The 144,179-nt window shown below is 37.6% G+C and overlaps 2 protein-coding genes, 3 long non-coding RNA genes and 3 pseudogenes across 13 annotated transcripts; 5 read left to right on the forward strand and 3 right to left on the reverse strand.

The window, feature by feature from the left end:
* Positions 1-35,972: 35,972 nt before the first annotated feature.
* Positions 35,973-39,349, reverse strand: LOC147493234 (heme-binding-like protein At3g10130, chloroplastic). 5 transcript variants are annotated; one of them, XR_015199752.1, is made up of 8 exons: positions 38,936-39,152; positions 38,750-38,836; positions 38,588-38,658; positions 37,587-37,688; positions 37,374-37,478; positions 37,054-37,189; positions 36,383-36,515; positions 35,973-36,316 (listed from the first exon to the last, which is right to left on the reverse strand). XR_015199752.1 is itself a non-coding variant. In XM_086568752.1 (8 exons), the coding sequence occupies exons 1-8, from the start codon at positions 39,341-39,343 to the stop codon at positions 36,242-36,244; spliced, it is 732 nt and encodes a 243-aa protein (XP_086424878.1). In that variant the 5' UTR covers positions 39,344-39,349; the 3' UTR covers positions 35,973-36,241. The 5 variants fall into 5 exon arrangements, 3 of the variants coding, with proteins under 3 accessions (XP_086424878.1, XP_086424876.1, XP_086424875.1); XR_015199753.1 differs by having other exon boundaries at positions 36,383-36,491; positions 38,936-39,146; XM_086568752.1 differs by lacking the exon at positions 38,936-39,152 and adding an exon at positions 39,298-39,349 and having other exon boundaries at positions 36,383-36,488; positions 37,050-37,189.
* Positions 39,350-57,006: 17,657 nt separating this feature from the next.
* Positions 57,007-58,443, forward strand: LOC147493235 (uncharacterized). Of its 2 annotated transcripts, XR_015199543.1 has the most exons (4): positions 57,007-57,150; positions 57,709-57,797; positions 57,874-57,948; positions 58,171-58,443. It is a non-coding gene; the product is annotated as an uncharacterized LOC147493235 (long non-coding RNA). The 2 variants fall into 2 exon arrangements; XR_015199542.1 differs by lacking the exon at positions 57,007-57,150 and having other exon boundaries at positions 57,222-57,797.
* A 2,460-nt stretch (positions 58,444-60,903) lies between these two features.
* Positions 60,904-79,689, forward strand: LOC147493236 (uncharacterized protein At5g03900, chloroplastic-like; annotated as a pseudogene). The gene is made up of 14 exons (XR_015198197.1): positions 60,904-61,110; positions 61,260-61,368; positions 61,468-61,574; positions 61,806-61,873; positions 62,255-62,270; positions 69,338-69,410; positions 69,508-69,573; positions 74,730-74,819; positions 75,614-75,682; positions 77,833-77,975; positions 78,060-78,146; positions 78,236-78,299; positions 78,388-78,525; positions 79,156-79,689. The product of XR_015198197.1 is annotated as an uncharacterized protein At5g03900, chloroplastic-like (transcript).
* Positions 79,396-83,290, reverse strand: LOC147493237 (glucan endo-1,3-beta-glucosidase 14-like; annotated as a pseudogene). Its single transcript, XR_015199496.1, has 2 exons — positions 83,281-83,290; positions 79,396-81,912 (listed from the first exon to the last, which is right to left on the reverse strand). The product of XR_015199496.1 is annotated as a glucan endo-1,3-beta-glucosidase 14-like (transcript).
* A 10,174-nt stretch (positions 83,291-93,464) lies between these two features.
* LOC147493238 (uncharacterized) lies at positions 93,465-93,961 on the forward strand. Its single transcript, XR_015200099.1, has 2 exons — positions 93,465-93,645; positions 93,747-93,961. It is a non-coding gene; the product is annotated as an uncharacterized LOC147493238 (long non-coding RNA).
* A 385-nt stretch (positions 93,962-94,346) lies between these two features.
* LOC147493239 (uncharacterized) lies at positions 94,347-110,334 on the forward strand. Its single transcript, XR_015200301.1, has 3 exons — positions 94,347-94,452; positions 110,025-110,107; positions 110,245-110,334. It is a non-coding gene; the product is annotated as an uncharacterized LOC147493239 (long non-coding RNA).
* On the forward strand, positions 98,195-100,604 carry LOC147493240 (guanosine nucleotide diphosphate dissociation inhibitor 2 pseudogene; annotated as a pseudogene). Its single transcript, XR_015198228.1, has 2 exons — positions 98,195-98,380; positions 99,178-100,604. The product of XR_015198228.1 is annotated as a guanosine nucleotide diphosphate dissociation inhibitor 2 pseudogene (transcript).
* Positions 110,335-116,871: 6,537 nt separating the features above from the next.
* Positions 116,872-118,438, reverse strand: LOC147493241 (ferredoxin, root R-B2-like). The gene is made up of 2 exons (XM_086565844.1): positions 118,263-118,438; positions 116,872-117,434 (listed from the first exon to the last, which is right to left on the reverse strand). The coding sequence occupies exon 2, from the start codon at positions 117,424-117,426 to the stop codon at positions 116,974-116,976; it is 453 nt and encodes a 150-aa protein (XP_086421970.1). The 5' UTR covers positions 117,427-117,434; positions 118,263-118,438; the 3' UTR covers positions 116,872-116,973.
* Between the last annotated feature and the right edge of the window lie 25,741 nt (positions 118,439-144,179).

A 144,179-nucleotide genomic window follows, 5' to 3' on the forward strand; every position in this document is an offset into this window, starting at 1 on the left:
TTTTTGCCCTAGACTTTTAGCTGTAATTTCCAGTGACTCCTTTTTGATTTGTTTGACTTCTTTTCCCTCCATATTTCACATTTAGGTTCTTTGACCTGCAAAAACTCAAATTGCATCATATTAGAATATTTAAATATAAAATGGAGACTAACATACACATAATTGGGGTTATAAATCATTACTTTTGAGCACTTATCAATAGGCTAAATTGTCCGTATGGTGATTCTCGTCACGCAAGAAGTGGTGTATGGTGGCTGTCTTAAAAGAAGGAAGTAACTGATAAACAACTTTAAGGTATTTAGAAAGGTTACCATCATGGGTAGTGTACTCTTTAGCAATATGGCGAACAACTAGTTGCGAATCACTAAAGACATTTAGCTCCTGGACACCGAGCTGTAGTGTCGTTCTAAGTCCCATAATTAGAGATTCGTACTCCGCCTCATTGTTAAAGTTTGCAAAATCGATGCGAACTGCTTTCTCAACCATAGTGCCCTCTGGTGACACTAGGACGACTCTAATGCCGCTTCCTCTGGGATTACTAGAACCGTCCACAAAGAGTGACCAGGTTGACTTGTTTGGCTGTTTAGTGGATGTGATATCTGTTTATGGCTCCCAATTCAGGTCGTCAAAAGGAAAGTCTGCTAGAAAGTTAGCAACGACCTGTCCTTTCTGAGAAGCGCGCGGGACGAACTCGATGTGATGTTCACCGAGTTCTTCTACCCATACAGCCATACGAGTTGGCTTGTTGTCTTTAAGAAGGATCTTCTTTAGTGGGAGGTCGGTGAGTACTTTGAGTGGATGTGCTTGAAAATAAGGCCTGAACTTCCTTGCAGAGTATAGCAATGTGAGTACTGCTTTTTCAATGTAAAAGTAGTTCTTTTCTGATCCTTGGTCCTCTTTGAAGAGAACTGAACTGATAGCAAAGTCAAAGACCGCGAGGTAGAGCCCCAATGTTTCACCATCTGTTGGTTTTGCCAGGACAGGTGGTGTTGTCAAGTACTCTTTTAGAGTAGAGAACACTTGCTGGCATTGGTCGCTCCATGAGAATTGTTCCCCTTTTTTGAGAAGCTGCAGGAAAGGTCGGCATTTGTCTGACACCCTTGATATGAATCGGTTGAGAGTTGCCACCATTCTTGATAGTTTATGTATTTGCTTCTTTGTCTTTGGATCCTACATTTCCAAGAACGCTCGGATCTAGTCTAGATTGGCCTTAATTCCTCGTTGTGATACCTGATACCCAAGGAATTTTCTGGAGGACACTCCAAAAAGGCATTTTTCGGGATTCAGTTTCATTTGAGTTCGACGTAATCTGGAGAACTCCTGCTTGAGGTGAGTGAGGTGATCAACCGCTTTCTTGCTCTTGACCACCTTGTTGTCTATATAGACTTCCATGGTGTCCCTTAACATGTCCTGGAACATGTCGGTGACGAGCCTTTAGTAGGTCGAACCAGCATTCTTGAGGCCGAACGGGAGGACGTTGTAGCAGTAGATCCCTTGCTCTGTGATGAATGAAGTTTTCTCTTGGTCTTCTTCTGCGAGTGTGATCTGGTTGTATCCACTGTATGCATCCATAAATGACAAGAGCTCGTGGCTGCAGGTCTGGTCCACTAGTCGATTGATTCTTGGCAAGGGGAAACTATCCTTAGGTGTTTCTTGGTTGAGATTGGTGAAGTCTACGTAAAGGCTGTACCGTTCCTTTTTGGGACTGCTACTATGTTAGCAATCCACTCTGGGTAGTCTACCTTTCTGATGAAGCCTACTTTTTTGAGTTTGTCGACCTCATCATTAATTGCTTTTTGAATTCTTAGGGATAGCTTCCTAGGTCGCTGATGGACTGGCCTAGCGTTGGGATTGATATTTAAATTATGATGTGCAATACTAGGATCTATACCAAGTACATCGATGTATGACCAAACAAAAACTTCTTTATTCAATGATAAAAAGTTTACAAGCTGTGCCTTGAAAGTAGGGTCAAGGTTAACCCCTACATAGACAAACTTGGGGTCATCTTCAGTCCCTAGGTTCACTCGCTCCTTTTCTTCAGTTTGGACTGCTGCTTGAAGCGACCTCAGTGGAGCTGGTCGCGGGTGATGCTTTGTTGATCTGAGGAATGGAGGTCTTGGCAACTGGAGTTGGTGCAACCTCTGTGGTTCTACAACGGGGGTTGATGCGACCTCTGTGATTACGACAATAGGGGCTGATACGACCTCTGTGGTCATGACAACAGGGGCTAGTGCGACCTCTGGGGTCCTGACTGGTGGAGTAACAGGGGCTGGGGCGACCTTTAGGGTCCGGACTGGTGGAGTGACTATTTTGACAAAGCCCCCAGCGCTCTCCTTTGGCGTTTTAGGTTTGACCTCAGCGATTAAGTCTTTGGCCATCGTGGTGCTGGTGAGCGCACTCTTTGTTCGGGTGGAAGCCCCATTGGGTTTGTTCGCTGAGAGGATCTGATTGCAATGGTAAGCCTCGATTTGGTTGCTGCAAACTCCATCATACCTTTGGGGTCGGGAAAATGGAGTACTTGATGGAGTGTTGATGGTATTGCTTGCATTTGATGGATCCAGCGGCGTCCTAGGATGGCACTGTCGGACGAGTGGACATCTAGAACGCTGAATCACGTGGTGATGCTGACCTTGTCTTCTCGAGATCCAACGGAGATAGGGAGTATGATGTCGCCAATTGGATCAACTCGAGAACAATTAAATCCATACAAAGGGGCTATTGGATCTATGAAGACTGATATGGGCAGGTTCATCTCTTTGATGGTTTGATAGAACAAGATGTCCATGAACTACCTGGGTTTACCAAGACACATTTGACTGTCCAGTCGCTAATTTTGACGTGGACAACTAGGGCATCATTATGGGGGAGGCAAACCTTGTTGAGGTCAGCCTCCATGAAAGTTATGTCGCCTGAACTACGACTTGAACTGCATGGGGCAGGTGTTGCATGGGAGAAAACTGGTAGACTTCCTGGAGAGCGCCTATGCGTCTCTTTTTTTCTCTAGCGGATGTAACAAAATCATCCTGGAACGTGATCATGTTAATCGTCCTGTCGTTATCTCTATCAGATGAGTGTTGACGACGATCATGACGGGAACGGTCACTGGGGCGTCCTCTGCTACGGGAGCGAGCCTGACCATTGTGGCAAGTTGGAGATCTGCTACGCTCTCTGTGAGCCATGAGTTTATGGCGCAGGTCGCCATCAGCGATATTAGTATAATGCTTGATATGTCCCGACTCGACGAGGTCTTGGAGGTAGTGTTTGAGCCCCCAACACTCGTTGGTGTCATGACACTTTGCTCTATGAAAGGCACAGTAAGGCTTGCCTGGTCAATCTTCTGGCTGTTGCACCTCAGGTTGGTAATAGGCAACTTTCTTGATCTTCTCCAATATGTAACTAAGAGATCGGGTGAGTACAGCGAACTCGCGGTTGTTGGGCGTTCTATTTCCAGACCTCTGTCCTTGTTGTCTAGGTCGCTTTTTTGTAGGTGGGGCATCATCAAAGATCGCTGCCACTTGTTGGTCTTCGGTGAGACCTTGACGTTTCAGGCCTTCTTGCAACTTGATATATTTGTCTACTCGAGCATACCCCATGGCAGGCGTGGTGAATGCCAATGTGGCAAATGACTCTTTGAGCCTGCTCTCCATGCATAGCAGTTTGGTTTTGAACCGACCTAAGAAGGCGCGGATGGTTTCATCTTCGCCTAGTGAGAGCTGGAAAAGTGAATCTAGATCTGCTTTTTTACGCCTGTTGTGGACGTACTGGCTAGCGAATAAATCGGTGAGATTCTTGAAGTTCTTTATCGAGTCAGGTTCGAGTGAGAAGAACCAATCGAGAGAGCCATCTTTAAGGCTTGCGGGAAACAAATGGCAATGGAGATGGTCAAACTCTTGGGCACTATAGAGTGTGAGGCTCTGAATGTAGGGAGCCACATGTTGACCGGGACATGTGCTGCCATCGTACATTGCAAAGCATGGTTGGATGAAATCCGGAGGGGAAGGTTTACTGAGTACCTCAGTAGTGAAAGGGGACGCGCGGTACGTCTTTAGCATCTTTTGAACGATCTGAGTGGCGTCCTTCTTGATTGCATTTTGATCGATTCTTTGCGACAGCTCGTTAATCTGCTGATTAACTTCGTTGATACCGCCCTCTGCTATGGCACCAAGTGGATTTTGCGCGTCCACTTGTGCTCGTAATGCAACATTCTCCTACCTGAGCAGGGTGATGTGCTCGTTCATTGTACCTAGTTGACTTGCTAAGCTCTGGATTTGGGCTTTGAGGCTTACCATGCTTCGTGGGCTTGAGGAGTTTTCTTATTGAGTGATTTGTGAAAGTTGCGAAAGTTTCTCAAGAAATCGAGGTGGACGGCGCCAATGTAAAGGTGATATTTAGTTTGGAAAGACAGAGTTCGTTCTGAGCGAACTGCCTACGTATCTATCACTCAATTCTGGGGGGAGAGTAGAATAAGGTCTGGCCTGGGGGTATTTATAGTTGTTAAACATGAGGATCCACGCAAGATGTGTACTGACAATCATAGATGTAGGGTTGAGATTGAGAAGGAGTGTATGGCTAGTGTTGGTAGGAATTCTGTAATGATGGGGAGTGGTTACAGTGGTTCGTATTTTGTGGTAATGGATTGTGTAAGTATGGCTTGGTAATGATTGCATCTAGAAGATGGATGATGTCATTAGATGAAACGTTTTGCGTGAGGATGTGCAAGCTGAGCCACTTTGGAGCGATCTAGTAGATCGGATGCGCAAGCTGATGATGTGAGTCACTTTGAAGCCAAGTCGGAGGACGAGGGCATGAGGTCGGTATGGTATTTCCGTTATGCTGGACACGTGCCTGATATTTCTGAATGAGAATATCACTCCCTCATAGATGCCAAGTGAAATCTTCATTCTTTGAAGCCTTTCATCTGTGTGCATTGCACCATGCATGATAAATTCTCCATGCAATAGCATTAATTCTAGAAGGAGTTTCCGCAGAGTCACAGACCATATGCACTAAATCCATGACAGAGTTCGAGAGTTTTTCCTTACTGCTTCATGTGCACAAGCAACTAAAAAATTACCATTGTTTGAAGCCAAATCCAGAAGTCATGTGGGAAAAATTAGGCTGCACCAGTCTACTCCAGCTCTGTTAAAAATTTGTTGAATTGCAATAGGGAAGAGCCACTGATTTCCTTCGATGTAACTAGTAAGCATAGCTTTACAACCTGTAAGATTTCCTTTGTTCAGCTCCAAAGACTGACATAGACTTTTTTTTTTTTTGCCAAGTCAGTGGAACTAAATTTATAGAAAAAAAAAAGGAAGGACGAGGGGAATATACAAATAGGCTTGTTAGTACTCCAATTATCAAACCATAAGTTTATTAGATCTCTGTTACCAAAAGTTCTATACTCAGACCAATGACTAGCTTCGTCTGCATATTTGCCCCTCATGAAATGTGCCCAATCAAATTCTCCATTGTGTAAGCTCCACCAAGCTTCATTAGCAAAGAGATATTCATACCTCTAGAATTCCTCAGCTCAAGCCCTCCCTCTGGTTTGCAAGTTTTCTCCCAGGAGACCTCGACGAGCTTAGTGTTATGTGGGTGACCATTTCAAATGAAGTTTCTTATCATGGATTCAGATTCCTTAGCAGTTGAGAAAGGCCATTTGAAATGGCCAAGTGTTGAGTTATTTTCAATAAAACAAGTGGTTAGTGTTTGGATTGACTTTATGGTGGTTTGATCCCTTGACCTCTTTGTGGGATAGTTGTTTATGTAGAGAACTTTAGTCCCACATTGGAGAGGAAACACTAGTGAATAGTGTTTATAAGTGAAAGTCCCATACTAAGGGTGTGCCCTTAGGGTACAAAGGCTTTTTGGTTAGGAGGAGTGAATAGTCACACACGCGTGCCGAACCGAACCAGGTCAGGCTTGGGCTCTCTTTGATCCCTTATCTTCTTTTTGGTAAACCATTTTCCTTAAACTGTTTTCGGATAAGTTTGGAAACAGAATTGGATATGGATTGGGAAACAAAAATGTGATGGACTTGTAGAATCCAATCCTTATCGGGAAACTGAAGCAGTTCCCTACAATTCGGATCTACTAAGTTTTAGGCAATTATAAGATCAGTATCGTGGTTCTTCCTTTTCTTCTTTGGTTTATCTGCAGTAAACAAAGGAGAGTATAACTGGCTGTTATATCCTGGAGGTTGACGCGCTTTGTTTGCATATAGAGGAACAAACGCGAAACAACCTTAAAGAAAGCGTTTCGATTCGTGCCTCAGCCAGCCTTCTTTATATCCACAGTTTGTTCTTGTTGCAGAAATTATTATATTCCAATACCAAGTTATGCACATGAATGCTATGCAAAATATGCTTATCTAGAATTACTCCACATTAGAAGCTAGGAGAGCATTTTTCCTGCCGAAGATGTATTTTGTTCCTGACCTTATCTACCAGTGAAGCTATAGCTTGCTTAGTGATTTTTCCAGTGAAGACAGGAAACCAGGGTATCTTTCTGGTAAAATACCTTCATTAACACCTAGAGTGGAGCATATCTCAAGTCTTTTGATGTTAGGCATGCCACTAAGGAAGGGCTTTGCATAATTGCATTTATCCTTGTTTATGAGCTGACTTGATGAAGCTTGATACTTTCCCAAGAACTCCACCAAATGCTTGAGACTTCTCCTGTTCGAATTGCAAAAAAGAAAAGTATATCTGCAAACATAAAGTACTAAAATCCCCACTAACAAGAGATGCATTTACTCTATGTCGTATTAAATCCAAATTTATGGAATTATTTCTATTTAGACGTTATATAGCATTCATTTGAATCACTTTATGCATGCTTCAAAAATTAAAAGGCGATTCTTCATACTATACATTGAAAAAAAGAAAACATATATGTATAATAAAAGTTGCACTGTTGCTGAAATGATTTAGTTTTAAAATCTCAAAGGCAATAAGATCAACAATTTCAAAAACATGGTAAGGATGAAAACAATAGCATAAATAATGTCAATGAAGAAATATATAAGTCCTGATCTTAGAAATATATACTTATTTTAAATTAAAATAAATACGTAAGTAAAACATCACCTAGAAAATGAATTCAACTCTAATTTTTTGTGGGTATTACCTACACACCATAAAGATCATCTCCACAAAATGTGAGCTCATTTGGAAACCTTTAATCTAGCTAAAAATTGTTGTCATCTTTAAAAAGAAATGCAACGGTCCAAAAATGTCGAGTTTTTGCAATCATCTTTTGCTTAGGTTAGAGGTTTCCAAATGATATAAATTTTTTGTAAATATGATATTTATGGTGAGTAGGTCATATCCACAAAAAATTAGGGTTGAATTCATTTTCTAGGTGATGTTTTACTTACGTACTTATTTTAACTTAAAATAAGTATGTACTTCCAAGATTGAGACTATACATATACATACATCACTTTAACTAATTGACCAACAAAGGAATAACTTACAAATGAAGGTCATTTTGCCTTCTTATGTAAAGATGAAGATACTGCTTGAGGCAGCATTTGACAATAATTGTTTTTTACATAAGCTATGAAGTTTTATTGATACAAGAAAAATACAAGAAGTTCACAGGACAATTTTGATTTAACCCCCAAACTGTTATTTCATAAGGGCAAAGTTGGCAATATGCTAAATATCAATGTTTGGTTAACAGAAATTTTACAGGGTGGGGGTGCAAACTCTAATGATTTTCAAAATGGGAGATTAACAAAAAACTGGAACACGCTTTTGGGGGGTTCAGTAAAAAAAGCCCGCGTTCCTCAAATAACTATAGGAAGAAAAAAAGAAAGGAGATGTATCATTCTAAATCGCGTAATATCTTGGTAACTAGATATGGAAAACGTCATAAACCTCAGTAAACAATCTTTAGATCTTTTATGGTTGTTACTTTGGAGCAATTGTTTTGTTAAAGGTTGAAATTCTAGTTTTTCGAGCCTACCCTACATCTTAAGTTTAAAAAGGAAATGGAACAACTCTTCCACTTATTCTGTTTTTCCGGTTTCAACTATTCGAGATAGTCAACTTTCATGAACAAAACTAAAAAAATGAAACCAGTTACCTCTTACAGTCATTATTTCTCCCATCTATTCCACCTTTCAATATTTTCACTGACTAGTTACTACCAAGACGAATTGAGACTAAGAATCAAGCAACCAAGTGCGGAGAACGAAATCAAAAATGAAATTGGCGTGCACACCAAATGACAAAGAAGCAAAAAGAACGTTTAAATATGTAATTCAATCTTGTTTAAAATGTTACATAGCCTATATTCTCTGCCTTGTCCAAATTTACTTTATGTCTGTTTTTTGTTAATCCAATCCTCTTCTGAGGGGAGGATTCATTCTCAAGGTGGTTGCTTTGGGTACTATACTCACTTCCTTATGTCGTGTAAGAACTCACATGCGAACAAGGGGTGGTAATTGATAATATAAATGAAGTGCATAGCTACCACCCCTTGTTCGAATGTAAACTCTAGCATAATAAGCTAATAATAAGTTTGATCCAAACAAATATTGTTAGTCGACTAGGCTAAGTTATCCTACTTGACCAATATGAATGAAATGAACATAATTCTCACCTAATAACTCAAATAATCAAGCAACCATGTAAAACCAACTAAAGAATTTTTTGTTCAAGAGCCTAATGTATGTTGGGATATAAGCAAAGTTAAGCACCAACATTGGTGTATGTAGTTTTGAGCAAAGGAAATACTGAATGTCTACATTGCACCGCTGCACTGAAAATCTTATATAGGAAGAAAAGGATGACTGATTTAGCAAAGACTATTTTTTTTTTTTTTTTTTGCAAGCAAGGTTGTTAGAGAGGTCCCCTACCCCTTTTCATAAATAAATAATAGTGTGAGTTACAAATATTTTCATATGATAATATTAATGTCATTGTTTTAATGTCTGAGACTTTAGTTATATACATCCTTATAGGAAATTAATGGGTATATAGGCTCAAATTTTATTCCAATGGAACTCTTGACAAGCATAAGGCCAAACTTGTGGCAAAATGTTTTCATCAACAACCTGGCATAGACTTCAATTACGCTTTTAGCACAGTTGTAAAACCTCTGGCCATAAGAATTGTTCTTACATTGGTTGTTCGCAATGATTGGAAGCTAAAACAAGTAGATGTTAGTATTGTTTTTCTCCATGAACATTTACAAGAAAAGGTTTATTTGGTTCGGCCACCAAGATTCCTTGATAAATCAAGAATCAAAACCAACTCATGTATGCAAGTTGCACCAGTCGCTATATGGTCTGAAGCAAGCCCCAAGTGCCTGGTACTCAAAACTTTATCAAGCTCTTACCTCAAGAATTTCAGACCTCCAAAGGAGACACTTCTCTAATTGCCAAGACAGTTGGACATGACTTGGTGATTCTCTTAGTATATGTTGATGATATTATCATCACTAGCAGCTCCCCAATTTTTTTTGCTAAAGGTGAGCAGTAAATTATATTAAGAAAGAAGAAAGAAAGATACAAAACAAGTGAAAAAAGAAAAAAAGAATGAGTGTTCTTCACCAAAAGGATTGCATCATTGTAAAACTTCAACAACCCTACTAGGTAGGCCTCCTAAAGTAGGGATGTAATACGGGGCAGGGTGGGTCAATCGTGGGTCAAATAGTGATGGGTCGAGTTGGGGTGGGTCTAGGGGATACAAATCTAGCGATCCCCGATGGGGCAGGGCGGGGCGGGTTGAAGTGTCAAGTCTTAGTACCATCACCCGACCTGTTGGGTCAGCTTACGGGGTGGGTTTTGGGCGGGTCATTCGGGTCAGGTGGAAATTATCATTTTAACCCAATTTCACAAAAAAAAAATCAAATTTTGCAAGTAATATATTTCAAATTCACAACATAGAGAAAAAAAAAATGGAATCAATCAATGAAAAAAAAAAAAAAAAAAAAAAAACTTGAACTTGAACCCAAAACCATATCTACAAATTTGAAACTTCTTTCTCGTGATTTACTATTTGTAAATTGATTATTTTCCATAGCATGATAAAATAAAGATAGAAGTGAGGATTTATGGTACAAAATAATAAAATATAAACTAAAAGAATTCGAAATTAATACAAAGATGAATAATTGATCTTCTCCAAAATTCAAAAGTTGATCGAATTTAAACTTTTGATATTTGCTCAATGTTCAAACTTGAATATTTGCAATTGATGTTGAACTCATAAGTTTGTGTTAATATCTCCCAAATTTCTACAAAAGTTAAAAGAAAATATAAACAAAATACAAAAATATTATACTTGAGTCTTGAAATTGTGCGAGTCAACGGGGTTGGGTCAATGGATTTTGACACGGTGCGGATCGGGTGGCTTGACGGGTCGGGTTTGAACATAGAACCTACACCCATAGCCCAACCGCGTAAAAATGGTGGCGAGGTGGGGCGGGTCTATTTTCAGGTTGGTGCGGGTTTGGGTGGCCGGTGAAGACCGGGTGCCCTACCGGATGATGGGTCAACGGTTTTTTTTTACACTCCTATCCTGGAGTCCCACCAATCATATGCAGAAACCTTTGTGAACTCAATCAAATCTAAAATAAGTGCTATGAGCAACCTCCCATTTATAGATCCATGGGGGCTTGCCTTCATACAAAAATAAATCTTCCGTGATCATATCAGTTGCATACTTTGCGGCTTGATCGGCACTAAAATTTTCTTCTCTCCATGTGGATGAGAGGATGCATTGAGAAAAGAAATTCTTGCACTTATGCCACCTGTTCTTGAGACTCCAAGGCATGTTGCCAGTACCGAAAGCAACAATGGCTGCGGCTGAATCCGACTCAAACCATACTTTTTTCCAATTTCTTTGTACCGCCACTTCTACACTTTCCACTATCGCAAGATACTATCCCAAATAGTTTGTGTTGACGCCTATTTTCCTCCATATGACTAGTAAGAAATCTTCTGTGTGGTTCCTACATGTTGCACCTAATCCTGCCACTCCTGGATTACCTTTCAACGAGCCATCACAGTTGATTTTAACCATATCCGGAATAGGTAGATTCCACCAACACTTTAATTTCGTATTCTTGGAGCTCTATGTAGTCTTGCTTCCATATTCCAATTTAGTAGAGTTCTTACATCTATGGTGCTCTTGTACATGCTGCCTGAATCTAGGAGATGTGCCTGTCTAACCAGTCTTGTAATCTCCTTAGTACAATGGATAAAGCTCAGTTTCTTGTCTTTAAAGAATATTTTATTCCGTTGCTTCCATATATAGTTACTATAACCCCAATCAGTGTTGCTGCCCATAGCCTTTTTATCATGCTGCTGCTACCCCCGGCACACCGCTTTGCTTCATTCAGGGATTGAAAGTTATTTCTAAACCCAAACTATTCAGAAATCCAATTCCACATTGTTATAGTAAAGGAGCAACCCCAAAGCAGATGCTTTAGTGTTTCTTCTTCTTCCCCACACATGTAGCACCTTGAAACTAACTTCAACCCTTTGTTCATTAAGCTTTTGTCAGTGACAGCACAGTTATTACACAACTTCCACGCTATAGCTGCCATTTTGATAGGAACATATGATCTCCACACCATCGACACCCAACAAGGTTTTGGTCTTTTTCTCCTGATTTCCTCAAAAGCTGAGTGCATCGAGAACTTCCCACAATGGTTTGGGGTCCAAACCATGTTATCTTGTTCATTAGTGTCTAGATCTTGTAGGTTTTGCCAAGATACTGCATTGCTCAGCAGTTGCTGAAGTTGAATAGGAAGGGCCCAATTCCCATTATGGATGAGAGTGCTAACTCTTGCTCTGTAACCTTTAAGTTCAGAGTCAGTGAGGTTTAATGCTTGCTTGATTGAGAAATTTCCCAACCAGTTATCCCTTTAGACATAGATCTTGGACCCATTTCCAATTACCCATTGAGTTCTAGATTTCAGTTCCTCCAGTGCCCACTTAATGCCGATCCAAATAGAAGACTTGACATAATAGGTAATCATGCCACCATCCCTTGTAAAGTACTTGTTTCTCATATATTTTGCAAAGTGATCCTCCACAGTAAGGACATGCCACGCAAGCTTCATGAGAAGGGCTAAGTTCATCTCCTTCAGTCTTCGAAATCCAAGACCCCCCTCATCAATTGGCTTACAACATTTATCCCATGCCACTGTGGTCTTCTTAGAAACACAGGGGTTACCTGTCCATAAGAAGTTCCTCATAAGAGTTTCTGCCTTTTTTATAATGTTCAAGGGCTATTTATACACACTCATATTGTAAACTGGGATGCTCCCAAGCACTGATTGGATAAGAGTTGCCCTTCCTTGAAGAGAAAGGAGTTTCCCTTGCCAGCTGGTAATCATATTCTTGATCTTGTCGACCAAACTCAAGAGAACTGCATATTTGACTTTCCCTTGCATTAATGGCACATCGAGGTATTTCTCAGGCATCACACCCTCTTGTACATTCAGAACCTCTTTTATTCTCTCCTTCCTAACCTCAATCAATCCACCCAAAAAGAGCTTGCTTTTATTTCTATTAATGTCCTGACCAGCCGCTGCATTCTGATATTCTTCGAGCAGCCCTGTAAGATTTTTTACCTCCCTTAGGTTGCCATTCATGAAGATAAAAATGTCATCTGCGAACAGCATGTGCGAAGGGCTAGGATAACCCTTAGCTGTGCAAAGGGGTTTGATGAGCCCATTATCCCTCAGATAGTTAAGTCCCTTACTTAGAACATCTTTAGCCAGTGCAAATAGTAACGGGGAGAGAGGGTCTCCCTGTCGCAACCACCTTCCAACTCCCATGTAACCACAAGGACCCCCATTGATGAGGACAGATAATTTTGCCGACCCCAGAATTGTGTACACCCAATCAATCCATCTCTACCCAAACCCTAGCCGTTTGAGAACTTCAAGTAAAAATTCCTAATTGAGTGTGTCATATGCTTGAGATATATCAATCTTGAGACCAATGGAGCCACCAGTTTTCTTTTGTTTCATTGCATTAATCATTTCAGATGCCATACAAATGTTAGCATGAACTGATCTACCATGAATGAACCCTACTTGTTCAATGGAGACTAACTTTGAAATGATCGTATTCAACCTAGTCTGCATGATCTTTGACAAGATCTTCATAAAGAAATTACTCATACAGATAGGTCTATACTGGGAAGCTTTCTTAGCATTTCTGTCCTTAGGAATAAGAGCAAGAAAGTTATTATTTACCCCCATAGGAATGTAGGCTTCTCTAAAGAAAGAAGTTACCGCATTGCATAGGTCATCTTTGATTATGTTCCAGCACGCATGATAAAAACATCCTTGAAACCCATCTGGTCTTGGCGAGCTCTCTGACTTCATAGAAAAAACTACTTTCTGGATCTCTACCTTTAGAGGGATTGCACAGAGCATAAAGTTATCTTATTCAGTAGTCACTTTTGAGACTAAGTTCAGGAGCTGGTCGTTGACCTGTGTACTTCTCAAGGCAAATTTTTCTTTATAATATTTGACCATATAGTCCTTTATCTCCCCTTGTGAAGTGAGTTGTACATTCTCTTCTGTTTGCATCTCTACTATCATATGTTTTTCTTGCTTGATCTTGCACATCGTGTGGAAATAAGTTGTGTTCATGTTGTCTTCTTTAATATCTTTAACTCTACTTTTCTGTCTCCACAAAGCTGCCCGATTAGAAAGAGCATTTTTCAACTGTAATTCCTTTGCTTCACCTAACTCAGATAGTATTTGATCTTCTAAGTCTGCATCACCTCTTTTCTGTAAAGCATCGAATTCTACCTGAAGCTTTCTTATTCTATTATCCAAATTCCCAAAAACATTGACATTCTATCTTTTGATCGCACCCTTTAATCTTTTCAACTTCTGAGTAAACTTGAGAATCGGAGTACCCAGTAACACCTCCCTCCAACTTTCAGCGACCAAGCTTTGAAAGGTATCATGGGAAAGCCATACTTTATTGAATCTGAAAGGTACATTCTGTGGTCTTGGGATATGGTAGTGTCTACCCAGTAGGGGAGCATGATCAGAAAACAATCTGTGTTTAACTTTGTAACTCCACCCATTGAACTTCTCACTCCAAGCTTGGTTAAATAGAGCCCTATCAATCTTAGAGAGAACTCGATTCCTTCCTTTTTGGTTATTACACCAAGAGAACTTCAAACCTTTAAAACTACTCTCCTGAAGATGGCACATGTTAATGGCTGAAAAGAAGTCATCCACTACAACTTTATATGGAGGTCTAATCCCTTTCTTTTCATCGTTTCTTAAAACGACATTGAAATCACCTATTACAAGCCAAGGTTCATCAGTATATAAATTGTTCATCTCTATCCACAACTCCCTCCTTCTGATTATTAAACAGTTTGCATGTACAAAGGTAACCAATCTGCCTTGCACCAAGATGGACACTTGCTACTAAGATTTAGAAACCAGAGAGACATCTAAACCCCTCCGCCAAAATACCCACAAATTGCCTTTTCTGTCTGGTTCATCGTTGTGCAAAAAATTGTAATCTAGGAAATTCCCATAACTACTAACAATGCGAGCACTCGGTCTGACTTTGGGTTCAGTAACACAAAGGAGATCGGGTTCAAAAGAGCTACACATTTGTTTTAATCTGTCTACAGCTTTATTCTTTCTAGTTCCCCTAATATTCCAGTATAGAACTCTCATTTAGAACTAGATTTTTCAGGAAGTTTATGTTTAGACCTTGTCACTGGTTGACCACCACTTGACACTTTTTTCTCATTCTTACCTTTGGGAGGTAGGAACTTTTTTAGACAGTGGCTTGTCTCCAATCTTGTTGCAATGAAACTGGCTTCTTGCATGACTCGTACTTGAGGGCTAGGAATTACTTCAGCATATGGAAGTGCTATACATAAGGTACCATCCGGCTCCACTGTGATCTTGTTATGCATCTCTGCTTCTAGACCCTCTTTTTCAACTCTATCAGCCCAACTCATAGTAGCCTTGTTGATTTCTTCATGTTCCACTTCCTTCCGTTGATTCTCAAGAGTCAACTCATTACCAACTTCCTCCCTAATCTGGGTTTCAATGCATGGATGAGCATTCAATTCCAACTCATTCCGAACCTCAGTATCCGCATACACAATAACTGCCCTTGAACCCTCAAACCCACCAGGATTATCCTCAGTTTGATGCTCCCCATCTGAATTCACCACAACTTCTGGTTCCATTTCTGGTTCGTGATCAATTCCAATCCCACTGGCACCAGCATTCCCATTTTCTGAGCTCGGTTTCGAAATACTAGTTTCAACCTCTGTTTGTTCAACATTGGTTGTCTCTATTGCTTCATGTATTTCTCTATTCTTTCTTCTCCATCTCTTTCTCTGGTTGTTTGTCATATTGTTTACCAGAGGTTCTTGCTCTGATACTTTCTTGCTGCTAGTAGTATGCTTAGGATCTTCTTTGCTCTTTCCCATTCTTCCTGGTGCTTGTTGAAGGTGCCTACATTCAGTGACCAAGTGCCCAATGATTTTACAATTGTTGCAAAATTTAGAAATCCTTCCCACCCGAATTTCCTACAAAAAGTTTGTTCCCCCTTCGACTTCAACCATAAAGCGGTCTGGGATTGGTTTCACAAGATCCAAATCGACTTAGACATTGGTGTAATAGCCCATATCCCTATCCAGAGTGTTCTTATCCACCTTAATCAGACCTCTGACTATTCTGGCCATAGACATCAAGGTTTCTTCTTCCCAGTACTCCATACTTAAGCCAGGGAATCTAATCTAAATTAACGCATTTGTTTCCTTATGCTTTTCCACGCTAAAGTTTGGGGTCCATTTTGTAAACATCATAAGCTTCTATTTAATGAACCATGTCCCTCCTAGCATAGTTTTCATGTACTCCTCTTCATCTTCAAATCTAAACAACAAATAGCCTTTCCCAAGTGGTGAGATTTTGGCATTAATACTCCAGGAGTCCCTCACATGTTTTCGTACTTCTTCAATTGTATTATCATGCAAATGTAACCGACCAATAAGTGCAAACTTGTAAAACTTGATACCTTTTTGTACCATGCTGGCTGAGATCTTGATAGACGGCGTTTCTCCTCCAAGAGAAGGGACCGGTAGCTTGGTGAGGTCTACCAAATTTCGCTTTGGCTTTTCCTTTACTACCTCAGCATATGTAACAACCTTTTTCCCTTCTACAATGGCTGTTCTAGACACCGTTCTAGAGGAACTGGCCTCAAGATTAGCTTCATTGGTATAAGTGAGTTGATTCCTCCTTCCTTCAAAACCAAAAGGCAAGGTACTCGATTTTGGAACACCTTTCTTTGTTGCTTCCATGTTTTCTCGTGTATCTGGCGTGCAAGAGGTAGACGCAGCCTTGTTCAAATCTAGCTTGCCAGTCTCCTCTTCTTCATGTTGCACCAGTAGTTCTTTATGAATCTTGTGCATTCTTTTCTTTATGAATTCCTCAAGAGAGCCCTGTCCATACTTCTTCTCAACTCTTTTGCAATCGTCTCCCCATCTTCATCATCAGTATCTTCTCGGTTTTGTGAGCCTGGTTTTAAAGCATCAGTGATTTTGTTGTTTTCCATCCTTTTGAACTTACCCAAAAAAACTTGTTTGATTCCACTAAAGAACTCTCACTGTATGCAATGGAGGATTTTACCAATAGTGGAAAGAAATAGGTGGATAATAAGGATAAGAAAACTCAGCGAAATGTATTTTTTACTATTTTCGATAAGAAAGCAGAGCACTGGATCAGGAAACAGTTTAAGTTATCTCGCTCCCTGTCTCCCCTAAAATCGTCCACATTATGGCTTAAATACTTGCTCTCTCCTTTAAACAAGCGTCAAGTACTGGTAGCTCCCCAACAGTCATTCAAAAAGTGATTGATCAATTCAGCAAAACATTTTCAATGAAGCATTTAGTAGATTGCATTATTTTCTGGGATTGGAAGTATATAGAATTATTGGGGACAACGATACCAATAGATCCCACTAAGATAACTTGCAATTGGACAAACTACTTCTCTAGACAAAAATCTAACATTTACTATAACCAACAAGAGCTAATCCTTTTATAAGTAATAATAATGCAAAGAAAGTAAAGCATACCATAACACAAGATGTAACGTGGTTTGGCTAATGATGCCTACTTCCACAAGAGTTAATCCTTTTGTAAGTAAGGGAAGGAATAATATTACAATCACTCCTCTCAAGTCTCTTCACCTTACTAGATCACTCCTTTCTCCTTACAAGTTTTTCTCTTTGCAAGGATTTTCTCTCAATTTTGATTGCTCTCAAAATTGGGTTTCTATTCAAGACTTAGGTTTTTCAAAACCTTACTTCTGGTTTTTATAGTAACCCACAATTTCGCGGTTACTGTAGAAATAGAAGTCTGCAAATTTAGACATGAGCGCGGAAGCGCTCTCGGCAAGGCCAATTAGAGCGTGCGCGCCCTCAAAAGTCCAGTACCTTTGTTTCATGATAGGCTGGAAAAAAAAACTATCTTCTTTTCCACGGCAAGAGCGCAGGCGCGCCTTAAGCTAGGCTAAATCGAGCGCGTACGCACTCCGACTTATTCACACGAACAGTACTGTTTCTCTCCTTCATCCTCATCCTCATGTGAGGGATAACTATAAAAATCTCCCCCTCCTGAACAGTGAGGGGGGATACCTCCATGCATTTACAAATCAACAGGAGGAGTGTGCTACCATTCCGGTGGTAGCACAACAAACATCAAACTTACCTTTTGGTAAGACTTTGCTCATCATATCAGACCCGTTCTTGTCGGTATGGATCTTCTCAATGCATAAATGCTTGTCTTCGAGAACTTCTCTAATCCAATGATAACGCACATGTATGTGCTTGGATCTAGAATAAAAACTCGGATTCTTGCTCAAATTGATGGCACTCTGACTGTCACATAGAACTACAAACTGTTTCTGCTTTAGCCCTAGTTCATCGAAGAACCTCTTCATTCATAGCATCTCTTTGAAACACTCAGTGGCTACAATATACTCGGCTTCTGTAGTGGAGAAGGCAACACACTTTTGCAACTTAGATTGCCAAAAAGTTGCTCCCCCTGCAAAAGTAAATAGATAACCGAAAGTGGACTTCATCGAGTCTACATCACCTACCATGTCTGCATCAGTGTAGCCTTCAAGCAAGGTCTTACTTCCACCAAAACACAAATACGCTTTGAAAGTGCCCTTGAGATATCTCAATATCCACTTAACACTTTCCTAATGCTCTTTACCCTGATTTGACAGAAAATGACTTACAACACCAACGGCGAAAGCAATATCCGGTCTTATACACATCATTGCATATATTAAGGTGCCCACTATAGATGCATAAGGAATCTTTTCCATTTAACTCTGCTCATGCTCACCCTTTGGACACATATCTTTGGTCATGTGGAACTAGCCACCAAGCGGACAATTGACTGGCTTCGCTTGATCTATGTTGAATCTCTTCAACACCTTCTCAATGTAGCTTTCTTGAGAAAGCCACAACTTCCCACTCTTTCTGTCACGACTTATCCACATACCAAGTATCTACTTTACTTTACCCAAATCCTTCATCTCAAAGGACTCACTCAAGTCTTTCTTCATCTTGGATATTTTGTTGATGTTGTTCTGGCCAACTATCAACATATCATCCACATACAACAAGAGCACTATGAAATCCCCATCTAGAAATTTCTTAACAAACACACAGTAATCGGAAGCGGACTTAATGTTGCCATGCTTCACCATAAAGGAATCAAACTTTATGTACCACTATCTCGGTGCCTGCTTCAACCCATACAAACTCTTTATTCGCTTGCATACTAGGTGCTTCTTGTCTTTGACCTCAAACCCCTCTGGCTGGTCCATGTAGTCATCTTCTTCAATGTCTCCATGAAGAAAAGTTGTCTTGACATCTAGTTGCTCAACCTCTAGGTTCATACTTGCGATCAGACCCAATACCACCCTGATAGAAGTCATCTTAACTACAGGAGAGAAAATTTCATCAAAGTCAATACCTTCCCTTTGATCGAATCCCTTCATAACAAGACGAGCTTTGTGCCTTGGGTGTGGATTATTCTCCTCATGCTTGACTTTGTAGATCCACTTATTCTTGAGAATTTTTCTTCCTTTCGGTTTCTCAACTAAGTCATAAGTGTGATTCTTATGCAAATAATTCATCTCATCATGCATGGCCTTCAACCACTTCTTTTTGTCTGTACCTTCAAAAGCCTCTTGATAGTACATAGGTTCTCCACCATCAGATAGTAAAACATACGTATGTGGTGGATACCTGGTTGAAGCTTGTCTCTCTCTGTCGGACCTCCTTACCCCATCTTCTTGTGGCTCAAGAGGATGCACTTCAGCTTGCTCAGGTAGTGGTTCACGCACTTCATCTACATCTTCTATATCAATAGGTTCTATCCCATTATGAGTAATAGGATCATCATCATGAGCTTCAAACCCATGGTTCTTTGCATTCTCAATGCCTTCTGCACATTCCACAGTAGGAATTACTGGTTCTGAATCAACAAGATCATTAGTGAAAGCTTCTAGCTTCTCACTATCCTTAAAGTCTGCTATGGTTTGGTCATCTAAGAACACAACATCTCAACTTCGGATTACCTTCTTGTTAATCGGATCATAAAGTTTGTAGCCAAACTTATCATCTCCATAACCCCAGAAAAATGCACTACTTAGCTTTGTCATCAAGCTTGGATCTCTCATCTTTGGGAATATGAACAAATGCCCTGCACCCAAATGCCCTCAAGTATCCATAATCAACATCTTTACCTGACCATACTCTCTCTGTATAATCACTATTCAAAGGCTTCGAAGGCGATGGGTTGATCACATGCACGGCTGTGCGCATTGCTTCTACCCAGTAACTTCTAGGTAACTTAGAGTGAGACAACATGCATCTCATCCTCTCTACAATGGTACAATTCATCCTCTCGGCTATACCATTCTGTTACGGTATATTGGGAATGGTCTGCTCATGACGAATCCCATGACTCTTGTAATACTTTTCGAATGACCCAATGTACTCACCCCTATTATCTGAGCGAATACACTTCAAAGGCTTCCCTGTCTCTCTTTCCACCATGTTATGGAAAGTCTTGAACACGCCAAGTACTTCATCCTTAGTCTTCATACTATATGCCCATATCTTTCTTGACACATCATCAATGAAAGTCAAGAAGCACAAAGCTCCCCTATGGGACTTTACTTTCATAGGACCACATAAATATATGTGTACAAGCTCAAGCACATTGTCCTTTCTGTGAGAGGGGAATCTTTGGAAAGACACCTTGTGTTGCTTTCCTACCGAACATTAAGTAGATCTATTTAAATGCGTACCTTTGATGTTTGGCAAGGCCTTTTACTTGGCAAGAACTTCCATGCCTTTTTTCTCCCATATGACACAGTCTCTTATGCCATAGTTCGGAAGAAACTTTTTCTTGTGCCGCATTTAACTCTGTTTTACACAAACTAGCCTGTGTCTTATAAAGCGAGCAAGTTTTCTTCCCTTTGGCTACTATAATGGAACATCTGCTCAGTTTCCATACCCCGTTACCAAACGAGTTTAGAAGGCCATCATCATCTGACTTCCCAGTGAAAATTAGGCTTAGTCGAATGTCAAGGACATGTCTTACATCCTTGAGTGTCAAGGTGTAGCCGACATTGGTTTCTACATGAATATCCCCAATGCCTACAATCTTTGAGACTTCATTGTTGCCCATCTTTACCTCATCAAAATCACCCGATTTGTAGATAGTGAAGAAACTCTTATGAGGTGTGATGTGGTAGGAAGCACCTGTATCTACCACCCACTCTGTACCCTAGCATGAAGTGCTCAAGCATAACTCGTCACAGTCTGACACAATTCCTACTTCCCCTTCTGAAGCGATGTCTGTGGCGTCTCTACCGATGGTGCTTTCTTTCAACTCTAACTTGTCTTCATGTATGATATTAGTCTTCTCATCCCTCTTCAATTCAATGCATTCATACTTGAAGTGGCCATGGATACCGAAATGATTACACGACAAGTCTTTCTTAGGAGGTCTGCTCGCGCTCCTAGATTTTCTTTTGTCATCACCTCTAGAATGAGATGGTTTTCTACTTTTGCCTCTCTCTTGATTTTCTGTAACAAGGATCTCTGAGTGACAAGAGCTATTCTGTGCGTCCTTTCTTGTCTTCTCATAGAGGTCTTCTAATGTCTTCCACAGGCTGAAAGCGGTGGTCTCTTGGGAACAAGGCGGATTACATTGTTGTCAATCCGTTGTCTAATGCACCCAATCGTTTTTCCATCAAGCGTCTTCCACTCAGCTGCGGTAATTGTGTCTGGTTTTACTCCTCCATTCTCAATGGGTTGTGCTAAGTCCTTGCAATAGAGTAAGTCTTCCATCCTGGCTTTCCAAATAGTGTAGTTACCTCTATTTAGACTAGTCATGCGAGTGTTTACAGAATGGTCCATCTCTATAAGTTATTTCAACTCAAACCTTCTCTCAAGAATTTTGTCAAACACCTTCTAAGAAATAATTTGGATAACAACCTAAATTAATCTAACCTGGCTCTGATACCACTTGTTGGGGACAACGATACCAACCAATCCCTACTAAGATAACTTGCAATTAGACAAACTACTTCTCCAGACAAAAATCTAACCTTTACTACAACCAACAACAAACTCAACATTCCAAGCAATCAACAACTATCACAAACAAGTAATAACAATGGAAAGAAAGTAAAGCATACCACAACACAAGATGTAACGTGGTTCGGTTAATGATGCCTACTTCCACAAGAGTTAATCCTTTTATAAGTGTGGGAAAGAAGATTACAATCACTCCTCTCAAGTCTCTCCACCTTACTAGATCACTCCTCTCTCCTTACAAGCTTTTCTCTTTGCAAGGGTTTTCTCTCAATTTTGATTGCTCTCAAAATTGGGTTTCTATTCAAGACTTAGGTTTTCCAAAACCTTACTTCTGGTTTTTATAGTAACCCACAATTTTGCGGTTACTATAGAAATAGAAGTCTGCAAATTTAGACATGAGCGCGGACGCACTCTCGGCAAGGCCAATTCAAGCATGCGCGCCCTCAAAAGTCCAGTACCTTTGTTTCGTGAGAAGCTGAAAAAAAAACTATCTTTTTTTTCACGGAAAGGGCCCAGGCGCGCCTTAGGCCAGGCTAAATCGAGCACCGACCTATTCACACAAACAGTATTGTTTCTCTCCTTCATCCTCATCCTCATGTGAGGGATAACTCTAACAAGAATTTCCACCACTCTACATTTATGTCAGAAACTGTATGCTACATAACTCATTCAGAAAGCCAACATGGATGGGGCCAAGCCACTAAGTACTCCTTGCACTACAGGATTCAAACTTGATTAAACTTCAAGTTAAATCTTCTCAGATCCAACCTTTTATAGGTTTCTAGTAGGTGGACTTCAGTACCTCAGTTGGTCAAGACCGAAATTCTCTATGGATTAAGTTTCACAGTATATGCACTATCCTAGAACAATTCACCATACCGCAATTAAAAGAATACTGAGATATGTGAAAGGAACTCTTCATCATGGCATATGTTTTAGCAAAGGGTCAACTCAACTAACAACATACACAGATGCCGACTGGGATGGCTTACCAGATCACAAAAGTGTTTGGGAAAATGATACCAATCGATCCTTACTAAGATAGCTTGCACTTGGACAATCTACTACTCTAATCCAAAAATCCAAACTTTAACTACAACCAACAACCACAACCTAAACTATGGATATAACTATCACAAACAAATAATAGAAATATAAAGCAAGTAAAACATACCACAACACAAATATATACCATAGTTCGGCCAATGATGCCTACTTCTACAAGAGCTAATCATTTTATAAGTATGGGAAGGAAGATTACAATCACTCCTCTCAAGTCTCTCCACCTTACTAGATCACTCATCTCTCCTTACAAGCTTTTCTCTCTGCAAGGGTTTTCTCTCAATTTTGAGTGCTCTCAAAATTGGGTTTCTATTCAAGATATGGTTTTCCAAAACCTAACTTTTGTTTCTATAGTAATCTAAAATTTCGGCGTGTCTGTAAAATTTTGTGTTACTGTAGGAAAAATCAGAACCCGACATATTCAGGTATGAGCACGGGCGCGCTCTCAGATAGGCAAATCTGAGCGCTCGCGTCCCTTCTTAATTTTCCTTCTCAAAAGTCCAGTAAACATGTTTCATGAGAGGCTAAAAAAAAACTATCTTCTTTTTCACGGCAAGGGCTCGGGCGCGCCTTGGTCACCACTAATCTAAGTGCGCGCTCTCATACCTCTGCTCAGTAGGGAAGCAAAGTTGGTTTGTTAGCACCTTCCAGAGTTTTCTAGTCTTCTTTGCGTCCCGATTGCCGCTAGTCAGTAGCTCGCTTTCGGAGAAACTACATTGAACATGAGAAACTCAACTTTGAATAGAAAATAGAAGGATCAGTGCCACGAACAGTACTGCTTTCTCCCATATATTTCGTCATCCTCATGTGAGGGATAACACCAACAATCTCCCTTTCCCGAACAGTGAGGGTGGATACCTCAATGCATTCCCAAATCAACAGGAGGAGTGTGCTACCATTCCGGCGGTAGCACAACAAACATCAAACTTACCTTTCGGTAAGACTTTGCTCATCATATCCGACCCGTTCTTGTCGGTATGGATCTTCTAAATACACAAATGCTTGTCTTTGAGAACTTCTCTAATCTAATGATAACGCACATGTATGTACTTGGATCTAGAATGAAAACTCGAATTCTTACTCAAATGGATGGCAGTCTGACTGTCACATAGAACTACAAATTGTTTCTGCTTGAGCCCTAGTTCATCGAAGAACCTCTACATCCACAACATCTCTTTGCAATACTCAGTGGCTGCAATATACTCGGCTTCTGTAGTGGAGAGGGCAACACACTTTTGCAACTTAGATTGTCAAGAAACTGCTCCCACTGCAAAAGTAAACAGATAACCGGAAGTGGACTTTATAGAGTCAACATCACCTGCCATGTATGCATCTGTGTAGCCTTCAAGCAAGGTCTTACTCCCACCATAACACAAACATGCTTTGAAAGTGCCCTTGAGATATCTCAATATCCACTTAACACCTTCCCAATGCTCCTTACCCGGATTTGATAGAAATCGGCTTCCAACACCAACGGCAAAAGCAATATCCGGTCTTGTACACATCATTGCATACATTCAAGCTGCCCACTGCGGATGCATAAGGAACCTTTTCTATTTGACTCTGCTCATGCTCACCCCTTGGACACATATCTTTGGTCATGCGGAACTGGCCACCAAGCGGACAACTGACTGGCTTCGCTTGATCCATATTGAATCTCTTCAACACCTTCTCAATGTAGCTTTCTTGAGAAAGCCACAACTTCCCACTCTTTAGGTCACGAGTGATCCGCATCCTAAGTATCTGCTTTGCTTTACCCATATCCTTTATCTCAAAAGACTTACTTAAGTCTTTCTTCAGCTTGGATATTTTGTTGATGTTCTGGCCAACTATCAATATATCATCCATATACAACAAGAGCACTATGAAATCCCCATCAGAAAATTTCTGAACAAACATACAATGATCGGAAGCAGACTTCTTGTATCCATGCTTCACCATAAAGGACCCAAACTTCATGTACCACTGTCTTGGTGCTTGCCTCAACCCATACAAACTCTTTCTTAGCTTGCATACCAGGTGCTCCTTGCCTTTGACCTCAAACCCCTCTGGCTGGTCCATGTAGACATCTTCTTCAAGATCTCCATGAAGAAAAGCTGTCTTGACATCTAGTTACTCAACCTCTAGGTTCATCTTTGCAGCTAGACCCAATACCACCCTGATAGAAGTCATCTTAACTACAGGTGAGAAAATTTCATCAAAGTCAATACCTTTTCTTTGGCATAATTCCTTCACAACAAGACGAGCTTTGTACCTTTTCTTGAGAACTTTCCTTCCTTTTGGTTTCTCAACTAAGCCATAAGTGTGATTCTTATGCAAAGAACACATCTCATCTTACATGACCTTCAACCACTTCTCCTTGTATGTACCTTCAAGAGCCTCTTGATAGTACATAGGTTCTCCACTATCAGATAGTAAAATATATTATACGTATGTGGTGGATACATGGTTGAAGCTTGTCTCTCTCTGTCGGACCTCCTTACCCCATCTTCTTGTGGCTCAGGAGGATGCACTTCTGCTTGCTCAGGTAGTGGTTCATGCACTTCATCTGCATCTTCTATATCAATAGGTTCTATCCCATTATAAGTAATAGGATCATCATCATGAGCTTCAAACCCATGGTTCTTTGCATTCTCAATGCCTTCTGCACATTTCACGTACACAGTAGGAACTTCTGGTTCTGAATCAACAAGATCATTAGTGAAAGCTTATAGCTTCTCACTATCCTCAAAGTCTGCTATGGTTTGGTCTTCCAAGAACACAATATCTCGACTTCAGATTACCTTCTTGTTAATCGGATCATAAAATTTGTAGCCAAACTTATCATCCCCATAACCCCAGAAAAATGTACTGCTTAGCTTTGTCATCAAGCTTGGAACTCTCATCCTTGGGAATATAAACAAATGTCCTACACCAAAATACCCTCAAGTATCCATAATCAACATCTCTACCTGACCATACTCTCTCTGGATAATCACTATTTAGAGGCTTCAAAGGCGATAGGTTGATCACATGCACGGCTGTGCGCATTGCTTCTACCCAGTAACTTCTAGGTAACTTAAAGTGAGACAACATGCATCTCATCCTCTCTACAATGGTACGATTCATCCTCTCGGCTATACCATTCTGTTGTGGTATCTTAGGAATGGTCTGCTCATGACGAATCCCATGACTCTTGCAATACTCTTCAAATGGCCTAATGTACTCTCCCCTATTATCTGAGCGAATACACTTCAAAGGCTTCTCTGTCTCTCTTTCCACCATGCTATGGAAAATCTTAAACACTGTACTTCATCCTTGGTCTTCAGATTATATGCCTATATCTTTCTTGACACATCATCAATGAAAGTTAAGAAGTACAAAGCTCCCCCGTGGGACTTCACTTTCATAGGACCACATAAATATGTGTGTACTAACTCAAAGACATTGTCTTTTCTGTGAGAGGAGAATCTTTGGAAAGACACCCTGTGTTTCTTTCCTACCAAACAATGAGTACATCTATTTAAATGCGTACCTTTGATGTTTGGCAAGGCCTTTTGCTTGGCAAGAACTTCCATGCCTTTTCTCCCATATGACACAGTCTCTTATGCCATAGTTCAGAAAAAGCTTCTTCTTGTGCCGCATTTAAATCTGCTTTACACAAACTAGCCTGTGTCTTGTAAAGTGAGCAAGTTTTCTTCCCTTTGGCTGCTACAATGGAACATCTGCTCAGTTTCCATACCCCGTTACCAAAGGAGTTTAGAAAGTCATTATCATCTAACTTCCTAGCGGAAATTAAGCTTAGTCAAATATTAGGGACATGTCTTACATCCTTGAGTGTCAAGGTATAGCCGACATTGGTTTCTACATGAACATCCCCAATGCCTACAATCTGAGAGATGCCACTGTTACCTATCTTTACTTCACCAAATTAACCACAGCTGTAGGTAGTGAATAATTCCCTGTGTGGTATGACGTGATAGGATGCTCCTGTATCTATCACCCACTCTGTATCCTGACATGAAGTACTAACATAACACTCACCACAATCTGACACAATCCCTACTAGACCATTATCGACTAGTGCGACAGTATCTCTGCCTATGCTTCTGTTCCTATTCACCATGTCTTCATGTACACAGTAATTCTTCTCATCCCTCTTAAGTGTTCTACACTCATACCTGAAGTGACCCTTGGTGGCACAATAGTAACATTGTCTCATTGCCTTATGAGTTCTAGCTTCACCCCTAGATTTGCTTTTGTCATCACCTCTAGAATGAGATGGTTTTCTGCTCTTACCTCTCCCCCGCTTCTCTGTGACAAGGAACTCTGAATGAGAGGAGCTGCTTCGTGAACCCCTTCTTGTCTCCTTATTCAACAATGCCCCAGTAGCCATCTTCATGGAAATGATTTCATCCTTACCGGCTCCGCCAAGAGAAACTGTTAAAATCTCCCAACTATCGGGTAGAGAGTTTAATAGTAACAAAGCCTCAACTTTGTCACCCATATCAATCTTTATCAAGTGCAACTGATTGATGGTATTTTGTACTTCATTAAAATACTCAAACATTGAGGAACCTTCTTTGTACCTCATGTTAGCAAACTTCTTAATGAGAAGTACCTTGTTTCCGGCCGACTTCCTCTCATAGAGGTCTTCGAGTTTCTTCCACAAGCCAAAAGCGGTAGTCTCTTGGGATACATAGTGGAAGACACTGTCGAATGTACCCAATTACTTTTCTATCAAGCTTGCTCTACTCAGCCGCCGCTATTGCGTCTGGTTTTACTCCTCCATTCTCAATAGGTTGTGCCAAGTCCTTGCAATAGAGCAAGTCTTCCATCTTAGCTTTCCAAATAGTGTAGTTAGCTCTATTCAAGCTAGTCATGCAAGGGTTTATAGAAGGGTCCATCTTAACAAGCTATTTTAACTCAAACCTCTTCTCAAAAAATTTATCAAACACCTTCTGGGCAAGATTTGGATAACAACCTTATTAGGCTTAATCCAACCTGGCTCTGATACCACTTGTTGGGGAAAATGATACCAATCGATCCCTACTAAGATAGCTTGCACTTGGACAATCTACTACTCCAATCTAAAAATCCAAACTTTAACTACAACCAACAACCACCTAAACTATGGATATAATTATCACAAACAAGCAATAGAAATATAAAGCAAGTAAAACATACCACAACATAAAGATGTACCGTGGTTCGGCCAATAATGCCTATTTCCACAAGAGCTAATCCTTTTATAATTATGGGAAGGAAGATTACAATCACGCCTCTCAAGTCTCTCCACCTTACTAGATCACCCCTCTCTCCTTACAAGCTTTTCTCTCTGCAAGGATTTTCTCTTTTTTTTTTTTTTTTAACAAAGTTTAGGGTTCGGCAGACCCTTACCTGCACTAGATCCTCAAATATACATTGTTTTTATCCTCCTCCACAAAATGCATGAGTTGTTTGCTCAGAGGAGGTATAAAGTATTCTACACCATTATATTGTTTTAAGGATGCCAAATGATCAGCTACCCTATTAGTCTCTTGATACACATGAATAAAATCAACACTAGAAAGTTTCGAGCAAAACAACTCTATAGCCCCTACTATATTCTAACGAAACCAAAGAGCTTGCTCTTTTCTCTTAAGAATGTTAATTGCGCACAGTGAGCCTAAGGCCACTAACACCTTCATATATTGACAGTCCACGCATCCCTTCAATCCTTGCATAATAGCTTTTAACTCTTGAAATATCACTGAGTTGTACCTCCTCCTCCTACATAAGCAAATAAAACCTCACCATTGAAATCTCTGGTTGCTCCCCCTGTACCACATCTTGTATCTGATACTGCTCCATCAGTATTCAATTTTACAACCTCATCAATTGGTTTTGTCCACACGCACGAGATTGGTGTACTTATCTTATATTCCACTATAAGTCCAAGTCTTTCTAACAAAGCCTTTTCCTTATGATCTGCTTGAACTGTAGATAACTGACCCTGAAGATAAGTCTTTGTTTCTGAGATTATTCTATTCCTCACCACTTCCCTTGGTTGTGTGCAATTTCTAAATCTCCTGAAATTTCTTTCTTGCCAAATGTAACTGACAGTGGCACATATGAAAACCTTTATAACCTCTGCTTTCAAGGACTCTCGTGTTACATCTCTGAATAAGTTCCAGCCATACTCCATTGCCATCAATCGAATTCAGGAAGAATCCCAATTCTTGCTTAACACCATTCCAAATATCTTTGCTATACTGACACTCAAAGAACAGGTGCAATGAATTCTCCCTACTCTTGTTACAAAAACAACAAAGAGAATGTTGTATCACATTCTTCTTAACCAATCTGTCTTGGGTAGGGAGGTTATTTGAGAGCAGTTGCCATGTGATAAAGGAGTGCCTAGGTACCACATACTTCCCCCAAACTAAACTGCACCATCTCACTTTCTCCTTTGGAATTCTCATGGCTGCATATGTGGCTTTGGAGCTGAAGAGATCATTTGGAGATGGCGTCCAGGCAATGGCATCTCTATTTACATATCCATTGATTTCGGTGTGAAGGATATTGCTTTTAAGAGGTGACAGAGGCAATTTTCTTACTAACATGTTCCATTGCCTATCCATGATCAATTCACTAACTTTTGTTGTAAGTGGGAGCTGAATATGATCTCGTGCAAATGCATTCTCAATAAGTGGAAACTCACTACACCACAAATCATACTATAGGGAAGCGTCTTCACCATTAGCTATAACATATTTAGTGAATTTCCTTGCATTAACCCTTGCCATCAGAATGTTTCTCCATACCCATGAACAGTCTTTTGGGATTTTCATTGACCAGAAGTGTTTGTCCTTGATGTGTTGGTTCCATACCCATTTCACCCATAAGCTTTCTTCTCGTGATACCACCTTGAATAGTAACCCACAGTATGCCACTTTATTCCACAGCTTCAAGTTTATTATCCCTAAGCCACCTTCTTGTTTTTGGAGTGTTGTGCAGCTTTTACTGGTATAATGCATTTTACTTCCCATTTCAGCTCCACTATATAGGAATTTGTTGCAAATCTTAGTAACTTGCTCAAGGAAGATGAGAGGTAGAACAAAAGTCCGAGCCTAATATACATGAAAAGAAGACAAAACTGAATGGATAAGTTAAAGTCTTTCCGCGTGAGAGAGGCATCTAGTTTTCCAATTCTATATCCTTGTTGTTATTCTCTCTATTAGGGGTTGGCAATCCCTAATACCAAGCCTTGTGGAACTTAAAGGCAGTCCCAAATAAGTAACAGGAAGAGAGGCTTGCTTAGCTCCTATGGTTTCTACCATGAGCTTGCTTTCATCTTCCGAGAGCCCTCCAGTAATCAAGGTAGTTTTCTACACATTTATCCTCAACCCAGTTCCTTTTGAGAACTTAGTTAAGGTACTCATAACTGCTTCTGCAGACTGTTGTTCACCTTTGAAGAAGATTAGTACATCATCTGCAAAACACAAACTGATGACTTGTGTTTTTTTGCATTTTGGATGGGCATTGATGTTGTTAGAGTATAACTTCTCCTTGAGCAAACAACTCAAACTCTCCATGACCATGAGAAAGAGATATGGTGAAAATTGGGTTTCTATTCAAGACTTTGTTTTCCAAAACCTAATTTCTATTTTTATCGTAATCTGAAATTTTGGCGCGTCTGCAAAATTTCGTGTTTATTGTAGAAAAATCAGAACCTGAGATGTTAAGGCATGAGCGCGGGCACGCTCTTGGCAAGGCCAATATGAGCGCGCGCACGCCCTCTTATTTTTCCATCCCAAAACTCTAGTAGACTATGTAATCATATATAGATGCTATCAGTGTCTCTAAAAGAAAGACAAGAATCAATAATAATCATTTTCAGTCTTCATCTCAAATCTTTTATATATTGCTAAAATTTGTAATTATTTTGATACAGTACTACTGCTTCAACATAATATTCTTATCCTCAAAAATTATGCCTTTGGGATATTTCGGCTGATCCTGGTTCAATTATGCCTTGGGTTCGTCTCCTTCTTCTGCCACGCTGTACTCTGCAAGTTTTTCAACCACAGAATCGTCAGGAACGTCGTTCTGGTACTAGAAAAAACCTTCAGCAGAAACAGGTTCTCCATGCTTTGACGACATGGAATGAGCCTGGTGGGATGTTTCGTCTCTTGTCTGTAATAGAGCCTCCTTCAATCCAGCCACCACAGAGATCTGTCCCCTCTCAGAATGTGCACCGATGCTTGCAGAAAGTTCTTCGATGGACATTTTCTGCGCGGTAAAAGTGTTGTCATCATCAGGAGTTGCCTCCAATACTGCGGAGACTATATGTGCATTAGAGGAGAAGCACCCGATGCGACAACCACCTGTAAGACCATCTACTCCTTTTGCTGAGCCTCCTTTAGTGGTAGAGAGAGACACCCTAATGTCATGTATCGGGTCATTTCGAAAAGGTACTTCTTTGTGGTCATTGATGGTCTTCGAGCTCGGCATTTGTTGGATGCCATGAGTGGTGTTGCAGCAGCTATATCATCGATCCGCTAGATACATTGACCCTCGTGGTGAATCTTTGGTTCTGAGGGACGATGTCCCACGGCCGTTAAGCGGAATTCATTGCTAGTGCTCCGCTTTACTCCACTTCTCGAAGCGGATAACGATTATTAGCCTTATAGCTGTGGGTATGGTTTGGCGCCGCTTGGTCTCCAAGATTGCAATGAAAGGAGTTTCCAAAGATGTGGTAGGGTACTTACAGGATTTTCAGTATGGGGTTGGTGTTTATGGTGGAGCAGAAGCGATTTTGCCTGGCCAACCGCCATTATAGTTTATGCTAACAGGGGACGATTACTTCTCTTTCGATGCTACTGGTAGATTTTCAGAATGCTTTTAACATGGTTGATCGGACTACCATGTTAAGAGAGGTTCGTATCCACTGCCCAGCTATTGCCCCTTGGGTCGAGTACTTGTATTGTCAACCTGCGAGGTTATATTTAGGGACGGCTACATATGGTGCCGCTCATGGGGTCCAACAAAGCGATCCTTTGGGTCCCCTTCTCTTTGCACTAGTGTTGCATCCCCCGATTCTACCGGATCCATCCGGTTGTCGGTTATTACTACGGGCTTGGTACCTAGATGGCGGGACTCGATTGGAGATCTGAAGCAGTGTGGCGACGGCTTTGGGTATTATTCGGGAAGAAGGACCTTCTTACGGGTTGGTTCTTAATGTGGCTAAAACTGAGATATTTTGGCCATCACGGATCCACGCCGCTTCACTCTGGTCTCTTTCCTTCAGATTTGTCGGCCCACCGGGGGGTCAAGTTTCTTGGAGGTGCGGTCAAGATCGATTCATCCTTTGTCATGGGCCTTGCTGCATGGCGTGTTGAAAAGGCTATGAGTTTGATGGACCGTTTAGCTATTTTGGAAGATCCACGGTGTGAGTTAACGCTTCTTACGAGCTTGTCTTTGGGCTTTCTAAGTTGGTCTTTCGCGATTCGTACTTGTCCACCGGCTCTTTTCGAGAGAGGACTAAGACTTTTGATCGGCATCTCCCGCGGTGTTCTCCGTGGTATTGTGGTTTCTGGCGGCCCCGGCCGGTGATTTGCGGTGGCATCTATCGACACTCCCATTACGTCTGGGTGGGTTAGGTATTTATTGTGCCACTGATGTCTCTACTTTTGCTTTTGTGACCTCTCGTTGTCAGACTTCTGAGCTTCAGAACCACATTCTTAGGAGTTGTGGCATAGTGCCTATGGATGAGATTATTGATGTTGCTAGCAGTGCATTGAGTCTCTCTCTACCCGATTTTGATGTTAACTCTCTTACTGTGAATGCTACCGTCCCCTCAAAACCACAAAAAGTTTTGGCGTTTTTTTACCGGTAAGATAGTTCTTTGGTCTTGAGAGGGAGTTTGTGTTATCTACTCGTCAGAAAAGCAGTTATTGGATGCTTGCAGTCATAACATACAAAAGATTTTCTACTGGCTATTCCGATAGAGGGACTTGGACAGCGTATGTCGCCGGTGGAGTATCGTTCTATTCTTCGGTACCGTCTCATGATTCCTTTGTACTCTGATGGTGGTCTATGCCCTATTTGCAAAAAGAGTATACTAGATGCTTTCGGAGACCATGCAGCACATTGTAGGTATTTCCCAGGTTTCAAATACCGACATGATCATGTCAGAGATATTTTATGTGATGCATTTTTTGGTATTTGGGGTACAAGTGAAGACGGAAGCTCCTGTAAATTTTCTCACTGATCCCAATGAGGGAAGATTGACATTTCGGCCTGCAGATGTATTGGTCTACAGTTGGTCTGAGGGAAGGCATGCGTGTGTTGATGTAACTGGAGCCTCTCCGTTGGTAGGGCTTGGGAATGGAGTCTTTAAGGTGGGAGAAGCAGCTACTAGAGCGTGGCGAGGGAAAATTGAGAAACACGAGGAGGCTTGTAGAGCTAACCAAAGATTGTTTCATTCCTTTCGTTTTGACACTTTTGGTTTTGGCCCAATGATCCGTTGAGCTCCTTAAGAGATTGCGAGAAAGTTATGGACTATGAATGTAATGACAAATTTGGTTCCAACGAGTTTGTATTTAGGAGAATAGGATTTGCCATCCAGAAAGGACTTGCGGCGCAGCTTGTTGCACGTTTGTCCTAACTATTTGTAAAACTCGTTATCTTTATTAATAAAATTTCCACTTAAAAAAAAAAAGTTGGTGGTTGCTGACCTGCCTGCCTATGGGATCCTGCCTTGGAGCGTGGTTGGCGGATAGAGATGCAATTTCCATGAAGTAGTCATCCGAGAAAGATATATACTTGGAAATATGGATTTCCTCAACTACTTGCACTGTAGATTTTTAACAAGAATGGCATGGACACCCTAAGTTAATGAAACGAAAAAAAAAAGAATGTTTAAAGGTTGAATCCTTTGCGTTTGGCGGTAGTGGTTGGCACTACTGAACTAGCTAGTGGTGCTGCTTCTTTTTTGTGTTGTAGGAAAATGGAAAAAGCTATTGCAGAGGCAAGGCCAACGAAAATGGAGACAAGAGCGATCTCAATTGATCTGTTGAATTCATTTTTGGTACAACAAGTGGGATAAAATTAAATGAACAAGTTCGGGTATCGGGGTATGAGTTTAATCATCTAATCAGCTGGCGCGGTGGCGCCAAATAAAATAAAATTATGAACCAATATGCCAGATTAATGGGAGGCCCACGAGAAATGTGAATGGGCTCGTGTTATAGGGTCTCCGTGTACTTAGATTTGGACCTCGGGGTGGAGATCTAGGGACACGTGGGTTTGATGGTGTATAAAACCACTCAAGAGGACAACCTCAATATCTTGAAAACTTCAAAGGCTGATATATTGTCACGTGTCGAGTCAGAATGGAGATTCTCCTGTCCCACCACTTCGATCACTCTGGTTTTCGACTCCTCCTCTTCTCTCTTTTCTTGTCAAAAGTGACAGTCTATTCCTCTATTATCAAGCAAGCAGCATTCACAACACGTAGATTACAAAGAAGCTTCACAACTCAAAATATTTTACGACCTTACTAATATTTAGGATATTTATATTGTACAACAAAATCCTTAAACTCACACAACAGTTGCTCAAATATCTTTATTTTCATCTTTTTAATGATTCTCGATAAATTATAAACACGACCCTTCATTAAAATCTCATGGCAACTCAAAAGAATAAAATAGAAACTTGCGAAAAGAGGGGGCCATCAATCAATATGAGACAAATAGAGATGAATGTATGGTTTTCTTCTGTGCACATTGGATTGTGGGAGCTAGGGTGATTTGTTGTCGGAGATGGCTTTGAAGTGATCGAATTTCTGTTATTTAGTGAAGAAGATAAATGGATTATATCGGTATAAGTTTACCTATTTAACGAGATAGCATCAAGTCTACACGGCGCCACACTATCTAGAATTTTTTTTTTTAAATCTTTTTTCTCACTCGCCTTTGAGAATAGGGGCTAGACAGTAGAGAATCAAAAAAAAAAAAAAAAAAAAAAAAAAAAACCCTTCAGTACTAGCGGTGTCAAAAAAACTATTGGTTTCCGAAACGCTAACCCGCTAACACTATCCAATATACTATTGTGGTTTGGTGGGATAGGCTCCAAACCATTGGACTTCATTAGCCTCAGTCTATATATAGAGTTACAAACGAAATGCTGGTAGATCCATAGATTTGATAAATTCTAGCAATTATCATGACTCTGCAACATTAATACATAAAAAAATTGTCAAACTATTTTGGATTTTCAGTTTTCACGTACATTATATTGAATACAAATCAACATACAAGAACATAAACACGTCAGCTACATTAAAGAGCTCCTTCAGTTCACCCCCAGCCCCTGGGGCATGGTACTTATGTACATAGATACATCCCAGCTTATTGAGTCTAAGGGGCCATTTGTTTTTGCCTCTTATAAGACCTTGAGGTCTTATAACCTCTTATAATATATGACCCAGTGATTTTGGACATTTTTTTTGTTTGTTTTTTGTCTTTTATAAGAGGTATTCTACTAGAAATGTTTTATAAGAGGCTCAAATTCTATAAGTACCAAAATTGGATCTACTTCAATTCTATAAGTCTTATAACTTGAAAAATAACTCAAACACCCCCGTCCATATACCCTAGCCTCATTTCTCTTTTCTTCTCTTTTTATTATTTTCTTCTCCAAATAACTCCATTGCCCTAGCTACCACCACCACCACCACCACCACCAAACTATTAAAACCACCACCACCACTGCCGCCACTACCACCACCATCATCACCACCACCACTACCACCACCATCATCACCTCCACCACCACTACCACCGTACTATTAAGACTATCACCACCACCACCACCATTTATACTACTACCACAACCACTATCACTACCACCGTGCTATTAAGACCAATATCATCACCTCCACTACCACCACCACCACCACCACTACTACTACCACTGTACTATTAAGACTATCACCACCACCACCGTGCTATTAAGACATCCACCACTTCTACTATCACCACCACCACTGTGCTATTAAGACATCCACCACTTCTACTACTACCACCACCATCGTGCTATTAAGATCAATATCATCACCTCCACTACCACCACCACCGTGCTATTAAGACCACACCACCACCACCACCAATTAAGGTAGTTTCCTAAAATCGATATTCTAATTATCAAAATTGATTTGAAATCGAAAATCAAACTATACACTTGTTTCAAATTAATCTATTCAAGTTAAATGTGATATAAAGTAAGATTATATTTGTCAAATAATCATCTATAAGATGTCATGTATTTGTTTTTTCTATTTTTACAAGTGCTTATAAGAGGACCTTAAAATAAAAAACAAACCACTTTATAAAACCATCTTATAAAACCCTCGTATAACACATGGTCTTATAAGATCCTCTTATAACTTAACCCAAAAAAACAAATAGCCCCTAAGTATGTCGTATGCATTTTCTTATGTATATTCAGTGTGTCAAATTGGGGATGAGGCACTTGATATTTGTACAGGTGAGGCCCCTAGTCTTGCTTCCGTTCAACTTCCAATGCAATCTCATTGCGACGTGTAAATGGAAGCGTAAATGGAGGATTGTACTGCAAAATGGCATTCTGTCATAAATATGATAATATACAATTTGACAGTAGGACGTGTGATCTTACCTGTGCAACCTCCACTAGGGCACCCTCTTTTACTTCGAATTGCATATCACTTCTTAAAGCATCCCTTAACTTTACTTCTTGACGTTTAACTTCTCTGTCTGTAACAAAACTTGTAGCAATCGAAAAAGGAGATCTATCACACTCGAAAATTACAGTAAATCAAAATAGCATTTCTTAACTTTACTTCTTAACGTATCTTGTATGGAATGTTTCTCATGTGTAGAGAGTACAAAATTCTTCAGAGTGGTTTTTGATTCTTGAAGACAACATCAGTGTCATCATAAGAAAATGTTAGTGTTCTTTATGCATATCTAAATTATAAGTTATACACAGGAACTATACATGAAGATAAGTAAATATCATTGGATATGTATTCTGAATTTATAATGTCCAAGTTCTGCTGCACACTAATGACCTTACAATGAATCAGACTAAATCAAGCATTTGAATTGTAAGTTTCAATAAGAACAAACATTTGTTAGAAGTTGCACACTAAAAACTTGTGGCAGGAATGACATGAGACAACCTTTACTTCTCTTATATATATTCTGGTTCTTTTATCATTTAAACGGAAAGACTGAGGAGAATGTTTCTTGTAGATACTGAGCATGAAGGGTTAGGATGTAGATCTGTTTCCAGGGTGCTATTTATGCAAAAGAAGAACAACAAACCCGAAACTGCAGCAACTGCAACAATTTTCTTGGGGACTTCTTGAATCCTCACAGAGGGATCCTTGGGTAACGGCAAGTTGGCACCATACTTGGAAGGCATGACAAATGACATCTTCCATTTCTTTTGATCTCCCGACTTAATAACAAAACCAAAACAGATAATGAGTAGAATGTAGTACAGCAATAGCAGACAGTTGAATTATCCACATGTTAGACAATGTTATTCAGAGTATGTATGGGCAGGGAAAGTATTTATTTAACTACTACAAAGAAATTAGGATCTTCCCTAAAATTCATAATGCTGGGCAATAAGTCAATACCTGCTTTGTTATCACAGGTGTTGTCATCTCCATTTTCTCGCCATTCAACTCAGCTTTCCGAGTAATGACAGGAGTAGTCATCTCCATTTTGTCGCTTGCATTATTCTGTGAATAGCACAAGGTTCAGATTCAGCATAAAGTTGTGATGTACACAGTACACCTCTAATGATATAATTCAACTTAATTTTTCTCTTCGGGGAATTGTTATCATACCTTACCGAAAAGATATTCAGCTAAGACATTCAAACCTTGAGATGAGCCACTGAAATCAAATCCATCCTGCCCAGGCATTGTTGTTTCCGCTACAAAGTAAGGCTGTTCAACAATGCAATCCACTGTTGAATGTTTGTTCATGAGTATTGGAACTTCAAACTTGAATCAAAATATTGTCAAACAACTAACAAGAAGAAAATCTCAAGAGGATTGAGTTGTTAGGATTTTGAGCCTACAAACAATCACGCTGAGCAAACATGGATTACACAATGCAAGACTTTTCCACTTTGAAGGCTGCAGGACTTTAAACAATATCAAAAGAATCCAAAAGATTATCAAGTGTCATTGGAACTCTCCACCGGCTGGTATAATCAAGCTTAACAATGCTGCACGTTCAAGAGGAAATCCCAGAATTGCAGGTTGGGGTACTAATGAGGGTTCACAATGGAACTACATACTCTAGGGACATATATTGGGGGCCTATAACAAAAGCTATAGAGATGGGATGGACGAAACTATGGGTAGAGTCTGACTCCAGACCAGCTGTAAGAGCATTTCAGACAAACTTGGTTCACTAGAAGGTCAAGACTCAGTGGGTGGCAATCAAAGCAAAACTGACTGGATCATCTTCACAAGTACTTGGAGAGAAGTGAATTCTGGCACCGACCGCAGTGCCAAGACAGGAGCTACACTACCTAGAGGAGTGAACCATTGGTCATTGGTGGAACAAGAAAGCAGATTTTTTTATTAAGAGTTGAGAACCCCCTCTAAACAATTTATAACATGTAAGATGACACTAGGCGACACTACAAGGAGCGGTGGTGACCAGTAGGCTCAACAAAATGGGGTGCAGGTCACCGAAAAAACTAGTCGCACCTCAAACATATTGAATGCATTCATGTTCCCATCTTTCCGACATGATCGCCTGTTATCAGGTTTAAGAGGATCAAATATGCAAGAGGAACTCTTGATTAAGTGGAAAGAAGATAAATATATGATACCTCAACTTCTCTAATTTCGTACTGTTCTGTTCGCCTCAATACAGTAAACTTCACAGTTTCAAGATCAGGTACTACATAAACACCGAGACAAACGAAGAAGAAAAACATTATTACGAAAAACGCATACAGATAATTGAACACATATCAAATGCTAGAAACTACCTGACATCAAGGCTTCCTCCAAATTAGAACTTTCAAATCTCCGTGGAAAAAGATACTTCGCAGATTCATTAGCCAACTCTAATAAAGCTGCATAAAGAAACAAATAACATCAATCAGAAAAACTTCATAAGCAAATTTAAAGAGTCACAAGCGAAAATGCTTGGGTTTTATTATATGAACATTTACGTCGCTGTGAAACAGATGAAGCTTGAGAAGCCAAGGCAAATACAAGAGAGATTCTAGCTTCATCCGCTGATATCTTTCTCTTAGAAGCCACGACACTTCTGTCCGTGGCCATTGCTGTAATAGTACAAGTTTTTCTGGGGACCAAGAATGTTGTACGCTTGAAAACTGATTGAGAAGTTGCCCAAGTTTTATTGTTGGGGGTGGGGTGGGGTGGGGTAATACTAATTAACCCGAACCATTATTGTTGGTTCAAAATTTTACATTAATTTTCTGGCTACCTTTCCAAATTATAAATTTAAGAGTACTAATGGAACGCTCTACTTTGAATATAGTTCTAAATGCCAGGTTTCAACAATTCTTACCAATTTTCTTTTGGGTACAAATTACTTGCATAAACATTACATACATCACCAAAAAACAGACTATTTTGTGTTAATGATGTGAAAATAAAATGCCTTCTTAAACGTACGTTCTCTAGTCTTCAGCATGACCGTATCTATCTCGATATATATCATAAACTATCTACAATGTACGACAAAACCAGGGGCCTGATATGATAGCAATTGGAAAATCAGGATCCAATATCTCATTTTTTACATTTTTTGGATTCTTACACTTTTAGCGCTTGAGGCTCTGGTAACTTGAAATGTCAAACATCGAACACAAACTTGGTTCGCTTCATTAGAAGATCCATTAACCCAGTCGTTCCAAAGAACAGACAAAGATCTATTTCCAATGTGAACCACATGTCCATAATTAAGGTAGCACACTTATAGAAGCAATATCCAAATTTCAAACCAGTTCCCAGTTGCAAAATCATAAGCAAACACATCCCTTTGTAATAAGTGAACATGAGATCGATCACCATAAAAAATGGCCGCTCGAACAGGCCAAAGTTGTGGTCTGTGAAGAGACGATGTGGAGATTTCAGTCCACAAATCATTTATCATATCGAAAGAGAATAAGCATTTTTGTAGACACAATAGAATCTTACTTCCGTTGTCCACAAGAGCCATACAAATAATACGATATACTTCTTGTTGCTTTGTAATCTCATGAAGAGGCTCGGGAAGAGGGCAACATGTGTTTAACGTTGGGTTGAAAACTTCGGCCCAATGTTTGGGGTGAAAATAATTATCTCCAAACACATAAATTTTTCCGTGTAGCAACTAGCAACTAGTGCAGGGTCACACTTCTTGGCAAGCAGGTGAGTGCCTTCCTTTTGCCATGCCAAAGAGCTTAATTTGACAAAATTCAAATTCACTACACTAGTACGCTCAGATAATCAGTACATAAAATGGGCCCGTAGGGAAAAATTGCGTTTTAATTTTGTGTTTAGTTTGGTTCCGCAAATACTTTCGCATTTAGTTGGACAATATTACCTTTATTTAAGTTTTTATCAGTTAAATCAAAATTAAAATATTGTAGCTATTGGGGAAAACTCTCACATGATTTTTCAAGCACACTCACATTTTATGTTAGGACTAACATAAATATTTTAATTTATTTCATATTGTACACATGCATAGTAGTGTTTGCATGTTTGTTGAACAAATGCATATTGGTGTTTGTATGTTTGTTACACACATGCATAATGGTGTGTGCATGTGTGGTATACACATGCATAGTAGTGTTTGCATGTTATGCACATGTATACGCATATATAGTGTTTGCATATGTGTTATACATATGCATAATGATGTTTACATGTGTGTTATACACATGCATAATGGCGTGTGCATGTTGGTATACATATACATAGTGGTGTTTGTATGTGTATTGTACACATGCATAATAATGTGTGCATGTGTGTTGTACACATGCATAGTGATATTTGCATGTGTATCAGACTACTACTCCAAACTTAAAAATATCATCGACTATAACAATATCAAAATCAAGATAAATCACACAATTGATTAACACAAGATTCGAAGATTTGACAAAGAAATTCAATTGTTGTTAAATTGTTTGTCGAACTAGTGCCGAAATTGATCTAATTATTTTTCAATTATCAATAATCTAGAATTGAAAAATGAGAAGAGTGTTTGTCATAAGAGAATAAAATATTTTCTCATAGCTTAAATCACTAATCACACACACACAAATTAACTAACTCAAAGATGGAAATAACTAGATCTCAAAAAAATTTACAAGTTTCTAGTTAGAGTTTTTTTTTTAGATGGAGAAGAAAATAAATATTTTCTCATATCTTAAATCACTAATCATAAGTTTACAAAACACAAATCAACTAGCTCAAAAATGGAAACTGTCGGGGGAAAAAGTTAACCAGACACTCCCGATATGATGGTACTTCTGAAAGCTCGAAAGAGATGGGGATTGGGGTTTTTGAGGAAGAGAGACTGCACCAAACGCTCGGTTGCCTACGTACCCAATGAGGAATCTGAGATCAAGTCTCTTAAAACGTAGTTCTCGAGGCTGCAGAAGCCTCCGTATATATAGCAATATCCTGCCTTGGCGGCCAAGAAAATGATTCCCGGAGATTGCATTCATTGATGAATCCTAGTATGATCATACTTCTCAAATAGGATCATTCCCCAAGATTGCATTCTATCATTGTGTAAGATCTTATCGGATTGCACTAGGATCTCTTGTTTTCGTGGAACGTATTACTGGATCCGGGTGATCAGGACGGATTGAGTCCATGAACTTGGGCAGTCCGGATGGGCCCTGGACCTGTTGTAAACTTTGTCAGATTAAAGAACCGGATGATCCACAACGTTTTTAATAATTATCAGGCTGGTCCGCTGCTAGGCCCATACCTGGTCCATGGTCAGAGTACACTTTGGACTAGAAATATAATGTAGGGTACACACATTGCCCCTCTTCAATTAACAGAGGAGCAAACGAAGATGAAGTTGGTATGTTGAAGAAGAAAAATTATGGAAAAAAACCAAAATGACATTACAAGAAATGTGTAAGGTGTAACGTGAAATAATAATAAGTATGTAATAGAGATAGACGAAAAAGGGTGAGATAGTCGAAAGAAACAAAAGTGGGAAAAGTGAAGGGGGTTGGGGGGTAAATAAAAAATGTTGGTAATAAATGGGTGAGTGGATAAGTTAAAAGAATGAGATAACAATTGTGTGGGTGGGGAGTAAAAGAAAGAGATAAGAAGATAAAGAAGAATAAGGAGAGAAGTGAAGAACTAAGTCTTACCATGTGAGTGTGCTTTAATTTTTCACTTAATTCATTTGTGTAGTTGTCACTAGATGTTAAATAGGTAAAACTTTGCATGTCTAGCTTATGAGCTTTAAATAATCATATAAAACCCATAGCTTGAATACTTTAGTGAGTAAATTGAGTGACCAAATTAGTGATATGGTTATGAGAGATGCTAACTTGGCCTAAAAATGAACAAAATGAGTTGAAATAGAACTGACCCAGCTAGCAAACTACTGACCCGGAAGAAAACATATTGACCCGGCCTGAAAAATAGTGACCCAACAAGGAAACAGTCTGACCCAGTACGAAAATAGATAAAATTCGCCAGATCCACATATAAGTAGGCCTAAATCGCCCTGTATACCGTCGAAACCAGCTTGTATACCACTGAACCGATAGGGAAAAGCCAGAATTAGAAAGAAAAATGCCTGGACAAGCAGTAAAACATGTGAACCGGCTATAAAAACTCCTGAACATGCTAAAACGTCCTGAACCGGGTTAAAAACGCTTGGACAAGCTGGAAAACTGCTGAACCGGTTGTAAAAACGCCAGAACCAGCTGGAAAACGCCATAACCAGTGGTGAAAATGCCTGAACCGGCGAGTCGCCAGTGCCGATGGTATAGGATCAGCAGAACTTTGGGCTTGTAGATGTTGGGTTTTTGGAAATTGGTTTTGGGCTTGTGAACTTTGGGCTTTTAAATAATGAGTGTTTTGGATATTGTGTTTGGATATTGGAAATTAAACATTGGGCTTTTTGTAATTGAGCTTGGAGAAATAATATATTGGGCTTTGGAATGGGCTAATCAAAAGTGGGCTTGGCTTGAAATGAAATCCGACCAAACTAAGGAGACTAAGGGGTTGGGTCAAGACCTCATAGCCCATACTTTGAGGTCAGGACTCCTGTTATGTCTCGACCACACTAGCCTATATCTTGACCAAATTAATAAAATGAGTGTGACTTCAAGAGTGCGCCTGTCACTTGGTTCACTTCTCTGGGTCACTTCAAGAGTACGACTTCGGTCTAATAGCCTGGTAGAGACTTCTCCATCCAAACTAAAGACAGCTAAGGACAGAAGCTCCAATTACTGTACTGAACATTCATGGCATGTCCATATTCATTATAGCTTATGTACTTAATTGGCCGTGTGAATGCAGGACGACGCAGGTGCCACCAATTCAACGATGGGTGCCAGGAGATAACTTAATAATGGATCGTACAGTGACGAAATTAACAACTGAAGACGTCCAAATGAGATTCAACATACCGGATTACATTGGGATTCGAAAACTGCAGATGAGGGGAACGTCGTTAACAGATGTAGTGAGACCGGGTGAAGTTATTGTGAGCTACTATCAACTTCTCTTCGGTCTACGGTTTCCATTAAACGAGCTATTGGTCTACTTGCTATCCATGTAGGAGGTTTCGCCAGGTCAAATGTACGTAACATTTTACATGATCATCTCCCCGCTGGAGGCAATTCGCCAAGCGTAGAACTTGCATCTGAACTGGGAGTCCATCTACTACCTCTTAGTTCCGGAACATGTTCCTTCCAGAGGCCGTATTTGCCTTCGGGTGACATCGCAGGTGGGGTGGTGTTCGAAGTCCATTGGATTTCTTCGTAACCATAAAGGATGGGACACACCGTGTTACATACTCAGTAACTGGAGGCGGCCAAAATACGAAGAATTTATCATGTGTACATTTAAAGGTAAATTGACCCTCTAAATGAGTTTGAATTAATCATTCATGCTTGACAACTAACCGAATTTATCATTCCGGATCAGGTGTAGATGAGATTCGTGCTCCCGAAGGGGAATTGACTGAGGAAATGTGGAGTAATCTGAACGTACTATGTAGCCTACCTCCAATGGCGTATGACTTGTCATATCCAGACGAGGTGGTTTGGTGGATTCGTGATGTAATGCCAACGCTGGTAGGTACTGGTCATGTTGTTGGTGGGGTGCCGAGAGCGCCAGGAAGCGCAACCTTTAGCAGTGACCCTCCTCGTGGCGCTTGAGTACCAAATGTGGCAAGGGAGGCAACGCCAGAGATGCATGGAAGGCCTCACCGGAGACTGGCTACCCGTCACGTATCATATGTGCCACCGATTTACTCATGGGAGCACACCAAAAGTGTGAGTTCCTGGGTTGCATCCAGTGTCCATTTGAACTCGGAGAATAATGCTGGAACTCCGGGTGGAAATAACTTTACCACATGTAACTCATATATGTACGAGCATTGCAATTTTGCGGAACAACTTACTTTGCAACTCGGAAATAAAAATTGACTATAATTATGCTTGCTAGAAACAGTGCCTGGTCCATCGCGAAGGAGGAATCTTATAGTCAGTAGTTTAGAGGATGAGGAGGAACCAGATACCCCCAGAAATGATCGAGGAAATGGTGTGTAGTTGGGAGAAACACCACCCCATACTGTTCTGGCTTCTGGGTCAGCTGCAACTAGTTCCAATGATTCTGGGTTTCGTGTTAGGAGTGGTAGGCCTTCGAGAGTACCCTTAGATATAGTGGCTATCAGTAGTATGATACCGACCTATGCGGCAGATGGGTCGCGTGGATCTGATGGGCGTTCGGCGTCACATAGAGAGTGAACCCCTAATGTATCTGATACAGTTACGGAAGTACTTAATTCCGCGTCATCTGGATCTCGTGGCCACCGATCTGCCTATAGGCAATGTCCAAATCCTGATCATGCTCCCCGAGAGTCGTCGCTGGTGCCGCCATCGAAAGATATTATGGAAGCGATTGACGCATTACAATGGGATTTAGACAAGGTAAACAACAACACTTGAACTTGTAATTTTATTAGTAAAGAAGCAAATTAACACGTTAATATTTATATGGACTGTAGATACGGGTGTTAGCCACATGACGCTATGAGAGCCATCAGGAGGAGAATGCTCGCTTAGCCAGAGATATTGTCGCGCGAGATGCGGAGCTTGATGCGCTGAAGGAGGAGTTATCCCGATATCATAACAGTACTTGAACTGTTCCTATCATAGTTTAGATTTGGTGTTTATGTATGTTTGCATGAAGTAGCTTGTTTTAACTCGGCAAAGATAAAAACTCAGGCAATAAGTTGGATATGTTGAATGTGTAACCCTCCTTATAAAAGATTAGACGGTGGTCTACTGTTGCCGCGACTATATCAATGCAACTAAGTCACTTGATGAACAAGCGTAGTTACATTGCAAAGATTCTCCAGTAGATAATCTTTGTGGAGACCAAAGGACAACCAGAAGTGCCTTATTAGTTTGATTAATATGAGTGTAGCTTAGATTACACCACCAAGGGTAGACGCTTGATGTAACCTAAGCAATCGCACCCAGACCAAAAACGATACATTATCATTCTTGGGTTTACGTTGTCGAACAATGATACCAGGTGTAGGCCCCTTGCACCACAAGCTGAAACTGAAGTGCAAGATGGCCTTCGCCACCCGGGTTTAGTAAGTGTAAGAATAGAAACTGTTGCACGTTGGAGGAAATTGTCACTGGCGAGTAGAGACATCAAGGAATATGTTAGCAAATATGAACTATATTTCATCAAAAATATTCCCCCAAGTAGGCTTTGACACGTTAGAAAACTTATGGACTAAACATTTCGAATCGCATGGTGTGGCATGCATGAAGAAGAAAAATAAGTGAGTTGCATGAATGTCAATGATCGAATAAGACTTATTATGTAATGGGTATGTGAAAGTGGTGGCGTAATAATATAGTATAAGATTTATGTTGTCGTAAATTTGGAGAAAATACTTAACAAATAAAAGTGGGATACTTATCTAAATGTCTGGAGGTAAGATTTGATTAGATTTGGTTGTAGCTTTCTAGTGACACAATATTATAGAAGTTTGACGTTTTGAACCAACTCCATAAGTTGTGAGTTGAGCATTAGATCTTCCTTAGATGACAACATAAACTTTCCCCATCAGTCTTATAAAACTTCTGACGCTGCTGTTTTCGTTTTAATTTCGTAAGCATTGTCGCGCATCTCACTCTCGTGATTGTAATTGAACTTGATACTGGATTTTCTTTGGTATGATTCTGAACATCCAATTGGCCATACTGGAAGTTTGAACCAAATTGGCCTGGTATGATACTTTGGTATGTTCCCTACAAAGTAACGTAACGTAAATGGAAATGAAATTTATTGATAAAAAATGGAAGGAAAGTCCAATGTATGTGAACTTTATTGGTGGAACTAATGATAACTAATGTAAGTGACATATCTGTCTTATACAGCATAAGACCCAATCGCCTGGTTTGCAATCTTGCACGCAACTTCTTGTCATAACTGCGCTCCATAAAGTCCTGGTAAGTGATGAGATTCTACAGGGCTTCATCGTTGAGCTCCTCCACCATGGCTTCGTCACGAGCCAAGATGTCGACATTCATCTCTATAGAGGTATCTGGTTATAACCAGAGGAAGCGTCCATGAACAACAGACGCTCAAATCCTGAGGTTGCATTGACTAGATCTGAGATGTGAGATAATGGGTATGGATGCACTGGGCAAGCTTGTTTAGGTTGTGGAAGTCAATGCCACCCCTGAGCTTCTCAGTAGGACCATCCCCGATGTGTATTCTGGTAGCTATTGCGCTCCGCACAACGTTGCGGCAAGGGACATGGGAATTAGATCCCCGAGTCCCTAGTGGCTCCAGAGTGTGTTGAACAGCTTCAGACCATCCGTTTCCTCCGCTCTAAGAAAATGATCTACGACGGCTCGATTGCCCCACCTGTACAGTGGTGCCTGGAACTTTCTCCATGTTCTGTCGAGTCGCAACATGTCGACTAGCAACTTCTGCATCATTCATCGCAGTTTGTTCAGCCATGGTAACAAGGACAATCAAAAAATAAGGTTGAGGAGATCATGCTCCGACGGAAGACCGCGTCTTTGTGGGTTCGATGGTCCCCACAGACAGCGCCAAAGAATGTCGGGGCAAAAAGTTAACCCGACACTTCCGATGTGATGGTACTTCCGAAAGCTCGAAAGAGATGGGGATTGGGGTTTTTGAGGAAGAGAGATTGCACCAACGTTCTAGTTGCCTACGTACCCAATGAGGAATCCGAGATCAAGTCTCTTAAAACGTAGTTCTGGAGGCTGCAGAAGCCTCCGTATATATAGCAATATCCTGCCTTGGCGGGCCAAGAAAGTGATTCCCGAAGATTGCATTCCTTGATGAATCCTAGTATGATCCTACTTCTCAAATAGGATCATTCCCCAAGATTGCATTCTATCCTTGTGCAAGATCTTATCGGATTGCATTAGGATCTCTTGTTTTCGCGGAACGTATTACTGGATCCGAGTGATCAGGACGGATTGAGTCCATGAACTTGGACAGTCTGGATGGACCCTGGACCTGTTGTAAACTTTGATGGATTAAAGAATCGGATGATCCACAACGTTTTTAATAATTATCAGGTTGGTCCGCTGCTAGGCCCATACCTGGTCCATGGTCCGAGTACACTTTGAACTGGAAATATAATGTATGGTACACATAAAAACTATTAGATCTCAAAAATATTTTACAAGTTTATAGTTTGAGTTTTTTTTTTTGCTAGATGGAGAAAAAGGTCATAATTGATATTAATAAAAAATAATTTGCTGACGTCAGCCCGAAAATGTCCTTATAGCAAAATTATTAGTGATAGATGCTGATGTCAGCCCGGTTTTGTCTTAAAATTGTAATTATTGGTCAACCATGCCTAAAACCAAAATTATTGGTCAATTTATGTGTTTGGGCCTAAATTTGTGTAATCACTAATCAGTACGTGAGCAAAGAGGCAACACCCTCCAAAGTCCAGAGTCCAGAAGCGCTTAGGTGTAAATTTATTGTAAACTCATTGGGTCCAAGGCCCAAAGTTGTTGAATAACTGAAATGAATGCTTGAAATTTTATTAACTATGAAAAACTTTTCTTTGTTCTGAGTACATCATCTATTTATACTAAGCTAAAGCAATGAAACAGTTATAACAAACTTGCCTACGTGTACATAGTTAGTTACAAGTCTAACAGACTAACTAACTATTGACTAATAGTTGACTTCAAATCTTCAGGTTTTGTTCTCCTCCATTACCCTCCCTCAAGCTTGCTTAAGGGAGAATCTCTAAATGTAAGCTTGTGAATCAAGTCATGAAGTCTGTTGGTAGAAAGACCTTTGGTAAATACATCAGCAAGTTGATCAGCAGTGCAGACATATTTGATTGTGAGTAACTTGTTTGTAACCAGCTCTCGAACATAGTGATAATCAATTTCTAAGTGCTTGGTTCGCGCATGAAAAATAGGGTTATTGGAGAGGGATATATCACTTATATTATTACACCACAGGAGAGGAGGTTGTTGTAAAGGAACCTGTAAATCTTTTAGAAGAATGCAGATCAAATAAAGTTCTGCTGAAGTATATGCTAGACTTCTGTACTCTGATTCGGTGCAGGATCTTGCAACTGTGGTTTGCTTCTTTGCACACCAGGAGATCAAGTTGTTACCAAAGAATACGCAGAATCCTGTAGTAGATCTCCTATCTGAGGGACATCCACCCTAATCTTCATCTAAAAATGCAACAATATCTGATGATCCTCTTGTAAAATAAAGACCTTTAGTGAGTGTTCAAATATCGAAGAACCCTTTTAACAGCAGCCATATGAATAGATGTAGGAGAATGCATGAACTGACCAAGCTGATTAACTGAAAAAGAAATGTCAGGACGTGACCAAGTCAGATATTGTAAAGCACCAACTGCTGACCTATACTCTTGAGGATCAACTAATTTGTCACCACTATGAGGATCAAGCTTCATTGTGGTAGAACATGGTGTAGAACAAGGTTTTGCATCAAGCATCTTCAGTCTCTGTAAAAGATCATAAGTATACTTGGTTTGCGATAAAAATAAACCTGATGCATCTCTTTTAACTTCCATTCCCAAGAAAAGGTGAACTGGACCAAGATCTTCATAGCAAAAGTTAAACTCAATTGATGAATCAGAGAGTTATAGTAACTTGAAGAATTACCAGTTATCAATATATCATCAACATAGACTAATATAAATGTAGTGGATTGATCCACTATTTGAATGAAAAGAGATGGATCTGCCTTGGAGAGAGTAAAACCTAAAGAAAGCAGGTCCTTTACTAATTCTTCATACCAGGCTCGAGGGGCCTGTTTCAAACCATAGAGTGATCTTTGAAGCTTACATACATAATGAGGCTTTTCTGGATCAATAAAACCTTGAGGTTGTTCCATATACTTCCTCTTTCAAATGGCCATGAAGAAAAGCATTTGAAACATCTAGTTGTTTTACATCCCAATTTCTTTGAACAACTAGTGACAAGATCATTCTAATAGTGGATGCTTTTGCAATAGGACTAAATGTATCAGTGAAATCAACTCCAAATTGTTGATTAAAGCCCTTTGCAACAAGTCTAGCTTTGAATTTGTCAATAACACCATTAGCCTTTTGCTTTAGTCTAAACACCCACTTATTCTTAACAATATTTTGCTTGTCATCAGATGGAACTAGAATCCAGGTTTTGTTTTGAATCAAGGCATTATATTTAGCAGCCATGGCTGCTCTCCAGTTGGAGTCTTTTATAGCTTGAGAATAAGAAGTTGGAGTTGGAGGTATGTTTTATAATGAAGTAGAGAGAGCAATAGGTATAGGATGTTTAGTGGCAGTATAGGCTTTAGGTTTAGAAATTCCATTCTTTCATCTTGTCTACATGTGATGATTATTGTTGAGAATGTTGGCTGAAGTAGTATCAAATGAAGAATGAACATGAGGAGAAGTATTGACTGAAAAGTGTATGTCATAAGGTATACAAGTGTTAGTCTGTGAAATATTAGGAGAATGTTGATGTGATGATTTGTTGAAAATTGAAAAGGAATAAAATGAGGTAGAGGTGTTAGTTGGGAACAAATTTGACTTGTAGGGAAACTCAGACTCATTGAAGATGACATGTCTTAATATATAGACTTGATCAATTTTAGGATCTAGACATTTATAACCTTTGTGATTGAGACTGTATCCAATAAACACACAGTGTTTACTCCGCATGTCTAGCTTACTTTGAGAGTAAGGTCTTAACCAAGGAAAGCAACTGCAACCATAGACTTTTAAGAACAAGTAGTTTGGATATTGTTTAAACATCTTTTCCCATGGACAAATATTATGAAGAGTAGGAGAGGGCAATCTATTGATTAGAAAGGTTGCAGTTTGTACTACTTCTAACCAATATTGAATGGGAAGTTGTGATTGAGATAGAAGAGTTTTAGTCATCTCCAAAAGATGTCTATGCTTTCTCTCAACAATACCATTTTGTTCAGGAGTATAGACACAACTAAACTGATGACAAATCCCAGAAGATGAGAGAAAAGATTTAAATGTAGAGCTTGTAAACTCTCCTCCACAATCAGTTTTTATGCACTTTATGTGACAATCAAGAGTATTTTCAATGTAAGTTTTGAAGTGAGTAAATATAGTAAAGAAACCAGACTTCAAATTGATAGGAAAAATCCAGCAGTAGCTAGTAAAGTCATCAACAATGGTAACAAAGTACCGAAATTCATTTATTGAACAAATCGAAGATGGTCCCCACAAGTCAATATGTACAAGCTGAAGAGGTTTACAATATTTTGAAATTGCAGAAGAGAAAGGTAATCTATGGCTTTTAGCCAACTGACAATCATTACAAAACGCAGTAGAGTGAGTGTTGTGTTGGATAAGCAACTTATTTTGATGAAGCACTTGATGTAGAGTGGAAGAAGCAGGATGACCAAGTCTTTGATGCCAGAGTGAAAAGGAAGCTTTGTTACTGAAGAATGCAGATGGTGAAGGAGCAGTGTTGTGAAGAAAAGTGAATGGATAGAGACCCTTCTCACATTTCCCTTGAAAAAGGATCCTCTGGGTTGCATTGTCCTTAACAATGAAGCCAAAAGAATGAAATGTGAGTGAGTAGTTGTTCTCAGTGACAAATTTGTGGACAAATAAAAGATTGTGTGTCATTTGAGGTACATGTAATATATTTTTCATTTGAAAACAGGCAGATGAAGTAGTAGAGGATAAAAAAGAAGAACTAGTGTATAGAATATTCAGACCTTGACCATTACCCACAAGCACTTTGTCTTTGCCTTTATAAGAAGAATGAGATCCAATATTGCTTAGTTCAGGAGTAATGTGATGTGATGCCCCAGTGTCAGCATACCAACTTGGAGTAGATTGATTATGAGCATCAAAATTGGCCATTGCAGGCATGTAATGATTATGACTTGAAGGTGGAGAGCTTGAAGAAGCATATAGTGTAGTAGGTTGAGAGCTTGAAGAAGCATATAGTGATGTACGTTGATGGTACACTGGAAGCTGATAGCTTGATGAAGCATGGAATGCATTCAGCTGATAACTGGAAGTTGCAAAGTTTGCAGTAGGAAACTAACTGCTAGAAGATGCATGTGAAGAGCCATTGTAAGAATCATAGCCAAACATATTGGAATCAGAACCAACATTATCATGAGTCTGAAGACCAACGTAATATGAGCTGAACGAATTATGATCATATCCTCCATGATACTGATCATAGTCATTGTGATTTTGATTAGAAGTAATCATAGTTGGATCAATACTGAAGTTATTCTGATCAAAGATACCATTGTTAGGATCATAACTGTAGCTGGGCTCTTAAGAAGGAACAGAAGCACTTGTAGAATCATGAATATTAGCTAACATAGCTAATTTCGCAAGAGGAATTCTTCCAGCATAAGCATGACTCATTCTATAGTGACAGTCAATTGCTAAATGTCCTGTTTCCCACAGACTTGACAAATTGGCCTTTGTCCTTGGTTTTGAGGTGGTACATGCATAGAATTTTCTCTTAAATTAGAAGATCTTCCTGTCATAAAATTGCCTCTAGAATAACCATAGTTGCCTCTAGTATTATAGTTATTCATTCCTTGACTAGACTGACCCCTGTAGAAACCTCTATTGCCTTGAACATTTCCTCTAAAAGCACCTCTGTTGTGCTGAAAATTATTCTGATAACCTCCAGGAGATGACATATAATCTCTTGTAGTTGAGAAGGCATGTGAACTGATATCTGAGGCTTGTGTTGTGTGAGCTTCTTCAACTGACAATTCTTCACTTAGTAGCAATCCATATAGTTCATCAGAGTTAACTTCTTGTTGTCTAACTCAAATAGATGTTACAAATGGTTTGTATTCACTTGTTAAACCTCTGAGCATATGAAAAACCAAATCCTCCTCTGGTTCTGGTGATCCAGCAGCAGCTAGAGCATTAGCTATTTGCTTCAAATTTTGTAAATATGCAACAATGCTTAAACTTCCCTTTTTTTTACTTTGAAGCCTTGCCTTGAGTTGCATTACATGAGCAGTTGATATAATAGCAAAACTTTTTGCTAAGGTTCTCCATAATTCATATGCAGAAGAAATTCCAACAACATATGGCAATACTTCTATAGACATGGTTGCATTCAACCAAATAAGAAGAGTTTGGTCTCTTCTTTGCCAATCAAGATAAGCATGATTCACTTAAGTTGCTAAAATACCTCTGACATCACTCAAGAACTGATCAGGACATACTTATCTTCCACTAACCAGATCTAAAAGATTAAAATTACGCAGTATAGGTATGAACACAGATTTCCATAGCATATAGTTTTCCCTATCAAGTTTAATTGAAACGAGATTGCAAATGTTCTGAAAAAGAAAGATTTTGAAACGAGCTTACAACTGGATTTGAGAGTTGAGGAGTTGAATCAAAGGACGCCATTGTTGGAAAGCCATTGAGATGATTCTAATTCCGATTCTGATTCCGATTACTATTGTTCTGATTTTGATTCTAATTACTAGGAGAAGAATGATTCTGATTATTGCTTTGCTGATTGATGATGTTGTTGTTGTTTTGAGTTGAAGGTAATTGAATTTGATTGCTTCTTGCCATTGATGAAGATTTGAACAAAACTTCTTGAAGAATTCTTGATTACTCGTTGAGTTTTTGATGATTTACACAAAAAAAAAAAAATTAGATGAGCAGTGGAATGATTCGATGAAGAACTGATAAACAATGATGATTTTGTGTTTTGAGGATCGACCTAATTTCTCATTTGAGCATTTAGCTACGATACCATGTTGAAGAACTGAAATGAATGCTTGAAATTTTATTAACTATGAAAAACTTTTCTTTGTTCTGAGTACATCATCTATTTATACTAATTACCATAATAGGATATTTGCAACACGCACCTTTTTTGCTTTGCAACGCTTATTTACCGTTAGTAAATTGCCAACGCTAAATAAGCGTTGGCAATGTTGTAAAGCGTTGGTTTATTTGAGTGAATTTCCGGAATTAATTGCTAACGCTTAAAAAGTGTTGGAGAAGTGTTACAAATCCAAAAAACCAAAACAACTTCGAAATTTCAAAAATAGGGAAACAAAAAAGAAATCGTCGTCGGTATGTTAAAATAGAAAACCTCTCTTTCTCTCTCACGGCCCATTTGGGTTAGGTTAGGGTTTTCTTATCTTTGCTTTGGTGACCCTTCCCCTTTTTCGTCCTTCAACCCCTCCTCCTCTTTCGAAAAGCACAAAGTCGAATCTGAGGTTCATCGTGCGGTTGTTAATCGCGATCCCAAGTTCACAAACTTTGTCGAGGTTTCTTTCTATCGACTTATTACTTTCAATTTTTATTATTGTTTATTATTTATTAATTCATGTCATGGCCTTGCTAGTTTCGCACACACAAGGTTATCTACCGGAGATATGCGTTGGACTCTTCTTCTCCATGTGTGTTGACATTACTGATAATGAGCTGGCTTTATTTGTCGAGATTTTGGATCATTTCTTCAGCAACTACTTCTGTGAGCTAGATTTGGTCTTTAACTTCCATAAGGTACCTTTTCTTTCACTTACTCTTTTGTCTCATCATGGTTTATCATGGTTTATCACTTCCTCAGTTCCTCACATCCTTTAAATTTCACTATTGTTTTGCATTTAGCCAACTACATGTGATGATACCATTTTAAGTTCATCCATTTCATTATTTTGATAGATTCAGAGATCTATGGTGTAATTTCAGATTTCAAGAATGCACTTTGTTGAAACAAAGTGATAAATATCAAACCCTTGATTTTCTATATATTTTACCGACATATAGGTTATATAGTATGGTATTTTGATATCAAGGAAAATACAAAATAGTTTGTAAAGATTAGTGGACATATATATTAGAAAAATCAATATTGAACATCTGATATTCTCGTTATCTTTCAACATTCTTGTATATCAATATATATGTCTTCCTTGAAGTCATCATCTCTAATAATATCACCCCCTTCTTTTTTCAAAAACCAGTCATGCTTGCATTCGAAAATCTCTTGCGAAAACTGTGTTTGTAGATGGGGCGATAGGCTAAGGGTTTATGAGAGAACTTGTAGATAGGGTGAAATCTGAGGAGTGACTTTCAGCCCCTGTCAAGTTTCTTTCTGAGTCCCAAATGAATTTACTTGTTTACTCCCGCGACTCCAAACAGGTAACTCTAAGGTGGTCATTTGTTAAATCTGTAAAAGTAAATACCCCGTGATGAGTTACCCTGAATTTCTACTTTCTATTTCTGAAGTTGTACATTGTTGTTTTTGTTCTTCCAAGTTTCAACTCGTCATTAAATCACCCTACTATAGTATTGTGGGTGCTTGATTTAGTGGTGTTGACCTCATCACGCTTTTGTTTTTTCTGACTTCATGAATGCTTTGGTTCAAACTCTTGGTGTGATGGGACCAAAGCGTTTCTTAGTTCTTCTACCCCTTAACTTTGGAAGCTAAAGACCCATCTAAAGCCAATGTGTGGTTGTTTCCTATCTTGAAGCAATATCTTTGTTGGTGCTAGTTTAAGCTTCTTTGGGAAGTCCATCTTGGGCAAGGTTGGAGAGTTAAGACAAAAGTCTCGGATGGTATGAACCTTATCATTTTAGATTGATTCGTTTTTCTTTCTTTTATGTGGCCTAATCAGTATGCATCGTATGCTTGATGGCTTGAGCAAGAGGGACATATTTATTCTTCAAGGAGTGCAGATGCACTTATATACCCTCTATGGTCCTTGTTACCTGCCTTTTGTAATTATCCTTTTAGACACCGCTAGTAGTTTCAAGGATTTGAAGAAAGGATTGTGTGATCTTAACCGTGATGAGCGATGTGCGTGGCATAATCTGTTCGAGTCTACAAATTCTCATTCAACGTAACAAAAGTTTGTTGGAAGAAAAAATGATCTGCTCAATGATGACATAAGCATTCTTTGTACAAAGAGCTAAAGCAACTTATACCCCTCAAGTTGCAGCCGAGAATTTGAAATCTTTGAAGTTAGCGCTTTCGCGAATTTTTATCGGTATTATCCGGCGTCTTCATGAAATCAACAACCGATAGTGGTGGATGTGTGCGGTATTTGCATATGCTTGTTACCTGCTTCATTGAGATAGATGTATTTATTGCATGGATTTCCCTTGTTATTTTTCTTAGTTCAAAGTCTGCTCACAAGTTTCATTGTATCTTTAGTATTCACATGTTCATATAGGTATGTAGTAAAGTGTATTTCGTGATACCCCTCAATTGACCCACCTGGAAATGTTGATAAGAGCTGATCTTTGTGTGGGGCAGTCTCGTCACCTGCATATAGACAAAATCACATAGTTAACAATGAGGATTGAAATTTTGGACATTGTAAACTTTTATCCATTCATCATATTTTTTTGTAGTTACTAAAAAAAAGGATTTCCGATGATCCCCATGGCTGTGTTATCCTTAAGAACCATTATTTTGGCTTTGAGAAGTTTAGTAATTCTATTTGTACCGTTTGCAGTCCACAATCGGTCAATTTGCTTCAATATCAGATAAGGAAGTAGTCAGGGGACTTTTTGAGCGTACAATGGTTAAACTTCTGAAGGTGACTCAAGGAGCTGTTAAAGCAGAGCTGTCTGCAAACTCCACTTCCACGAAGATTGAGAACTCGGCAAATGGAAGTTCTCCGTTGCTAGCAAGGTGCGTGTGTGTGTGTGTTTCTTCATCTCTCTTTTACCGTACCTTTTTAAAATTTTATTTTACGTAAATAATCTGGCTGTTAGTGGAAAATGAGAATGACATGGAAATGGATAACCTAGATATGGTGATATGGGTACGGGGCTGTGGTGTGTCGAACACTTCATTCTAGTACATTAGTAGGAGGTGGCCATGGATGTATGCAAGGAAGTAGGCGGTGTCTTAAATTATGGATGTTGGGAAAACCTTGAGTATAAGCTGGTGGTGCCTAAGCTTAGTGAGCACATTATAGCTTTACACTTTATAGCTAGGACCACTAAATCCCGAGGTATTGTTTTACTTAGTTTAAGAGCTTGAGAATATTATATCCAGTTTATTAATTCTACATATAGATAAGTGGCCGGTGTTGATGATTACTCATCTTTATGTGTTGTTTTAGCATATGACGACTAATACTTTAAGTGACAAGTATTAAGCCTTGTTGGACAACACCAACTTAAGTAAAAATAGGAGTTGGACTTCATGTTGGGATTTTTTTGGGAACATCAATTCAAGAATATGGGGGAGGACACATCACTGACTTAGAGGAGACAGGGGGATGCTAGCACTACACCATAATAGGATATTTGCAACACGCACTTTTTTTTATTTGCAACGGTTATTTACCGTTAGTAAGTTTCCAACGCTAAATAAGCGTTGGCAATGTTGTAAAGCGTTAGTTTATTTAAGTGAATTTCCGGAATTAATTGCTAACGCTTAAAAAGTGTTGGAGAAGTGTTACAAATTAAAAACTTGAAAATTTATTGTAATACATTGTTATGGAGAAGGTTTCTTGTTCATTACTTGTACTAGGTTAGTACAGACTACAGCCTGCCTTTGCCGCAGTGATTGTTAGTGGACTTATATGTATTAGTGTTATATCTTGCAGCTTATTCACATGATAGGAAGTTCTTGGGCAGTATTTCACATGATCAAATGTTGAAGGTATATGATGCTCTCTCTCTCTCTCTGATAGTATGATACATATATTTATAACTAACGTTATATCGAAATTCAGTTTTGCACTCAATTGATGTAGTTGTTTAGTACAAATTTATGCATCTGTGTAGATAGATGCGTACTTGCGGTTACTACTAGAGATTTTTTTTTTTTACTTTCTATTATAAATATTAATTGCTATAGCTTTTGATCCACTACTCGTTGGATATACTTATTTCTGTAAGAGAAGTGGAAAATCAATCAGTTCAAAGAACAAAACTTGTTTGAATAGTTTAATCCTATGTTAGATGGACACGCCATATTTCAAAAATAATCCGTGTCGGATACGTATCCACGTGTCCGTATTTTTTTTTGGATAAATAGATTTTATTAGAATGGACTTTGCACTATTGCACTATTTTCTTTACTTTTTAACATCCTAGCTTGGTTGACACTTGCCAGTTGTGTTATGGTTTCGATTGTGTATGTCTTTGTTCGTTTGCGGTTTAAATTGTTTATGAAAGGCTGAAGTGCCGATTTTTTAATCACATGTCATGTCATTAGGTGAGAGTGCCCTCTACGGGGTCGATATAAACACTGGTGGAATCATAGATACATTTGCCAACTTTGTATGGGAACCTGCTGTTGTTAAGGTATTCAATGTTCTTTCCCATGTTGCTTTGTTCAGTTTCTTTTTACCTACATTGGTCGTGATTGCAAATGTCTTAGATAAATGCTATAAATGCGACAACAGAGGCAGCTTGCCTAATTCTAAGTGTGGACGAGACCGTGAAGAACCCAAAGGTAAGGTTTTCTCCAGCTAGTTGTATGGCGTTTGTAGTGTTATCTATCAAACATGTTAAACTCGGCCAAAAGTTCAGTGTCTTCCTATCCCAAGAGTTCAGTTGTTCAGCCTTCTGTTATTTCTTTTTTCATTCCACTGTGCCATCCTTGGTAGTCACAGTGTTTTTAATTTTTCTTTGCATTGTTATTTTCTAATGGCTATTCATTATATTGATAATCCAGTCGGAGAGTGCACAAGGAGATGCTACTGCTGGAGCGATGGGTTGAGGGCGTGGCGGGGCAGGTTTCTGTGGCCTTGGAAGGGGAATGCGAAGGCGTTGAGCTTTTTGGGTTTGAAGATGCCAAGGACTTCTTAGAGTGAAGGGAAGATTTTGAAAGCAAGGGTGGTTTGTTTTGTGGGAAGTTTGTTTTCTGTCCTTAATTTTGTTTGCTTCAGTTTGGAGTGAGTTTGTAGCTATATATATATTTGTCTAAACCATTCTTGTATTCATTGGATTCTTGTATTCACTGGTTATTGTAGGTTTAGCTGGTCTCGCTACAAAATATGAAATTTTTTTTTTCATCAGCAACCCATCAGCAACGGTTTATCACCATTACAAATTAATTTTAAAATATATTTTTTTAAAATTAACTAACAGCTTTGCAACACTTAAAAACCATTGGTAATATTTTTAACAACTTTGCAACGCTTAGAAAGCGTTTGTAAAATAAAAAACCGTTGCAAAAGTTTTAAATTTGTGTGCTATTAAGCGTTGGAAAGTTCTATTTGCAATGGTTAATAACCGTTGCAAATTTTTGTTTGCAACGCTTGTTAAGGGTTGCAAAAATTTTCAACACTTTACCCACGCCATATTTGCAACGCTTAAAAAGCGTTGTGAAAATTATTTACAACGGTTTTTTGCCGTTGCAAATAGCCTGTTATGGTGTAATAAGCTAAAGCAATGAAACAATTATAACAAACTTGCCTACGTGTACATAGTTAGTTACAAGTCTAACAGACTAACTAACTATTGAATGGTTGACTTCAAATCTTCAGGTTTTGTTCTCCTCCATTAAATTAAAAGTGTTGTAAACTTGCGATATATATCGATGTAATTGAAAATGTTAAACTGATATCCACATCTCTCATTTCGCAATATATCAGGCTATTTGAGTCATCACTGCAATCCTGAACTACAAATCTTCAATGCAAGCCACATACAAATCTTGAATTCTAGATTAGAGAAAGAAAAACAAACAGAAGAAGAGCTTCAAATGTCGAATACCTAAACTACCCCTCCAATCACTTCCCATTTTGCAAATGATGGCTTCAATGGCCATCTGTTTCTCTATAACTCCAAAATCTCACCATTCTTCTTACCACACTTTAAAAAAACCCTCATCTCCAATCCACTTACGAAACCGGCTAAAACAATCAACAAAGAAGTCAACTATTATAAGAGAAGGTATTTGTTATTGACAGACCCCATATTGTGTTGGGCAGACAAAAAAAAAACAATTATTACAAATGTGTCATTGGTCCCAAAAAGTTGAATTCGAAAACCCCAAGCTTAAACGACCTGGCTAGGTCGTTTATTGTGCAAACCCAACGATATGGCCACATCATTTGGATTAAGTCCCCAACGATGTGGCCATACCGTTTGGACTAAGTCTCAAACGGTGTGGCCACACCGGTCAAGAGGCTAAAAAACAGAACTCTATATTTTTTTAAAGTTCAAATCCCACACCGTTTGGACTAAGTCCCCAACGATATGACCACACCATTTGGGATTTGAACTTTGGAAAAATATAAAATTCTGTTTTTTGGCCTATTGACCGGTGTGGTCACACCATTTGGACTAAATTTGGTCTCAAACGGTGTGACCATATCGTTGGGTTTGCACAATAAACGACCTAGTCAAGTCGTTTAAGTTTGGGATTTTCAAATTCAATTTTTTGAGACCAATAATACACTTGTAATAATTGTTTATTTTTTGGATTTTTTGGGACCAATGACACACTTTTGATAATTGTTTTTTTGTTTGGGTCTGCCCAACACAATGTGGGTCCGTCAGTAATAGGAATTTAGGAGAAGCAGGTGTAGATATTGGAACAGCAATAAAACCAGGTAACCGAGTTGAAACAGATAGTTTACCTACGGATGTAAGGACACGTGCGATGGATGCTGTTGATTATTTTGGTTGGAGAGTTACTATTGGAGTATTGGTGATGTTTCTAGCATGGACCAAAATATCGCCGATATATCCGATATATCGGTATTTTGGTACACCGATATCGATATTTCCGACATATATCCACCGAATATAGAATCTTTTTTTTCTCGATATATATCGGAATTTTCGATATGAAACTTTATATCACCGATATAATCGATATTTCTGATATAATCGATATATATCGGTTGACTTTTTGACTATTTTAAAATATAAATCCGATATATATCCGATATTTCCAATATATATCCGATATTTCCGATATTATATTTCCAATATATCCAATATTTCCGATATTTTAAATAGTTTGGACTGGTTACCAAAAAAATAGATATATCCTAAATATCCGATATATCCAATATATATCGGTTTTTGGATACACCGATATATTCATCGATATCGATATTTTGGGCCTTGGTTTCTAGTAAATCTCAAAAAGCTTTACAAGCTCTTGCTTCTGGTACTGCTGGCTTTCTAGAGGTAGACTACTGGTACTAACTCTTTGTAAATTTCACTGATTTTGATGCACTGGCTTCTCCATGCTGTGCACAGCACTCTTGTTTTCGTCCTTTAAGAAAAAATAAAGAAAAGAATAGTTATCACTTGTTTTACATATGGTAACAACACTATTTCCTGTCATTATACTATTAGTATACTGCATTGCAGTGGGGCATGAGCGAGCAATCAGCTTCTTTCTTGTGCCAATTTCTTGTTATGTAGAGATTATTGCGTGGGGTGATTTCTAGTTTTGGGTGAAGAGAGAGAAAGTGGGGTAGATGAGAAAATAAGAAAGAGGAGAGCAGTGAAATGAGTGGCGGAAGAGAGGAAAGAGCAAAAAAAAGTTGTGAGAGAGGGGTATACAGACAGACAGTAACCAAATGTCATTTCACCCCCTTTCCAAACCCACCTCAAGAGTTCGCTCACGCTCATAGATTATAGCTATCATGCGGTATCTAAATCTTTTGCGCTTTCATATGTTTACAACTTGATATTTTTTATAATGCACAATATGTTTTTTCCATTTTTTTTTTCTTTTTAGCAATTATGTACTCTCTCTTGATTTCGTGACTGCAATCTTTTTTAAGATGGTATTTACAGGTTTCAGATGGAGGCGATGTTCTATATGTGTTTCCGAAGGATTATCGCTCTAGGCTTGCAGCGAAATATTTTAGGAAGAAGATTGAGCCCTTTGCTAGAGAAGTCTAAGGTATTATACTTGTTGATTTGCTATGAAATTTCTATTCCATCCAAAACTTCATCACATATATATAAGGAGATGTATAGATGCTAATACTACGTTTTACAGTCTGCAGCTGAGTATGTAATAAGAGTCTCTTTTGGAACAGCGCTTATTGCTTCAATCGTTATTGTTTACACCACAATTATTGCTCTTCTTTCAAGTAGTAGTAGAAGGTACTTCTTTTTCGATGTTGTGTCTTCAGCACTCTTTCTACTTTTTTTATTGCGCATAATAATTATATGTTCTTCTGAAAAATTAATATTTACTACCTAACGTATCATAGAAAGAATAGTAGATTTGACACTTCTCTTTTCACGATTTTTTGTTACAGTACATGAGCTATACTAGATCCAATTTTGACAGTAATTATGTGATCTTACTTGGCTTTTTCTCCCTTGTAACAGTGACGAAGACAATCGTGGAAGGCGTGGAGGCAGATCATATGATTCTGGGTTTACTTTCTTCTTCCGTCCAACCGATCATGGCCCAAAATATCGCCGAGATATCCGATATCTCGCCGATATATCTCGGTAAATTGGTACACCGATTCGATATTTCCGACATATATCCACCGAATATTGAACCCTTTTTTCCGAGTCGGAATTTCCGATATGAAAACCCGAGATAATCGATATTTCGAGATAATCGATATATCATTTGACTTTTTGACCAATTGGAAATATCCGATATATCCGAGATATATCGGGAGATAGAGATATATCGGTGAGATATCCGATATTTTAGATTCTTGGTCACCAACAAAACCGAGATATCCGAGATATCCGATATATCCGATATATCTCGGTTTTTGGGTACACCGATATATTAACCGATATCGAAATTTTGGGCCTTGCAACCGATTTGTTTTGGTAACAACTTTGTTTAGATACTTATTTATTTCTTTGTAAAAAAAAAACCCAGTTAAGTGACGATTTTCATTAGAACAAATAGGCCGAGGAAAACTTATAGTGCAAGAAAAAAGGGAAAACCAAAATGAAAAGGACATCCTCAAAAAATCCACCCTACAAGCACCTCAATGGCTCAATCAAAGATCTTTGTACATAATACCCCCGGCCCACACACACATCATTGCAGAGAACTTCGCAAGCCATGAGATTATCTGAATAGCCTAATGTGGAAGCAGAGAACAGAGATTGTGGGACATGAGCATAGCTATAAAATTAATACTGTTGAAATAATCAATTCATAGATAAAAGAGAATTGATGCATTTGACATTTCCAACCTGATGGCGTGTATTAGATTCCAAATTTTGACTTGAACAAACTTCAAGAGAAAACTGCAAGAGATTCAATTAGCTCATCAAAAATTTCAAAAGCAATATCAGCAACATCCTCCTCACCGTTCGCAAGGCATTGCCTTGATACGTTCAGGATGCTCGGAATGAATTCTAGAAATCTCACCTACAAAGCAAATTCCAAAAAGAAACTTGTCTTGTGGAACATTGAAGACATAATGAAGAGCCACAGTGAGTTCAACCACGCAGAGCCTTGAACCGAGGTGGCTACCAGTCTTGGAGACGTTAAAGATACATCGGAGCGCAGTTCATTAGTGAATTACTTCAGTTCCTGGATCAACATATAATATTAAAGAGTTTATAAGTTGATTCCCCTTATTTTGGACTTGGGTTTACAGGAAAGGAAAATGGCAAGAACTCGTATTGGAGGTAGACTATAAAGGGAGACTGTAGGGGTGGGAGTGGGAGTGGGAGTGGGAGTGGGAGGGACTGATGCGGCGGTCAGGGCAGATGTTGGAAGAGAGTTTAGAAAAGAAAATCTGATCTCATGGATCCAGACGTTATGAATGAAAGTAGCATACTAGGTGGGATTCGTTGTTTCTGTGAGGTCATAAATTGGTGAAAAAGAATTTGGGCCATCAGATTGGGCCCTTCGGGCCCACACAGTTGTGTTTTATTAGATAGATACCCCCAGCCCACACACACATCATTGCAGAGTGGAAAGCAATTTAATAAGTCTACCACGAGGATATCCCTATAGGGACACCAGCCGAGACCGTTGGATCCGAGATCTAACGGTCCGAAAATAAAAAACAAATCCATATTTTCTCTCTTCCTTTTTGTTTTTGATTTTCGGATCGTTAGATCTCGGATCCAACGGTCTCGAAACACTCATTCCTATAGAGATATCCTCGTGGTAGCCCAGATCTTTAATAAATATATAAGATCTGGTTGGTCCTGTCTTGAATATGTAATCATTGCCTTGCTCTTTAGTATGTGATTCATTTCCTAGACTCTATCACCATTTGTTGCATGCCATAAAAAAAATGGGATTATTTAATGAGATGCTGAGTCATGTGTAGGGCTGGCAATGGGTTGGATCGGTCCGGATATTTGAGAATCCAGAACCGCTCCGCTTTTTAACAGTGTAGATCCAGAACCGTACCAGACCCAAATGAAAATTTGAAATTGAGAACCAGAACCGGACTGGAAATGTTTTCTTGATTCCGGACCCGATCCGTTTGGAACCAATAACTTTAATTTGGATCGGGTGGACCGGGTCTTTTGTAATTGGATCCGAACCAATAACATATTAAGATGTTACCAGTCTCCACGACGTCCATTAATTGATGTTGCAGAAGTGTTTTTATGGATCATGGCGGTCGGTACTATTTTAAGAGCATCTTATTGGTCAATTTTCAAAGATCACAAAGATGGAGTGCCGAGAAGCATCCATTGAACTAGACCAACTCCTAAAGGTAATACTTTCAATGGTTCTCGAAGTGATATGTATTTCTAGGCATTATGATTGTTTCTTCTCAAGTGTAAAAGTACGGAAATCCAAGCGAGCTAGTAGTTATGAGCAAATTAATGTTTGCTTATAGGATGCTTCGGATGATTATTTGAATATCGAAGACACAGTGCTAGCGGTGTGGTGGACATCAACCCAACATCAACGACAATGAGTGTTGTTTGCCCTCATCGAGTCATTGCTTCCGGTTTCTTTCTTTACAAATTAATGTCTATTACAAGCTTTTAGTGGTCCTGTTTTGCATGGTTTGTTGTAGAGGTGTGTCCCTTCTTTATATAGTGCACAACCTAATGACATAATTAATATATATGGTACTTATTGAATCTGTTGCTCCCATGTAGGTGGGGTATCTTTTCTTTTCTCCCACCAAAATGGAATAACTGTTTCATTGAGTACAGAGTACATAACAGCATAGGCACAACCTTAGGAATTGCAGACTTAAACATGCAATGCAAGACTCCCAGTCTGAACTGACCCGGTTAAGCTTGGGCTACTTCATGGTCTTACAACTTACAAAACAGGAGGAACGGAAGTCGTCCACTACATTTCTGCAAGAGCAGTGGACCAGTGGTGCTGATGACGTGAAAATTGTTGATGTTGATCCTAAGGGTGGAACCGTGGAAGGGTAATCACATCTACTGGTCAGCGGGATCTTGATCAGGTTGCTGGACGTATAGTAGTTCCTGGCTTCTTGCTGCTGCTCCATGATTGGAATCTCTCTTGCTTCTACATTTTATCATTTGTTCAAGGTTTTGTAGGTCCATTTTAGTTGAAAGAGGATATGGGCATATGGCTGTTGTTTGAATGTCAAAATATTTCTTGTCATTTCCATATTTGGTATTTTGGATAATGAGCATGTTTGTTGGCCTGGTTAAGACAGTGTTTCATCTTTCAAACTTAATTAATATAGTTTCAAACTTACAAAACTCTAACAACGTCCACACTCCACACTCCACAGACTGAATTGGTTTTACTTAATTAATATAGTTTCAAACTGACAAAACTCTAACAACGTCCACAAACTGAAGGAAATAAAGTAGCAGTACAAGCTCTGAAGCTAAACCACTCTGACATTCAGTGCAATTTATGACCTGCCTAAAATCTAAAGATGCCCCCCGCAGAAGAGACCAAAACTCACTTAATTTTCTTCTTAGGTAGTTGAGCCTCAGTTGATTGCTATGAGCCTATGACCACATTTCTTCTTCTTCCGCAATTTTATCGCCTCAAAAGTCTAGCGCAAAGACTTCCTCGCAAATCATCTTGTCTTTCTGCAAATCCACCTCTTAACCTCAACACCAAATGCAAAGTTGACTCTTCCAGCTAAAGTACGTCCATCTTCTAGTTGCTTTCCAGAGATTAATCTGCCCCGATCAGTGGAATACCTTCTTTGTCTAAATATAATTATATATAAACAATGCATAGAAATAAAAAAGGCAACACATAAATAAAAGAAGAAAATTTTCATTACTCAATAAAAAGCCAATATAAAAGCTTACAATCTTGCACTCTACGCCCAGTCGCCCACTCTTGTTTATTAAAAAAAACTAATAAATAACTGGGAACTGCATACATCCCTTATTAACTTGTTGTTCCTGCTCACAGAAAAAAAAAACTTGTTGTTCCTATAATCAACAACTTCTAAACCATACTCTAGTCCAAGTCCCACCAACCTAGTTCATCAAAGCCACCGTTTCGTTGTCAACATCCATGTGTGTTATTTGAACAGTGGAAGAACCTATCAAGTAAAAAACCAACTTGAGAAAACTGATATCATATATAATTTGACATACTAAACTTTTGCAATTGATACATACCTCCAGTACCCGAATTCAACCAATCTTGTGCACAAATAAGAGCTTGCAATGTATCTGGAGTCAAGCAAGAACGGTACTCGTTCAGCACCCTGCCACTAGTGCTGAAGGCTGATTCAGATGGGACTGATGAAACAGGAATTGTAAGAACATCACGTGCTAGCTTAGACAAAATAGGATACTTTGGACTATTAACCTTCCACCAATTCAGTATCTTGAACTCACTATTAGCAGGAAATATGGGTTCGTCCAAATACTGCTCCAACTCAGATTTTTGTAGTGCACCATCATAACCCTCCTTATTATGGCACCATGTTTCAAACCTTTGGAGCTTGTCCTTACTAATCCCTGTCTTTGCTTCACTTGAAGAGCTGCCATGGAAAACTTGAGTACTAGTGCTTGAGTTCGAGCTAGACTCTGAAGCATACTCGTTATATAAGTCAAACAAAGTATCTCGTATTTGATTAACATAAACCTCATCATCAGCTCCATATATGAGATTATAATAAAACTGAACAAACATCATTTTGAAGCGAGGATCCAAAACCACTGCAACAACTAAAAGCAAACTACAAACAGACCAATACTTCTTAAATTTTTCATACATTTTCTCCGCCATCAGAATCACCAATACATCTTCATGATTTAGCCATTGAAGCAAGTTCACATGAATTTCACATACTTCAACCAAAATACATATTTTGCGATTGGGATAATCGATGCATCAGATATCAAATAATTCATTACTAACTTCAAACATCAAAGAGATAAAACTAAAACTAGAAACATGTAAAAGAAGAAAAAAAAAAATAGTCTAGTTAATAAGAATTAGTAGTTATTGAACCATATACCTGAAAGAGTCTTTGTCGAATCATAGAACACCTTCAAACATCCAGAAATCACCCTAGCCATTTCCCAATCTTCTTTGCTTGGGTTCGTTAAAAAGTCGGACTCCTCATTTGTTCCAATCCATTGAATGCATCTTGATACATCAATGCACGTTTTAAGCATTTTATAGGTTGAATTCCACCTGGTTGGAACATCTAGGCAAATCTGTTTTGTTGTTGCTACCTTCACTTGGTCGACTGCAGATTTCCATTTGAGTTTTCTTTGTGGTGTTCCCTTCACAAACTTGCAACTCTCTTTAATCTTAGAGAGTGCAGGGCAATATAAGATAAACCATCTTTGACAATAAGATTAAGAATGTGAGTGGTACAACGTACATGTAAAAACTTTCCTCCAAGGACTAACAACTGATCACGATTAAGCATGGCTCTAATCTTGGTTAACATTGCATCATTATTAGATGCATTATCAATAGTAATAGTGTTAACCTTTTTATCCACATTCCAATCTAGCAAACATGGCATGACAACCCTTGATATCTCATCGGATGTGTGTGAGACGCTTCCATAAACACAAAACTTAAAATCTTTTTTTTTTGCAAGTTCCAATTGTTATCTATGAAATGGGCAGTCAAACAAAGATATGCATCTTGTGTTTCTGAAGTCCATAAATCAGTAGTAAAACTGACTCTACCAGAAAAATAATCGAAAAAATTGTAAAGCTTTTCCTTCTCTTCTCTATATATTGTAAGAATATCACTCTTGATTGTGTTTCTTGTTACAAGTTTGAACAGTGGCTGAAGATTATTTATGAAAATACGGAAAAATTCATGATCAACCATTGAAAATGGATACTCATGCTTTGTTATCATTCGTGCTAAATAAAGTCGGCTTCGACTTTGATCAAACTTGAATGTTTTAATAGCATGAGTTCCATCATGGATATCCTTATTAGCAAAAATCAATGGCTGAAACACATCTTTGTTTTTCATTCTAGGACATGATTTCAAGTGTTTTGCTAGATGACTAGTACCATTTTCATTAGATGCAGTAAACTCCTTCCTACAATGCTTACAAGTAGCAATGTCTTTACCTTCCGATGATTTTTTCTTGTCAAAATCCTGCCACACTTTTGACCTTAGCTTCCTTTTCACTCCGGATGGTGGAGATGAATCAAGGAGGTGACATTCTCAACAATGGGAATAGGATTACTCATAACTTCACTCTCTGAGTCTCTGCACCAAACAAGTCAAAAGTAATATAAATTAGTATATCTATCAATATGATCAAAAATAATAATTAAAAATAATGCATCTAAAATATATGAAATCTAAGAGGCTTACATTAAAAAAACGTTGGATTGCATGCTAATTTATTGTGATAGTAGCAGTAAAGAATGAAGTATATATAGATGATTATAGAGAATTCACCTTGGCAAGATATTATTCCCTTTTGATTTTTTTGGAATATGCACTAGATAGTTAGGAATTCAAATCTTAATTGCATGATTTGTGGTTTGAATGGGCGTGATAGATGATTTGAAATTGAAATTTGTAAGGGAAGATTTTTCTTTAGATAGAAACAATCTTTTTTATTATGTTAAAAAATAATGCAAAATTGAGAAGGAAATGGGAATATACGGCAAGAATAATTTTAAGTTTTTAACCTCATTTCAACCGGATCGGGTCCAAAATGGTTCGATCAAAACTTAATCCAGATCCAATCCAATAAAAGTCCGGTTCTTATTTTCAAGTCCAGAGCCGGTCCAATATGCTAACTACCTGTACCAGACCCGCTTTTATTGGTTTGGACCGGATCGGGTATCGGTTCTTACCCAACCCATTGCCAGCCCTAGTCATGTGTGGTCATTTTTATTTTTGGATCTTATTATTAATAACTAACTAACTAAGTATCAGACATCACCAGTCCTTTGGTCTTTTTCTCTTTTGTCTATTGACTCTATTCAACAAGAAATGGAACTGGCTGAAAAGCCAACCATATCCTTATCTTCTTTATTTTCTTCTTCTTTTTTCCAGTACCCTTAATTTATGAGCACTTCTTCAGTGCGCGAGATGTATGGTGCGCAGAGGATATAGACCTTTGGATCAGTACTTCTGCCGTCCAATACACACGCACCCCGTGGTATGAGTGGCCCGATTTTGCCAAAGACACCATACGACCACGCAGGTAGATTTAGCCTTAATTTATTGGTTACCAAAAAAGTACCACCTTCTTTTTATCTATCGGTGAAAAACTGCACTCGCCTGGACCATCCAGCAATGAATTTTAATTGTTGGTATACTGACCACCATTAGCTTGTTAGAGACAATTGAAATGTAAAAAAGAAGTTAGACTTGGAACCCAACTCTGGGAGTGAATAATCTTGTCTAACTTTGAAAACTGACATCTCCTCTCAAATGCGCAAAATCACTGGACATGGAAGGATTTTTACTTTTCATATTGTTTTGCCGTACGAATGTGTACACTGTTTAGGTTTTGGGATCCCTACTATTATAAAAGGCAGCAGACAAAAAGTGATGACAATGGGATGAATTTTATTGAATCAGTACGTGACAAAGTTCACTTGTCCGTTTACTTTCAGGTCTATGTTTCCAAAGTTGTAAATCCTTTTTTTCAATTAGTAATGCCTATGCTGTTTGTAGGTTTTCTCATTTGTATTTGGTGATGGGGATCCAAATCAAGGAATAGAAGAAGAGAGGTGGAAATTGGTAAATAGCTCTACTCCGTGTTATTGCTTATTGTAGCCTCTTCTGTGTACTATCTAAAACTTAGAGCATCTCTAGGTGGTGGTAGCATACTCTTCAAATTTGAAGAATGCTACCACAAAATTTGATAGCAAATTTCGACCAACTCTAGGTGGTCGCAAATTCGTGGTCACAAAATTTATTGGGGACCCAATGGCGACATTAATCTTGGCGTGGCGCCAAGATTAATCGCCGTGCTATGTTTTATTTAATGTCTCGCGACAGTCGGACTTTTGTCATTTTACAATTTTTTTTTCAACTCATTCACTCTAGTTAGTAGGAAAAAAATGAGTTCAATTTTACGAATCCGTCTATAATAACCAAACACGATGGAGTGGTGGCGGTGAGGAAGAAGAAAAAAAGGCATACATTTGGGATAATCCCAGTGGTGATCTAGATGGATTGGAAATCAAGGAGCCGAGGTCGACGATCCATCAATGATTCAATATCGACAAAGTCGATTTTGAATTTCTGCGGAGGCTATTGATTTCACCATCTTAGGCGGTGTCTAAGAGGTTTCATGAAAGGCATGTCTCAAAAGTTGTTCTTGAACAAAGGTATGTATTTTAATTTCATAAATTAGTAGTAGTAGTAGTTAATTTTAGTAGTTCAATACAATACGATATTTTTATTTTTATTTTTTAATTTTAGTTTCAATCGAGATGTGTTATGTATCGGGTTCGGTGCACTCCACGTGCGCTTAGGACGTGGTGGGATGATATTAAGAAAGTCGGTGCACTTGACCATGTTAGAGATGCAATTTTAGCGACTCCTTTTGCTCATCTAGTTGACATCCCTTACAATAAGACTGACATTCAGGGAGTTATTAATGGTTTAGTTGAGAGATGGTGGGATAGTACACATACTTTTCACTTCCCTCAGGGAGAGTTGGGCTTCACTCCATTAGATTTTTGCATGATATCTGGTTTGAGTATAGGATTAGGTAATCCGTTGAGATGTAGCACTGAATTCCTGAGTTGTGCCCAAATGATGACTTTCTTCCCTTGTCTGACCGAGGAGTCGTATTTCGGTGTTAGGATTTCGGTATCAAGGCCGCATACATTACACCGTTGACTTTCTTGATTGGGATTGCAGTTTTTGATAGATTATTTGTCACTTGATTCAGATGATGGTCAAACACATGTTGATGAGTATGTAAGAGCTTTCTGTATGTATTTGATGGGTGTCTTCTTTTTTCCTTCTGGTCATTCCACGATTAATTTGGGATATCTAGCTAACTTTGAGCACTTGCATGAGTTGGGCGGTATTGATTTTGGTGGAGCCCATATCGTCATTTGTTTCGTTGTTTAGATAGGGCGTCCTCGACATCCGGTGTTGTCGGTAGTCCCCGGATGGGAGGGTTTGTCATTCTCTTAGAGGTATGGTTTTATGAGTATTTTCGTCCGCAAATCCTATCCTCACAGAGTATACCGATGAGAGGCCTAGGCTTGGCACGGACCTTGTCGAGCAGCGTCGACCCGGTGAGATCAGTCATAACATAACTTCGTCCGAACCCGTGATTGAGCTTTTGCTTCTATTGTTTGGAGGCCTTGGAGGACATCCGTGCACATCGGGCGAATAATGATCAGATATGCATTGTTCATTTTTCATAGGAGGATGGTATTCACTTGTGGGAGTGATATGGAGTGGTATTTAGGGGATAGATGTTTAGGGCATACCACACCATACTTTGGTATCCCTCCCCGATCCGCCTACCCATGTATCGAGGCTAAGGACATGAATTTAGAGCAAGTCATCGAGTAACGTGCATTGGACTTGGCTACGGGCTTCCGACCTAGTTACATTGCAGACTTATTTACCGCATTGGTTCAGGGGTGTCTATTGGTCATTTGCTCTACCAATCAAGCAACATTCATAACGGTTAGCAATTTGGGTGTCGACGTGAATTCCAGATACAAATTTCCACACCGACGCGTTTCAAAGATGGGACTGTGCACACATTTGTTCCAAAGACAGATCCCCCTACCGAGTGGCCTTGGGTTTTCAGTTTGAGCGATCCGAGTGGCGGACGATTTTTACCCCCATTTCTTCTATTGATGCCACTTTGGATCTTTTAGAGAGCGACCTTGGACATCTATCTCCGGTAATTATTTTTATTGGTTTTGTTTTATTATTTTGGTTTATTATGAAAATGTCAAAAATTATTAATGAATAATTATTTCGGGATAACCCACGATGAGATATGAGACAAGCATTCGGTAAATGATGGCTTGCGCTTATTCGCCTACTGTTGTAGTTGAGAGAGAGACTTCTTTCCCGTGCTCATGTGGATTATGACGATTTGCAACGCCATTGATTGATGAGTTACTGTGCCAGATTGATCGCACAAGGGTGAGTTCATCACAAAGATGGATGACGGAGAGTTCAAAGACAAGGATCGATGAGGAGGAGTTCACGCGGCAGAGGCGTATGTAGGATAGTCTAGGAGGTTGTTGTATAACGATTATTATTATGTTGTGTGATTTAGAATTGTTCATTTGATCATTTTGATATGTTGTGTCATTATTATTATGTTGTGTGATATGTTGTGTGGTTATTATTATGTTGTGTGATTCATATGTGTTTACTTCATTTGATTTTAGCAAATGAATTACAATTTTTATTAATAGAACGACAACTAATACATGATTGCAAACACATAAAATAAAAATAAATAAATAAAAGATAACTATTACATATCACCCTTATTACATACTACTAGAGTTACTCTAATTATATAATAAATAAATAAAAGATTACAACAATCAATGTCGGTCACCCCTAATGCTCCATAGATGCCGACAAGGTCGCTTTTAAGTCTATCATGCATAGTCTTTGATTGAAAGAGTCCCTTCAATGTAGTGTTCAGTAGGTGGAATCTGTGGTTGCCCTTATCGATCAGGAATGTACCTCCTCATTTCATAATTTTTATTCTTAGCTCCGACCATGCAATATGATACATGCTCTTAACAATCCATTGTCTCCACATGCCATAATTTGCAAGCTTTTGCCAAAATACTAAATTTAGCTTTGCAAAACCCCAAAAGCTCTTTCAATAACTTCTTGCAAAGAACCACTTCGCCTTAAGAGCATTAGGGTTTAGATAGTCGGGATAGATACCATGCCTAAATAATAACCCATATTATAGTTATGCCGATTTACATCAAAAGAAATAGGTGGAGAAGTACCATTGATCACGTGCTCAAATATCGGGCGAAGTTGTCCAACACGCGTTGATGTCATTGTGTGATCCTGGCATCCCAAAGAAAGAATGCCATATCCACAAGTCTTCTGGTTGCAGAAAATCGAGAAATAATGATGGTTTTCCGAATCGACCAATCGTAAGCACCTTGCCATCCGGTTGGACAATTATGTCATTCCCAATGCATACAATCAATGCTTCCCAACATACCCGCCATCCACGTGTGGCGAATGTGCAAGCAAAGGATCGCAATACTTTTCATGAAGTAGATCGAACCGCACAATTTGATAATTGCAAAAATGCCTCAACGCCGGGTTTCCACAGAAATGTATAATTGATCGTCAAGTTGATCGTAATGCCATAACCAAGAATACGCGAAAGTCGCAGACCACCTTGACCGGAGGATCTATACCAGTTTACCAAAGATTGTTAACTTTAGGCTGAAAAAACTTAAAATGAGTTTGAATATCGTTGAAGATGTGAACAAATAAAGATTTTTCATCACGAAAAAGCGCCGTTGAAAATCCTTTCTGAAAGACAGACGACGATCACGTAAGAAGTTGTTCTTCAAGATTTCCAAAGTCGAGCATATTTTCTATGTTTAATTTTTCGACCCTTCTTTTGAACCACCATGCCGAGCATGCTGTGTTTGTGCAAGTCACAACCCAAAGGTTTTCATAAGAGGCATGGCATTAACAAATTTTCATCAAGACTATTTGGTGATGGGATGAAGATGAAGATGAAGATGAAGATGAAGACTTAAAGCGGAAATATCTCATATACTTCATGATCCATTTTTTTTCGCAATGTGTTGTTGTTTGTTAAGGATTGATGTGAAATGGTTGAGTTGTTTTGATACAAATGTTTGAGTTGAGTGTGTGTACAATGAAGAAGGAGATGAGTGTAGATATAGAAGGTAGAAATCGGTTTTTTTGCCGTTTTTTTTGCCCGTTGAGCACGCGACATTAGGAGTGGCGTACGCCGAGTAGTAGTGGCGTGCGCAAGATAGTAAAGCCAGCGACATTGGTAATGGCCGCCTTGGTTGTGGGTCAAAGTCAAAAAGTTACGCCGACATTAGTAATGGCGCGACATTTACATTTTATTGTCGCCCAAGATCTCCGCATCCAAATTGCCAAATTTGCGAACAAGAATGTAACAAAGCGGTGATGCGACCCGAACGCGACCACCTAGAGTTGGAATTAGGAAATTCTGCATTTCTTCAAATTTGAAGAATATCTCCACCTAGAGATGCTCTTAGTGTCTTTATTTCCACCATTTAATAAGCACACAGCTTTAAGATTCCGAGTATTAACTGAGATAACGGATTTTGGTACGTGGACTCTAGTATTATAACAATCTCAATGAATCACAGAACTTAATACAGAAACATAGAAAAACACATTGAAGATAACTAACAAGAACAATCCACAGAAAACAAAAAAAAAAGAAAAATATTGAATCTCCATTAAAACTCAATGAATCAATGATCAAGCAAATACTACAAGGGTTCTGTTTGATTGAAATTTAAGCCCAAAATTTCTATTGGTTCAAATTTAAACTTTTTAACACAAAACTAAAATCCAAAAGGAAATAACTGCGATTAGAGAAACACCGGATCTAGAAGGATTCTTCCACACCCAGACAATGTTAAGTCTCTGTCCAATAATTTGAGTATAGTCTGCGGGCGTTAATGGTCATATTTTGGTATAAGTCACAACCCATAGGCCCAAAGTTGTAGACCTAGTAAATGATTTTTAATATTTTTGGGTGGTCCACCTCCCTTGACTTTGGCTGCCCCATGCTCAAAACTATAGTTATTGAGACTTAAGTGCTCGTGGCAGAATTCTATAATAGTGCATACACTAAACTGTACAGCAGTCAAGTATTAATAACTATTGTTTTTTGAACTTCTTTGCAGATTGGTGAATACATAGCTTCGAATGGGGGTGTTGTCTCTGCAGAAGAGCTTGCTCCCTATCTTGATGTACCACCAAAAGATGAAACTATGGTACGTGATCTTGATCAGTGTTTCGTACTGCAGTAACATATATATATAATCAAATTTTCAGTTCGTAAGGTCGTAATGTTTCTTTTTTTCTTAAAGCATTTGTTAATCATGTATATCACTCATCCCTCATCTCACACACACATCTGAAAAGTCTTCTTTTTTTCTTTTTTCTTTTTTCTTTTTTTCAAAATTAATCTGTGTCTTATTGGTTAAAAAAGTGTGGAGAGAGACTCGCATGTACAAGCTAGAAATGGAAAAGAAGAAAGAAGAAAGAGAAACTAGGTTACACAACTACACCAGACATGACCGAAACCGCAATCTACCTCAAGTCCTTGCAAGGAATATACCCTCCTTTCATTATGCTGAGAAGTCAACATCCAAAGCAAGGCTTTGATGTAGCATACTGAAGACTCTAGTTAAATTATATTTTATCTATTGAGTAAGAGGAGGAAATCTGAAGAAGAAGAGAGAAGAGAATATACGCCCTTAATTTGTTTCAGCCTTCTCTTACACATCTATATATTATATAGGAAAATGATAGGGCTTATCCTAAAACGAATCTCGGATCGGGGGCGACCACGGCGAGCAACATGGGGAAGTAATGTTGGGCTGGGCTGGGCCAAGGCCCTTAGGCGCCCTCGGAAATATCCCTTTGAACTCTTTTGAAAATGTTTTTTCTTATGATTATACTGCAAAGAGTTTCGTCATTTTCGGTTAGCGAAAAAAAAAAAAAAAAAAAAAAAGAGTTTCGTCATTTTTTTGTTTTTCTTCAACTGTTACATCTGATGTTACAGCAGGACGATGAATCATATATTTTACGCGTGCTGTTACGGTTTGATGGGCAACCAGAAGTAGACGAAGAGGTGCGTTTAGATTTTTAGTACTTCTGGATAATAAGACATGTGGTACTGAACATACAACTCTAGCCGTCCATGTTTTTCCATGAACAGGGTGCTTTGTCTTAGTCTATATCTCATACATTGAATTAGCACTGTCATTTATTCTTTCTCTTCTTAGTAGAACTTTATTCTTTATGATAATGTTAGTCATGCTATGATCAGGAAGAAGCTGTAGTACAATTTTATAAGGTTCCCCGCTTGGAAGGAAATAATGTGTTTTTTCTTAGTTACGTGGTATATTATAAAAAAGAACAACGTATCTCACATAGTTTTGAAATGGTATACAAACTTTTTTCATGTCAATCCGATATACGTGCTTTTGATTTCCTTTCCTCAATCAAGAAATCGGTTAAGACGCCGTGGACATAAAATAGCCCTGGCAACTTTATTCCAGATGTGAGGAAGGAGTAGAGTAAGGTCTGACATCTCATAAAACTGAGCAGCTAACTTCCTATGATTATCGGAAAAAAAAAGAGCAGCTACCTTCCTACCATTCCTGACCAAGGAATAGAGTGAGGGACTCACAAGTGCAACATTTTCATATTTTTCAAAAGAAAATCTGCTTATTACGCGGTTGGAAATATTTTTAGTTGGAAGTAAGTTATCCAAATCAAACCAGCAGGCATGTGGGAAGCGCATGCTTCTTCCCCCATCAGCTCTTAGTCTTCAGTCTTCACCACCATCATCACATTCATTACCAACACCACCATCTGCACCACCATCACCATCTTTACTCCATCTTCGTTTCAACTACCATCTTCATTTCAACTACCACCATCTTCATTTCCACCACCACCATCACCTCCAACTACAATATTACAAAATGAATCTTAGAATCCTAAACTTGCTTTCAAAACCCAAAAATTAATTTTACCATTACTATCATCGCAGTCATCCTAGATTACTAACCATAAACACTTTGACACACACATTGTGATCTAACATATTTTGATGAACAGTCCCAGACTTGTTGCATTTTGTTACCATGTTTAATATTTCTTTCTTTGTTGTAAGCTTCTAGTATTTTTATCTGGATTTCTTTCTATAATTGCTCTTCTTTTTTTTCTTTAACGGTTGATATATTCATGCAAGAAATATGTCAGGTGAGACTTGTCACATTCACTAACCACGTCTTACATTTACCAAATTATGATGTTAGACCCTAATCGTTGTTTGAACCATATTTCCAGCATGATTTCTGTCATACCCTACCCTCAAACTAGTTGAGGGAGAACATGGACTTGTTTAGAGGGATCTGTTTCATGATAATGTATTTGATTGCCAATCCACTTTTAGATAGAAATCTTCCTCTAGTGCCTTCTTAAGGGGACATTTCATCATGAGTGGTGAGATGGCAATTGATAAGTGGGATATATGGTCCCTATCTAGTTTGGATGCCTTAGAGCATCTTTAATGGTGAAAGCTCAAAAACACTTAATTTTTTTATCAAACAAAATACCAAATCACTCAAACACCAAATATCTTCAGACATCAAAGATTCAACACAAAACCACGCTGTTTTGGATAAACTGTGCGTCCAAGCCCACGCTGCTTTTAGAAAACCACACCATTAATCCCAAACTGGAAGGCCCAAGCCCACGCTGCTTTGGCAAAACCACCCGAGATAAAACCCAAACCCACGCGGTGTTTGAAACCATGCTGCTTTTAGTAAGCCGCGCGGTTTTTCATTTTAACCGCATGGGCATGAACTTTAAGCCCACTCAACTTTCTTAAAACCACACACATAAGCCCACAGAGGAGCCCAAAGCACACAGTGTTCGAAAAGCCGCACGTTTTTTTAAAAACCGCCTAGGACATTTGATTAAGCATCAAACCAAACACCAAATGAATTGGTTTGATGTTTTTTTTATGTTGAAATGAATTGGTGTCTCCACTAAAAATGGTTTTTAACCAAATTTTCAAGAATTTGGTGTTTGAACGTGAATTGGTGTCTCCATTAAAGATGCTCTTACTTTCCATGTTGATGCCTGGACACCCCCTCTATTACTCCTAATGCTATGCTAGCTCTCATTGATGTATCTTTTAGTTAACGACAAAAAAGTGTGATCATGGAACCACATTCTTACAAATTACATATACTGTATGACACGCAGGGAAATATTCTGTATCGTTTTCCTTCGCTACAGAGAACAGCTTCATCTCAGAGGAGTCGAAGGAAAGAATATGTTGGGAAAAGATGGACTGATTTCGTTGGAGGAGTTGATAAAATTTTCAAGGAGAACAAATGGCAATTCAGGTTTTGCATGTCCCTGAATGATCAGTGCTTAAATAATGAAGTATAGCTCGTTAGCTCTTCTAAACTGTTTTTGCAATTTGACAGTAAAACAAAGAACACAGAGAAAGCGATGGTTATTGGTTTGGGAAGGCTCAATCTCTTTGGGGTTATTATTCTTGGGACCATGTTAAAGTATCTTTCTGCTGCCTTAACTTTTCTTACTGGCTCATCTTTATCCTACGTCTAGGCTCTAACACATCTTCATTATCTTCCATCTGAAGTAGTACTGCAATTGTGCCAAGTGGATTTATTTCATTTGTTGCCGACATATTTCGTCTGCTACAGGTGAAATTGGATGTATCTGAACATGGAGAATTTTGTGTTTGGTTTAGCCTTTTCCTTTTACAAATCTAAATGTAGAAAGTGAATGCAGATTTATGCTGGCTCCTTCTTTACTTTTCCTCTAGTCCGATGGCTTCAGAAGTCAAATGCTGAAATTGAAAAGAGGAACAAGGCAAGACAACAGCGAGCTCAATTACTTGAATCACCAGATCTGTCTTTGAGAAAGAAGGTATTTATCTGGAAAAAAAAACGTTGCACTCTTTATTTCTCTTTTCAAATTCCCAAGGTCTGGTCCCTTAGTCATGGTGGAGGGATGGAAAAGGTCAGGTTTGACCTGAGATTCAACCCAATCAGAATCTAATCTTAACAGGTTACGATCCCTCAAGTGAATAGGATAAAAAAAGGGGTAAATAGAAAATTAGATACCAATGAACTAATTATCTCGGAGGTTTTCTGTTATATTCTAAAAATACCTTTTGTAAAGATGTCGAATTGTAACTATAATATCGCTCATCTTAGCTCTCTCGCAATTCCTTTTCTTGCAGCCCTTTAAAAATTATAATTTGATTAATTTCCATTTGTTTTATATATTTTTTTGCAAACCAACAGTGTGATTCAATCGAATCCTGACCCCAAATGAAAGTAGTTAATGATGGTTGTAGTCTAGGTCAGAGTTGGATCCATACCTATTTAAAAGATATAGATCAGATCAAACTCATTTCCGTACAGTTTAGCAAGAAAGAAAAGAAGCCTATCGGCAATAACCATAATTGTTTCATATGTTCATTGCACTTGATGTTATTCCATATGCATATATTTTTGTGGCCCTAATTAGCTTATGCTTTTTGAATGGATTCAGCTTCTAAGTGCTCGAGACATGGCCCAAAAGACTCATTGGGCAAGACCGAATTGTGTACAGTACGGAAAAAGACTTGTACGATCAAGACTATGATACTCGCGAGTGGGATCACAGGTTTCGGGAGCTAGAGAAATCGGATTGAGAATAGGCCACAATCTCCTAAGCAACTGACATTTGTCTGATGAGATAAAATTAACAAGCGCAATCAAATGGAGATATAGGAGCATATCAGAGAGTTAAAGTGTGATTTCCTCTCAAAAGGTATACTGTATTATAACAATTATACTGATTTCTGTTAGTGTATTATAGATTTTTCCAAATTGCAATACAACCGGCTACAGGAATAGGGACTAGGAGGTGAGAATATCCAGCTGTAATCTGAGTAATGTTATTTCCTTGCACAAATTAAAGGAAAACCGGATCCAAAATGAGGATTTGTGGTCATGATTTGATTATTGAGAAAAGGGTAACACAGGAATTTTCATTGTGAACCCAATCAGCCATGATGATCACCATGTAAATTTTTTTCAGGCCTGAGCTAAGTGTACTTCATCATACTACTACATCTTTTGTATCTCTAGTGTGCTCCTATAGAGGCATAACCAAATTAGAGTCACAAGAAAATCGTTAAAAAAAATTGTACTGTTATTGTTATGATTGACATTGTTGACTCTGTTGTCGTTTTTATGTAGTTTGCTAATCACGAATAGCGAATATACAGGAAAGCTTTAAGATAAATCATCAATGTGCTCCCAAGTCTGTTCAGGGATCTCCATTGCCTAGGTTCTTTTCAGCTAGCAATTATATAAACATAATGTTTTTTTTTTTTTTTTATCGATATTACTCAAGGAGATAGAGGTACAAGCCTATAGAACAGATTTTGCTCAAGGTTGTAATTTAGATAGAATTTAACTCCGAATTATATTTGAAAGACCAATATAATCATGCTGCGGAAAGAGCTACTCAATTAACTCTCAAGGGCTTCAGCTACAGAACTTGTGGAATTATAGAATATTGTCTTGATAATTGATTTTGTTTAGGATAAAATTGTCAAGGAATTCAGCCGCAGTCTACCATTATAAGTTTTACCTACGTCGCCCAAGGTAGTAGTAATCGATGTTAAACATGTCTAATTTTCTTGGAAGCTATTCACTTCTGCAGTTTAGGGAAATAAGATAAGAGTTCAACATGTGTGACGCTTTGCGTCTTGGAAGTTAATTGGTGTGGGAAAAATGGGAGATGCTATGGCTAATCTTATGCTATATGGCTTAGAGGCGCAATGAAGCTTTCTGAAATAAATGTACATATTGAAGGTGCACTTCATTGTTGATTGAGTCTGAGATTGGTGTCTCTTGGAAGGCTTTGTTATTCTTCCAAATTGTCGTTTTCATGCATACTATGTCTTGGTGCCATCACAGGTGGCATGTGGGAAAGGAAAAAAGTCCCCAAAATGGATATCAGATGCAGGTTGTCGTGATGGAGTTTCATTTTTTCACTGAAAGTAGTTGTAGATGTGTTTGGTTAAGTAACGTAATGAAAAGTGATGAGACAAAAGAAGATGACATTTGGCCTACTTTCTCGTTGAACCTTATCTATTGTCTTCTGTCAAGTTTTCCGTCTGTTCTGATTCTCACGGTGTTGAACTTGAATCTGAAAAGTAAACAAGTGAGAAAAACACTGGCTTTGTTACATGTTGCCGAGTACCTGGACGTGATTAGTCATTTGTCTTCATGTCTGCACTACTGCGCTAGTGTTCCTTGAAGCTATCAATGGAAGATATCCACCTAGGCCAATGTTATAAACAGGTTGGCAATTGGGATAGAACAGACCGTAATTACGCTCTGAAGCTGGTCAAGGTTTCAAATCCTCATTAAAAAGTGCAAAAACAAAAACGTCGATCGGAACGGATGGTTTCATTGGAGTACCTTGCTTGTCCTTTATCCGTTGTAGTATGTTACCATTGTAAATACGTGCATTCTCTGGTGTAGCTCCTACTTAATCAGAATCACCCATAGAGGACCATCCAGTCTCTGATATTTTTAATTCAACATCGGTGTGTCCCATTGCCTCGATTGCAGAGTAAGCAGCATCAATTTGAGCATAATTTAAGTTTGTAACATGTTATCATAATTTAAGTTTGTAACAGGATCAATCTGCCCTGGGTTAGGCTGAAAAAGAACATAATCCAGTGGAACGTCATTTGGGTTACTTTTGTAGGCAAAGTAGGGATATGCATTTATGAGAAAAGGGGACTTGGTTTGTGAATGGAAATCGACTAGATATATTGCGTAAGATCTTGTCTAAAAAGGCCTGAAGAGGGCGGAAATGAGTTTGCTAAAATGTTAAGAGAATGTGCAGTCCCTTCAATCCTAAGGAATCAAGAGCATTGTGAATGGTTTGCATCGCAGGAAGAAGATTGGACATCGCCTGAGTATCATTATTAGAAAACACCTCATTACCAACAGTGATGCATGTGATCTTGGTCCCAGGAAGATGTGGCACAACATTTTGTTGAATCCAGGATTGAGCATTTGTAGGGTTAGTCATATTCAAGATATTATCGTTTCCAACACCTACAATGAACTCCACATCTGAATTGGAGAAAGCTCTAAGGACATTTGGATCAGCGTCGTAGAGTTACTCTACTGATGCTAATGGATTCAAGGAGGACAGCGACACGGGAGGGAGATGGGAGATTATTCGCAATTTGACCATAGTTGATTCCAACTCCAAGACTAAGAGTTCGGTCGAATGAACCTAAGAAACCAAAAGTAAACAGAATTAGTTCTCACAAAGATAGGAACTGTAATGGTTTGTACAATAAATTGCTGAAAATTCTCTCTAAGGCCAAAATAATGCTAGCTCTGGTTTGCTGAAGGACAGAGTTTGTTTCCCTTCCCATAGATTTATGTGCCAAAAACCGAGAGAAAAATTGAGTAGATCATAGGCAAAATCCAGATTGAAAATGAATCACATTTCAATATTAAGTTTTAATACAATTGGTAGTTTCTTGAACATGAAGACAGTGGGAGATGCTTGCTGGCAACGCACTTAAGTAGTTGAACTAGAGCAGTATTTTAAACAGCAATGGCTACCGCCTACCTTGTATCTCACTTGTAAATGTTTTCTTAGTAATAGTAAAAAAACCGATTTAAAATTCTTATATTTATGTTAGGTTCTAATGGAAATTGATTTCAAAGAAAAGAAAAACAAAATATAATAGCATCTCGCAAATTCTTATGGAAATTGTCTTGTAAGAAAAGAAAAACAAGTCCAAACTATAAGGCCGGATTCACACCCCCTCAAGAATTCCACATGAGTTTTATTACCACTGACCACACCTCCTAATTCAATTATGGGTTCATATACTCAGTCCTGGTTCTGTCCCTGTCTCAATGAGAAAATCTTGTCTTCATGGCATAATCAGGAAAATGTGATGTGCACAAAATTCTAAACACTAAGTCAATAATACAAAATGTGATGTGCATAAAATGCTGAAAAGTAAGTCAATAATACACTGATAATATTTTTAGGGCGTTCTACCAAAAATAAATAAAGAATAAAGAATAATATCTTAATTTCTTAACGCTAAGTCTAATGGTTTGGTGCACCATCGCACCAAACCATAAGAGAATAGTATATAGGGTTAGTGGGATAGCGTTTGAAGACCTAATGGTTTTTTCCAATGGCGTAAAAAAAAAAAAAAAAAATCACAACTCCTTAGCCGGTTTTTAATATATATATATATATATACAAAATAGCTCAGTTTTTAACCAGAGTTATAAAAGCTTAAGTGGTGGTCTTGATTTTCTTGGAATTTGTGCTAAAAAAATACTTTAAGAGTCCTATTTAGTACTACTAAAATCAACAAGAGCAGTTCTTCCGGATTGAAACTCTTCCTACCAAAAAAAGAAAGATAAATTAAACCCAACGAAAAAGACTTTTACAAGTAAACATTACCTTCTCGATCTTCGTGTTTCGAAACCTTAAGTGAAAATTGTTCAAGGCTTTATTGCCGAAAACAACATATTTCACTAGAGATATCCTTCGAACCTTGGCTTCCGCAAACACATGTAATTTGATTTATTAGCGAAAATGTTTGAGCTTGGCCTATGCCCATTGTACCTTTTCCCATAATATGTCTTCCTATCAATCTATAATACAAAATAACTTAGTTTTTAAGCAAAGTTATAATGACTTAAGTGACGGTCCTGATTTCTTCGGGATTTGTACTAAAAATACTTTAAGAGTCCTATTTAGTACTACTAGAAACAACCAAAGCAGGCCCTCTGGATTGAAACTCTTCCTTCCCAAAAAGGAAAGCTAAATTAAACCCAACAAAAAAGGCTTTTACGAGTAAACATTTTATTTTCTTATCTAAATATTTGACTACTTACAAAGAAATTTCATTTGATCGGTTTCTTATGAAAAGAAAAAACCTTATCGATCTTTAGGTGTTTCGGAACCTTAAGTGGAAATAGCAGGTTTCACTGGAGATATCCTTCAGACCTTCGCTTCCGCAAACACATGTAATTTGATTTATTAGCAAAAATGTTTGAGCTTGGCCTAAGCCCATGGTAGCTTTTCCCAGAACATGTCTTCCCATTGATTCAAATACCACGATTGCTCCCAATATTAGGGAGACTATTCCGATGATTTATAATAGGGTAAGAACTGTTTCACTGATTTGTTCAAGGCTCTATTACCACAAACAACAGGTTTCATTGGAGATACCCTTCTAGCCAATTGACTGATTTTAGTATCGTGGTATGTTTGTCACTGATTTTTAATTATCAATGTTAGATCATTATTTGGTTTTTATATTTTTTACCTACCAATTCGATCAGACTATAGATGTGTTCAATCAATAGCTACCTAAGCTATCTTAGCTTCGGTTATGCTCTGGCTGAAAGGTTTTAACCATCAAAATTTGTAGTTTTTAAGCAAAGTTATAAGGGCTTAAGTGGTGGTCCTGATTTCCTCGAGATTTGTGCAACAACCAAAGCAGTCCTTTTGGATTGAAAATCTTCCTACCCAAAAAGGAAAGCTAAATTAAACCCAACAAAAAAGGCTTTTACTAGTAAACATTTTATTTCCTTCTCAAAATATTTGACTACTTACAAAGAAATTTGATTCGATCGGTTTTTTATGAAAAGAAAAAACCTTCTCGATCTTCAGGTGTTTCGGAACCTTAAGTGGAATTTTTTCAAGGCTTTATTGCCGAAAATAGCAGGTTTCACTAGAGATAACCTTCGGACCTTAGCTTCCGCAAACACATGTAATTTGATCTATTAGCAAAAATGTTTGAGCTTGGCCTGAGCCCATGGTAGCTTTTCCCATAACATGTCTTCCCATCGATTCAAATACCACGATAGCTCCCAATATTAGGGAGACTATTTCGATGATTTCTAATAGGGTAAGAATTGTTTCATTGATTTGTTCAAGGCTCTATTGCCGCAAACAACAGGTTTCATTGGAGATACCCTTCCAGCCAATTGGCTGATTTTTTATTATCAATGTTACATCATTATTTGGTTTTTATATTTTTTAGGTACCAATTCGATCAGACTATAGATGTGTGCAATAAATAGCTACCTAAGCTATCTTAGCTTCGGTTATGCTCTGGTTGAAAGGTTTTAACCATCAAAATTTGCAGTTTTTAAGCAAAGTTATAAAGGCTTAAGTGGTGGTTCTGATTTCCTCGGGATTTGTGCTAAAAATACTTTAAGAGTCATATTTAGTACTGCTATAAACAACCAAAGCAGTTCTTCCGGATTGAAACTCTTCCTACCTAAAAAGGAAAGCTAAATTAAACCCAACAAAAAAGGCTTTTACGAGTAAACATTTTATTTCCTTCTCTAAATATTCGACTACTTACAAAAAAATTTAATTCAATCAATTTCGTATGAAAAGAAAAAACCTTCTCGATCTTTAGGTGTTTCGGAACCTTAAGTGGAAATTGTTCAATGCTTTATTACCGAAAACAACAGGTTTCACTGGAGATATCCTTCGGACCTTGGCTTCCGCAAACACATGTAATTTTATCTATTAGCAAAAATGTTTGAGCTTGGCCTGAGCCCATGGTAGCTTTTCCCATAACATGTCTTCCCATCGATTCAAATATCACGATAGCTCCCAATATTACGGAGACTATTCCGATGATTAATTTCTAATAGGATAAGAATTGTTTCACTGATTTGTTCAAGGCTTTATTGCCGCAAACAACAGGTTTCATTGGAGATACCCTTCCAGCCAATTGACTGATTTCAGTATCGTGATATGTTTGTGATTGATTTTTAATTATCAATGTTAGATCATTATTTGGTTTTTATCTTTTTTAGGTACCAATTCGATCAGACTATAGATGTGTGCGATCAAGAGCTACCTAAGCTATCTTAGCTTCGGTTATGTTCTGGTTGAAAGGTTTTAACCATCAAAATTTGGAATTGTTCAAGCTGAATAATCCAACACATAGACACTTAGGCCACTGCCTATAACTTGATCCAATAGTCTAGCATTGTACTTTATATCATTATATGGATGGATTCCATAGCTATAAGGTGAAACTACCACTTCCTCTCCCCCCTTAATTTGCAATTTTTATTCACACATTCTAAACTCTTCCTCTTTCCCCTTTAATTTTTGCCATATCTTAAAAGAAATTGGGTGCTTCAAAAAATACACTTGGTGAATTCAGTCAGCTCATTGTGACATGCAGCACTTGGTCAGCTTAATGTTGGGTGCTTTAGTACTAGATTATTGAATATATAATGAGCGATTTATAGTGGCGTTGGTCCTTTTTACTTCAGGTAGGCACTGAGGTTATACTTCAAGTCCTTTATACCATTTGGGCATCATACTAGACCACCCTTTAACCGTTATCATATGCTCTACTCCAAAAACTCTTTGCATGCATATATGTTTGTTCATTTCCTTTTCAACCGTAGAAACGACTACTAAAACCATTCTATTAGATGGTATGTAGCTCATAATTAAGATTAGTATACTTTATTGTACTTTAAACAATTTACTTCTCTTTTTAAGTAAAGTAGGAATGCAATAACATGTTTTTTGCTATTTTAATTCAAAAAATTTGGTAGGATTAATTGATAGACACTTAGAAAATTTCTATGGTACATTACAAATGTACATCCATCAGAATTATGGGACAAAATTTTTAAAAGTAAAGATTTGGCTTTACTTACTAGAAGCATTTGTACCGGATTGCCTAACCATATGGCTAGAGTGGCATAGCCACGGGTTAAATTCTAGTATATATATATATATAATAAAACAGTTTGGTCTTTTATGTTGTTATATCAAGCAGTCAGGGAGAAAACAGTTTAATTTGGGAGATCCTAAAAACAGTTTTGGGAGATCCTAATCGATTTCTTCTAAGAGTCCTATTAAAAACCACCACTAGAGTCCTACTTACTATAAACTTTGCGACCCAAGACCATGTATGCATCTGTTTCTTCTTCCTATCTTCTTCTAAATTCAATCTTGGGATAATTCGAGTACACACTAAACTTTTATTGCCCTTAACAGTTTAAATCCAATATTGAGAGGGTATAATTAAGTGATTAACTACTTCCTTTACATCATACCGTTCTTTCGTATCTTGCCCCTTTGTCAAGCTAAAGCCGGCACAGAGAAAACTACCCAAGTTTATTCAACACGTTTTAGAACACTTTCCCTAATCAAATCGAGAAGAATTAATAACACCTAAGTGTGTCGTTTCGAAACAAAGTCTACTGCTTCAAGAAAAAGTTTGTAGAAGCTCTACAAATTAAAGTTGCGACACCTATCCATTTCTTCATATTTTTTGCCCTTTTTCATATGTTTCTTTTAAGAAATTGTTTATGTACGGTTTCCATCAAGTGCATGTGGTTAGTGAGGAGTACCAAAATTCTTTGCTCCTATAAGCATACTCATAAAAGAGTCCTGTAACTTGCATACACTCCAATAATCTTCCAGAAAATTGATTTCATCTGAGTGATCCGTGCTTTTTAAATTCTAAGGCATGAGCACCAATATCAAAAGAACACATTGAAGTAGTACCGCGATTGATCGAACTTATTAAGATTTTAAGTAGTATCACAGTTGAAGTAGTACCAGTTGGTTGTTGTTTAACGAATGATTGTGTTTTTCTAATTAGAATTCAACCTAAGGTGGGAGAGTGCTTAATTGCTATCAAGGTGTGTCTATGTTTAGGACTTATCAGTTTGAACATCCGATTTTCAGGTAGGAGATGCCATCCATTAATATTCTATTGAACTATTAAAGTTAGGGTGATCTTGGACACACCCATAAAAACACTCCCGTACCCCAACTTTGAAATAAATAAATAAAATTATTTAAGACACATTTAGGTTCCTAAATTATCCTTTCTTTTATTAAGTATATTCAAGCAAGTGTTTATCCTTCCAGCAAACACAAACCCTTCGCACTTATTTTCCTTTTTTTTTCTGTCACTTTTTTTTCCCTTACGAAAAGGAATTAGAAAGGGTAAAATTGTAGAATTTGGGAAAACAAAGAAGTCTTCCTCTTCCTTCACTTATCAGCCATTAATGCATTTTTTTCCTTTCTCATTTTTCGCTTGAGAAATTTCCAATTGGATATATTTCTATTAAACTCTTTTAACCCTTCTACAATTATAAAGAAGAAGTAATTGCAATAAAAAAAAATCGAAATTGAAGCAATTTCTAGAAAAGGAAAAAGACAATTTGCTTTTTGGGCATTCTTTTACCTTTATTAAAAGTTCTATTATAATGCAGTGTGCTGCAGTAACACTATAACACAAAGATTCTTCAAGGTCGCCCTTCTAGAGTATTACTTTCACATTTTTTTATTTGTTGTTTCCTTTTAGAATAGTTTTTTTTGTTTTTTCTCTTTCTTTACCCCTATTGAAAATACGCCAACTTAATTTGAGAGATATTAAATGGATTGAAGCGGTTATTGGGGTATGGCAAAAACTTAGTTAGTCATGGGGTACGGGAATATTTTTATGGGTGTGTCCAAGATCATTCTAAAGTTACTCTTTGATAATTTAATATTGATCCATGCGAAGGTTTTTAAAATCATCAAAATAAAAATTCAACTGTTTAACTAACGTAACAACCCATGGTAGATGATCAGTTTGAACATCCGATTTTCAGGTAGGATATGCCATGTTTAATATTCTATTGATCCAAGTTTTTGCGAAGGTTTTTAAAATCAACAAAATAAAAATCCAACTGTTTAACTAACGTTACAATCCATGGCAAGTGAATATGATATTGCCACGCTTTAGATATCTCCATAGTACAATTGGAATTGTTTCACAAAAAAAAAAAAGTTGTCTTCATAGTACAATTGGAACCTTGCAACTGTTGGTTAAATCCAACCAACCATTATTATTATTATTATTTATTATTTATTTTTTTTGGGGCTATCCACTCACACTGGTATGGCTTCAAATAGGATCTCGAAGTAAACATGATTAAATGACCATGTGCAATTGCCATTTTTGTATGTTTCCTGTTTTTATTTAAAGGCATCAGATGTCTGCCTCTTTTTGAATTATATGCATACATTTTTCCATGCAACTATGCTGAATTAAAGTGTTCAGGATTTAAAGTTTCCATTTGTTTTCCAATAAAATGACTTAAGAGATATATTAGATAGAGTTTCGCCAAATGATTTCATAACAATGTTTTTTTTTATCATGCACTAATTTACAGTATTGGGGAGTAGTTTGCTTGACATGGGTATAAACGCATCTATGCTAATTTAAGGGGATCATAGTATTTAAATCAAGATGTTGCAGTTGGTTCAGAAATTCTACCGCATTCTACATGCATGAGTTTGTAAATTGAGGTATGACTTTAGAATTGAATCTTATCATTATTTCTTTCACATTTTCGTGTTTGGCTGCTTTCATGTTTTTTTTCCTTTCTTTTTGGGATAATTGTCAGCTACACAGCCCCCACCCCCTCATTACATAATACATATATATTGGTTTCTTTTAGAACTCCTTTCATGTATTTCCTATTTTTAATAGTGTATGCAGCCAACACAACCTTTGATTCAATTTTTAATATTTTGCATGACTTTGAGATAATGTAGTTCAAAAAGTTATTAGTTCAATAGTACCATATATTTACGTTGTGGAATGTCCAAGCTAGGAATACCAATTCACTCAAAATTTATATTGTGCATTAGACACCAAGGTATTTGTGTTGGATGCTCACACTCTTTCTATCAAAAGTGTATGCACTAGAAAGTTAAGGAGTATGCATGATCAGTGAAGACTAAACACTACTATTTTTGTAGGGTACAATTTGAACATTTATTAATTTTGGCCATTATTTAATTGGTTGTGTGATAATGTAGGGAATCAAATGAATATGAAATGAAGTCTCTCTGTTTTTCAACTTCAAAATTACGAATGAATAGCATTAATCAACAGAGAAAGCTATCCATACTTGTCGTTAATCTGCGGTGCTTATTAGTCAGATCTGCATATGGTTTCATGTGCCATCATAACCAATGTGGGTGCTTATTGTATATTTTTTTGTTCTTGGTGGTTTGAATTGCTTGATGATAACGATTTGGAATTTTCGTTAAGTTATTGTCATAGTTCATAGTATTGCTCTATAATTTTTTTCATTGTCTTCTTGGACATTTTTTGAGTGGTTGTATGTTTTGAAAAATGAATTTATAAATAACTAAACTGTCACATTGTCTAATATCAATATGACACCATACAGGTTCATTTCAGATGTCAAAAAAAAAAAGAGAAACCATTTAAAAATAAATTGGTGTAAAATGGCGTTTGATTCAATAAATTCATAACAATCGAGTGGCATCGCCACAGGTTAAATTCTAGTATATATATATCACAACTCATTAGTCGCCACTCCCAAATAATTTTTTCTTTCCTTCCCATTTTGTCTTTTCTCTTAGTTTCTCTTTAGTGTACAAATACATAATAATAGGGATATAGAGATAATTCACTAAAACTAAAAAATTTGAAAATAAATTTGGTTAAACAAATTTTCTAGCCGTCGTTTCTACTGACATGCAGACTATACACTATATTAGATGGGAAAATTAGAATCTCCTCTCTACACAAAAAAAAAAAAAATCAACTTGAATTCACCGTGTTTTTTTTAGTGTATTTGGGAGATATCCTAATTTCCCATCTAAGTAGGGAAATTCTAATGGGCTTATCTAGTCGTTAACCCATAGGAGAAATATGTTGGGCGATGAAGATATATTTCTATCCACATTGTCCAAATTTAGGTTTCATTCGAATTTCCTAGTGCGCTGGCAACAAGCCTACAAGTATAGGTCGGTATCATCCTCGGTACTTGTACTAGCAGGGTCAAAAGGCAGACCAGTAGGAGAGGTGTTGTGATGTCATGTGTACCCAATAAACCCACGTGTAGATAACCGACCTGCTCCAAAAGTCGGCTAACCCCTGATTGCTGAGCAGTTATACGGCGTGGCGGTTCTACAATACTACCCCAAAATAGCATCCTTACTCTTAGTTAATCAACACGGAGGTCAACCGCTGTCCCGTAGTTACGTTTATGCTTTTGACACTCAAGATTTGAGTTCAGACAGAACTGATCTCAATTTAAGTCACATACAATCCTCTTAGTTTGGACTTTGAACACATGTGCTGCTCGAGTCTTGATACACCTAATACCCAACGTTAACTGTTGCTTGCACAAATTTGATTTCGTTGTTATTTGATTTTCTTTACAAAATAATGTTTTTTTATGAATTTTGATGATAATGTATTTTTTAGCATTATTGTCCATATACTTTTCAAGAAATAAGCATATTCCATGTAGACACATCATTTTGTTGCAAATGCAATCCGCTTTGAGTGGAAATCTCGAACCGGATACTATCTTCCGCTAGTTAGCCAAGCTTGTTATTTGGCAAACAAGTTAGTTATTAATTAATTCCGTCTTTTTTGAGATATGATAATGAAGCATTTTCATGCAAGAGCCACTTGTCGATGTGATATTATTTTTCCTATAAATTTCAAGAAGTCGGTCTAGTGGTATACATTTTAATTCATTTTTTAGTAGTTTAAAAAAATATATATTATCTTTCCTATTGAATTACTTGCTCTTTTCTTCGTTGCCTTTTGAAGGATTTAAACAATGTTTTATTTTTGCTCTACTTGATCTGGCTTTTACAAAAGGAAAAAGGTATTGTTCTATGCCGATATTTTTATTTTTATTTTTCCGATAAAATTTCTACGTCAACAATGTGATAAAATAAAATGATTAAAATATCTTTCTTTCAACACCATCTCGAGGTGTTCATAGTTACACTAATATATACTATAGTTTCGCATCAATCTGCTAATGTTGAGTAAACCTGTGAAGAACATATATATACTAATCAATTTAATATTAAAATGAAATTTATAAACAAGTTATTTACCCAATGTCCCAATGCTAAAGTACTATCTGTCTTTTTTTCCTGTTTTTTTTTCGATAATGTAGTACCCAATGCTAAAGTACTATCTGTCTATCTACGCCAATGGTAACTATTTAATTAGGTTATGTCAAGTTATACCTTCAAGGCTTTGCCTATTAAAAAAAAAAAGGCTTTGCGTATATGCACATGTCCGTTCCACTGGTATCCATAGTTCGGAATTTCGGAATTTTTGGAATTCCGATAAATTCAAAATCCGAAATTCATTAAATTTCGACCCCTATCACATTCAGAATTTCAGATAATTTTAGAATTTTAGAAATTTCAATTCTATATTTGGAATTCCATTTTTTTTTAAAAACTGAAATTCCAGACGGAATTTCAAAATTTCGTTCGGAATCACAAACTATGCTGGTACATCTTTATATATATATAATAGCAGTCCCTTTTCCTGCTCTCTGAGGGTGTCCACGTAGGCAAATTTTAAGTACCCTTTTTACTCACGAGAAATCAGGATGGATTGAGAAAAAACTGGAGAAAAAACTGGCCGAACCACTTAAAAAGTAAAGTGGAAAAAAAAACTGCGATAGATGTCTCCCAATAAATTCCTCTACTCATAAATACGAATAAAACTTTCGCCGAGAACAAAACACTAAACCCCAACAAAACAATTTCCTCTATTCTTCACAAAAAAACGCACCCCTACTTTTCTATCGTTTCTCCACTTTCCTTGGAGGGCTTGATGATCCAATTATAAAGGGTTTTCTTTGGTTTTGAATGATCGGTTGAAAAAAAAATTGAAGAGCTCTCAATGAGACGAAGAAGGAACTCTCATTGATGATGAAGGTAAGAACGCTTTGATATCTTCAAAAAGAATAATAAATTTTTAGCATTGCAAAAATGTTGAAGTTGCAATGGAGATGTGGTTTGTATAGTTAACTTTAATCTAGACCAACAATACTAGGTCTAGATTAAAGTTTGCTAATCTAGGGTTTTCCAGTATAGTAGAGTAGATATATATGTGTTGTATATAATATAATTTACCACTTATTTTTTGTTCATGGCTATGCTACAAGTATAAAACCATCTGGGGCTCTGGGCATCTGGCAATGTAAAGTCAAAACCTAAAAAAGGGAAAGCAAAAGCGAGAAGAGTAAACGGCTATAACAAATGGGCGACCCAAGCGTTTGGCGGAGAAGAGTGAAGTATATGCCAATGCAGAGGAAAAAAATTTAGGTGGAGCAAAGAAACATAAGCGGGGTAAATCCAGAAATCAACGATTGTAATAAGTCTAAGAAGGGAATGTGTTGGTCTAGGGGGGAAGGACACATGTCTATTACTCTTATTGGCGAAATGGTCTTAGGTTTACTAGATCTCCAAATGATGGGTGTGCAAGTGCAATTTAGAGAAAGCGAAACTTCTTCTTCCATCAGAACGCCCACGTTCTAATATCATTTTACCCAAATGCTGCCTTTGCTCTGAAGCAAGTTACAGGTCCACACTAATCTATGTCAATTGTGAGAGCTGCCAAGGTAAGCAGTTTATACTTGCTTAGTATAACTTATTTCAGTTTAGGATAAGATATAGCATGTCTATGTTTAATAAATTGAATCTTACTCTTCATGTAGAACACAACACCAATTTAGTGCAAAACATCCTGATTGGGGATTTTGGAATTTTATTCCTCTTAGTGAGCTAAGGGACCCTGACAGAGAGTTTCTTCTTGATGATACTTCAATTCTCGAGGTGGAGGTTAAGGTCATGAAGTTTTTGATGGAACGCGTTTTTGTTGATTCATATTAAACTTTGATTGAAGCTAAATATTTTCTCATAGATCGAAGAGTTTAGACGAGAAGGGTTTTCGGTTTTGATTTGCTGTCTTTTTCTTGATTGATGGATAGTGCAAGCTGCAACAACTGCTAGCACTGTGGTCATTCGGCACACTATTGATCTTCCATTGTCAAGATTCACATGGATTGTTAGAAACTTTTCTCAGTTGAATAATAGAAAGTATTATTCTAACATCTTTCTAGCTGGCGGTTTTAAATGGTATGTTATTTTCTCTCCCTCTATTTAATATCTTTAGGCCGCTGGAAATATATGTTATAATCAGTTCTTTTCGTTCTCTGATCAGTGCGTGTTTTTGTTAGGAGAGTGCTGATTTTTCCAAAGGGGAACAATGTAGATCATTTGTCTACGTACCTAGATGTACAAGATTCGTCTAATTTGCCTGATGGTTGGAGTAAATATTCTGAGTTCAGTTTGTCAGTGGTTGATCAAGTGCACAACTATTGTTCGTATTAAATTAACTATTTCGTTTGGTTTGAGTTCGTATTAAACTAACTATTGTTTGTTTTCTAGAAAATTGCCAGTTTCATAGAGTCATAGGTATTTCTTTCATCGAATATAGATGTGCTCATCTTCATTGGCTTCTTCATGGATCTATCCCGAAGTACCACCTTATTTACCACAAAGCCCTGGTGTACTTTTCTTTCTTTAGACTGTTTATTTTTTTTCCTGAAGTTTGAGTTATTGGGTTTTGGTTTTTGGGGTTTTCTTGAATTGGGTGTGGATCTGAGATCCTCTCTCCTCCTTTCTGTCTTATATTGGCTTCCACAATTCAGTAGTGCATCTAAGATCCTCTTCGTGAACAGGTTGTTCGATAGACTACTGCAAACTTTTGTTGTAAGGGTTCCACTTCGAGTATGAACGTAACGTCTTTGTTCTGGAACCTTTTCCTACACTATTTTTGAAGCCTATGCCTCAATATCATGAGGTGTTCTTTCAAACTGTTCTTCCCCTCAAATGAACCCGATACATGGATACTAATGGGCATGTGGTCGATTTGGATGTCCAGTAAGTTCTGCTCCAACTTTTCATTTCAGAGCATTGCTTCTCATTTTAATGATATTATATATTATTGTTCGCTTCAATCAAGATAGATTATAATTCTCTTTAAAATGGAATTTTGTGGACCGAGACCATTTAAATTGGTAGCTGGCCAACTATATATGATCTGCTCATCTATATATATATATAAAAGCTTGCGCACATTCTCTCTCCTCACCATATCGCTCTATTTTGCACTCCGAACAATATGATTGGTTCCTATAAAATCGGATGGAATAATAATTAGTGACACCTCCTTTCATTTGCTTAATTCTCCCTAATCTATTCTTAAATTACAATCACCTCTCTTTTTTTAAAAAATAAAAATAAATAAATGACAAAACCACCTTGGTAAAAACCAAACCAAACCAAAACTCAGAAAAAACAAAATAAAAGACGATCCCAAAACCCTAAAATCCCCTCATATCTTTTTCCCTCTCTCTCTAAAAACCAACTCCAACGTTTGGTCATCGCTGCTTTCTTCCTAATTCCTATGGCTTGCAAAGAAAAAAAGAGCAGAAGAAACAGATAAAAGAGAACTCCCACATGACATTATATTTTACGTACTCTAATTAAGACTACCGGTCAAGTCTCATTACGATTGGTCGTATCCAAATCATGGCACAAGGTAATTACTTCGTCTTGGCATTGATACCGATCTGGCGTGTACAGATGTATCGTGTTAGTTTCATTTACGTTTTCACCACTTATTCCCTCCAGCCGGTTTAAGTTTTGAAAGCGTGAAATTGGCAAATCGTGTTTAGCGGTTGAGGATGGCAACTTAACCCTGTGTGGTCCTCCATTAGTGGAAATGCATGTGATTCATTGCCATCTTAGAAGTTAGAACTTCGTGAATAATGTGACTTCACCTTCTCATGAAGTCTCCTAATGAGCTACACAGTGATCTGTCCTCATTTTAACAACAAAAGAATGTTCTTTAAACAGTTCATCTGGTCTTAACTCTTAATTAAGGTGGGTGTACCAGCGTCATTGATTAACTCTCTCTTGGCCATTTTGTTGCATTGCTTCTTTTCGAAAATGCAATTCTAATTTTACTTCAAAAGAAAAATCGGGATCCGCAATTATGTTGGGACTTGGGACCATTGTTTCTAAATCTGGTATTACTTTAGAGTTTAGACAAAGATAACACGGCTTCATCGATAATGAACTCTTATTGGTTGGAGGCGAAGTGTATGTAATCTTGTGTAGTGTTGTCTAAAACTAGGTCTAATCTTGCTTGATAAAAGTTAACATCAATTGAAATGTAATGTGAAAGGAATAAGCGGAATAAGTTGTTTTAATGAATGAGAATAGTTCAAATATCTTAAGAATAGGCATTCTATTGGTGTAATTTCATCTTTGGGATATAATTGACCATTTCGAATTACATTTCTTTCAATTTCAGGTTTTGGTGAGGCTATGCTACACACAATTGGTTATATTTACACAAGGCAAGGTGCAAGAGAGATTGGTAAGAACAAGCTTTTGATGGGGTGCCGTTTTTAGCGAGTGGAGTGCGAGACAATGGCCACCTTATAAAATCACAAGTAACAATGACCTCAGTCGGAATTGTTTCCACGACCAACGAGCTTTGTTGACCTCAATTTTTTGGAATTTGTAAGACCAATCAAACTTGCTATCCTTTTTGAACATGTAGGTGCGGTGTCCTTGATTCAAATTGGGGAAGGGTTGAGGAAATTGGATCAAGTTGAAAATAAAGAAGAAAATATGCTTAAACCCATTGAAGAAAAGAAGGATGTCATGGTTGATTCTCTTTGGAAGATCAATGTGGTCGACATTGAATCAACTATATCACATGTCTGCCTAGAGGTAAGCTCTATTACTATTTTTCAAGCTTCGAGAGAAGAACATTGTTTTCCACACATGAAATCACACATACCTAGAATCGAATAATTGGTAAATCTCGAAATATAATGAAGTTCTCTAAAAAAACAATTTTTTTTTTTTGATACTTTTGTGCATAAATAGTATTTGCATTCCCTTATTATATGAGAGCTCAATGTCCTACTTTGTTATCCCAATATCCTTTTCAGCTTCTACAATCTCAAGTCCTTGACCGATGACAATATTAGAAAGGATACTTGATCTTGGGTTTTTTCCTTCAGAAAAGGTAGATATGCAACAACAACGCTTGAATTCAAGTATTATCTTATTTCAATTGTTTCTATATATTCTCTGATTTGTTGAATATTTGTATGTGCATGGTGGGGGTCAATGATATGCTTTAAAGAAAATTTCAAATGGAGTTTGGTCGAATGGTGCAGATTGAGCGTAAACTTGCAACAGACAATGGGATGAAAATTACTTGATTGGTAAATATCAAATTTTAAGTTTTTGTACTGATTTGGGGTGTCCTGATTTAGTCGAAAATAGTGAGAATGATTAGATAGTTCGAGTAAGTTAAAAATTCAAGTTGTGTACTAATTATTGGGAGGTAATAGTAGTTTATGATTCTGAGTTCTAAATGTCTTGGTGTTGAAGTAGGTTTCTGTGACTTTGTTAGAATAGATACTGGTTGTTGGATACTAACCTTTATATATTTAGTCTAAGAATTCATAGTTGCTGCTATGAATAAACATAGAGTTGTTGGACGATATTTATTGACGGGAGAAAATGCATCGTTTAAGTATGTTTTTGATGTTGTTGTATATACTGGAACAAAAAATCCTTTGTTTCATAAATGTCGGTTCTGTTTAGTCAGGTAACAGGGACACTTCCCACCATTAATCCTCCGGTATGTTCAATAACTTTAGAATGTAGTTTATTCGTTTAGACTATTGTTGCATCTAGCCTGAGTACTACTATATATAAGTTATACTACATATTTTACAAATAGTAGTTTAAAATTTTATTCCAATTTAGATGTTGGTATGTATATTAGTTGCAAGTGTGGGCTTACTACCATAAGTTATACTACATCTTCAGTCCCTACCTATAAATTGGTTCCTAATCTCACATGATTTAGTTATAGATTGCTGGAATAAAATAGATTCAAGTTAGTCAATATGCTTTTGTTTATATGAATGGTTTTTCATTTTCAAAAAAATAAGGCGTATGATGATATGAAAGAGGACTAATTTAATCAAGGTTATGCTTAGGGGTAATATGGCGTACTTTTCATCCTTTACCATATTGTAAATAAATGTAAAATGATTGTTGGTCATTTGTCTTATATCAAGGTCATTGAAATTGGGGTTACTGATACCGACCCATGCTACAAGTTAGAGTGACTTTAGTCCATTTATCACAAGTACATCACAATCAAAAGAATGGGTGATAATGTGTTATTTGGTTATATTAAATAGCACGCCTGCCTGATTTGATAACTTCATGTTGTTTATCATTCCTTCCCTTTGTATCATTTGGATGATGTGACGTTGAGCATTGCCTCTCCATTGGTTAGATTTAGTACTAACTTTTTCTTTTTCTTTTTCTTTTTCTTATTGGTTGGAATTCCCAATTTTTTGCAGGTGCACATTGTTGGTTCCTCTTGATTATTCTAGCACTTATACATACTAAGAAGATCTCATTTTTTTCTGGCAAGGTTGTTACACGTATTACGTCTATTAATTGCTTTCATTTCATTTGGTGAATGTCTTTGTTTCTACCTTAATCGCGGTTACACGTTGAATTTGTTTTACATTGGGTATCTATATTCTTTTTTTCCACTAAACATAACATGGCTTTTGTGATGGGATTAAAGTGGTTTTAGGGCTGCCACGGCATCTCTGGTGGGATTTGTTTTCGATACAAGTGCACCTAGGTGGCTAGGTATATAGGAATGTTTACTTTGGGTTCTCACAACTCAATGAAGGTTAAATGATTAGCAGTTCAAATCCAATAGAGTACAGTACAAAGCCGCAACATTGAGAGGGTACAATTAAGTGATTAACTACTTTCTTTATATCTTATTGGAAGCTACTGTGCATGCCCTTTTGAAATAGTAGTAATTCCACATTAAGTGTATTTACCACCATTCTTTGTGTAAGATTTCAACAGTCAATGATCTAAAAATGCTCTTGGATCCACTATATCTATATACATATGGTTAGATTTAGATTTCTGGCATGCAATTTTTTTTTTTTTTAAGATTGGTACTGCTATTGACAGTTGTTTTGATTGATGCTAAGCTTTTTGTTTGGATTTGGCTCGACTGATTTACACAATTAAATTTATAGTGAACTAAATAATATAACTTGAAAGTATATAGAATAATAAGTGTAACAATAGTGGTCTAACCTTATGCAATTGTGTTATGCAAGCATTGGTTGGATATGAAAAACCATTGGATGCTTTAATGATATTGACTTTATGCAATTTATTAGTTGCTTTAGTTTTTTTTTTTCAAATGAATTACTTCATATATAGTTTGAGGAAATGGAGTAAAAGTTATACAAGAACTTGGTTATCAATTAACTATTATTACCAAGGGACACTAATGTTTGAACTATGTTCACCGTTCTAAACATGTTTATTATAGGTGTCATGCACTTACTTGAGGGAGATCTATTTCGGAAATTCTAAGTTGTATGCTCTTAACAATCTCTTTAAGAAAATCCGTGTAAACTATTATTTCATGATGTCTATGATTCTTATATATATGACATCTTTTCATATGTAACTTATTACTTTCTTTAAATACTTTAGACTCCATTTATTCTTTTATCGCAGGAGCAGCAGTCGAAAAAGGCGATCGATCGAGAAAAAAACCCTCAATCAATCAATCAAAATAAAAAACAATGGATGAAGAGTACGATGTGATTGTTTTGGGGACAGGTCTCAAAGAATGCATCCTCAGCGGTCTTCTCTCTGTTGACGGCATCAAGGTCCTGCACATGGATAGAAATGACTATTACGGCGGAGAGTCAACTTCGCTCAATCTCATTCAGCTCTGGAAAAGATTTAGGGGAGATGACAAGCCTCCACCACATTTAGGCTCTAGCAGGGACTATAATGTGGACATGATCCCAAAGTTCATGATGGCAAATGGTACCCCAGTGCTTGAGACTCATCCATACGAGATGTTACAATATATTTGTCCTTTAAGGCTCGTCGATGGAAGTTTTGTCTTTAACAAAGGAAAGGTTCACAAAGGTTCTAGAAGACATGGAGACCCTGAAATCTCCACTCATGGGTTTATTTGAGAAGCGCCGTGCTCGCAAGTTTTTCATTTACGTTCAAGATTACAAAGAAAGTGAGCCACAAACACACGAGGGAATGGACCTTACAAGAGTAACTACAAGACAACTTATTGCGAAATACGGTCTCGATGACAACACAGTGGACTTTATTGGTCATGCTTTGGCACTTCATAGAGATAACCGTTACCTTGATGAACCTGCACTTGATACAGTAATGAGAATGAAGCTTTATGCAGAATCTTTAGCACGTTTTCAAGGAGGATCACCATATATATATCCTTTATATGGTTAAGCAAAGCTTCCTCAGGCATTTGCACGACTCAGTGTAGTGTATGGTGGAACATACATGCTAAATAAACATGAATGCAAAGTAGAGTTTGATGAGGAAGGAAAGGTGTTTGGTGTCATTTCGAAGGAGCGCGGATGCAAGAAAGTTGTCTGTGATCCTTCTTACTTGCTCAATAAGGTTAGGAAGGTTGGGAGGGTTGCCAGGGCAATATGTATTATGAGCCATCCTATCCCAAATAGAAATGATTCTCATTCGGTGCAAGTCATCCTCCCTCAAAAGCAATTAGGCAGCAGATCAGACATGTACCTCTTCTGATGTTCGTATTCACACAATGTTGCTACTAAGGGAAAATTCATTGCCTTTGTTTCTACGGAAGCAGAGACATATCATCCCGAAGTTGAACTGAAGCAAGGAATCGACCTTCTAGGGCCTGTTGACGAGATATTTTTTGATGTCTATGATAGATATGAACCTGTCAATGAACCCTCCCTGGACAATTGCTTTATATCAATGAGTTATGATGCCACTACATAGTTTGAGTCAACTGTTATGGATGTGCTCAACATGTATACCCTTATCACTTTGGAAAGGTACTTTCGACCTCGATTGTGGATTTAAGTCTTTGCCGATCTTTGCGGAAGAATGAGAAGGCTGGGCATTATGTTTGATTTAACTACTTATGCTTGCATCTTCTGTAATTTTATGAGATTGTTATGTTGCCAATGTCTACAATGTTACAGTTAAGGCGAATCTACTTAGTCATGAAATCCGACCCTACAACATGGATTTGTTATTACTTTAATCTCAAAGTAATAAGTGGATCTTGAACAAATTGGTGATTACTCAATTCAAATATAATGGAAATAGTAAAAGTATAGAATATTAGGTTGGAAAAACAACATTTGACAATCAATATGGATGTATGTTGTTATCAGTAGCGCTGCATTCATAGTTCAAATTTTAATATTTATTATTATTATTATTATTATTATTTTATATATATATATATATATATATATATATATATATATATATATATATATATTTTTTTTATTTATTTATTTTTTTTTTTGCAGGCCTATATATATTATTTTATTTTTTTGCATACCTATCGATAAAGCAAAAAGGAAAGTATTTGATTTGGTGAGATGTAAAAGATTATGTTAGGAATGTAACAGAATCGCATATAAGACCTGAAGCTCTCCAGCAGCAAAGCGGGTGACGTTGAATAAAATCTTTCAACAACTGAGGGAAGTTAGAGAAAAATTCAGAGAGGAAGTTAGGAATATAGAGAAATGCTTGGAAGTAAACAAAACATCTAATACTGAATATCCAGTATTCGATCTGTCTAACCATCTATTCCAAGACTATTCCAGTAAGAGACCTTAATTAAGTTTATAGAAAACCCGAGGATTTGCAATACTTACGAGGAAGGAATATTGATCTCTAGACTTTATGCTCTAATTCACATGTAATGATTTCAAAATGGTTATGATATGTGCACTAGAGAATGTCCTGTGGAGTTGTCTTTTCGATAAATATCCTTTAGTAAATTTTACTTTGTTCAGCAAAGTATTTTATAAGTTTCGGTTCATTGTATTTTTTATTTTATTTTTAGTGAAGGTAAAGCAGCTTTTTTCATTGTAAGAACTGTGAGTTCCCATTTCCCAAATGTAGTTTAATTGGCTGGCCACTCATGAAATTGCATTGGGCACCCCCTAAAAAAAATATTACAAATTTGCCATTTTCTAAAAACAAAATGTTTTGTATTGGGCCCAAGCCCAACAACCACTCAAACGGTCTCGCCATGTCGTTTGAGTGTACACTCAAACGGTTTCGCCATATCATTTGAGTGTACACTCAAAGCGATCTTTGTCGTTTAAGGCGTTTTTAGCTTAGGCGATAATTCGTTTAGGCAATCTCCAAAGCGACATGGCTAGGTCGTTTGGGGACTCTATTAGGTGATATAGCCGAGTCGTTTAGGCCCGATTTGTTTTTAGTCACTTTCATATCCCTGATTAAACGATCAATTCCAAATACAAATTCCACTTTTCTTATACATAAACACTAACACACAAACTATACAAAGAATATTCAAAAAAAAAAAAACAAAGACATTCAAACGACCTCATTTAGTTGTTTGGGGCACCTTGAAAATGACCTCACTAGGTCGTTTGGGGCGTTTTCAAACAATAATTCGGTTTGGTACTTCCAAACAACCTTATCAGTATTCAATAAGTTTCTATAACATCAGCCCGCTTTCTGTTCATCGAATGGAGTTTTCCGAAAGGTATGTATATTTTATATGGTGCAAATCAACATGTGTTCATGCTATTTCTTTTCTTCACTAGGAATACACAAAGTTAGTTTCTCTTCTAGCACAAATGCATATCTTGATCAACTTAACATTGGAGGAGTCTATTATAACTCCTAAGTTACTCTCGCCCTTTCTTCAAAAATCCTTTGGGCGATCTATTGGAATTTCATACTTCTTACACCAGTCAATTAAATAGCCCTTGCAAGCAACACTTGATGATTTACATTTTGAAGGTTCTTAACAATGGCGAGAGGCGAGAGAAAACTCAAATTTATTTTTTATTTTATTATTATTATTATTATTATTATTATTATTTTGTTTTTTTGGGTTCAGAACTCGCGAGAGAGAGATGATACCGGTTAGAACGGTTACGAAAACGAGTAACCGGTATGCATTGAGGTGTGGGAGGTGTATTGGGCTATTAATACTGAGCACGAGCTTAGGGTCATCTTGGTTTCCTTCATTGGAAATGTTCATTTCCTTAATAACATCACGACAGAAAAACATCTTCAGTTGTATCATTTAAAATAACATTGACAAACTAGGTGAGTATGTAAAAGATATTCTTTGTTTTCCATCACTTCGGCATGTATAAAAAAAAATAGTGACATTTCATTTTGTTGCTTAGTCTCAATTTTTTTCAATAACTATGGATCAAACGCTCACTAAGAATGTTCACGTCCCTAATAGTCGCCTAATTGTCTGAATTCTTTGCTTATTATATTTTTGATAATATGTTGTATACATACTAATTTAAAGGAGTATATATGTTCGAAATTTCTTGCTAAATGAAAATAAATCAATCCATAAAATTGCTAAAATGAATTTCCATTTCTTTTTTGTAATAAATTTATTTCAATTGAAAAAGAAATTTAACTAAAACATGTGACCAAGATAAGATGTGAGAAAATAAAATAAAATATCAAGTAAAAAAAATTAATGACAATTCGTGTCAAAAAAGATATAAAAGAACTTGAAGCGAGAGCTATCTATTTGTTGTATTGTTTTTCATTGATTCAAAATTGTTTAATTGCACACCTAATTGTGCCTATCAAATGAAGAGTCTTTACTGAGAATTTTTTTCCAAACGATGAGATCATTGAAATGTATCTTAAACACAAACGTGAAACCATCACTGGTATGTTTTTCCTCTTTTCTCGGTACATTTATCTGGACATGTTTGTGTGCTTTCAACACACATGAAAAGATGCCTTTGGCGTTTCCACACTCCACCTACTTCAACAAATCAGTTGTATTAATTACCAAATGTCATGACCATGGCTCCACTTGAAATGTCGTCACAAGCGATTTACAAACTACACTTACATATGCTCATTTTATATGAATTTATTAATTTCTTCACTTTTAGTGCTCATACTTTTTAAGTTTATTACATTGCAGTACGTAGAAACAGGGGTGGTTGTGACTTCTATTCCAATAGCCCCCTTTCATTTCTCAAAGGTACATAATGGAATTCATATAATATAACGACTCAAGTACGCTCATCAACTCTTATGAGTGACCTGAACCAAACCTCTATTCAATTTGTTTAGGTTTGGGGTTAACAAGTACTTAACCTACCATAGTTATGAAAAACAATGACTTAATTAAAGAATTGGTTTGCCAAGTACATGAACAGTATGAAAGGAAAATCATTTTTACATTCTAGGTACCCCGTACTCTGTACATGAAATTGCAGCACTAACTGATGGGTTATTGGATGTTTTGGCTCTCCATCTGGAACATTTACTTTACTAATTAAGAGAGAAGTGAATGGATGAAAGTATGAGAAAGTGTGTGCAATCATTGAGCTATGTAGAATATGAGTCTATCTCATTAATACATTCAAATTGAACTATTTTAGGTGGTTTAGCATGAATGTTGCGATTGGTTATTTGCTTTGATTGGTGGTACTGGAACAAACTACGTTACAAGCATTCATTATGCAACTTAGGTGGTATTCGAAGGTACTTTGAATAATTGTCTATATATCTACAATCCATATAATTGATACTTGAAATAAGGAAATCGACAATACTCTAGGAGAATCTCCACCAATGCTACAGGAACTTAATGTTGACGAAGAGCAAAGCAATACAGGAAAAAAATGGTGTATTTCATGGATATCCCCAATAGTTCTTTTTGGCTCGAGACATGTAAAAACTGCAAATTATAGCACTTAGTTTTATGGGCATCAGACGTCAGTGTCATTCAATGTTGTATTTCATTGTCTATATTGTCAAATATTTTTTCCTAAGTATGAGTTTTGAGCAAACTTTTTGGTCACCACATTGATTCTCAATTTGAACAAAGTCATTGATTTTGGATCTTCACCAAACAACAACAATCAGTACTTGAATTGAGATGCCAATATACTGAATATATATATAGGCCGCGTCGTTCACTTTTTATTCTATTATATAGCATTTTTTTTTATAAAAATTTCTAATATATAGCTTATAATGAAACAACTTTTATTTTTAATATGTTTTACCAAATTCAATCATCCGATATATATATTGAAGGAATAGAACGAGGTGTATATATGTTTCAAGAAATAGAAAATAGTTGGGACAAAGGATCTGATTATAATCGGCATTATTTAGTCTTCGATAGATAAAAGAGAGGTTCAAAAAAAAAAAAAAAATGTAAGAAAAAGTATGAGCGAGTTAGGATATTTTTAAGAATAACTCCCATTCTTTAAAATCAACTTCATAATTGACTCCAAGCAACACTCACGATGCTCGAACAAGGAAAGAAAGAAGAACCCATTTCGGCGCTCAAACAAGGAAAAAAGAAGAACCCCGACTCAAGGCCATACATTAATACATATCTGAGGGCTTGAACAAGGAAAGAAAGAAGAACCCCGACTCAAGGCCATACATTAACATATATCTGAGCTTAGGTAGCACTTATTATACGAACAGAGAGAGCCATCAATACCATAGTGAATCAAACCAACATAGTGAAGAAAAAATATAGGAATTAAAGCACACAATAGCCATGTTATAAGAGTAGGAAAAGTTGTAAAGGCCTCTTTGATTCTCAAGAAACAGAGAAAAAATAACCTAAGCTCTAGACTGACAAGCACACAATAGCCGTGTATTTACAATCTATTTGATGAAGAAACTAAACCAATAATACAAAAATAAAAAGATTTGAATGTAATTTAATTGTTCAAAATAATCAATAATATCCCCTCGAGCCTCTAGACTAATAAAGCTCCCAACTACCTTTGGCCTCAGGCAACGATGTTTCAATAGAAGGATCTTGCACCATGAAGGTTTGCTTCAATGCCCATTCCAGTACTGAGAGTACCTCGGCCTAAGAGAGGAATACTTGCGAACACAGTTATCATGGTGAATAGAACTGATGGCGAGAATGCTCTATGCCATGTAAAACCTCAAACATCTTCGGAGAGAGTATCCTCCCTCATCAAATAACACATACCCGAGCAAAAAAAGTACTCACTCCTCGGGGAACAATAATAACTTTCTTCATGTATTCAAAGTAGTGAAGCATAAAATATGATAGATGAATATGCTTAAATATATCATGAAAATGAAATCTCAAAATCCTATAGCAGTAGATACTTAATCGGGCTTTCTCATAGACTCCTAAAAAAACACCCATTCCAGCCTTTCATACGAATCCTAATAAAACAAAATTCCTAAAACCTACTAAACCAAAAACTCAACTTCTTATATCAAACTCACTCTCAAACCTAGCAAACAAACTTTCTTAAAACTCTCAAACCTAGCAGCCGAGTTAGATTTTGAAAGCTATCAGCATTCAAAAAAACAAATTATCAGCCACCATTCTATTCATGTAAGTTTTTCTTTAACACATTGTCAAGCTAGGTAATAGGGAATACACTTTGGTAATATATTGATAGCTACTTTTCAGTCTCTCACACCACTAATTAATTGATGTTATGCTATATAGCAATTTTAATATGCACATATATATTATAATTGTATTATGAGGTTGTGAGGACACTAAACTACGAATAATGAAATCCTTTTCATTCAAATTTGTTGGTGATTTTATAGATGTACAATACAAAACAAGACAAATTCAAAGCATACCAGGGTCTCCAGAATGAGACCTCCTTATAGGAAGGGTAGTAGGATAGTAACTGTACTAATCCTACCATGGCATTAGGGGGAAAAAACAGAGTAAGAGACAAATCCCAGAAGACGGTATACCCACCCATGGCTCAGCATAATCTTTCTTTTTCTTCTAATGTAATAAATACCCCACCCATGGCTCAGCATAATCTTTCTTTTTCTTCTCATGTAATAAATACCGACCATCTGGTGAGGGGGAACACCAAAGTTATATTCACTAACTTTATCTGGTTAGATGGAATACCTGTAGAGGCATCAGGGGAAAAAAATGGAGTAAGAGACAACTGTCTCGGCGGTTCCAAGAAACAAATCCCAAAAGACGGTATACCCACCCATTGCTCAACATAATCTTTCTTTTTATTTGGTTACATGGAATACAATGAAAATGAAATTTGCCTACCATCAGAAACAGGACCTTCAATGTTGGATGCACTCTCGCTCTTTGCCCTACCAAATGTCCTTATTGGCGTTGATTCACTGCGACCAAATGCCACTTTGCTTGTTTTACGCTACAAGTATAAAGAACGGGATAGTTTTCATGAACTATTATGTGCCAAAAAGTTTTAACTATAAAATACTGTAGTGTTTCAAATTTTGATGTCAACACTAATACTACAACATAGTATTAATAAAAGAAAAAATAGCTCAACAAACATAATTAATTTGATTTATGACAAATTTTTTTGGAAAAACAGAGAGTGGTTGAGTATATTAAATTATTATAAAAATTATTAGTAACTATGTAGAGCTATGAGATATAAATATTATATTGGCTTTCACTAAATTCTTGATGTGGACGGTTATTTGTTTTCTCCAGTTCGGTTGTGGAACTGTTATCCACATGTTCTGCTTTATCATATAATTGCCCCGTTTGTGAAACATAAATAGTATTTTGCAAGGCCAAATTAAATTCTCATTGTTATATCGGGGAATACTTAGCATGCGTTTGTTTTTTAAGTCTAATGAATGGTGGGTTGTTTGACTTATTAGGATTAACAACTATCTTAACTTGATCTTGCTTTATATTAAATTATTAATAACTATCTTAACTTTGCAGATCTCTGGGTGAAAGAAGTTTTCTGTATGGTTACCTGGTTAGCAAATGACCAACCCAATCTATAACACAAACATTTTAGGACTGTATGGACCTAGATATGACCACCAGCGAGTGGGTATGGTACATATGTATGCATCACTAAGAATGTGAATAGATTCCATACAAATCCTCACACATTACAAATAGGAAGGCCACAAGGAATAAATAAGCAAAAGATATGTTAACTACTTCTGTTCACACCTACCTAAGGGCATGACAACTCAGTTAAACAACAAACAAAAATAAATAACCTTCGGCTAATCAAGATCATGTAGACATATCAGAACACCACCCAAGGATCACTTGAATAACTATTCTAACCATCTTCAAGAAGTTAATCAAAACCGATATCTAAAATATAAAACAAGGGATATTAATTATACTATAAATAAAGCAAAAAATTTATATGATAAAAAACAATTACCTATCAACAATTTTTACTGCTAAATTCTTCTTTGTCTTTTTTAGTATTATGTAACATGTTGAGTTAACTCCAATGCACCACTTAGGATACAAAGGAGGATGTACACATTTAGTATAAGAAATTATTGGTGCTGAGAACTTTGATCAATTAATTTATATACACATGAATACAAGACTATACGCTATCCGGACTCATCTTCATATAATTCAGAACACCCAAGTCCCCAACACATGCACATGTACAACTTAGCCTATTTTGTCTCTTAAGTATCTTAAGTAATTGGACTAAAATAATATTTGACTAAAACAACTTACCCATCCATGGTGTCTACGGTAGTAGATAAGTAAGACTACAAGGAGTTTAAGCAAAACTGCTCTACACAGGGAAATAGGTTTGTGGCTGGAGGTGTAAGGAACGATGAGGGAAAAACTTCTACATTTTCACCAAAACAAACTTCAGACATTAGAACTTTCTCTTTTTTTTTTTGTGTTTGAACAATTAAATCTCAGTTCACGTGGTCTTACAATGACAAATGAAATAAACAAAATAAACAAAAAAAAAAAAACAAAATTGAAAATAAGCAGAGACCAAACCAAAATAACATAGCCCATAGACAAGTGTTTACAATAATGTGTCTTATTTTCAAACCAGTAATGTTACACCCACCCACTAATTTAACATTTTGACCTACTATTTAAATCTACTGATGTGTCAAAAGTCCTAATCATTGATTTACATAGAGATACATGTCCGTGTATATTGCAATGCAAACCAACATTATCCAAATAATCAGCCACAATAGTATATCTAAAAAGAAAGTCTGTGTAACACTACTCCATTAAAAGAACTGTTGAAAAAAAAATATCATGTAACAAAAAATTGGAAATTGGATCAAATGCATTGAACTAACCTAAAAACTTAATTAAAATGGATGCAACTATACTTAACTTAACTCAAAAAATAATTAACGAGAAATCGGAAACTTTACATAAATGCATTGGGTTTTTTTTTTAAAATAAACAATGAAGCCAAAACGATTTTATGGACAACTTGATGTTTAGACGACTACACCATCACAAAACTCCAACCAATTAATGGACTATATATGGGCCAAAGTTTGGGTTTTCGTAAAATACATACATATTTAAAAGACTTTGGGTTTTTGACGTTGTTCATACATTTTTTTGGCTTGATACACTATTCATACATACAAAATACACTCTAACGGTTTGTTCAAACAATGTTACAACATATTCAAACAACATTATGCAAAGTTGCAGACCTGTTTGTAATATTTTAACTATAAATTCCATATATAATGTATGAAGGTTTTATAAAAAAAAATATGAATTCCACATACATTGATAAATAGTAGTTCGGTTAATACAAATTTTATTGTTCCAATTCTTTGATTCTTCTTCCATCACAACTTAACGATTCAATAAGTGCAAGTTTATACATCAATAAAAAGTTTTTAATAAATAATACTCAGACCAAGGACACATTTTCATTAAAAAATTAAACTCAACCACAATTAAATAGGTTAACAAACTTTATTATGGGCTATGTCTAAGATGCACTATAGCCCTAAGAACTGCACTATGGGCCTAAGCGATAAAATTAGACTGTATGCATCAATTTAGTTCGTATTACATATTACCAAAAGGGCTTATGACTTAAGTCCACATTTGTATATAACCCACATTTTAATATAGTTTTGAAGTAATATTTTTTATACATAATAATAAAATAGAAAAAATCATATAAAAACGGTCCCCGTTCGTTGAACGGGTTCAAAAATCTAGTTGTTTTAAGTTTGTGCTACACACTAAGATTGATGGCCTGGTATGTTCGATCATTAGAGATAATACAAAAGGCCCTTCTAATCATTCTAGGATTGGCTATGTCTCATTTTGGTTCAGATTAGAAATTATTCATTTTCATCTATATAGTTGATGTTTCTTCTGAATTTGCTTTACCAACTTTGATTACATATGTTTTATTTGATAACTTTGTATAATTTGTTTTACTTGGTTGAGCAAATTTGAGATTTGATTTGTCTTTCCTAATTTATAGTTTTCTTGGTTGAATACTTACTTGGATATGGGAATAAAAATCTAGAGCATATTATGGGAATCACGTGATAGGTGACAATTTATACTAATGGTGATGATCAAGCAATGGGAAAATTTCAAGCATCTAAGGTGATGTTGTTATTTTACAACCTGTATGATAAAGTACATCAAACCTTTTGATGTATCTAAGTAAGATCATATTTTACTTTATTGTTAGCTGTATTTGATTGATATTAACTTTTATTTTTTGGGTTTACCTTTTGCAGGTTCGAAACCGGAGTTAAATCGTGTGGTCAAGCTGCTGAACACGACAGAGCGGTTCGGTTCCGAATGGTGTATTTTGGTGATTCTTGGGTATGGCAGTACTTTGTTTATCCTTGGTTACATACCTTGGGATTTTCATATCGCATTTAAGACATTTTTTAACTATTAGATGCAATTTCCTTTTTTTTTGGTTAACAGATGCAAATTCCTCGTATTGAAGGTGGTTTAAAGGTGTGATTGAACAAATTAAACCGTGAACAACACCGCGATGATTTTGCAGTCCACGTTTTCAGCGATAAGCTAACAAGGTGGTTGCTGCCTTCACATCTACTTGCATGAGCTAGCTAGGACATCTGTTTGACCAATGAAGGACATCTGCAATTCCAGGTAAATTTTTGACTATCTTCTTTCTTTTTGTTTCCTTTGTAAGTTGGGTTTATGCTAATATTTTCGTGAACATGGAAACTGATATGCAAATGTTCTTTTACTTTTGGCCAGCGGACCCTCGGATCCCTCAAAGATACGCGAAGAAGATATCATTGGGGTGACCGTACTTCTATTGCCTTGCTCTTATCGGGACGGGGAGTTCATGAGAGTGGGATACTATGTGAACAATGATTATGATGATGAGCGGTTGAGAGAAGAACCTCCCGGAAGGTGTTGATTGATAGGATCCAGGAGAAACATATTGGGTGACAAGCCATGAGTGACAAAGTTCCCTATCAATTTCCATCCCTGAAACCAATGAGAACGGAGGGGAGCGGGCCCCTTCACCGATCGACCTGCAGAAAATATTGAGAGTGGAGAGCATCCTCCATCACCGACCATGCCGATGAGGCATAGCATTGATCTTCAAAGTTTTGATTAGAGGAATTGAATGCCGCCGAAACCCGGTCATTACGGATTAGGAGGCATTATGGGAATCTACTCTGCAGAAGTGGGCTTGCCTTTTATACACTCATGTAGTTTCTATGATTGGACAAAGCATAGTTTTTGGTGTTTCTACCCTGTAATAACATTTTATTATGGGGTTGTGCAAGGATGTAAGACTTCGGATATTAGTTAAATACAGATCTTTTGTAGCATGTATAAGTGTCACTGTTCCAATGTGAAACTAGAGATCTAAGCACGTAACCTTTCTAATCGGCAACATTGCAACATTGCATGGCAATGTCGAAGATGTTAAAACAGTTTAGTACTTTAGTTATGTGTCGATTGGCGTTTGTTACCCGACTTTACGTTCATAATATTTAATTTCTTGCACTTGAGTTCTATTGAATTTAAAGCAGGTAGCTTTGTCAATTTGAATATTATGGTCGTGGGTATAACTTTGGGTGTTAATATTCTTTTCTTGAAATATCTGAAATCTAAATACTACTACAACCCGTCTCCCTTTGCCGGTTCACCTTTGTCATGCAGCGAAGACACTTTTTGAATGAAACCAATACCTCAATTATGGTTCTACCGTTACTTGGAAAGAGGTAAATGATGCATGGAAAGTGGTGCTCTTCAACTGATTCTTTGCTAAATCTTCATTAGCATGATACAAGTAAGATAAAGAAAAATCAACAAAAGCATATCATCGCCGGTCAAGTAGTGCAAGTGGAATTTGAGAAGAGCGGGCTTTCTTTATATATATATAATAGCAGGTCCCTAAAGCGCCCATGGTAATCCCCGACATTCATAATTTCTGCAATTGATTCTAGAAGAGTTTCATATATCGAGGATCTTGAGCTCCTCCCAAAGCATGCTTCGGTATGTCCAAGAATCTTTGTTCTTTAGTTTTCTCTAATGCTTCGTCATCTCCAAATAAGCCATTTAAAATGGGGACCTCGAGGAAGCAAGCCCGATCGTGTGCAAAATGCTTCTCTTATATTTTTCTTTTTTTAAGCAACATAACTTCAATACATTGAATCCATTGCTTCCTTGATTTGAGTAAGATATCTTGAGTTCCATGCATAAGCACCCTAGGCGGGGTTTCCACCACAGGATTCCGCGTTTGATGAAGGAATCACCATTTATATATTAGCAGCAAAGATGAGAAGAAGGATTTGAAAATAAAGAAAAGGAAATCCTCACAATTAATACCGAGGTTTAACGTTTCTTATTTATGAAAGTTTGTCACTATTGAGTCATTCTTTAATTTTTTAGTTTAAATTTATAATATTAGCTTAAATTTCATATATGATTTACAACTATGTTTAGTGATAATCTCTTCATGTTTATATGCACTAATTTTATTTCTTATCTTTGTACATTTCATAATTCTAGCAAATGACCTTTTAGAGATATTGGTCCATTCACCAATCTCACTATTTGCTTAATATTATAGAATATGGATGCTAGAGTTGCAGGAATACTTTTCGGATGATCGGTGATGACAAATTTTGAGTGGACATAAAATTTCAATCAAAGGATTTTAAGCACTTTCCTAGATTAACTTTCTAGACTATATTGTGATGTACAAGTATCATGGCAATTAAGGGTTATGAGTTGTGGTGAATCGCTAAGAGGTTTGTTATGACTCAAAACATTTGCTTTTCGATCCGACTACTTCAAGTTATATTTTGTTAGTTATTGAAAAAATAAAAGTTATTTGTCACCTTTGGAGTAGGTAGTCGTATCATAGCTTTGTTTTGTTTGGTGACCTTCCAAAAGAAGTGAGTAAATGTAATCATTTTTTAGCCAAGATTTTTGTGTACAAATGACTTTTAAGAGCTATCCCCAGTCATCAAACCACGGGGGAAAAGAATGACAAATATCTCTAAACAGAGAAATTGCTATAGCTATGTATATTACTGGACAAAAAAAACTTGCCTTGCCACTTGCCATTATGACACAATCGCCACATTTTCTTTGAGATATGATATGGTGGTGAGTAAATATATGGATCGGCGGTTGAAAGCTGAAACGCATAAGGTATATGACATATACTATATACACTATTTTGAATTATATATTGTACAAGAATTGATCATGAATACATGCATTTTAGTATTCTACTGAGACTAGGTTCACCACAAAATCTGAACTTAAGCCAATTTTTTCATCGGTTGGGCAATACATACATGATAAACTTGAAGGCTATTACCTCATTTCAAACATTAGGGCGGATACCAAATGCAAGAAATTTAACCTCGAAATGAACCATTTTTCTGTTAATAGTTACTTAAAAGGCTTAATGACCTCCACTCAAAAGTGAATTAAGTTCCTCCTAAGCTGTCCAAACTATCTTTCTTGCCATTTCTCGCCGCTACATTTAAGCTTTTTCTACATTCCTAGCTCTAAACCTCCTAGCTGTTGTTCGGTACTTTGTCTTCACTATTAGGCTATTCCATACTATGCTCCCAAAGACCCCGACCCATCCGGTTCCCATTGTAATGGAAGCGTCAAAACGATAAGAAGGATGCATTCATTCTAAGAAATTCAAGGTATGGATAACCAAAAATTGTAAAAACTGGATCAAATGCATTGAACTAACCTAAAAAGTTAATTAAATTGGATGCAACTATACTTAACTTAACTCAAAGAATAATTAATAGGAAATCGAATTTTTTTTATAAATACATTGAGCTAATCTAAAAAATAACATAGTTGTATTATATGTAGTAGGGATGTCTCTACAAGTATAATTTTGCATTGAAAATGGTATTTATCATATTTCTTTTCCTATGTTTGGGTATTTCTTGATTTTCAAGTAGCTTCAATATCATCTTCGCCCTTTATTCAACATTTTCACATAACTTCAATCAAAATTCTATTATTAAGCAAAAAAAAAAGTCCAAGAGATTTATCAAATGAGAGTTTTTTCTTTTTAATTATGGAGAGGGAGAAAATTTAGATAAGTGATCAATATAATATTTATATCTCATAACTCTACATAGTTACCAATATGTTTCATAATAATTTAATATAATAGCACCCGTTCGTAGGACGGGTTCGAAAACTAGTTATAAATTAAAACTTGCTGATACACTTGCAAATTTTTTAAATTTGCATACTTGTATGGGGAATGCTTTCATTTTTAACTAAATATTTTATATGTTTTAATGCTAAATGGATGGAATCATTTGATGTTATGCCTTTGATTCACGTACTAAATACTAGATCGTTTTATATAAACACTTGCAAAACCATTTTGCTTTATATATTGCAATTTTGCAAATCTACGTGAAACACTCTCTTCCCCCACTTTCTTTTTTTGGCACACACGGTTTAGTCTAGTTTTATTCATTATTTTATTTTTGGCCAAAATTCACGTTCTCACTAAATTTGCTTAAACAATATTCTGAATGTTCATTTGTTCTGTCTGCTACTTACAATTATTTATTTATTTATTTTATACAACTACTTTCTGGTAGAAAGGGCACGTTATGCTGCACACGTCCTCAGAATCCCTCCTCTTGTTTAAAGTTGCCAAATCCTCCGTCCGACGCTTTGTCATTTTCTCTAGAGTATTGCTTGCATAATTGAAGCTGCGGACCTTTCGAAAAGGCCCTTATCTGCCAAGATACGGCTGCGTCGCTATTATGAAGTCATTCTAAATGATTTCTATGATTAAGGAGCCAACATCATCAGGGTATCAATTAATTCATGTGCATTTTATTGACCAGTCTTATTCTTAATTCTTAACTTATTATTGCGGAAACAATGTCGATGAAGTCCTGAATTTTTATTTTTCACTTTTTGGCTTCGGATATTTTTCTACAATAACAACAACATTAATAAATTAATAAGGTTTGATTGTGGAAAAATATCCGGAGTAAACCAAAGAGCAGCAAACTTTTCTCATTTTCTATATTATTTAATATAGTAAAAGAACGGTATGGCGAAAATATTGCTAAGCGTCCACTGATTAGACTCCACTAGATGTGATAAGAAATAACTTACATCACTAAAGGTTGGACATCAGATCGGTCCAAGAACTAACATAGAACAACATTAATAGTAATTTGGACCATCAAACACAAATAAAAAAACAATTGTTGCATTGATCAAAAGCACTAATAGCAGATTAGCAGCGGTTACTTGAGTAAGCAGAATTAGTCAAAGAGTTAATCTTCCTAGAGTCCTAGCTTTACCCAAGCATTCAACAATCAATCAAATATTTACACTTGCATCTCTTTCACAATCTGGAACTGTGACCTCTTTTTTTTTTTTTTGGTAACTCTGTGACCTCTTACATGAAAGTTTGCCCAATGACTTTTGTATTATACCATGCAGACCGATGATCTACTGCATTCCCGGCCTAGCTAGTTCTAGTACAATTGTACAAAAGCTCTGTAGTAACTAGTAAGTAATAACCACATAACTATGTCAAATTTTCCCTATATACGAATTGTTTTAAAAAGAATACCACGTACTATATACAAGTATTCAGTAGTCGGGCATTGTTTGTAAGTTCAGTATCGGAGTCGTTCAGTATGTTTATCTAGTTGTCATAATTCCACAATTTTGGATACTTGAGAGTTCAAATGTCGGACGTTTCACTACATACAGTACCTCAGTTTCACTTAAACCAAAAACACATACACACGTAAGGAATGCATTTCTGATAGCAGAAACCATGTTGGTAAGGGGTTGAACAGAACCATGCCTACTTTGGATAACGATAGTATCTGCATACATTTGTATTGCCCACTCAAATGCCGATGGGAATAGCAAGTATAAACTAGAACTCTAGAAGGACGCCAAACTTCTATTACGGGAATCAAGAAGAAATAGGATCCATTGGTAAATCCCTGACTAGATCGACACAAACGTCTAGGCTGCCTAAAAGTTTGAAGAGTTCCACAAAAAAAAACTTTCCATATAGGAGGGCAGAGATCAGAATGACGCCAAATCATTCTTTGCAGTAATCTGAGTTTTACACAAAGTTTTGTTATTGTAGAAAATAAGTTTTCATTGTTTTGCAGTGAAACCAAACACAGAGAGTTCCTGGAGTTTGTGTTCTCCATGGAATTCAGCTCACGCAGTCACGCTCATGGAGCATTACTATTGCAGCTAACAAGCCAGCCAGGTTTGCACTCCAGTAACACAACATTCCCGCTACATAGCAAAGTTTCTCATCAAGAAGAGGCATAATGGATTAACAAAGATATCCAACAAGGTTACAGTGCTTCCTATAGACGATAAGAGGTAAGAGATAATCATAATTTAGACCTGAAAAAAATAGTGGTGTAAACAGGTCAGATGTGTACTGTATATGTGGGAGCAACAGATTCATACCACTGGAAACAAAGCAGTTTCCACCAGTTTCTTCATGATAAAGTTATCCAAGAGACATTGCTAAGGAACTCCCGGTCCAGGATGATTAGGTTACTTTGAAAGAATAAAGTCCCAAGATAAGTTGGATGAGTTTTTCTTTGAAGCGTATAAAGCAAAAACCAAACAGGACTGCAAATATGTCTAAGCCTCTAACAAATAACTGTAGATATAACTTTTTCATCAGTTTTCACTTTTTTCTATTTTCTATTTTCGATGACGGTGATCTTCTGACATGTTTTTGGCTTTTTATTCACTTACTTTGGGCATTTGTATGCCAAATATTTTGATTGCATGCCTTATCAAGACTGGTTTTGAGGCTCAGAATAACTCAAGATAAACCAAACACATTAGCAGACTGTATCTTGAGAGAAAAATGATAACCAAACCTACTCTAAAAAACATCTGGTTCACAACTTCAACAACAATACCCATTTGATCAAAGGACATCGTTCAGAAAAACAAACTTAGTAGAGGTCACCTTCCTTGTGTGTGTGAATCACACAGTCAGAGGTGGGGTATGAGACGCAAGTCAGCACATACCCTTTTTCCATCTGATTATCATCAAGGAAAGATCCATCGGATTGATCAACGGCACCTTTAACCATCTGCCCAGCACAGGTAGAGCATGCCCCTGCCCTGCAAGAGTAAGGGAGCTCCAATCCCGCATTTTCAGCCGAGTCTAGAATATAACAGTCATCCGGAGCTTCAAACTCATTCTCCTCGCCATGTGGGCCGATGAGCTTGACCTTGTACACTGCCATTGCGGACACCCTGAAGGATGTAGTCTTCAAGCCGAATCCCTTTGAGACACTCTTGATGGAGCCCAATGAAGATGGACGCTTAACTAACGCACCAGCGATTCTGTTCTGGCCTCCACTCTTGATCATGCAAGCAGATGAGAGTGACACAGTCGACATGCTGACACCTGAACACAGAAAGTAAGTTGGGCCATGAGCTAATATATTTCTGAGCAAAGCAAAGCATTCAGATTCAGCAATACGTGCTCTTTGCATCCTATCTTTACCAAGAAAAGTGGACAATCATTTCAGTTGGTTAATGCAAAGAAACTAAAATGAGAACCCAGTAGTAAATGGTTAGTCTAGACTTCTTTATATCTTTTATAACATAGACCATCAAACCGATAGAAATTCATGTATAGGTTGGTAACCCTAAGATGCTCCTAGCCCATTCTCCTGTTCATCAGACACCCTGGTACTGTTAATCATATTTTGAACAATAACTCTCGTATGCAATGATGTTGGCTTCAACATATTTAAACATGGAAATGCTTTCCCATAAAAACTTGTACTAAACCAAACGTCTCAATTCCTTCAAGAACAGCGGAAAGTGTAGAAGCACATATCTTTGATAGTTGAAATGGAGAAGTTAACTTCAGAAACGTTATCAGATATACTCTTAAAACTACCTGTCGACTCACTCTCAGAAAGCAGGCATGTTTGCAAGTTATGGTCCTATATAATCTATCATTATTCTGATGAAGACAGATGTAAAGAATGATTTTGAGCTTTACTATGCTGAATACGATGATGAGAAGCTTTACAAAATAACAAAAATCAACCGTCTCCCAATATTTGCAGATCAATTCAACGGCAAACCAAATCAAATCAGAAAGAACTTGAAACATCAAATCGAGTGTAGGCATAAAAATCTCAACTTTAAAAGGTAATCAAACAAATCACAGAATATCGATCATCTAAAACAAACATCAAAAGATCCAAAATCGAAACTTTACCGAGATTGACGACACGAGATCTTGAACGAAAGTGAAGGTTGGGGGAATTTTTCTTCTCTACTCAAAACAACGTTGAAAACGAAGACAGAGAAAAAGAGAGAAGAAGCGAAATGGTAAACGTGTGGGGGTTTTGTTGCTACATATAGAAAAGGAAAGTCAGCAGCTGGGTTTTCAGAGTTTGTCTGTGTTTTTAGTTTTTTAAAGACGGGTGCCCCCACGTTTGGGTTTTTTACCGTGTGCAGCAGAACACACTGTTTTATACGCTTTTGCTGGAGATTTTGATTCTACGAAGGACAGATGTTGAAGGTTAAAAGTTAGAGTTGAAAATGTGAAAAGTATTTTCTAGAAATTTATTTCTTGAACTAAGAGCATCTCTAGGTGGGATCAGTGTTCGTGATTCTGAACGAAATTCCGAATATAAAGTTGAAATATTGATGATTTCAAAATCAATCGAAATTCCGAATATAATAGGGGTTGAAATTTGATGAATTTTGGTTTTTGAATTTGTCGGAATTCTAAAAATTTCGAAATCCCGAACTATGGGTGGTAGTATCACCTGTTAAAATCTTCAAATTTGAAGAAATAATTCGGAATTTTCCGGAATTCCAACTCTAGGTGGTAGTAAATCGATTCAAATTTGGTAATTATATAACAGCGTTCGTCAACCATTACAAATTAGCCCAAAATTTGGTAATTTGGATGCGAATGCGGAGCGATATTAGTAATGTCGCGCACCATTACAAATGTCGCCCAAGGCCCAAAATTTCGAGCCGATCAATTTTTTTTGACTTTGACCCACCTTGACAAGTTTGATCATCGCAGCACTTCTAATGTCGCGTGTTTTTTTTTTTTGATTTGATCAAGGCCCAAAATTTCGATATCGGTTCATATACGGCGATTGGAATGTCGGATATATCGTGAGTTTTTTCTTTTCAACTTGGGGTGATAGTGGTAATGTCGCGCGACAGTATCCTAATATGCTTCTAGCCCTTTCTCTTGTTCATCAGACACCTTGGTACTATTAATCAACGAGCCTTGTCATTGTAATGGCTACCACAAATATCATATATTGAATACATTCTTTGAGCCACCACATTTATGAGAAGAGGCTAGCAAGCAGTATGGTGCTATACACTTGCGAATCCAACTTTCAATTAAATACAAAGAAGTTAGTCATGTAATTTAATAGTTTGACTGCTACACTCAAATGATTCAAAACACCCTGTAGGTATCACTTTCCAAAATATTAGGTAATTTGGACACTCACAAGGGTCGCAACAATCATAGGCAGCGAGTTGGGTATCATATGTGATACACTGTTACATTATGTGAGTTATGAAGCACTAGACACCATAAGAGGTTCATGTACACGAACTTTAGCAGAAAACAATCAGCGTACTTGAGGGTCGAATGATTTTTAATTTGTTCCCTGTTTTTCGCCCCACTGACATGCTGTTTTTTCAGGATGAGAACCATTATAATGCTGGAAGAGGTGGTCATCTTACACTGAAGCGTGCAGAGAAAGCCCGTCTGCAGTTAATAAACTTCCAGGTGCACATTTAAGAATACATTCAGTTTGGAATTTTGGTGACGGAGAGATCTCAACCTAGAGTTCTACGACTCTGAGTTTAGACATTGTTAAGTTGGGGGAGTCCAACAGGTTTTTTTTTTATTCATTTCTAAATTTATAAGGGTCCTAATACTGCCGGACCCCAATTTGTGTTGGGCGGACTCCCACAAAAAAACAATTATTACAAGTATGTCATTGGTTTAAAAAAATAAAAAAAAAAACAATTATTACAAATATGTCATTGGTCCCAAAAAAATTGAATTCGAAACCCCAAACTTAAACGATCCGGCTGGAGTCGTTTGATTTAAGAATCCCAAACGACTTAGCCACACCGTTGGGACTTAGTCCAAAACGGCCGGCAGTCGTTGGACTAAGTCCCCAAACGACTTGGCACACACCGTTTGGGACTTAGTCTAAGCGACGACCACACCCGGTCAAGAGCCAAAAAGCGAACTTTGAATTTTTTTTCAAAGTTCAAATCCCAAACGACATGGTCACATCGTTTTGAACTAAGTCCAAACGGTGTGACCATATCGTTGGAGACTAGTCCAAACGGTGTGGCCATATCGTTGGGGATTTTTCTAAGTCCAAACGGTGTGGCCATTTTTTTATAAGTCCAAATCCTAAACGACATGGTCACATCGTTTTGGTGAGAGAGGGAATTAACCCAAGAGCTTGGGCTCAATCTCCGTACTATTCTAGTCTTGACCAGTAGTCACTATGCACCTTAAAAAATTACCAGTAGTCAACCGGTTGATTTATCTATGTTTTGTATTGCCAAGTCCTATTTATTAAAGTCGACTAGCACCGTCCGTATTGGCATAGTCTCCGAACCTTGGAGTACGTTAAATGTTTCTATTTATATCTTTGCTATTATTCTATGAAATATGTGTTATCTAATGGATCCATAAGCTCAAAATGGTAGAACGCTCAAATAATTGAGAGGTTGATGGTTCGAATCCATCTGGATTCAAATATTTTTCTATTTAATTTATATATAAATTTAATGCTCTGATTTCTTATTGTGAATGATCACAGCGTTTTGTTAATGCAATCCAGTAAAATAGCGTCTAAGAAATGCTATGAAATTGACCCACAAATGTTATGGAATGTATAGCGTTTTCCAATTATATTTATGCTATTGAAACCAATAATGTTTGCTTATATGTTTTTTTTTTTCCGATAAAAAGTGATATTTCATTAATAAAGAAAAAGTAGGATGAGAAGGCCTACATTTACAAGAGAAAAATCGAAAAATAAATATTTACAAGAGATTAAAAAAAACCACAAGGCACGCACTGTCACCTTATGTGTAAAAACATAAGACGGTTCCATCTAGCTACAAAAGACTCAAAGAAACATTCTCTAAACTCTTTAAAGACTTTAGACCACCGAAATAACAAAGCTTTTATCGAGAGAATTGTCTTCTTAAGCGAAGTTGAGATGCCCTTAAAGTGACGACAGTTCCTATAACACCCCATTTATTTTTTTTGTTTTCCCTATTTATTAGGGTTTAAAAAAAATATAATAATATTAAAAAGAAAATAAAAGGATAAAGATAAAAGAAGATAAGATAAAAACGTGGGAGAGTTAGAGGGGTTTGGTTACAACCGAACTCTCCTTTTTGTTGGTTTTTTCTGGTTTTTGAAAAAAGGAAAAAAAAGAAGAACAGAGAGAGACGTACAAGAGAAAAGGAAAAGGAGTGTTTACTGGGGGAGAGTGCTTGAGTGGAGAGAGAGAGAGTTTTACTCAAAGAAGAAATAGATGTTTTTTGCTGGGGGATTTGCTGGCAACATGAGCTTATCACGAGTGAGTAGACTAACTTTATATATACAGTTGATTGACAATAATTGTTTATTCTAGTTATGTGTTTACAGACTTGAAGGTTTTATCAAGCAATTCAATTCCTTCTTTGTGGAGTCACTATTTTTGGTTATAGTTTAAATGCTCTCTGACATAAATGGACTGTCATAATATAGATTCTACAAAAGTACAAAACAGTTATAAAATCCAAGAAAAAGTGTGTCCGTATAGATCCAAGGAATTGATTACATGTGAGTATAGTTTTATACGGGTGCGACATGGATTCTCTCTACACTCTGGTATATATGGGTTTGCTTGTATTGTCGTTGGTGGTCTGTAGGGCATTGATTATTTGGAAGCCCTTAATATATAGTTGAATCTTTGATTCTTATAAGTATGTAAAAGTTCGGTATAGCTATAGCTGATGTGAAAACAATTATTGAAGGTAAGAATAGATTTGCTGAAATTTTAAGAAAGGTTAGTGCTAGTCTGATTTCAATCTCAATTTTGGTTTAGTTAGAGTTTGAACTAGTTTTTTTTAGAAAACACGTAAAAAGTAAGGTCTGGAAGTCTGCTTTTCAACCCAATTGACCTCGTTGCATTCCGAGGTTTGTGGATATGGTTACGGTGTTCATAAGTTAGCATGTCAGAATTTTCTGACTGCAGAAATCCGGTCTGTGTCTGGTTTGGAATCGAGTTTTCACATAGTTAGAGTCAGATTCAAACTCTTGTCAAAACATGAAAAAAAAACTTTTATGTGTCTGCTTTCCAACCCAATTTGCCTCGTTGCATTCCGAGGTCTGTGGTGATAGATATAAGGTCTGAAAGTTTGGTTGACATAAAACAGTGCGTCAGAAATCAGTTTCTTCGCACTGTATTCAAGTCCAGTTTTAAAATAGTTAGGATGAGAGTTAGAATTTTTATAAAACATAAAAAAGTAAGATTTGGAAGTCTGCTTTCTATTCCAATTGGCCTTATCGTATTCCGAGACCCGTGGAATTAATTATGGTGTTTGGAAGTTTGACTGGCAGAAAACAGTGCGTCAGAAATCAGTTTCTGCACACTGTGTTCGAGCCTAGTTTTGGCACATTTAGAATGTGATTGAGTATTTTTGTAAAACATGAGAAAGTAATTTCTGTATGTCAGATTTGCAACACAAAAAGCCTCAATGCATTTGGACACCTGTGGAAAGAGTTGTGTCATTCGAAAGATAGTCCGTCAGAAATCTAGTTTGCTGAAAATTAGGATTTTTACCATTTTCAACCTAAGTTTTCTTCTAGATGGGCTGAGGTTGGGACTTTGAGTTCTACATGAAAAAGTATATCTACATACCTTAGTTTCTAAATATTAAGTTACATGTCATTTGGATGAATGTAGGAAAAACTATAGCATTGACTATGTGGCTGGTAAGAACTACGAAGGCTTGATTCCAATCTTGAAAGATTTGGATATGTAGGCAGCTTTGAGCAAAAGTGCAGCCACTACACTACACTATATCTATAATATATATATTAGTTTGTATGATAACTATGTGATTGTGTTAGAAATTATTGTTGTTTTGAGACTACATAAATATGTATGCGTGAGATAGAAGTTATTTATGAATATAAACTTTAGTATATGTGGATCTGTTTTGGACATTAGTGTGTGTGGACTTGAATTTGGGCTAATGAACGATTTGTTTACGATATTGTGTATATGAGTGTGGTTATGTAAATTGTATTTGTTTGATTATAAGTCTGTTTACATTCAATGATATTTAAGTGTTTGATTTGCCTTGACACGCGAAAATGACTCTCTGCATGTGTGGTCTGTTTTGACATAAGTAATGCTAGTATAATTATAAGTGATAATAATATTTTAATGTGTCGCCCACATCTTTAGAACTCTCCACGCCTCAGGATTTGGTAATGAGATATTATGACTTGTGATGTCATGTGATAGATGGGTATTAAATGAATGTGCTATGAATGACCCGGGTATTCATTGAATGTGCCATGAATGACCCAATAGTTTGGACTGCCTTAGAGAGGAACTAAGGTATTCGCCTTGTGGGTTGGTCGTATTCCTTGAATGTACGGGAATGTAGGTTTGAGTATTCCTTGAATGTGGCAGGAATGACTCAGGGCATTCATTAAATGTGCCATGAATGACCCGTTAGTATTATGATGGGTATTTCTTGAATGTGGCGGGAATGACCCAAGGTATTCATTGAATGTGCCATGAATGACCTGATATTTTGTTATGCCCAAAGGAGGCTTTGTGATTATGTGTATGAAAAGCCCAGAGATGGCGGTGACTCACAAGTTACGAGTTTACAAGATGAAAGTATGTTTCCTGGAGGCGATATCCCGCTTGGGACATATATCTTGTAGTGGTACTCGGTGTGAGTGAGGCACACGGATATGTGTGATTTGGCAAATGTGTGTAGTGCAAATCGTGGAGTAGAAACTAAAGGTTGGGCTGTGTCTTTGAATAATTAAATGAGTCAACAAGATAATTAATTAATAAGCAAAGTAAAAATATTGATTTTATGTGTGACTGAGTTATTGCATATGATTTATTATGAGAAATATATACGTGGTTTGTATGAGTTGATACTCACAAGGGATGAATGTACTCCTTGGGTGTGATATTTTCCGTTCTCATAAGTAGACGAGTGATTTTTAAGTAAAAGTATATGAATTGTGTGATGTTATGGATGTGAAGTGTGACTGTGAATAATATTAGTAAATGATTGTGATTTCTACGTGACTGCGAAATGACTATAACTTGATATGTTATTGTTTCGACCCCCACCTACGTGGCAAACGTCCATTAGTAGGGGTCTCTATTTTATTCATTTAATCAACAGGGCTAAAGCCCAATTCGCAATATCATTGATCAATGTACAGGCCTATTAACTCATGTGTCTAAGGCAGAACCTTAGCCACATGGCTTGCCACTAATGTACATTGATTTATGTCCAGATTCATTTCTTATCAAAGAGATAATTATCAGATGAGAGTTATAGTCTATCATAATTACTCAAGCTACCAGATTACTTGAGCTACAAGGACTCTACTCTACCTCTATAAATACCAAACTATTTTTCATAAGGAACTACGTGGAAACTTGATCCCTAGAGAATAGATATTGGTAGATGCGTCTTGTGACCATTATTTGGTTCGGTTTCATTTCCCCCAACATCAAATTCCTCTGTTTCTTAGTGTGTTCTTTACCATTGCTCTCGTTGTGTTGAAGCAGTTTACTGCCGAAACATAATTGGCGCCGTCTGTGGGGATCTTAGAATTCATTATCACGTGAAACAATCAAGATGGTAAGCATAAGAAGCAGACCAAATAGTCGACATATTCCTCCTGCTAATAATACTCGCAACCCTCGAAATTCAAATCGGCTAATGCAAGAACCGTTGAACAATCAAGTTGCTCCTAGTGGTAGGATCAATTCGCAACATCCAACTGTAGCAACGCAACCGCCACCGCCACCGCAAAAGGCAGTACAACCGCCGACACCAACCCTAACAGTCTTGCAACAAGAAAACCGACAAGTCAGTAATCCTCCATGCGGTCCGCCATCTGTCCATGTTGATCCTTCTGTTGACATGGATATGGACGTGGACATTACTCTCACACCAACTAACGGAAAAAGTGATAGTAGCAGTCAATCCACCCCTAATCACGGTTGGCGTGAGTTCGACGAGTCAAAAATTTAAATAGGAACTTGAGAAGGAAAGCGGCAAAAGGCAAAGGCGGTGGGCGATCTTTGCAAATTCAACAACATCAAGGCGACCATGAAGGGGCCGAGGCCATTCCGGTGTATGGGACCGTCTTGAAGAACCACTTCATCGTCCACCGACAGCGTGTTATTTCTCAAACACAATCAACCAGTCCACGCTCCTAAAAGTAATGACCCTATTACCCGTACTTATGGGGAGAATCGGATTGGCGGGGGGATAACTACTACCCTAGACATGTCCGATCTCAAAAGGAAGATTTACCTCGAGAAGCAATTTCGGGAAAGACCGCCATCCGAGATATGTCCGACATGACTGGGAAGGCGGGCATCGAACAAAACAACAAAACATGGAGAAGTGGTATAATTATTCCGACCACCGGCAAAGGGTGACTACCGCCTAGATAGGCTGGTTCTGAGGGATAGACAAAGACAATCACCGGTCGGAGCTGATCGTGCGTACCGCCAAGAAGATCTCTAACTCCAATAAGAGATAATGGAAGGTATCCTTCTCCACATGGGCACGACGGCGTCCGGTTATTCGAGCCAATACTTTAACTCTACGACGTAACAACAAACTGAAAGAGTTGATTGCAAAAGAACTTAACGATAGAGAGTCAAGGGATGTAAGAATGAAAAACTTGGCGATCCCAATGATGGCGTGCTTGATAAGTTTTCGTTCGACATTCAAGAAGCTTACCACCATCCCGACTTCAAACAACCCGATTTTGAACTTTATGATGAGTCGGAAAGAGATCCTAGCTTGCATGTTCTATCGTTCAAAAATAAGTTGGTGTTATGGGGTGGAGATGACCCGCTCATATGTAAGCTCTTTCCATCAACTCTAAAGGGAGAAGCATTACGCTGGTTTAGTGAGTTGCCTTTAATATCAATTCACCAATTCAATGAACTAGAAAATTAGTTTGTTAATCGTTTCTGCCACAATTGCAAGACACCAAAGGATGTCGACTCACTTTTGAACATCAAGCAACAACATGACGAAAATTTACGTACTTTTGTTACTAGGTTCGAAGGCAGCAGCAGATGTTCCGTTTTCGATGGGATGCTTCTTTTCGCCTTTAAAGAAGCATTATATTATGAAAGAGGCGAAGTTCGAACTTCATTGTAAGGGATCTTTACCACTCTCTAATTAAAGATGTCCCTAAAACTCGGTACGATCTGTATGTTAGGGATGAACAACACATCCGTGTCGAGGAGAACCTATCGGTTAAAGCAACAAGAGACAAAGATATTGAGTAAAGATTTTTTACGACAAAGCAGAATTCTAAGCCGAAGCAAGGACGGTCGGATCATCAACAAAGATAACGATGGAAAAAATGACAATCAGAAGCAAGTTAGTTTCAATCGTGATGGAAAGACTCTACCTGAGCTAAAATTGACCCCGCTCAATGCCAAGTACTCTGTTATATATGAGAAGTTGAAAAGTGATAAACTGTAAAATGAATAGTTTTACCTACGAAATAAAGCGATGAAACTCTATATGAAAGTAAAACTACAAACTATCTTACGATGCTATATGTTTATCAAAGTTTCTACTCTCAATTCTATCGAGATAGAGTGGAGTAACAAATTCATTCCACTCCTAGTGCTCTAGCATGGAATGTTTTCTAATCTAATTAGTCGGTCTTAAGTCTAATGAGAGCTTTACGAAGGGTGTTATACTACGATACCTATATGGAATATATTATGTTGAATTTAACTATGAATGCTATGGAAATATGATTGTTTTTGAATCTAGATAAATGATTAGAGGGGAATTGAATCCACCTCGAATCCAACTTAATAACCTAATATAGATTCTTGTATCTCGATTCTTACGTTCTTACGGCAAGAATTCGAGTTCTAATCCCTAGTGTTCATGGCATTTCTACCGAATACTAACTAGCATGTGAGGTCTTCCACCCATTCTCATGGCGAATCACGACCTTCTAGATTGGAATAGATTCTACAATGCTTCTACACTATGCCACTAAGTTTTCGTCAAGGCTTCATCAACCCCTCTAATGGAGGTTTTAGCCTTGAGTCATCAACCTATCATTTCCCATTGAATTATAACTACACATCATATTAAAATTCTAACTTAACTAAATTAACTAACAATGTCTTAGTCTACTTAAACTACGAAATGATAATCAACAAGAATTAAAACTAGATCTATAAATTGAGATGACAAAAATCGAAATGGACAAAATAACTATTTTATTTATCTAATCAATCAAGAACAATGATTCAAAGACTTAATCTAAAACAAGAATTGAAAATAGAACTAAAACTTAATTAAAATACTGGAAACTAGATCTAGAATTATCTATATTGTTTTAGGTCTAACTAGCTACCATTAACAAAGAGCTAAGCTTTGGTTTTTATACTTTCAGATCCAAAAATCGTACATGGGCTTGGAGCCATGTTTTGGGCGAAGAATCGGGCCCAAAACCCATTCTTTCAAATTCAAAAGGCTTTTTCAGCTGCAGTTGGCTTCAACAGACTTTTTGTCCACTTTTGCTCCTCTGATTGGGTCAAGGCTTGGACCATTGGAAAGCTTTTTCCGAGTCGGTCGTTTTGACATAAGGTAGGCCCCATTCTGAGGTCTGAGTCCAAAGATACGGCTTTTGGAAGTTCTGCTGACTTGTGTGCTGTTTCTGCCCGTGTCGACTTTTCAACTTTTGACCGGGCTTAGGAAGGCTTTGTCTTCTTGAATCTTGGCCTTTAATCATGGAACTACTTAGTAACCGACGTTTGCTCCTTTATCTCGCTAAAGTGGCACATTTCTGCACATAATGGACTTTGAAACCTGAAATGCATAAAAACACGTAATCAGTGTTAACTCTTAATTATTACTCACATAATTGGTCTAAAAGTATGACTGTTACAATGTTAAAACTACAGTTTTGGGCTCTTATCAAACCACCCCAAACAGCATTTTGCTTGTCCTCAAGCAAAGATGAGAAATTAGAATAAGTGACCAAAATTGGAGTTTTATCTACTCTCGTTTCGCTGAGTGCGATTGCATTGACCATATGCAACAAGGCCTTAAACCACTAGGAATTCCCTAGGGGACGAGTTATAGCCTCGTGAGAGTTTTCCAATGAAGGTACTCACAAACTTCAACTATACTACAACGACTAAGAAATAAAACTATTGTTTCCTCATTCATGTCCCAACTATCTATACATCTCACTGCTATTTGAATAAGAATAACCAAGTTAAAACCTAAACTAATATATGCATAATAATCAATCATCTATGATACAAATATATATACTATGAGTAATACTATGAAATGCCTAGCAAGTTCGTTCCGAAAACTTGGAATAAGCGCCCTTAAGTAGGTCCTCACATAATTGTCAAGGCGAAAACCACTCGATTTTTTCCGCTCAAGTTTCATTACTCCGATTAATGCAGTGGGCACGCTTTTACCTTACAATCTCAATGACAAACAAGGAAGCCGGAGTCTATCAAACACATCGCCACTTACTATCACACTAACCTAATCCTAATTGAGCTAGAGGTCTTTATTAGGTGTTCATGGGGATTAGGAGATGGTTTAAGAAGGAAGGAAATGGATATTCAAAATGACAAGTCTGAGATAATAGAGTCTTCATATTATGTAACTTAGAGAAAACCTTGTTATTTTCTTTTGCTTCTATACTTTGTTTCCATCCTTAGCCATATTTTTCTTTTTCTTTTCTTTGGCTTTTGACTCCCTTTTATTCTATTATTTTTTTTTTGGAGTTTTTATTTTATTTCTATTTTTCTTTTTATTTGCTTTGGATGGGAACTTCTTTTCTTTATTTTCTGAAGCAATTAACTAACTTTTGTTTACACCGGTTTTTCTCTTCTTCTCTCTTCCTCATTCTATTATCAGACTTATTCTAGATTGGGTAGGTTTATTTTTTTATTTTGTTCTGTTTTTGTAACAGGGTAAAGGATTTGTTGTTTATGGAAGGCTAAAGAAAGGCTCAGAGGGGCGACTAGTGGAAAATAATTCATAGGTTTGAATTTATGGCTATATCGATCCAAAGAGGGCCTAAATTCTCGCTTAGGATATGGCATAGTGATCAAGCAAGTGGACGTGTGATTTCTCTATCCGGATTTTACTTCTCCCTTGTGTCATTTCTCAAATGTTTCGCTCATATAAGGCTTTAAGCTATATTCTCACAGGATTTGTAGAATAAGTACTCTAGCCTAGATTTGAAACTCATTTGCTAACAAATCGTAGATACTCATGCAATATATTTATAGATAGATGCAAAGATTATTACCTACATATTAACCTAAGTTTCTAACAATTATTCTGATGCAAAAGCTAAGTGAGACTTCTAGATTGTTAAGAACATAGAGAAAGAAAACAATACCAATATTCCTAAGTGTATAGCATAAACTTATTTATTTATATTTTTGAAAATTTTCAACTTGAAAACAAATGCATATTATACATATCTATATCCTAACAGATGCATTAATTACACGTGTTTCTATGCCCCCCTGAACAAGAAGCATGCTTTGTCCTCAAAGCATTTAAAAAAAGAGGGTAGAAAAATACCATGGAAACACGTGAAATTCTGGCACATCTGCATAACAAGGTTAGAACATACTAATATAGGGAATTAAAAAAAATTGACGCAACTCTATAAGAGTTCCACCCATTATGGGGTTAACCGAATTAAATTGCTTGGGACATAAGCAGACACTAACAAAACTAAAAACTTACCTTATCTCCCGCTTAAGCATCCTCTTCCTCGTTAGTGAGACGAGGTTCCTTCGCATCCTGCCAATCCATTGTAATTTGCCAAGCTTGCCGCCAGTTATCATCTACTAATGCTAACCTGTTAAGTGTTATCATGTCTGATGGGATGTACGGGGCAACCAAATGAGGTCGCACTGCCATCCCGGCCAAGTCATTATTTCGCGAACGGCGAACCACCCGATTGGTGGGTCTCATGACTTCAACCCTTTTCCAATCTGTGAATTGTGCACAGAATACAGGTAAACAACTACGCATGATGCGGCTTACTAACACAGGCAATAGAAGATACTTACGCCTCATGGTTTGGGCTCTCTTAAGACTAGCGACTAATACTCGGGGAATGTCATATCGGTGACGCCCCTCGCCTAAAGCGAGGAAAATGTCGCCAGCGATCTTGTTTGCAGAAATGAACCGCCATTCCCCAAAATATTCATCGGGATGAATAACATGGTGGTGCCCTACGTTTTAGGAAAGGCTACCAAGGGCAATGCTATATCGCCCTCGGTCCATTACTCGAAATACCCCCCCCCATAATACTCATGGAAATATGTATAATCATAAAGATATGCATTATCGGTCATATATGCCCATGTGTGAACAGGATCGTATTGGTAATCCACGAAACTAAAGCGACCACATTTTTATCGAATTGATGTGTCGTGTCTTCAACTACGACGAGAATAATTCTTGTTCTCCATCCCGATTACAATAGAATTTAACATGGTCGTAGAAATAAGCAAGAAGTCGTGGTGAATATGAATCGTCATCACTTACCGTAGATGACGCCATCCTAATCAGTAGGATCCCGTTAGCCGGAACCAATGTCCATAGGTATCGGCCCAACACATCTTGAAGGAATGTTCAGGTATGACTATAGGAGATGTCATCACAACAACTCTTTGAATAGTTCCACAAAAATCACGGAATGACCGTCGAAAATTGGAATTTTCCGCGTGTCAGTAAATGAAGCGCAGGTGTGCTCACATAGAAGGCGGTCGGCTCGTGGGTTTTAAATTAAGTGTTTTGGGGCGCTGGTCGTGGCCTTCGACAAAATTTTGTGAAAATGTAGAGGCGCAGCGCTTCGTAAAATCTTTGAAACCGGAGTTTAGAGCAAAAAGAAAGAAAAACTTGGAGTGGAAGGTCCGGGATGAAGGTGGGGTGTAGTGTGGTTTGTTAGCGTAGAAAGAAGGGAGTTTAAATAGGTTCTGAGCTACCAAAACGAATCGGCAAGTTCCCAATTTGTTTGAAGTCAATTTCCGGAAATAGAAAAATTCCAAACCCGAAAACGGAAACAACCCATTTCCATGATTTTCTATAAATCCTGGTATCTTTCATACTGGATTTTGAATAGTAACTTCTAAACTCTCATAGATTTCATGCTACCACCACACAATTCATAGATTTGCCGATATCGGCCAAATTATCAACCTTTCCTCTAAGACAACTTTACAACAGATGATCATATAACAACTTATGCTCGGTATAAATATTTCCACCCCAAACAAGTCGGGAAGGTGGGATTATTGATAAAACAAGCAGTACTCGAAAATAACCAATTATAATAAAAAGTAAAATTTAAATCCAAACAACATTAAATAAACACATTACTATTTAAATTTAACTACTGAATTAAAATCCAACTAATAAAACAAAATTATGAAATAACAACGAACACAACTGATGGTGAACACCTAGTTTTGTGATGATGATGGACCCTGAGATGGAGATTGGCTTGAACCATCTGTCCTTTGGCGACGATGCTCATGCCTGTCGGACTCGGTTGAAACAGAGTCCTCCACGGGTGGCATGCGTCGTAGCATCTCTATACGGAACAAGCGGGCTTCCATCTCAAGCATCGAACCGTAATCGTCGCATCGGGTTTGTTGATCTTTGGTGGATAGTCTCCATGTTAGACAAGATATCGTCCAGAACCCCTTCGAGCATTTCAAATCTCGTCTGAAGGTTCCCTTGCTTCTTTTGAACTACAATCTGTCTATCTCGGATATTTTCACAAATACCATAAACGCACCGCAAGGCAGTTTACAACACTTGAATGCGTTCTAAATTAGAACTACATTTATCTAATGCATCTTCATCCAGACATGTCATATCCTCCCTTTCATCTTCCGACTCAACCATTTTTTCTTCAGACAACGGCCAAGTCTCTTGGATGCAATCCGTATAGATACTTGTATTAGAATGCAATTTGATCTTAATAGGAGCAGATCTTGCGACAGCTCTAAAGGAGAGCATAATCTTAGTGATCAATACGGAAGAGGCCAAGCTCTTCCCCCCTCCTCGAATCACATTAAACATTAAATCAATGATGCAGAAATTATACTTATTTGTTTGCAAAATCCAGAGAACGTCGCGGACATTGCGCAGGCCAATATCATCGACTTTGTCTTTCCCGAGGGCGTTCCTACCAATCCACCGAGCTTCTGACCCGGTTGATTGGTTCGGTCGATTATTGGCGGACACAATGAGATGTCGGATTGTATTTACCCTCCACGACGGTATCCTTCATCAAAGCGGGAACTCCAAGATATCTTGGGATTCCTGAATTGTCGCTACTGGAGTTGCTTTCAAAGCGTAATTCCTAACAGATTCACCAACAACCTGCCTCGTTAGTTTCCTCCTCGCCTCCTGCTACCTTTATGAAAATCCTATCCCCTCTAATTCTTGCTTCTTATAAAACTGTTCTACCAAATCATAGTGATAGAACTCCTCAGTCGAGTACCATAGTCCGTTCCAATGCCTCCTAATCATCTCCGAGTCGTAAAATGGCGAAAGTATCGGAAACAAACGCGTGCTCCGACAAAATTCGTCGTCGTAGCGCCATTGAAGTTTCTGAGACAACTAATGGTTTTGTAGACTGTGGGGGAGGCGAGTTTGAAGAAAAACTACTAAAACCGCGGTGGTGGCGGTTGTTACTTGAACTGGTGGCTGTTTTTTCGGAGTTGGGGTGGTGGTGGTAATGGTTTAGAGAAGATTTAAGTTGGCTTTGATTATCTTGGTGTGGGTGTCGTTAGGTTTCCTTCTCTCTCTCTATTTTTATTTTATTATTTTTTTTATTTTGGTTTTCAAAGTTTTATTTAACTTGTAACCGGTGGGATTGAAAGGGAAACACTGTGCGTGCGGTTTGGGAAGGAAGGAGACGCAAAGTCGTGCGTGCGGTTTGGGCCCAAGCCCAATTTGAATTCCGAAATTTTCTGATTTTTCACGCAATTTCAAATTCAATTTGCCGCTTCGTTACTGGCCCGATTTTGGCGAATGAGTTATGGAAATGATCAGTAGAGAATTTCCAATACAATGATCTATAAAACACTCAATTCCAACCATGGGTGACATATAAGAGGGTGGAAGAACGCCTTGAAGTGCGTGTGTGACGTAAGTTATGCGAACGAAGGAAATCTAAGTTTAGATTACGTCAACCCAATTGAACTACAAGTAATGGGCCTAAGAAACACCAATGGAAAGTTCGAGCAATCCAGATGGAGAGACCGATTGCCCACCCCCAAACAAATTTTTAAACACAAAATTTGTTCTAACCCGGGTCGTTTAAAGTCAGATTCCCAAGACTTGTTGGATTGCTATTTTTATGATTAAGAATTTTTTTTATTATTATGTATTTTATTTATTTATTTTTTATTAGTTTATTATAAGATAAACGAAAAACAATAAATACATAATTCACCCCTTAGAGGAACATGACTCAAAAACCGAGAAAACATGCAAAAGTGGAAAACGTGAATTATGTTAATCGTGGACTTAGGATCCGGTACTTACAGCCACACACTCCATAGGGAGGGCCCGGTTACCTGAATGGTGCAGTTACCACTATATGGCAGTGAAAGGAAGTACACCAATGACAAAGGTCAATCCTCATAGACAGGGTCCTGTAAAAGGACTTCCTCTACCGAGGGGGACGAAGTTAAGTAAAAATGTTTTAACCATTGACCATTAACTTGAAAGGTACTGTTGTCATTTGGATTTACCAAGGTGATTGCCCGTAGGGGTGATTTGATTTGATAACGAAAGGGCGGACCAACGGGTTTTAGTTTTCCGGGAAAATATGTAGACGGAGTTGTAAAGCAAGACCTTTTGACCGACCACAAACTCTTTGTGCAAGATTTGCTTATCATGAACACGTTTCATGTTAGCTTTATAATCCGCCAGCGAGATCGTAAGAATCATTCACGGATTTTTCAAGCTCATTCAATTGCAACTTGCGTTTGACACCTGCCTCATCAATATTGAAGTTAAGGCTTTTTATAGCCCACAGAGCACGGTGCTCTAATTCAACGGGCAAATGACATGGTTTCCCAAATACAAGTCTAAAGGGAGACATACCTATAGGAGTTTTGGAAGCAGTTCTATATGCCCATAAGGCATCCGATAGATGCTTTGACCAGTCTTTCCTATTAGGGTTTACAGTTGTTTCTAAAATCTTTTTGATTTCCCTATTAGAAACTTCTACTTGTCCGCTAGTTTGTGGATGATAAGGAGTTACTACTTTGTGTGTAACTCCATACATTTTCACTAGGGATGCAACAACTCTGTTGCAAAAATGTGTTCCACCATCACTAATGATGGCTTTAGGAATGCCAAACCGATAGAAAATATATTCTTTAATAAAAAAATACAACGGTCTTATGGTCATTGCTACGGCAAGCTAGGGCCTCTATCCATTTAGACACGTAGTCCACGGCAACTAGAATATAAATGAAACTGTGGGAAACAGAGAAAGGACCCATGAAATCAATGCCCCAAACGTCAAAAATTTCTACTATCAAGATTGGATTTAATGGCATCATATTACGCGATCGTGATTAAGCCCAAGTTGTTGGCAACGAATACACGCCTTGCAATGCTTGGGCATCTTTAAAAGGGTAGGCCAATAAAATCCACATTGAAGAACTTTAGCGGCTGTTTTCATCCCACTAAAATGGCCACCACACTCTTTGTCATGGCGAGCGATAGAACTTCATTATATTCCCACCGGGAATACAACGACGAATAATCGATCCGCACAATACTTAAAAAGATAGGGCTCATCCCAGTAGTATAACTTAACTCTGGCCAAGAACTTCTTACGTTCATTTCTTGACCAATTATAAGGCATAACATCAGCCGCTAAATAATTTACAATGTCAAGATACCATGGTCTTTGAAAAAATAGCATACGATGCTCGTCGGGGAAAAGAGTCCGGTATGGACTCGGAATCACTCGATCGTCGTTTGTGAGTCTAGATAAGTGGTCGGCAACTACGTTTTCGACCCTCTTTTTGTCCTTTTATTTCTAATGTGAACTCTTGCGGAGAAGGATCCATCGGATTAATCTGCTTAGCATCCTTCTTTGCAAGAAGGTACTTAAATCTTTGCATGGTCCGTGTAAACTAAAGTTTTAGAACCAACCAAATAAGGACAAAACTTATCTAATGCATAAATGACAGCTTAGAATTCTTTTTCTGTAGTTGAATAATTCCGTTAAGCATCGTTTAAGGTTTTACTAGCATAATAATTAACAGTGGACTTATTATCTAGTTTTTGTCCCAAGACTGCACCAACTGCATAGTCACTAGCATCACACATGAGTTCGAAAGGTTTAGACCAATCGGGAGGCTGTATAATGGGTGCAGTGGTTAGGGCGGCTTTTAAAGTTTCAAAAGCTTGCATACAGTTAAAATTAAAATCAAAGATTGCATCTTTCAAAAGCAGATTAGTTAAAGGCCTAGCTATTTTCGAGAAGTCTTTAATAAACCGCCTATAAAAACCTGCATGGCCTAGTGATAAAGATAAAATTGAATAGCTTACCTATGAAATGCTTGATGAAACTCAAAATGTAAGTAAACTAAACTTTATCATGATGCTATATGTTTATCAAAGTTTCCTACTCTCAATTCTATCGAGATAGAGTGGAGTAACAAATTTGTTCCACTCCTAGTGCTCTAGCATGTAATTGTTTTCTAATCTAATTAATCAGTCTTAAGTCAATGAGAGCTTTACGAAGGTGATGTATACTACAATACCTATATGAAATTGATTATGTTGAATCTAACTACGAATGCTATGGAAATATGATTGTTTTGAATCTAGATAAAGGATTAGAGGGAATTGAATCCACCTCGAATCCAACTTAATAGCCTAGCATAGATTCTTGTATCTCGATTCTTACGTTCTTACGGCAAGAAATTCGAGTTCTAATCCCTAGTGTTCATGGCATTTCTATCGAGTACTAACTAGCATGTGAGGTCGTCCACCCATTCTCATGGCTTAATCACGACCTTCTAGATTGGAATAGATTCTACAATGCTTCTACACTATACCACCAAGTTTTCATCAAGGCTTCATCAACCCCTCTAATGGAGGTTTTAGCCTTGAATCATTCAATCATTCCCATATGAATCTAAACTACACATATTATCAAGATTCAAATTTACTAATCTAAACTAAACAATGATTAAATTCCAATTAACAACTAAGAAATGGTAACCAATCAACAATTAAAACTAGATCTAATAGATTGAAATAACACAATTCGAAATTGATAAAATAACTATTTTATTTATCTAATCAATCAAGAACAATGATTCAAAGACTTAATCTAAAACAAGAATTGAAAATGGAACTAAAACTTAATTTAATTAATGAAAACAGATCTAGAATTATCTATATTATTTTAGGTCTAACTAACTACCATTAACAAAGAGCTAAGCTTTGGTTTTTATACTTTCAGATCCAAAAATTGTGCATGGGCTTGGAGCCATGTTTTGGGCCAGAGAATCAGGCCCAAAACCCAATCTTTCTGTCTAAAAAGGCCTCTTCCTGCTACAGTTGGCTTCAACAAACTTTTTGTCCATTTTTGCTCCTCTGATTGGGTCAAGGCTTAGACCATTGGAAAGATCTTTCCGAGCCGGTCGTTTTAACATAAGGTAGGCCCCATTCCGAGGTCTGAGTCCAAAGATACGGCTTCCGGAAGTTTTGCTGACTTGTGTGCTATTTCAACCCGCGTTGACTTTTCAGCTTTTGACCGGGCTTTAGAAAGGCTTTGTCTTCTTGAATCTTGGCCTTTAATCATGGAACTCCTTAGTAACCGACCTTAGCTCCTTTATCTCGCTAAAGTGGCACATTTCTGCACATAATGGACTTTGAAAACCTGAAATGCAATAAAACACGAATCGGTGTTAACTCTTAATTATTACTCACATAATTGGTCTAAAAGTATGATTGCGGGGTTAAAACTACAGTTTTGGGCTCTTATCAAACCACCCCAAACAGCATTTTGCTTGTCCTCAAGCAAAGATGAGAAAATAGGATAAGTGACCAAAAATGGAGTTTTATCTACTCTTTTATTTGAGTCGCGATTGCATTGACCATATCAACAAGGCGCTTAAACCACTAGGAATTCCCTAGTGGGCCGAGTTATAGCCTCGTGAGAGTTTTCCATGAAAGGTACTCACAAACTTCAACTATACTACAACGACTAAGAAATAAAACTATTGTTTCCTCATTCATGTCCCAACTATCTATACATCTCACTAGCAAATGAATAAGAATAACCAAGTCAAAACCTAAACTAATATATGCATAATAATCAATCATCTATGATACAAAGATATATACTATGAAATGCCTAGCAGGTTAAGTTTTGAAAACTTCGGAATAAGCGTCCTTAAGTAGGTCCTCACATAATTGTCAAGATGAAAACCACTCGATTTTTCCGCTCAAGTTTAAGCTACTCCGATTGTGCGTGGGCACACTTTACCTTACAATCTCAATGACAACAAAGGAAGCGAGTCGATCAAACACATCTGCCACTTACTATCACACTAACCTATTCCTAATTGAGCTAGAGGTCTTTATTAGGGTGTCAGGGGATTAGGAGATGGTTTAAAAAGGAAGGAAATGGATATTCAAAAGGACAAGTCTGAGATAATAGAGTCTTCATATTATGTAACTTAGAGAAAACCTTGTTATTTTCTTTTGCTTCTATACTTTGTTTTCATCCTTAGCCATATTTTTCTTTTTCTTTGTCTTTTGACTCTTTTATTCTATTTTTTTTGGAGTTTTTATTTTATTTTTATTTTTATTTTTCTTTTCTTTGGATGGAAACTTCTTTTCTTATTTTCTGAAGCAACTAACTAATTTTTGTTTTACGGGTTTTTTCTCTTCTTCTTTCTTCCTCATTCTATTCTCAGACTTATTCTAAATTGGGTAGGTTGATTTTTTTTTTTTTTTTTTTTTTATTATTTTTTTTATTTTGTTTTGTTTTTGTAACAGGGTAAAGGATTTGTGGTTTATGAAAAGCTAAAGGAAGGCTTAGAGGGGCGACTAGCGGAAAATAATTCGTAGGTTTGAATTTCTGGCTATATCGATCCAAAAAGGGCCTAAATTCTCGCTTAGGATATGGCATAGTGATCAAGCAAGTGGACGTGTGATTTCTCTATCCGGATTTTACTTCTCCCTTGTGTCATTTCTCAAATGTTCCGCTCATATAAGGCTTTAGGCTATATTCTCATAAGATTTGTAGAATAAGTACTCTAGCCTAGCTTTCAGAAACTTACTGCTAACAATCATAGATACTCATGTAATATATTTATAGATAGATGCAAAGATTATTACCTACATATTAACCTAAGTTTCTAACAATTATTACGATGCAAAAGCTCATTGAGACTTCTAGATTGTTTAAGAGCATAGAAAAAAAACAATACCAATATTCCTAAGTGTATAGCATAAACTTATTTATTTATATTTTTGAAATTTTTTGAAATTTTAACTAGAAACAAATGCATATTATACATATCTATATCCTAACAGATGCCTTAATTACACATGTTTCTATGCCCCAAACAAGAATTATGCTTTGTCCTCAAAGTATTGTAAATAAAGAGGGTAGGAAAAATACCATTGAAAGCGTGTGAAATTTAGGAACATCTGCAAAACAAAGTTAGAGCGTACTAATATAGGAAATAAAACCGACCTTAACTCTATAAGAGTTCCACCCATTATGGGGGTAACCGAATTAAATTGCTTGGGACATAAGCAGACACTAACAAAACTAAAAACTTACCTTATCTCCCTTTTAAGCATCCTCTTCCTCATTAGTGAGACGAGGTTCCTTCGCATCCTGCTAGTCCATTGTAATTTGCCAAGCTTGCCGCCAGTTATCATCTACTAATGCTAACCTGTTAAGTGTTATCATGTCTGATGGGATGTATGGGGCAACCAAATGAGGTTGCACCTGCCATCCCGGCCAAGTCATTATTCGCAACAAGCAAACCACCCGATTGGTGGGTCTCATGACTTCAACCCTTTTCCAATCGTGAATTGTGCAACGAATACGGTAAACAACTACGATGATGCGGCTTACCAAAACAGGCATAAGAAGATACTTATGCCTCATGCTTTGGGCTCTCTTAAGACTAGCGACTAAAACTTCGGGAATGTCATATCGGCGGCGTCCCTCGCCTAAAGCGAGGAAAATGTCACCAGCGATCTTGTTTCTTTGAAATGAACGCCATTCCCCAAAATATTCATCGGGATGAATAACATGGTGGTGCCTACGTTTAGGGAAAGGCTACCAAGGGCAATGCTATATAAGCCCCTGGTCCATTACTTTCGAAATACCCCTCCCCCATAATACTCATGGAAATATGTATAATCATAAAGATATGCATTATCGGTCATATATGCCCATGTGTGAACAGGATCAGGTATTGGTAATCATGAAACTAAAGCGACCACATTTTTATGGAATTGATGTGTCATGTCTTCGACTACGACGGAGAATTCTTGTTCTCCATCCTGATTACAATAGAATTTAACATGGTCGTAGAAATAAGCAGTAAGCTGTGGTGAATATGAATCGTCATCACTTACCGATAGATGGCGCCATCCTAATCGCAGGATTCTTTTGCCGGAACCAATGTCCATAGGTCACCGGTGCCCAACACATCTTTGAAGGACTGTTCAGGTATGACTATAGGAGATGTCATCACAATAACTCTTTGAATAGCTCCACAAAAATCCGGAATTACCGTCGAAAATTGGAATTTTCAGCGTTAAGGCGAAGGCGGTGCGCTCACATAAGGCGGTCGGCGTGTGTTAATGCTTTTACAGTGTTTTTGGGCTGGTCGCGCTCAAAGGAGGGCGTGGTCGCACTCGACAAATTTTCGAAAATGTAAAGGGCGGCGCAGCGCTTCGTAGAATCTTGAACCGGAGTTTAGAGCAAAAAGAAAGAAAAACTTGGAGTGGAAGGTCCGGGATGATGGTGGGGTGTAGTGTGGTTTGTTAGTGTAGAAAGAAGGGAGTTTAAATAGGTTTCGAAGCTTTCAAAAGCGAATCGGCAAGTTACCAATTTGTTTGAAGGCAATTTCCGGAAATAGGAAAATTCCAAAACCGAAAATGGAAACAAACCATTTCCATGATTTTCTAAAAATCCTGGTATCTTTCACACTTGATTTAGAATAGTAACTTCTAAACTCTCCTAGATTTCATGCTAGCACCAAACAAATCATAGATATGCCGATATCGGCCAAATTATCAAACTTTCCTCCAAGACAACTTAACAGCAGATGATCATATAACGACTTATGCTCGGTATAAATATTACCACCCCCAAACAAGTCGGGAAGGTGGGATTAATGATAAAATAAAGCAATACTCGAAAATAACCAGTTATATTAAAAAAATTAAATTTAAATGCAAACAATGTAAAATAAACACATTACTATTTAAATTTAACTACTGAATTAAAATCCAACTAATAAAATGAAATTAGGAAATAACAGCGAACTCCAACTGGGTGTGAACACCTAGTTGTGTGATGAAGATGGACCCTGAGATGGAGATTGGCTCTGGGATGGAGAATGGCTTGAACCATCGTCGCCCGGGCGACGGCGCTCATGCCTGTCGGACTCGGCTGAAGCGAGTCTTCCACGGTGGCATCGCGTCGTAGCATCTCTATTCGGAACAAGCGTTGGGCTTCCATCAGTTCGAAAGTCGCGCATCTTGGGTTTGTTGTTGCTGGTGGATAGTCTCCATGTTAGACAAGATATCGTCCAGAACCCCTTCGAGCATTTCAAATCTCCTCTGAAGGTTCCCTTGTTTCTTTTGAACTACACTCTGTCTATCTCGGATATTTTCACAAATACCATAAACGCACCGCAAGGCAGTTTGCAACACTTGCATGCGTTCTAAATTAGAATTACAATTATCTAATGCATCTTCATCCAGACATGTCATATCCTCCCTTTCATCCTCCGACTCATCCATTTTTTCTTCAGACAACGGCCAAGTCTCTTGGATGCAATCCGTATAGATACTTGCATTAGAATGCAATTTGATCTTAATAGGAGTAGATCTTGCGACAGCTCTAAAGGAGAGCATGATCTTAGTGATCAATACGGGAAGAGGCGCCAAACTCTTCCCCACTCCTCGAATCACATTAAACATTAAATCGAGGATGCAGAAATTATACTTCTTTGTTTGCAAAATCCAGAGAACGTGCAGACATTGCAGGCCGATATCACTGACTTTGTCTTTCCCGAGGACGTTCCTACCAATCCACCGAGCTCTGACCAGTTGATTGGTTCTCGTGGTGGTCTCGGCGGGACGAATGGGATGTCGGATTGTATTCACCCTCCACGACCGGTATCCTTCATCAAAGCGGGAACTCCAAAGATCTTTGGGATTCCTGAATTGTTGTTACTAGGTTGTTTTCAAAGCGTAATTCCTAACAGATTCGCCTAACAACTGTCTCGTTACTTCTCTCCGCGTTCCTCCTAACTTTATGAAAATCCTATCCCCTTCCAATTCTCGCTTTTTATAAAACTGTTCTACCAAATCATAGTGATAGAACTCCTCAGTTGAGTACCACAGTCCGTTCCAATGTCTCTTGAACATCTCCGCGTCGTAAAATGGCGCGAAACTGTCGGAAGCAAATGCATGTTTTGGCAAAATTCTACGTCGTAGCGCCATTGAAATTTCTTAGACTACTAATGGTTTGTAGACTGTGGGGGAGGCGAGTTTGAAGAAAACTACTAAAAACGGCGTTGGTGGCAGTGGTGGTGGTGGTGGAAACTATAATTGGTGGCTGTTTTTCGGAGTTGGGTTGGTGGTGATGATGGTTTAGAGAAGATTTTAGGTGGATTTGATTTCCTTGGTGTAGGTGTAGTTAGGTTTTCTTCCCTCTCTCTATATTTATTTTTTTATTTTGGTTTCCAAAATTTTATTTAACTTGTAACCGGCGGGATTGAAGTGGAAACACTGTGCATGCGGTTTGGGAAGGAAGGAGACGCACTAACGTGCGTGCGGGTTGGGCCCAAGCCCAGTTTGAATTCCAAAATTTCCGATTTTTTGCGCAAATTCAAACTCAATTTGCCGCTTCGTTACTGGCCCGATTTTGGCGAATGAGTTATGGAAATGATCAGTAGAGAATTTCCAATCCAATGATCCATAAAACACTCAATTCCAACCATGGGTGACGTATAAGAGGGTGGAAGAATGCCTCGAAGTGCGTGTGTGACGTAAGTTATGCGAACGAAGGAAATCTAAGTTTAGATTACGTCAACCCAATTGAACTACAAGTAATGGGCCTAAACAAAACCAATGGAAAGTTCGAGCAATCCCGATGGAAAGATCGACTGCCCACCCCCAAACAAATTTTTAAACACAAAATTTGTTTACAACGTGGGTCGTTTAAAGTCAGATTCCCAAGACTTGTTGGATTGCTATTTCTATGATTTTAAGAATTTTAATTTTATTTTATGTTTTATTAGTATATTATAAGAAAAACGAAAAAACAATAAATACATAATTCACCCCATAGAGGAACATGACTCAAAAACCGAGAAAACATGCAAAAGTGGAAAACGTGTATTATGTTAACCGTAGACTTAGGATCCGGTACTTACAGCCACACACTCCATAGGGAGGGCCCGGTTACCTGAATGGTGCACTTATCAGTATATGGAAATGAAAGTATATACACCAAATGACAAGGGTCTGTCCTCATAGACAGGGTCCTGTAAAAGGACTTCCTTTACATCAGGGGACAGAAGTTCGTGAAAATGTTTTAACCGTTGACCATTAACTTGAAAGGTACTGTTGTCGTTTGGATTTACCAAGGTGATTGCCCCGTAAAGGGTGACTTCAAGAACGAAAAAGGGCCCGGACCAACGGGTTTTAGTTTGCACTGGGAAAACATGTAGACGGGAGTTGTAAAGCAAAACCTTTTGACCGACCACAAACTCTTTGCGCAAGATATGCTTATTATGAACACGTTTCATGTTAGCTTTATAATCCTTCGCAAGATCGTACGAATCACTACGGATTTCTTCAAGCTCATTCAATTGCAACTGCGTTTGACACCTGCCTCATCAATATTGAAGTTAAGGCTTTTATAGCCCACGAGCACGGCGGCTCTAATTCAACGGGCAAATGACATGGTTTCCCAAATACAAGTCTAAAGGGAGACATACCTATAGGAGTTTTGAAAGCAGTTCTATATCGCCCATAAGGCATCCGATAGACGCTTTGACCGATCTTTCCTATCGGGGTTTCTGATTGTTTCTAAAATCTTTTTGATTTCCCCTATTAGAAACTTCTACTTGTCCGCTAGTTTGTGGATGATAAGGAGTTGCTACTTTGTGTGTAACTCCATACTTTTTCACTAAGGATGCAACAACTCTGTTGCAAAAATGTGTTCCACCATAACTAATGATGGCTTTAGGAATGCCAAACCGACAAAAAATATATTCTTTAATAAAAAATACAACGGTCTTATGGTCATTGCTATGGCAAGCTAGGGCCTCTATCCATTTAGACACGTAGTCCACGGCAACTAGAATATAAATGAAACCGTGGGAAATCGGGAAAGGACCCATGAAATCAATGCCCCAAACGTCGAAAATTTCTACTATCAAGATTGGATTTAATGGCATCATATTACGTTTCGTAATTCGCCCAAGTTGTTGGCAACGAATACACGTCTTGCAATGCACTTGGGCATCCTTAAAAATGGTAGGCCAATAAA

Source organism: Coptis chinensis, chromosome 6, assembly GCF_015680905.1.
Source record: "Coptis chinensis isolate HL-2020 chromosome 6, ASM1568090v1, whole genome shotgun sequence".
Lineage (NCBI taxonomy): Eukaryota > Viridiplantae > Streptophyta > Magnoliopsida > Ranunculales > Ranunculaceae > Coptis > Coptis chinensis.

Bases quoted from the DNA above. Each gene is read 5' to 3' on its own strand.
- LOC147493234 (XM_086568749.1), bottom strand. From the start codon at position 39,047: ATGGCCACGGACAGAAGTGTCGTGGCTTCTAAGAGAAAGATATCAGCG. The intron at 38,659-38,749 runs GTAGTTTCTAGC...GTGTTTATGTAG, and splicing joins GGAGGAAGCCTTGATGTCAG to TACCTGATCTTGAAACTGTG. The intron at 36,317-36,382 runs GTAAGATCACAC...GCCATTTTGCAG, and splicing joins CCCTAGTGGAGGTTGCACAG to TACAATCCTCCATTTACGCT.
- LOC147493241 (XM_086565844.1), bottom strand. From the start codon at position 117,426: ATGTCGACTGTGTCACTCTCATCTGCTTGCATGATCAAGAGTGGAGGC.